This window comes from Dermacentor variabilis, chromosome 6 (genome assembly GCF_050947875.1).
Source record: "Dermacentor variabilis isolate Ectoservices chromosome 6, ASM5094787v1, whole genome shotgun sequence".
NCBI lineage: Eukaryota > Metazoa > Arthropoda > Arachnida > Ixodida > Ixodidae > Dermacentor > Dermacentor variabilis.
In genome coordinates, this window is record NC_134573.1 from 164,917,017 (window position 1) to 165,046,687 (window position 129,671).

The 129,671-nt window shown below is 47.2% G+C and overlaps 5 protein-coding genes across 5 annotated transcripts; 4 read left to right on the forward strand and 1 right to left on the reverse strand.

The window, feature by feature from the left end:
- The first annotated feature begins 37,625 nt into the window (after positions 1-37,625).
- LOC142585663 (uncharacterized) lies at positions 37,626-45,215 on the forward strand. The gene is made up of 3 exons (XM_075696597.1): positions 37,626-37,762; positions 39,869-39,961; positions 40,857-45,215. Exons 1-3 carry the CDS (start codon positions 37,754-37,756, stop codon positions 41,298-41,300), a joined length of 546 nt encoding a protein of 181 aa, XP_075552712.1. The 5' UTR covers positions 37,626-37,753; the 3' UTR covers positions 41,301-45,215.
- Positions 45,216-47,650: 2,435 nt separating this feature from the next.
- On the forward strand, positions 47,651-52,286 carry LOC142586351 (uncharacterized). Its single transcript, XM_075697601.1, has 3 exons — positions 47,651-47,711; positions 48,639-48,856; positions 50,017-52,286. The coding sequence occupies exons 1-3, from the start codon at positions 47,651-47,653 to the stop codon at positions 50,380-50,382; spliced, it is 645 nt and encodes a 214-aa protein (XP_075553716.1). The 3' UTR covers positions 50,383-52,286.
- Positions 52,287-72,688: 20,402 nt separating this feature from the next.
- Positions 72,689-75,997, forward strand: LOC142585664 (cuticle protein 10.9-like). Its single transcript, XM_075696598.1, has 3 exons — positions 72,689-72,821; positions 73,557-73,634; positions 74,603-75,997. The coding sequence occupies exons 1-3, from the start codon at positions 72,813-72,815 to the stop codon at positions 74,975-74,977; spliced, it is 462 nt and encodes a 153-aa protein (XP_075552713.1). The 5' UTR covers positions 72,689-72,812; the 3' UTR covers positions 74,978-75,997.
- A 15,644-nt stretch (positions 75,998-91,641) lies between these two features.
- Positions 91,642-93,709, forward strand: LOC142585665 (cuticle protein 10.9-like). Its single transcript, XM_075696599.1, has 2 exons — positions 91,642-91,827; positions 92,602-93,709. The coding sequence occupies exons 1-2, from the start codon at positions 91,819-91,821 to the stop codon at positions 92,974-92,976; spliced, it is 384 nt and encodes a 127-aa protein (XP_075552714.1). The 5' UTR covers positions 91,642-91,818; the 3' UTR covers positions 92,977-93,709.
- A 19,069-nt stretch (positions 93,710-112,778) lies between these two features.
- On the reverse strand, positions 112,779-116,662 carry LOC142586352 (cuticle protein 10.9-like; the record flags this gene model as incomplete). The annotated part of the gene is made up of 2 exons (XM_075697602.1): positions 112,779-113,836; positions 116,624-116,662. Coding segments are annotated over 2 exons (369 nt in total), but the record flags the coding sequence as incomplete, so codon positions are not given.
- Between the last annotated feature and the right edge of the window lie 13,009 nt (positions 116,663-129,671).

The window sequence follows — 129,671 nt, forward strand, 5'->3', positions numbered from 1 at the left end:
TCCTGTTTGTCGAATTCTCAGCCCTGACAGTGTGCCGTGTCTTGTCATGCGTTTACGAGCAACTGTGTGTGACAGCAACCGACACAGGGTGGTGTACTGCCTGACAAAAATGTATTACTGTATTACACAGAATTTCTGCACTCGTCCAACGCACAGGTGGTACGGGCTGTGTACGGTTCGGCTCTCGCGGTTCAGCTATTTCGACACAAACTTTTAAGCGCATAACCAGATGAGGACGGAGTAAGAAGACAGTAGACACACGAGCGCTTACCAACACGCCCGAACAGCCACATTATACTGTGCACAGGCTGCGTGAAGTCTATACAGGCTGTTTATCGATGGTTTGTGGAGCCATTGCTTTCAGATTTCAATCAACTTTTGTCTACAACGCACCGATTGCTTGCTCTCATTGTCACTCACTAAAGAGAAAAGCAAAGCGGTCTGCAATATGTCTGTGGATATATAGCCAAGGTTTCGATAAAAGTGGTCTGGTCAGAGAACATAGCGAAGGGGAAGTTGCGGTCAGCAAACAAGTGAAAGACGTAGAACATTGGACATGTTTCCGAGACCGAGCAGGTTCCTTGGTCACACTGACCAACGAACCAAGGTAGACGAGGGACCAAGATCAAGAATTCCACAAATGAACCAGTATGTTCTCTCACACGTCCCCATACGAAAGAGTCAAATGGTCAATTGAGCGAAGAAGCCGGTGTCTGTATTCTGTAACAGTGAAACAGCTCCTAAATTCCCATTGGCTGCGATGCCACGTAACAAGTGCGCCTCGATGGAGCGGAGCGGCTGGAAGGGCACCTGTAGCGATAATGCGCCAGGTGTTGCGTGAGGGGAGACGGCGTCGCCGCGGCGCCACGTCTACTTTGCTCTCGTTCGCGGAAGCCGGCGCAGTCCGTATCTCTCTATGTCATTCCCGCTGGACTTAGCTGCTGCGCCCGCCTACCGGCCTTGGTGGCCGCTGCTGCTTCCTCGGTATCTCGTCGCGCAGGACGTCGGTAGCATGCGGCTTTCGTACGGCGGGATGCTGCTGCTTGCTGACTCGGGAAGCACGTACCGCTATGGTACATTACTCACAGCACAGAACTCGAAGGACCGCTCAGCTGTGTTCAATTGGACATTAATGCTTTTGCATTCACAACTCATAAGAAGTGCTGAGCTGTTCTCAGGTGCGGTTTTGGTCTTTGACTTGATCACTGACAGCAACATCATCTTAATTCACCTCTGTAGACACCCTTATAGCCTGCAGACTTTCTGATATTCATTTATGGACTCATATTGTATCTGCTATGCGCTCAAAAACTCTGAGGACAAATGAAAATTTTCTTTTCCGCCGACCATCAGCAGTGCCTCAAAAGCCGCATCACACTGCCGAGGAAGTTCTGAGCAAGGAAATTCTGAAAGTCAGTGGTGCGATCTCGGAATAATTTCGTTCAGGTACATGGTAGGCGCCCAGGTGACGACGCGCTATTGTGTGCTGCGCACTGTGCCACTGTCTCCTCCTTGAAGAGACTCCGAGAGCTTGCCTACCGAAGATATTCACTGAAACATGGCCATTTTGTCATGCTTTATTTGAAGTCGCCCCTCCCCCCCCCCCCCCCAAAAAAAAAGAAAGAACGTTATTGAAAGCAGGCAGCGACGCCTCTTCTTTGCAGTTCGTTAGGAGACGAGCTCAGTCACCGATATTACATATACTCTGAACTTTTATAGATGAAATCAGCTACAACAAAGCTGACCAATTTTTCTCTAAAGCTTTTAGTCACCCTAGGAACAAAGAACCTGTCGCACCGAACATTGCTGTTTGTACGAGTGCGCGCGCGCATCAGCGACAAACTCTGTGACCTTGAACGGCCTCGCGTTTGACCTTGGCGCCGACTAGGCAAAGAAATGCGTCGCATTTATTGACATTTTGGCAGTTTCTTCCCTAAGGCGAAGCACTGGAAGCGATAGCAAGATTTAGGGTTACGCTCGATCTCCTCACACCGTGTTTTAAAATATGCGGAGGCAGCGCGACGCGACGCAGCACGCGAGACAACCGCTGCTGCGCAGCAGGAAACGCGCCCTAGCAGATACCAGGCGTGTTACAACTCTGGTGCAATGAGAAACACCGGAAGCAGCGTTGTAGCAGTGGCAGGCGGATAATGCACGCGATGAGACGAATGAAAGAAATCTCGGCGTTTCTCAGTGCCCAACGAAATTTGAGATAACTTGATGATGATTTAACTCGATGTCTACTATTCTGTCTGTTGAGACCAGTGTATGCAAGGCTCCCTATCACTTCCTAAAAGAAAAAAAAGAATGCCAACTCAAAACAACGCAGAAAAAGAAAAAAAAAGCGCGAGGCGGGTTATTAAATGAAGCTCCAGGTTGCGCGCAAGGACCGTCCCTAAGCGCTTACCCTTTTTCCGATGCTCAAGCTTGGTGACTGCAAATTGGAAAGCGGCATTGGATATGTCAAAATCAGAGAATATTTCGCGCTGGGTCTGGCTCAACATTGCAAGCATTGTCTACTTACGAATGAGTGAAGCTGAAATGCAGGTGGGAAGCAGATTAAGGTGAGGCATATTAGAAAAAAGAAACAAGCGAAATTAGTCGTGTGGCCACCAAATAATTACTGATGAACGCTATTTTCGGCTCTATACTATTGGTCGCATGGTAAAGAATTGTCTAAATCACGAGGTACTTTAGGTACAGCTGTGAGGCACAACCTGGAGACCAATATCGTGAATTTCTCGTTTTCTTCGCAGCTTAGGTCTACATTACGAAACCAAGTGGTAAAGCCTTAATTTAGCCTTTCGATTAATGTAATGCATTGAGAAAATTTCACATTATACATTTGTGCTGGAAGGAATTTTATTTGCTGGTGCTGTGGTCACCACACAATTGCTCCCGACTCTACAAGGATTGTTGCAGCTAACGCAAGGACATATGGCGATTGCACCATTCAGGAACCATGGGTACACAAAACGGGGTGGGGAACCACCTTCCCCTCCCCATTTTGTGTACGCATGACTCCTGAATGGTGAAAAAGAAGACCATCCACCCCCCGTGGATGGTGTTCTTTTGTAGTGAAACATGTGGAGGTTCTGTAGGAAGGCTTGAATGTAATTTACGTAGAAGTCACATTACCAGGCTGTACAAGCGAGCATATAGCAAAATATATCTCAAACGTCCCGTCAACTCCAATCAAATCAAATCAAATTTATTTCACAGCTATACAGGATGTAGGTGGCACAGACAAAAAGCCAATTTGTGTCACCTCTCTTGATCAAAAAATTCTATACAACAGAAAATGCGCACTTCCTGAGGCCCTAGCAAACGGCAAACCGATGCTTATTGTCTGCTCGCCTAAACGTATGTGCTGTCAATAACGGTTTAACGGCAATGGGTCTCTGACCAAATACACGAAACGAAAGCGTGACTCGGGTAAGCTGGCTTGGAAAACCTTTAGAGAAGAGCGCAGCACGTACAGTGCATCCTTGCACTCACTTCGTCTTATTTCCTGCGGTACGTTGTGGTACATTGACCCGAGTGTCAACCATTCACCTGAGAGCCGTCCAGAACTCGTAAAGCAGTGACAATTGCTGTTGGGATAATATTCGAGAGCGCCAGGAATACTTACCATGACGAAATTGTGGACTGTCGCTTCGAACTTTCACTGAAGGAGCCGATTGCTCTTGCGTCGTAACGAGACGGGGAAGCCGGGCGCGTGGTATCTTCTTCTGCTTCTTCTTCTGATTTTGAAATTGTCACGCGGTTCTGGTAGCCGGGTAGATAAAACCTGCCAGTGACAGCTTACGTTAACTATATTCACAAAATTTTTTCTTGTTGCAAATTAATAAAGGCGACAGTGAATTAAGGTGTAACAGATACATAAGGAATATTATAGCAGTAAGATGAGATATCAAAGCCTCCTTTAAAATCATCGTACATTGTTTCTGCTCTTTCTTTTTTTCAGCGGACCGACTGCTTTGCATGACTCAGTGGCTGCAGCTGCTTTCTGCTGATAAGCAAGAAAGGTAGCAGCATTAAATTTTCATCTACGCAAGTCTGGTCTGGAGCCTTCTGTTCTGTGCTACATTTACGGAACCTGAAATCACTGGAGATTACTTCTTAATCTTCCGTCAATTTACAAACCATAGAAGGGTTGTTTCGAAATTTTATTCCGACAATTAGGCATTTCTGTAAGTTCTCAGAAGGTTATCTCCTTCGGGGCGTCTGCGTTGATCTTTAGCTGCAGCAACGTTTACATGGGCATTTGCGAATACTTTTGTACCACAAGGTGAATACCATTCTAGTTTCCTTAATCGTTAGTTGTATGCCTTACAGTAGCCAATGGTATTTGAAATAATTTTAATACCTTTAAATTCGTTGTCCGTTTGTGAATCATGCTTGCACAAAAAAAAAAAAATCTGTCACTTTTACATTCCAGTATCATCCGCCCACTTATGACGATCTCTTTTAAAGCGAAACTTCGACTGCTACGAACTGTTTCTGGACATCCTGAAGGTTTCGCAGGGAGTCTATTAGAGAGCCGTCAACTTATAAGGACCGGCTAGCCTGCTGTGTTCGGTCGCAACGAACGAAGTGATTCGTGGAGCGGCAGTGCCTCAACAAGCCGGAAAAAGGAAGAAGGCCACATGGTAAATCGTCTTCGTAAAGCGCGTCGTCATTTTTTAAAAATAATTTTATATCACACGCACTGTCGCTACTCCTGACGAGCGTAGAAGAATCGTTATTTATTTCTTGTTTTTATTTTATTTTTAAATCTTGAGAGGTTTCCAACCCATTTTTGGGCTGTGCTTACAGCGATCGATGCCGCATTTGACAGTGGCGTAGATGTATCGAACACCAATTCTGATGAATCGATCGCTGGGAAGGCGCGACAATTTCCTGAAAAGGAGGCCTCCAGTGGGGAGGGTACCGATTAAGCTAGCAAACCTACAACTGTGTTTCCAGTTGTCAGGGGCTTCGCCCACGTCTAGGTCAACGGCTTAGTGAACTTCGAAAGTTTGATCTCGTGGTGTATAAGAGGAGGCGTGTATTCTGTTAGTGCCTACCTAGGGACTGTTTCTGCCCATGTTGGCTGCTGCTGAAGTGCTGATTGACTGGGCTCGGGTACCAGCGAGAACGAGTAAGGCGCCCACAGCTAGTTTCTTTCTCGCTCGAACAGTAGCAGCCGATCAGTGGCAGCTGAAATGAACAATCCACTAGTATCGTGGACTGTGCTAATACAGGTATCGTCGTTATCATTTGCCGATTCACTTGCCTGCTTGGTGAGATGAAACCAACGTTGTCGGTGAGCGAGACAGGAAACCCTGCGCGCGCACTTCGCGACTTCCGCTTTCCTCCATTAAATGCATAATCAGTGCTCACTGAGGAGGTTATTGATGTACCGGCATACTGCAGGCAATTCTTAATCTATTCTGTCTCGAAAACTGCGCCATCAAAGTTACTCTTTCTGAGACATTTAGTTTTCTATGCGAAACCGATTACTCGAATGCAAGCACGCGCTCAAGACATAGCGTTCGTTGCGGGCGTTCGGCTTTGCTAGGCGAGCAGCCACTGCCGCAGCAAATGTGTACAGAATCGAAGGAGTCGTCCCTCAATTCTGCTGATGTGTTTCTTTGTTAAAAGTTAGCTACAAGTAAAAGTAATGTTACTTTTCTGTCAGCGCTTCTTGTGCAACTTTATTTCGTGCACATGACGCGCGCGTGTGTTGCATACGTGCAAGGCAGTGAATTGGAATGAGGCAGATACTCGCCGAATTGCAACAATGATTCAACACGCTGCTCTTTCCAAAAAGTTGTCTGGCCGTCAGTATCGCACATTCAGCCAAAGGCCACGCGGCGCACCATGCTACGTCGAAGACAAATAAAGCAAGATACTCACGACAACGATTGATTTCTGCTTCCTCGTGTATACAAAGCGTTGCCGAGGGCTCGGCGCGTCGAACGTATCAGAAACGCCTACGGACAGGCCATCATAGCTCATTGCTGGCTCCGATAATCATGTACACGAGCAGCGACCGTGACCTCTGTTGAGTCACACCGGCATGACGGCGCGAGGCAGCGCTTCTCCAGCCAGCGTGGTGTGGTATACCCGCATCTGAGCGCGCTTTGGAAGCGAAGGCCTCGGAAGCATCGTGGATTCCCCATCACACGTGGTCACTCGCGCTCGCCGTGGAATGTCTGCGTCGCGAACAAAGCTTTCTGCTAGCATCCGCCACCTGGCGAGGGAGGCCTTGGTGGGAGAACGAACGAAATGACTCGCCATTGCGGACGCTTTATCTTCGCGGCTTATTTCCGCAACCTCCGGTTATAACACCATGGTGGCGGTCGTAGTGCTGCTAATGTTGCTGGAGATGTTAGTTCTGTGAGCCTTGTAGTACCTGCTGGTATATGCTAACGAGAACCACATCGCTGCAAATAATAATAATAATAATAATAATAATAATAATAATAATAATAATAATAATAATAATAATAATAATAATAATAATAATAATAATAATGCATTGAAAACAAGAAGCCAGAAAGGGTCCACAATGTGCTGGAAATTCCAGCATATACACACACACGCACGCACGCACACACAACAAAAGGTTGAGAATCCATCTCGCGATGAGTGTCGACCTTATTGAGATTAGCACTGCAGCAGTCTAGCATCATGCCATACTGCTACCACGGAAACACGTCTTTTGTGATGCCTGTTTGGAGCCGCGTTCATCTTTCGCTCCTTCTCACTGAATAGGCTGCGCTTTCTAGCGTCGCCGCGGAAATTGCGCCTGGCGCCTGTGTGACTATATATGTTCAGGCAAGATTAATCTCAATAGATATGTGGCGAGTTCAATTCCGCAGACCACGGGAGAAATTTTAAAGGATTGCTTTGTCACTGGAGAGTGGCGCATAACCAAAGGCACAAGCTCGGCGACTCAAGTTGGCGTCAAAGAACTTCATTGAAGAGAATGAATGAATGAAACCACGTTTATTCCGCATTAGAATGCGCCGAGGGCGCTGCGGTGGAGAGGGTATTACTGCAAAAGGGGAAGGGTGAGGCTGCCTCCGTTTTATTAACGAACGTCATGGAGGCAGCTAAGTAGGGGCCGCATGACCCTTGCGGCTGTCGCGGAGCCGATCGCCGACCGGTGGTGCCGCCGAGTCCTGGAGGAACAGCAGCAGCATGGTCCAGAGGATGGTGCATGCGCAGTGGTACACAGGAAGATGAGACATGATGTAAGAAGAAGAGATAAGAAAGGAGAGATTACGCTTTTTGTCTGGCTGCTCGAGTTTCCTCTTCCCTCTTCCTTCAGCGTAGCAGCATCTCATGTTTTCTTTTTTTTCTTTTTTTTTAACGTTACAGTCCCGGAAAAAAACTGGGCATTATCTTTCAAGAGTATCTCAGGGAACGCGCTTCGCGGATCGACCTCTCCCAATTTTGTGGTCCAGGCAGTGGTATGTATTAGACGGCAGAGCGTAGGCGATGAAATGGGATTGCCTTTTATCTTGGCAGCTTCTCGGTGGTAGAGTGAACCAGCGAACGCAGATACGGACAAAGTGCCATAATAAGAAAGAGGAGAAAAAGGCATTGGTGCCCAAGGTACTGTCAAGCATACGCGCCATAGTGGGTCGCTTTACTTTAAAAGCACGGAAGCTTGGGCGAGTTGGTAAGGCATGATGAAATAACTGTACAACGACGAAGAACGAGGACAGAATAAAGTAACGGACAGGACGAGTGCTCACTTCAAGGTGAAATTTATTATGAAACAGTGAAAAAAGAAAGCGAAATCACCGTTAGTTTAACTCACATGTGCGCTCACTTGCGCAGACGCTTGAAATTCATCCGGTATGACATCAAATTTTTGGAGCAGGTTATATTCACTATCTAGCAGACCCAGCGACGGTTGGCTGACACACATGTCACATTTTTCATCTGTCCTCGTTCGTCGGAGCTGTACAGTTAGTTCATCGTAAGTTTACTGCTCCGTGCGTGCGTTTATTTAATAATCCTCGGTAATCCGGCTTTAATATTCAGGGAGTACACCACGCGTGGAAAAATGGTAACGCAAGAGGCCTATCACACCATGCAGTTGCTACGAAATAACGGTCACGAGCGAACTGAAGTCTCGTCCGCCGTTCACATACGTGCTGACACCTGCGTTAAGTTGACTCGTTAGTGAGACACTGCAGCTGTCTTCGCGATGACCGCGGTCAGCCTGTCGTCCGACGTTGGCTGATTGGTTCTGACATTCGACTACTGCCGTCGCCACAGAGCTTTTTCCCGCCGACCCGGACGACCTCGCGTCCGGTACTTGGCATGGCGCTACGTGCATGCAGTGCGCGCGGTGAATTACGAGTGCAGCCGTCTCACTCGCGAGCTTCGTGCGCGCCAACTTGGACTCGCTGGCAATCTCGTCTCGTCATCGTTCATGACCTAGATACGCGTTGACGCAACAGGCGTGTGACTTTACCGCGGACAACCTGTTCTTCACTTACTGTGCTTCACGCACTCGCTTCCTTTACACGCATTCAGCAATGCATGCACGACACGGAGCGGCCTCAAAGATTCGCGATATACTGATCTCGGAGTGCAAGCTGGGGTACCTAAGGTGTTTCTTTTCTTGTTGCGCCAATGCTAAGCTGCGGCGCTACAGTCGATTCGTTCTTTCGTGAAGCATGTTGGGAAGGAAACGCTTTCTCCGTGTTCCGTGGACCCCGGCGCAAATTGTGTTCGTTTTGTCAGTTACCACTATCGCCACCGCGTTGACGATTGGATTAACACGCCTAACCTGTATGTACGATTAACCCTATATCGTATGTGTATGTATGACAATTGCACCGAGTTAATGGGGTCAAATTTGCTTGTTAGTACCCGGCAGAAAATCGCTTTTTTCTTCCTGAAGTGACACTTGAAGATAATTGACACAAGCATCTCACTGCTTCCGCACAAGTTGACAATTGGAACAGAGCAGAATATGACATTTCTTGCCATTTCTTTACTGTTTGAGCCGTTTTCTGAGCATAGTCGGAGAAAGACGTTCCTCTCACTAGACCACCGCCAACTGCGAGCGCAATGAATGGTTATATGTCTTTTTGAACAGTGATGAATAAAAATGTGCCAGTCTTTAACTATGTGCAGAAGAACAGAAAAATATATCTCTGTACAGTCTGCTGGATGCCTTTTTGGAAATCAGCTCATTTGGAGTTCGGTGAGGTTTAGGCTTATGTTAGTTTAATAGGCCTAGTTGATTCAAACTGCATTGCCTAGTGCAAACAACTCGAGAAACAAGGACGAGAGAGCAGACAGCAAGAGCACTGTTATTATTTTCCCATCGAAAAATGAAGAAAAGCGCAAGAAACGAGCGCTTAACTTCCCCGGCTGAAAGTCTACGTCCGCATCTTTGTTCGTGCGTAGTAGCTTCTAAAGAGGACTGTGGCATATCATCTGCCAACAGTTTTCTTTTTCACACTGAAATTCGTAACTTGAAGCACAGTTCTACAACGGTGAGCTCGCGGATGTGGAGGAAAAAGTTATAGCTGTAATGCATGAAACCAGCCGCACAGGAGATGACATTGCCGACAACGCGGTCATAGCTTCGAGCGATATAGGCCCAACTCGGGACAACATATTGAAAATTCCAAGATACGGAAGATAATCTGGTGAGTGTGGCTATCTTTAGTAGACGTGTATGATCCTACGGAACCGAAAACCCGGACGCCCATTTAATAATAAGAACAACAAGAACACACAGGGAAGATCCTTATTTTAGGCAATGTATAGTGAAGTCCTCATGCACAGAAGCTGGAAGTGAAATTCAACGTTTTTTTTTTTTTTTTTTGCCTTTTCCAGAAGTGTGGGCGCCAATGATTGCATCAGCTATGCAAGAGCCACATGAAAACAGTATCCAGCTCGAACATATTGTAGCAGTCCTTCCACCACCAGCAAATAACCTTTTGAATAACAATGCCTACTAGCGGAAGGGCTCGTGGAATCGTGACCTACGGGGACAGCAAGTGCATAGAGGTTATCTTTGGACTTGTGACACATTCGGCGATAACCCTTTTTTTTTGTTTTGCTATATCGTCGTAGAACCTAGACGACAACAAGGAAGACTTCCGAGATGCGTGAAAAATAGTCGACACCGTCAAGTTACACTCGTGTGGGTCGTGCGGAGGCACGAAAACCGTCGGACATGTCACGTGCGCTACCGGCGAAAGCGGCGCGTTCAGCGAAATCGAACGAGTCGGTGGTCGTCTGCCTGCAAAACTTAGCGCTACATGTGTTTGCAGCTGTGCACTTAATGTTCAGGAGCCGAGAGAGAGAAAGAGAGATTGTGTGTATGTTTGGTTGCGCCTTCGCGTGCGCATTTAACAAACGTCTACGTTTGCCTGGCCACGTGCGTGGTTTGTTCCTCAACCGTCTGGAGCTCATCATAATAGCGTTCGTCGTTACCACCTTACCGGTCTCCACCGCGGCCCTGACTCTTTAAATGGTAAGCACTTATACAGGGTCAATTACGTCGTTACTCTTCCGCCATGCTCGCAATGGCGGAAGTCAAATATATTTAGCGAGAGTCTCGTTACCTACACTGTGGGATTTGTTGTATTAGCGGGTTAAAGGAAGTACACGCTCGAATATTTCATCACGATGATTGGTTCCTGTTGTAAAAACAGCAAAGCCAGGTAAATAGAAGTTTCTGTAGAGGATATTTATACGGTATATCAGTGAGCGAGCCGACTGAGCCAACTGGGGACGGCTGATCAACAATGTGCAGGCAAGGTTTTTTTTTTCCTCAGGAGCTCCAATCTTAGTACATGGGAACAATGCTTCTTTTCGCTCTCCACTACACATATATAATCGACGTTTCTTGCATTTAGAAGTGCAAGTTAAACTCTACTGTCTGTATGGAGTGGAATTCTTTTATACAATCAACGTACTCTTTCTCAAGATTGTTCAGAAGTGCGAAAATAAAGAAAAACTAAATAATCATGTTTAGAACTCTGTAACTCAGCAATTAAAAGTGTAAAGTGGACCTATTGAGACATCTAAATCGGGCATGCTTTTTGTATTTTACACTGCTCTGCATTACTGTGCGTCACCAATAATTTCTCAGCAAGTATTTTGCAACACCCTCGTTAAGCATTGCATCAATTTCACGAATGCTGTAACCTTGCACATCCCGTTTGACCGCGGTGTGGTCTAGTGTATTTGGCGTTGCGATGCTAAGTTCAAGGGCGTGGGATCAAATCCCGGCCACGGCAGCCCCATTCCGATGGGGAAGAGATAAAAAAAACGAAAAAAAAAACCGTCCGTGTACCATGCATTAGGTGCATATTAAAGAACCCCAGGTGGTAAAAATTACTCCGGAGCCCACCCAATACGGCGTGCCTCATAATATTATTGTGGTTCTGGCACACAAAACCCTGGAACGTTTTTCTTTACATGCTCCAGCGGATGCAGTTAGCAGAGTTATGGACTTGTAAATATTGTTATTCAATATTGGGCAATTAAAAAAGAAAGATGAAGCTTCAAGTCAATGTTCTGCTGGTTGCAGTCGGTAGAATTAAGCTTTGTTTATTAAGTTCATCAAATTTCATTCGAATCAGTCCAGCGATTCTCTAATGAGAATGATGTTGCCCCTTGCATGCATTTGAGTAGAATAAGTGGAGTTTGGTCCGAGTTAAGAGCTTCGTCTTGATGCTGTTTGGTCTCGTTCTTGCCAGTCAATCATTGGGTGCATAAAAAAAGATAAGAAAGAAATAAAGCAAGAAAAAAAAGGACGAATAAAAGAAAAGCGGATGGGTAGTGAGAATCCTGACCCCCCAAGTCATGTTTCTTTCGCGCGGGAAAGTGCACGGGTGAGTCGATCCCCCAGCAAAAGGGGGAATTCGTGTCGGCCTGGTTGCCTCGCCACTGCCTTTCGCAGGCAAAAATATTCATTTGTAGGCGCAGATTCGATTCCTGTAATAAATACGGGGAAAGCGCACGTCTTCTGATAGTGCGGGGTTGTGTCACCGCAGATTGTGTGGCGCAAACTATAGAACTACAGTGACAGCACTTCAGCGACCAATGACTACACTTTGCTGTAGCCATGCACTTCAGTTGTCCGAAAAAAAAAGAAAAATACTGGTGACTCAGGCTTAAAATATGGTTCATATGCCCCCCCCCCCCCCCCTTCTCTCTCCTTGACTTACATATTAAAATTTCTGCTGGGGTCTTTACGGAGCGACTTAGCAGTGATTCTTGAAGTAACGATCACGTGATATAGTTGAGTGCAAGCCGTTACGAGCATCGCCGAAGCGCGGGGGATGAAAGATTCATGAGATATCTAGCGTCTCTCGTCACGCACTACCGGATCCCATATTACAGACCCAAATATTTCAAGCACCGTTCTGCAAGCGTCCACGAAGGATTGCGCACGCGGCTTCTCCGCAGCACTGCTCGGAAGCGTTCGGCCTCCTCGAATTGTTTGAATGACTCATAACTCATGTCAAAACGGGGTTTCCTGTTCTGTAGTATAGGGCCCAGATGGGCGGCTGTCTATTCCTAAATATCGGAAGTAAACGTCGCTCCGTGGACCACCCGATGCCGGCGCAATTTGCGGCCCCATAGACGCGTGCGCCGAAAGTGTGGACGCTGCCACAGGAACGCGGGCTATGTCGAAGCGTGATTGGCTCACCTTGAAGAGCAGGCGCCAGCAATTTTAGGTTAACGTCTTCCGGGCTCCGAAGAACAGAGAACAAGGCAATTTGGTGGGCGTTCATGAGTAGACCAAGGCGAAGGGGCTAATATAGTGGAAAAGAAAAAAAAAAAACGCGCAGACACACAGAAATAATCATTACGTTCAAGCTTCCTGGTCATCTTTAAATGAGGTTTCGATAAACGTACCACCGCTGTGGTGCCGCTCACCTTGAGGCCTGCACTATGAAATAATTCACACCCTTAATCACAGGATGATAGAGGGAAGGGTGTAAATGGGTCATAACTCACACCCTTACACCCAAAAAAGTGTAAAGGTGTGATTTATAGATACATTTACATTCTTATTCACTGCTAAGAGTGTAAGTTATTCTGCAGTGCGTAGCGAATGAGCCTAAGCTGCAGGCCAGTTTAACTTTAGCATGCGCGGTAATCCTGTTCACCTCCTCGGTCGCTTCAAGAAACCCTCAACTCGTGCAACAATCTATGTACGAAGTGTGCGTTTTGGCTATGCGAGTCGAAAATCGCAAATGAAAGGCTTCTCGAGATTTGGTGTGTGTGACTCTTAGAAACACCGTTGTGAACCAGTTCATATTGATGCGTGTTTTCTCTGACCATTTTCAGATCTCTTTCCTGTCGCCACTGAAGTTTTTTGGCGTGGTCTGCTACGGACTTTCTGTCAAGACATCGACACCGGTGGTGTACACTTGTCGTGTTGCACAAGTCTTCCCGTGGTAATTAAGAAAATAAAATAGAAAGAAACAAATCTCTGAGTGCAGAAAGCACAAGACACCGCATGACGCTGTATTTGATTCTCAGAAAGCAAATTCGTTTAGTTTATATTCCATGACGTATAGTACCGTTCCTTCATTTGCAAGGTTCCTTCGTCTGCCTCCGCGGCTTTCATACACGCGTGTAGGACGTGTTCTATTCCTTTTAGACAAACCATTTCATTTCATATCTAGCCTCTGCGCCGCACAGTATCGTGTATAAGTCGCGTGGTAATGTTAGGTCGTGCTGGCGATAGGTCGTGTGATACTGAACATCGCCGCCTTCCTGAGAAAGAACCTTGACGGGGCCGCCTTTGCCCGTGAGAGAACTCGCCATCGACAGTATTGTGCGTGCTCCGCGCTGAGATATCGCCTCTGTGCGGTGAAATAAGCATCGCGGAAGGATACTTCACGAGAGTACAGCCGCTTAGCGCTTCTATCGACACAAGTTTGTTAATAGTGAATGGTAGATGTTCTTTACAGGGCGCACTTCTATGTGTCCCTGCTCGCCCCCGATTGACTATCTGTGAGTGTGTGAAAAACCAGCTTTAGCGGTGTTTCGTATATAGTGCGGTATGACACATTGCAATGGTTCTCGGACCTGCCGTGTGGGCTCGGTGGCCAGGACAGCCTGCTGCAGAACAAGAGTTCGCAACTTCGATTACTTGCCGAGGCGCCCTCCTTCCTACAGGGAGGAGTGCAAAACGCTAGTGTACTTTAATTTAGGCGTACGTTAAAGAATTCCAAAAATATCAACATTTATGCAGATCTCTGCTATGGCATCTCTCGCAGTCCCGGTGCTGCTTTAGTACGTTAAACGTCATGGATCAATCACGAATCAGCAATCGCAACAAGGCAAAGGGGACATAGGATGATAGAGGTGATATGATAAACAAGGGCATGCAGCCCTTGTTCGAGGAGAACTGAGTGTGGCACCAACTTCATCGTCATCATCAGCCTATTTGTATGTCCACTGTAGGCCTCTCCCAGTGATCTCAAATTACCCCTTTCTTGCGCTAGCTGATTCCAATTGTTCCGCCTACCAACTTCCTAATTTCATCACACCACCCAATTCTCTACCGTGCTCGACTGCTCCCATTCTGTTACGCTAATAGACCACCTGTTATCGATCCTCACATTATATGACCTGTCCAGCTCTATTTTTTTTTCTTAATGTCAACTATAGAATAGCGGTAACCCCCATTAGCTCTCTAATCCACGACACTGTCTTCCTGTCTCATTGTCCGTTGCATCGCTTGCTGCGGGGTTCCCAAGTTTTTATCATGCGTCTTTGTCGAACTCCGAGTTTATGCCCCATATGTTAGTACCGGTAGAATGCCGACTTCATATCTGGTGGAAATATGGGGAGCACGCTATGACTGATGTTCGTGTAAAGTTTAATTCCTACACGTGGTTCAATTATGACGTTACACAAGTGTTGCAGGCGTATTCCCGCTGGCGTCATAAGAGCCATCGTTTTGACAAGGGGACTTATCTTTGTCCGAGCCAAGACAAGTCTTCACGACGAAGACAAGCCGCCTTGTCGAAACACTGGCTCCGGCTTAGCTTGTTGTATCGCTGTTCATTAAAGAATGAGTAATTCATTTCATATACGAGTGCACGTACATAACAAAAAAGGGAAATAACAGGCTGCAACCCGCCACCATGGAGACGGGGCAGAACGCCTGCCTTCTTTTCCACAGAGGCGGGCAGAAAACGAAAGCTGGACGCAAGCATCACTCTGAGGTCATACAAAAGTTTATTATTGAACACTTTCGCTGATGCGTATTACGTGCCGAAAAGGGACGACTGATATTACGACAACATCGTGTCGTCTGCGAGAGCGCCCAGTTTCATCAACTTTTATGCGGCCGCTTCCTCGTCCATGATCCCACCCTCAATCTCCACCGGGCTCCCCTGTCGAAAATTCCTTGTCAAGAACGAGAATTGATCTCAACTGCGTCTCGGGACTTTAATCCATTTCCCACTCAGAACACGTAGCCAGTCACGTCGATTGAAGATTGAGATGAAAGAAAGCGAGAGAGAAAGGAGAAGCGCAATACGGCCGTCGTATGTGGCACAAATTTGAACCCGACTGCGGTAGAGCTTATCAGGCAAGTTATGATTTGAAGTCGCCATCTGCTTGCAACACGTAGCTACACCATAAAACATGGCTCAAGGTGATAGAAACCGTTGTGATTTATATTTTATTTGTAACATGGCCTTATAGGTCACGTTTGTTCAAATTAGTGCAATCAGACGTAATGGATGATAGCTGACCGGGTGATAAACCGCAACTTCGTGTGGTGACGTCACCCAGTCGGTAAGAAAATATGCTGCTCGCGCGATCTCAGATTTGCAGCTTGCCACGTGCGGATGGGCATCCAGTATCAAGCAGCCTCTTACCCTCCCTCCCTTCTTTCTCTCCCCGAGAGCTTCTTCATCTCTTCCTCTTCTCTCTACAAAATAATAAAAGAAAAAACATTGCAAAACTGCACCGCTTCGCCGATCTCGATGAGGAGGATCGTATGGTCACAGCTTGCAATATTTCATTCTGCGTTTTCTCCTGCACACATAGCACACTGCTCGTATTACCAGAAAAGAGAGCGGAGTCGCCGCCTGACGATCTCGGGTGGAACTATGTTAGTGCAGATTGCTGCTGGGGTCGTTCGCTGGCCAGTAGTGTGCCCATTTATGTGCACGGCGTGCGTATCTTGAAAAGTCTGTTTTCCGTTGTTGTAACGGACCAATGATAGCTTGTCTGCCCTTTTCGACAGAAGCATTGGGCCTCGTGCTATCGTTTCTGTACTGTGATGAGATTAGTGATTATCCTTGTCGAATGCTATCTGCATTATCATTACGCACTTCGTTTGCAACATACATTTCAATGTTATAGCACTCATCGGTTCAAGCGCATAACAGAAGGCGTTTGATGTCGTTGAAGTGTCGTTGAATGTAGTGCTCGCCACGTGAATGCTCAAGCCATTCCTATAGTCTCCATGAGTCCGAATTTGTGCAATATTAGAGTTAACAGATTATCGGAACCAGAAGGTGTGATTATAGAGCACTGCACGGGCCCGGCCGGGCCTGTTTTATGACAGCCGGGCCCGAGCTTACATGACCGAGCCCAGCCCGGACTTCGCGCGGGCCCGTGGTTTCACACCCGGGCCCGTCGCGGGTCCGGGCGTTCATTACTAAGCTTAGCCAGGGTCCGCGTGTGCATGACCTGGCCCGACCTGTAAGTAAAAATAGAAAAAAAAAACCTTACTGATTGCACCGTATGTGTCAGCCTAATCTTCTGCGGGTCTAATCAGCTGCAGTGTAGAAGCCAACGAAAGACCGAAATCGTTATTTCTCCTATGGGAACATCAGAGACGTGGCCCATTGCCTGTGCTGTTATTTTTCCGCTGGTTCGCATGCACTTACCTTGATTGTATGGTTTGGTCCTATGAGGTCATTTAACATGGGAATATATGTATAGAAACAAGCGAATTCACGAGCACAAAACATAATATAAACGCATGAGTAGATAGAGACACCCCTTGCGTTAGCGCTAAAGTAATATAATAATATCAAGATTTGTAATAGTGCATTCGCAAAAGCGGTAGCAAGGAAATGTTTGAAGAGGGGTTTTCTACGTAATTTATTTTTCCTAACGCGGAAACAATGTTCGAATGCTTCTTTCTTTTTATGCAACTTCGTCTGTGTCCCTATTCTCTTTGCTAGGTATACTAAGAGCCAGCTCTTTTGACGTATCACTTAAGCTTGGCACAGAATGACTTGGATCATGCAATACATAATGTTCGCGTGTGCACGAATGCACCACTTAGGCCCTTTAATGAGCGGGCCCGAGTCCCGCCCCAACCCGTGGCTTCAAGCCCGTGCCCGGCCCGGGCCAGCCGGAAAACGCTTTGGACGGCCCGGGCCCGTGCTTTGCCTCTACGCGTGAATATTGTTCCCTACACACACAAAAAAAGGACAGAATTCTCCACACGTAGCAAGTAATACACTTGATCTTAGCTATGTGCTTACATCCATAGTTTAGAGGTTACAATCATCTGACACATTTTTCCACTGAACATGAAGAATACGATTAAGATGCCTCGTTGGAGGAGGTATTTTGTCATGCAAAGGGAATTTTAAGTTATTAGGCAGTATATAAGTGGTACATACACAGAAATCACAATGAAAACCGTCAAAACATAAAAAAAAAATGTGTGGTTGGGTGCGAGGTCCTTGTTGGATGAGAGTTCGCGCTCCTTTCGCGTATAGAAAGGTTTTGCGCTTTTCGGCCAACACTCTGATGATGCAGGACAGTATGCTATCAATTCACCGCGGTCGGTGCGTTCTTCTGCCAGAAAACTGGCCCGAACAAAGAACAGCAGAGCTACACCATGTACATTGCTCTGCGCGCTCCTGGCCACCAAACTACAATAATACAGTGAGAGTAGTGCCACCTTTAGGTCGATTTCAATTATCTCCAGCAGCTACTTCGCGCGCGTGCCGTTTTCTCATGCGGAATTGTGCTCTCTCTTCCTCTATAGTTTATGCGCCTTTCTCCTCTTCCACTGGTTGCACTTATTACCTTTCTTTATATTTCTGTCTCCCATTACCCCATCCCCAGTGCAGGGTAGCAAACTGGATATCTATCTTCCGGTTAACCTACCTGCCTTTTGTATGTCATTGTATATACATATATATATATATAAACGAGAAGAAAGGGAGTTAACCGAGGGGCCCGATTTTTATTAGTCATATCATAAGAAGCCAACAACCACTGACACCAAAGACAATGTTCTACCAATTGAGCTAACCAGAGTTCTGCTACGGCACATAAATACTCAAGAAAGTGGATGGGAAAACAGCGCCGCGGTAGCTCAATTGTTAGAGCATCGCACGCGAAATGCGAAGGTTGTAGGTTTGGTTCCCACCTGCGGCAAGTTTTCTTCATCCACTTTAATTTCCATTAATTTATCATTTCGTTATTTCATTTATTAAGCACAAGTAATTTTTCCCCTATGTTGCCCTTGCTTTCAGTGGTTGTTGGCTTCTTATGATATATATATATATATATATATATATATATATATATATATATATATATATATATATATATATATATATATACGTGCAGTTCCCTGTGCTCCTCTTTCTGTATAACAGCGATCAGTTACACGATCGCGCTTATCTTTCTCGCAGAAAAAGGGAAACGAGCGCTCGCGCTGCTGTTGCTCGCCACTGCTCTACCATACAAGTGCAGCTGCAACTTGAGCCGTCGATCTAGCGTTAATTCGAGTGCTTGCCCTTCGGTCAGTCACCTGTCACACCGGCGTTCCCTACGGTATCGCCGGCGGCACTCTGTCGCACCCGAAGCAATCGTAGTTGTTGAGCACGTACCGACTCACTCCTCCCCCCCCCCCTCCCCGCTTCCCCCACATACGCGTGTCCCGCCGTCGACGACCTGCCTGCGCGGCCGTGCGCGCGCGACCGGAATTCCGGACGCGAGGCCCGCTCGCGCCTCGCGCAATGCGAGAGAGGCGCCCCTGCGAGAGCCATCCGCGCCGTTCCGCAGGTTGCGCGTCCTGGCCCACGGCGACGTCTCTCCCTGCGGCCGCCACGTGCTCCCCGTGTGCGCAACTGGCGCATCGATGACTTCGGCGCCGCCACGGGCGCCGTGCGCCTATCTATCTGGGTCGGACGACCTCCGACTCACGGACGACCGGGCGGGCTTCTTTTCTTCTTTTTTTCCCGCACGCCCTCGCCCTACCATCCCCTGTACCTCTCGCTTTGGGCGCCCCGACGAGCCGGTAGCTATTGATGCTTGCTTGCTTGCGTGCTGCTGCTGTGGTTGATGCCGCCGTTTGCTGCTGGCCCCGTGTTATAACGTGTATGGGGCGACGACTTCCCTCTGAGCAAGAATAGTCAGCTACTGCCGCCGGTAGCCGAAGCGCTGCCACGGTACATAACGCTGTCCGATGACGTCCGTGTATACCAAGCCATCCCGGACTGAGGTGGAAGCACGAACGGGTCGCCGTTGGCGCAACACAGTTGAAATTACTTGGCGCGTCGAAGAGCGTTTATTGACGTAACTGGATACTTTCAGGGCTGACCTGATGCAGGTAGTAATCTCTTCGCTGTAGGAAGAGAGAGGTCCTGAAAGGGTAAAAAAGGCATGTGGATCGGCACGTAGCGCGAAACAGTGGTACCGCAAGAATCGTTGCTGCTTTTAACAGCGGAGCTGTTTAAGCTTTAGCTCCGCCGTGGAGCGTTGCCAGAAACCTCAGCCCAGCTGTGCGCCACCTCGCGTTGCCTAGCAACCACCTGTGAGAGCACCGAGCCACGGAACTTTGTCGCACCCCACGCGCGTAAGCCGGAGTCGTGACGTGACATGAGAAGACCCGAAGAAAGTCCGGACGCCCGAAGAAGAAGCGGCTTGCCAGGAAGAGCGCCGTACTGTCAAGTGAGAAGCGGTGCGTCGCCGCCGAGCTGATCCGGAACACCGCGCCTAAACTGCGGCTGAGAAGAGGCGACGCCGAGTCGAGGATCCCGAGTTTCAGTCCAGGGAACGCGAGAATCGGCGCTCGCGATCCCGGCCTGCGACTGCGCGAAAAGTTATAGCGTCAAGCCCGCCGATACAAAACTTAGCAAAACCTGGTATAAGCTCGCAAAACCTAGAAACAACTTAGCCAAGCCTACGAACAACTTAGCAAAACCTAGCATAACATTGCAAAACCTACAAACAACTTAGGCAAGCCACGTAAAGGCTAGGTGATCACAAGCTCCGCTGTTGACTCCAGCCTTTCATCACTTGTGCAAGCTGCGCACGTTTTTTTAGCTTGGCCCTAAACTATAATTGGGACATGAGAGACCTGCTGTAACGGACTACGTAAAAAATTAAAACGAGATAAAATTTGACCGCCTGAGGTTGGTTAACGTGCACCGAAACCGCGATGAGCGAGCGCTCCTTTATAAGCCGCCTTCGGAACGCAACCGCAGTGGCCGAGGATCAAAGAACGTCGCGGGTGTGATTCTCTACCCTGGCGGTGACATTCTGATAGAGGTGGAATGCAAGAGCACCGATCCCACTGGATTTCGGTCGATGTTAAAAAAAAAAAGAACACTATGGGCCAGCATTGGTTTGGTACACATTTATATGGCGCTGCTTATATAGCTGCAGCGCAGCTTTGGATGGTGAAAATTTCACTATGACAAATATTTTACGCTACGGCGCACAGTTGAGGCCCATGTCTTGCAAGAGAGAGAGAGAGAGAGAGAGAGAGAGAGAAGTTTGAAAATGTTTATGCAGATTATTGCTCCTGTACATTTGTCATCCATTGAGAGTCGAAGAAATAAAGAAGGCGGTTACTGTCATTTTTTCGCGGTATTCCTTAATTATGGGGTTGCACAGTTTCATGAGTGTTATTCATAAGAAACTTGCAAGGCAAGTGTTCATTCCCTATTTTGAATGCGCCAACAGCTACTTCTCTACGAATTTTGATAGTGAGTTCGGGTATTAGCTGTATTAGGTTAGTATAGGGAAGCGCAAGATGCTTAATGGAGAAAGGTTGCCTGTCATTGCACCGACCGGCCATAGTTGGACTGAACGAATGACCTGACAGGTATCATGTTGCATCTGAGCACTTATGTTTAAAGGAATTTCTTGTATTCAGAGTTGAAGCACCTTATGTATGAGAGAGGGCGTTTCAGAGCGCTGCGGCCTAAGTCTCACTGCCTGGACTCTCGGTCAGAGTACAGTCGCCGCCTTCATGAAAGTAATCAGCTCAATCCTAAGCTGACTGGCATTGCGCGTTCCAAGGCTGCGTATTTTCGCGAGAAGGTGAAGGAAATTGACTGTTTTAGCTTGCACTTCGTTAGCCCATAGGGCACTGTCGCTTTCGTGGGAAAGCGAACTGGCTTCTTACCAGGAAATGTGTGTTATAGTACGAGAACCTTGCACACACATGGCCAGCTTCAAATCGTCGGTGACTGCATACAGGTGGAATAATTAAGTTCTCGTACATGTCGCCCGATATAGCGTCATGCGTGACGCTGCTGTAGCTGCCGACTGTAGCGGGTGTTACACCTATACTTTGCTTCATGAAAGGAGAAAGCCATACTGCGGGAAACGCTCGCTAAATTTACGTACTTGACTTTTGCCTCAGACTAGCCTTTGCAGTTTAAGCGTTTCTCAACTTGACTGCTTTAGGTACATACTCTGTTGACTGCGTTGTGCTTACAGGGCCAACTTACCAAAAAAAATAATGTTGTTTTATTACACTACACTATGACTGCGGATAAAGCAGCTGTGAGTTTTCATTCCACTGATTATTGATGTTCTAAGATAATGTGATTGATTCTTGTCGAGCCTGTTGAAACAGAAGGGGAAATAGAGAAAAACAAAGAGGGAAAGGCTGGGTTTTTAGTAATAGCTGTGCCTAATGAGTGACGATAAGTGAGGCTGCAGGCTACTCAGTTAGTCTGTCTGAGTGCTAAAAAACATAAATCTAACCTAACAAGTGCCCCTCTATGATACTGAAATTGTTAGGAGCTATGAGCGTGACGGTAAACTACCCTCGGGCGTTAGCCCCCCAGATTAATCCAACAACTTTCTCCTGGATAGCGTTTTTCGTTTACAAATAGCTTGATTACCGTGACTGAAATAATTGATTAGCGAACAGCTGACAATGAAAACCATTTTGCTCAGCCGGCCATCACCATGGTTCATTTGCTATCGACGACAAAGGAATAAGAGAGATGTGTGGCGGGATAGGAGCTTGTGAAGGACGGAAAGTTCCAGCCGCCATTGTGTCAGGATGCCGAAGTGAATAGCGCATCGACTACGAGCGCAAGCCGCACTCACCCTTCGCCACAGCCAAACCTGGCAGCGGCCAGTCATCCTATACCGCTGCCGCGGTGTATACACACAAACACGACTTGGCCCGCGCCCCACGCGACCCCTCTCTCCTCTACTCAATTTTTTTCTTCCGAATGAGTATCTCGCTCACCGGAGATATATGACACCGCTGTACTCCTAATTAATGATCAAGTGGCGCCGGCCGAAGAAGTTCGTCTCACGCGGAGGGCAACTTGGCGGCGAGTCGCCGAGTTTCCTCTGCCGCTGCTCGGATTTCTTCGCCCGAAAGCAGCCGGAGCGAAGCGCGTGGCTTCCTGCAGGGACGTCGCGACCTCGGGCATCGCTGATGAAGGGGCCACCCGGGCAGCGCGGACTGCCGCAAAGACGCGCCGTCGCCGCGTGCTGCCCTGCCGCCGCCGTTCGCTGCAGCGCGTTGGAAAAGGAGAGACGATGACTGCGCCAGCGCGCTTGCGAGAGAGCCGGGACGAGACCGGGCGCTGCTTCTGCTGGCTGGGAGAAGAGCAAAGAGAACGTTAGAGCGACGTCGCGAATGAACGCTCAAGCGCTGTATTTTTTTCCCCGCGCCTGATTTACATTACGCGTGCGGAGCGATAACTCAACTGAAGGAGCGGCGAGGTCACGAGCTACGGGCTCATCTTTATTTCTCTCTCTCCCCCTCTCTCTGCCTCGTTTTTAAATGCGAACCCATTACGATTATTACTACTACAGCTGCCTTCGCGCTGCTCGTGCGCAATGCTGCTCAGCGCCAAAAACGCGCGTCACCGTGACCCCATGCGATCGTGAGACGAATTCATCGCGATTCTTCACAATCAAAAATAAACGTCGTCGTCGTCTCCACGCCGTCTTCTCGCGGCGAGATGCGTGCGCGAGAAACTGCCTTCGCAAAACCAGCGCCGCGCGCTTTCGCGCGATATGTTTGTTTGTTCGTTGAATGAAAAGAGTGCAGCCGTATGCACCACGCGGTGTTAGTTCGGTTGGTTACATTAAGTCACGCTTCGCTTTAAGCGCATACGGGCTTCGTGGAACATGACTTGCTCTTTAATCTCATGCACGTTTTAGCGCGGAACGTTTGCACGCGGGTGCGTGCGCACGATCGGTATATACGCGCGCGGTGGCGTAAACATATACGCCTGACAGGCACGATTTACGCGGGGAGTAAGGTTAAGGGTTCCGCGCTTCCTTTTTCGTGCGAGACGCTTGCATTTCGCTTACACATGGGCCACAAGTACTTCCTCATAGCCACCGTTGCGCGAGGATTCGCTCTGTCGACCTTGTCAGCGCTGCCGCAAAATATTTTGCGGGAATTCTTGCGTGACTGCGTATTCCGGCAGTGTGCTAATGTTTGACGATGCATTTTACATTTTCTCGAATATACTTCGGGTTCGTACGCAGCTATGGCGATTTATAGGTTTGTCGAATCGACCCGGATAATACGAAGAGTCCTAATCGATGAAATGTGCCTCCACCGGTTATTTTCCAATGAATTAGCATTCCAAGAACTGGCCCCACTGAGTAAGCTCGTGTTCTCAAGATAGGGTGGGTGTTACAGAACCGTAGATGATGCAACTTTAATACCGAGCCGTTAACCATGCCGTCGCCCACAGTTAAACGCAGTTTCCGAGAGATAAATTACAAATATCTATAAGCCTACACAGGTGTAAAAGCATTACTCGAACGTTACTGATGTGCATCGCCACGTCAACTCGTTTATGGTAAAGTTGTTTGTCGCACTGTGCATAAGAGCGAAAGGCGCTGATAGTGCCGTGAGAACTAGGATGTGAGGGACGAGGTCGTTCTGAATCGATGGCCGGGTTCTGAAATGTTCTCTTGGATCCCGGGAAGGCAATCCATGCTTATCTTCGTAGTCCACTCAGTCATCCAAGGTGTAGTGGGATTATCGTGCACCGAAGTCACGACTAGAGACTGTGAACACGTTAGGCCATGTGCTTATAATGACCGCGTGTATACTGTACAATATACAACTGGGCGACCAACGAACTCACTTGAGACCTCAAATCCAAACACGTGCTCTTTACGAAACCACACTTCTAACTTCTTCCCTCGACATCATCTAGCTTCCAAATTTTGTTACAAACTGCCCTTCAGGCGCGCGATGTCCATTTCAAATTTCATATGTATAGCTCCAGTAGGTTTATTGATAAATTACTGAGCGAACGATTTCCAGCGCATCTACAGTCGCGACAAGAGCTACACTGTGAAAGTGGTATGGAATCAGATGAATCTCGATGCACATTACAATGACAACAGAACATCGAGCACAAGGGTGAGCTTTTGGTGTGTAATGAAATCCTGCGCAGTAATTGCGAGTAACCTTGTAAGTGCGCTAGTAACTCCGATTTTTCTTGGCCTTCCTTCCTGTCGGCTTACATTATATTGAAGCTCGCTTGGATTTCAGTAAATATATGGCGTGAGTCATTTGATGCTCAGAGTTGCTACCCGCGAGTTCTTGCCAATCTACTTCATAAAGGCGCTAAAGGTTGACGACAATCTTTCACCTTAATATCGCGACGTATGAGGCACGTTCCTTTAATGCATTAGAGTCATTTCATAACTATGCAAGGCCGCACGGCATCGCAGACTTGGCGAGATAAGTATAATTTATTCTCCCGTGCTGACAGGTGAATCGCTTCCGTGCCACAAATTTCGCTCATTCGATGTACTAGTGGGCTCCGCCGTAAAAGGCGGTGGTTATGCATGCAGCGCTGACACGCAAGAGCCTCGCAGAGTCTTCGTGCCCGCGAGGGCCTGTTTCTGTCCGCGTACCGGAACGAACCCAACATACTTTACGGCGTTTCCACGAAGCCGGAAACAGCCGCGGGTTTCCAGTTACCGCCGCCATGTACCATATTTTGCTCGGTATCTGGTTTGCACACGCCACGGGCGCGACTAGTCACGCGGGAGTCGGAATTGGATTGATGGCCGCAACGCGCTGCTCAGGCGGCAGCTTCGTGATATTCTCGAACCTGTAAGCGCTCGAAGCTCGTGCACGAGTTCTCCGTTGCATAGCGCGTCGCAGGGCAGGTGTGCGCACGCAGACGTTTGGCAGCCGCCGCCGGCGCCGTCGCTGCACGATAGAGCCGCTTCTGCGAAGAGGAAGTAACGCCCGCGCCCGGGATCCCCCGAACGCTACGAACGCCTTTGTTCCGGCGTGACCGGCGCTGTAATCGTGGCGAAACCGTTACCACGATGACCCCGCGCGATTGCATAACCAGCCTTCGTATGCGGTTGCGGAGGTCCGGCCTGGCACACGAGTGTTCGCTGCGGAGGCGCAAGCTCCGCAGGCCCGAGACGTGCAGTGCGGGCGCGGGCTTGGATCGAGCGAGTTCGTGCTTGCGTGCGTTCGAACGTGTTTGTGTGTGCGTGCGAGCGGCGAGCAGTCGCTGTTCGGACTGGCCCGACCTTTCGCGGGGCGCCTCCTTTAATGCGCCATTTGCGATTAGCATAAGCGCGTCCGGTGAAAACCCGGGCAGGAGCGAAAGGTTGCGCTTCGAAGAGGACCTGCGCATACCAGAGCGCTCTTTGTAAAGGCGCCGCGTAGCTCAAAGTGACCGAGCCTGTTATGTTGCCAGCGCCGGCTGTCTCATGCGCCCGCCTGTGAAGACTGTGTCAGCCCTTCTCCGCCTGCATAGACTATGAATTGTATCGAGACTATTTCTGCTTTCTTCGAGCGAGCGCTGGCACCGGTTGACTCGCGATGCTGCCACTGTTTCGCCATAGTAAAATCGGGAGGCGAGCGCAGTCTTTACAAACGGCGCGGAGCTGTTGAGGCTTACATGTGGGGATTTGCGCTCGCTTATGTTTCTTTGTAGGTTTGTACATAATGCGCTTAGAATGCGTAAAACGATAACAAAAGAAAAGAAGAACATAGCGCGACGAACTGAAAAGTGGACAATGCGCACAATTTCAGGTTTGGCGCTTATTCACATCGTTCCGTTTTTGGCGCCTGCTGTCATTCTGAACGCAAAATATCCTATACGTCGAGTGCCTGCGATTCGACGACAAACATTGCGCTGGCAACGCGGTCGGCGTACGTGATGATTTCTAGGACTGCTTATACATTCATATTGTTGTCGTTTGTGATGCCTTATTCTCGCTGAATCGCTGATTGCGCGTGCATTTGAAAGCTGGAATGGAAGCTCTGTCATGGCCTATTGTGTGTGTGTGTTTTTTTTTTCTTGTGGCAATTTTTCTGCGGTTTCTCGCCCGATCTACCGGGGCTCTTTTCTTATTGGACGCGGGAAGCATGCGCAAGGCTATCGCACAGCCGTTGTCCTTTCGTCCAGCATAACGCATAGGGCGAGAGCTGCGTTTCCGACGCGGAACTACTGCGGCAAAACAAAGGAGAACCTTGTGGCGTGCAGTAGTGACGCAGCTATTTCGCGCGTAAACGCCGCTTTCACTTCGCCACGCTACCTGCGTGCCTCGCGTCGTATAAAGCTTGCGTGGCCAATGCCACGCGAGAAGGTCTCTGGCCTTATAACCAGCGCACAAACGCATCGATTCTAGCGTTGTGTGCCCCCGCTTGCGAGGTTTCTATACAGGGCTGGTGAAAATCACGGGGTGCTTCCGAACGCTGTCTTTTGACGACGCGTATTGATGTGGCACTCGTGTTTTTGACGTTCTGTCCTCCGGTTCAAAGTCGCCGGGAGGGAGAGGGAGAGGGGGGGGGGGGGGCAGGCGTTCATAGGAATACTGCGGGGTGATGGGAGGAGGATTAAAGGTTGGTGCGCATATTACGACAGCAGGAAGCCATTTGCCGGCATGCCGTGTTCGTCCGTTTATGGCCCCCGACTTCGCCTAATCGTCTCTCGAAGTCGGAGGACGTTTCCTCCGATTGCAGCCCGTGCGAAGCGAGACCGACGACCTCGGCACTCCCTTCGGCGGTAGCGAGAAAACAAAAGAGCGGAGATTAGGATTCACGACGCGTCGAAGTCGGTGTGCCAAGCGATTGGGCGAGGCTGTTTCTCTCATTTCTTTGTTTCTTCATTCGTTTTACTCGGGGTCGAAACGACTCTCCGAGTCGTTATAAACCACCACTGGCTTGGAAGAAGAATACTGGAGTCGGAATGGTACGCGCCCCGTCGACGATCAGCACGGATTAACCCGGTGGCATAATGAACAAATATTAAACAAAACAGTCCGAGTGTAGCTAACAAAGCGGATGTTTCGAATGCGCCCTTATTAGAAAACGTGTTCACGTATTCTATGTTCTCAGAGCCGGGCTTTTGATTCGTTGTCTTCGTTTCTGCCGTGTCTTCGACGCCGCTTTGCAATGTTAATCGAAGCGCAGATGATTGTCTCTTATATATACAGGTGCTCGTAATTTTCATTTTATTTTTATTTTTCGGTTGCCTTGGGCGCTCCACTTTTATCTGTGGAAGCTTCGCTGCATTCTCTGCGAGCACTGTGCTATTTTTTTTCCCTTCTGCTCGTGAAGTTGAATACTTCGTGGCGGAGGAGTCGTTCACACGCTACGAGATTGTCGTCACAAGGGCGACCCGTTTCTTTCAGGTCTGCATCTTGCTGTTTCCACCCCCCCCCCCCCCCCCCCATCTTCATAACAGGATCTTAAGCGAGTCGCTTTCTATTCTTGCCTTCTTTCTTTTTTTCCTTCTGATATCGCTAGTCGCTAATACCTGGGCGTAACTGGGATTCCGGCCTCCCTTTTTTGATTATTTTTAAATTTCTGGCTATCTGTTGGAGCGTTCAGTTCGAGCGCCAAGAAGCGTGAGGAACATCAGGCGAACACAAGTGACATAAAATAATAATTAAAAACGTAACACACCATCAAGGCTGACGACCTAACTAAGCGATAAGGAGGCAATTGTTTAAAAATAAAAATCCGTAATTTGTGAGAAAATAAGCCTACTATATTTTCTGTCAATATAGGCTGGATTAAAATTAACAGCTAGCGCAGCTTTTCTTGCCCCTTTTTTCTTATTTATTTTCTTTAATTGGCAAGAACTTTCAAACACAAAACGCAGGTTTCGGTCTGTGAGGTTACCTACAAGCGGATTGGTTTCCTAAAGGAAGCGATAACCTTTTCTACTCTATGAAGTCTCCGTTCGTGAATAACGTCTTTCTGCAGCGACTTTGTTTTACAACGAAGCTATATATGGCTAAGTTTCCGTGCATGTTTGTTCTGCGTCAAGAAAAATTGTCGTCATCAATGGCTCATATCCCCGTGAGCACTCGTATCCCTGTAAGCAAAACAATGACTCATAGCCCCGTAAGGCAGAGGCTACAAGCACTCGACCAAGTGAAGCGAACAGCGCTTACATACTTTCTAATCACGCATACAACACACAGAACAGCATGTCGAAAACTGTCATCATCAATAGCTCACACCCCCGTAAGCAAGCAAAAGATGCAATGGCTCATAGCCCCGTAAGGTCCATAGCTACTCACTTTGCGTGTGTTAGTGCGATGACACTACCCCTGTGGTGATTGTCGGTGATTTCCATGTGGACGTGTCGGGACCGAAAAGGGAGTGGTTTAAGCGTTTCATGTTGCAGACAGATCGCTTGCCAAGCCACACCGATCCGGCTGAACCGACCACCCAGTGGCGTACGCGCATCAATTTGACGTTATCAAAGAATGTGTTTGCAGCTGAGAGTCAAATAAGGACCACCGATCGAGACAATAAATGTGTGTGCGTGCCTTTCGTCACGATGACCACTCATCAAGACCATAAATGAGTTCGTACCTTCGTTCAAAATTCTGTGTCACATCTGTGTCGAGTGCCAAACAGCTTCGCTGGTCATCAACCTTCACAAAGTGGAATGGTTCATAATTCTTTTACAGTGAAGCTGTTAAGGGCTAATTTCCCCACTATCGTGTCCGCGTGTAGAAAAAAAAAAAAACTGTCACCATCAGCAATGGCTCGAGCGTCGTCGTCTTCTTCCACAGCTGGCTCCGTTGCCGCTCGCCATTCCAGCGCAGAATTTCACTTATCTTCTGTTGTCGTAATAGGGATGCCGCTTTTACGGGGCCATGAGCCATTCATCGTCTAACGTGACGTACATATTTAATTTTGAAGCAATTCAATTTTGAGGAATCGCAAGCGGCAATGCCGGGCGGATGCTACTTACCACGTCACCGAGCAAACTCGAGACATCGAACACAAGCGACAGGGGCGGACTGCGAGCATACCGTCACTGACGTCGTTCTCCCCGTCGCAGTCGAACGTGTGTGTAACCTCATTAAGAAACACAAAGACGTAACCAATAATTGAGAAAGGCTTTAATGAACCGTCGGGATTTATCCAGTGACAAACACGGGGGCCATACGTTTCAGCTTCGCTGGTTAACCATCTGTACGGAGTGCTTGGGCTGATAGTTTTTATACGCGTGTGTGTAAAGACGCGTGTGTCTAAAAAAAAGAAGAGATATAATGTCATGTCAAGACATTACAGATGTAAAGCATGTCATGCAAAGCTATAAAGTAATATCATGTTCTCGAACATTGTGTGTAGTTCCCAGCTTGTAATGAGAGCATTAAGCCGTTGTCTGGACCGTGGCACCGTGTGAGTTCTCGAAACTTTTTTTCTTCACTTCATGGAAATGTAACAATGCGTACAGCTTGCGTCTAACTCACTGAAAACTTTCATAACAAGCTTACGCCTGAAACCGAAGTGTATTATGCGAGAACGCAGAGGTTATCACCCACAAACCGTACCGCTGCGACAACTCATAAATACGGGTGCCAGTGAATTGTGCTCTTGAACACGTTAGCAGTGAAGGCGATCGCCCAATTACGAAGAGGCATTGCGAATAAAAAATCTTTGCCTAGCCTAATTCGTATTAAAAAAAAAGCAGTTCGTGCGATAAATCATTTAATATGTGGCGTCCGAGAGTGACAGTGGTCGTAATGTATAGTGTGCAGCGGAAATAGGAAGGCCAGGTGTATACGATTGTTCCAGCTGAACCGCTGGCTGAGTACCGTTCGAATAGGTGAGATAAAACATGGTACCTATGAAGTGTCGCCGGCTCCGTAATCGCTTTCGGCGCATGCAGTTAGCAAAGGCACGGCCTTCACGATCACTTGCCCAGAAAGAGCCGCCGCTTGGGGGTGGATTTGAACACCATCTATTTAGCACAGAGGTATCTTTTTTTTCAGTGGGATCATTTTAAAAACCACGTCTGCGAGCGTTACCAAAGTGTGTAGTTCATAACACAGCCGCCTTGCGCGCACCTTATGGTTACGCCACTCAAAAGGGTCGATTTTGCTGCAGCAGAACGGCGGTGCCACCTCTCATCGCTACACGTTGAAGGACGCGATCCACCAATGCATTGACTCCACCATAGCGGTGACAGATGGCGCCACCGCTCCGTTGCAGCAAAATTGACATTTTAGTGGCGTCACCGCAGACTACGCGCACTTCGGCTTTATCGGGAACAAAAAATGCAAATAATGCTCACAAACGTGACATTAAACTGCACCTACTGTAAAATGCTATCACTGTGCGAAGTTTGAATAAAATCAAGCAGTGGTTTAGCCAGAAGAGTCGTATACACCTAGCGCTCCTAATATTGCGAATAGCAATTGTACGGGCGCTCGAGGTGCGTTTCCGCCGTCGGCGTTGGCGTGCTGTGACGGAATCGACGTGGACACGCGGCCTTTGCGTACTATTATTATTATTTGTTTTGAACACATATACACAGTTAACAGGAAAGGGAAAGCGAGGAGCAGGCTGGCAACTGCCACCGGAAGGGGCACAACGTCTGCCTGCTCTTCTGAAGGGAGGTGACAGCAACACATGAATAGAAGATATGAAGGAGGGGAGGAAAGAGGAAAGGAAGAGCAACAGGACAAATTTAAAGACTAAAGTAGAACACAGTACAGATCACACTCAGTAGGGCCGGTCACTGAAGCTCACGCTACTACAGAATGTTGAATGTTCACGCTACAGACGTGAACCTTAGTTAACACTAGAAAGGTAAGTAGGGCGCGATGGGCCTGATCACGTTTAGATGCACAACCACTGCGGTATAAACATTCCTCGAGTGTCACACACCGCAGGCCAAGGAGATGATAGTTTCTCACTAGCGACATGCGCTGCGCACTGAAAGCGGGACACTCAAATATAAGGTGCTGAAGTGTCTCGCAGCAGCCACAAGACGTACACAATGGACTTGCCACACGTCCTTGTCTATATAAACGTTCGTGCGCGTTCACGCAACCAACCCTCAGCCCTTTGCGTAGAACGGTAAGGGTCTACAGAGACGCGCCGTGCGTTTGACTTCGAAAGCGGTGAAGCCAAGCGAAGGCACCGTCACGCTGGGCTCAGTCGGCTCTGCCTGAGCCAGGGCAGCGTTCTGGCCTCCTCTGGTGGCAGGAGCGCTGTGTGCGCACACATTAGCATTCCTGTGGAGCAGCTGCGCGCAAATCACACCGCGGTGCAAACACTGGTCTCGGACAGTACACGCTGAGGTAAATCGATGTGATGCTTTCTTTGTGTGCCGGCGAACGCTGATGGTGTCACGTGGTTTTCATCTCGTTCACTATGAAGATGCGACACCTTCAACGCCGTTGGCGATGTTCCTCATCACACTAGCTTTTGGAGACGCTTTCAGTGCAACGCTAAACCTCGTTATCGCATTCAATGCTTCTCCTTCGAGCGAAGCTGCCAATTGTTTACGTGTTATTGCCAGTGTTAGCTCTCAAAAGATGAAGCGCCAAAAGTGGCAGCACACTAAGAAGGAACAAAGACAGGACAAGGCGCTTCCTGTCTTTCTTCCGTCTTAGTGTGCTGTCACTGTAGGCGCTTCATCTTTTGAAAGCTATGGACCAACTATCCCCCCACAACACGTTTTACTGCAAAACCCAGGATCAGCAAAAAGGAATAGGAAGCGAGAAAGATTTGTTTCGTGCGCACTAAAATTGAAGTTGAGTTTATTCTCATTGAAAAAAAGGAAGACAAAATTGGGGGCGAAGCGCAATCTGAAAACGAGAAGGTCAAACGAGAAGGATGGTGAAATCTGTAAAAAAAAAGAAGAAAAATGGAAGGAAAAATAAAAATAGAAGAAAGGAGTTCTTTTGAATGCACCCTTCACCGGAACGTTCGCTGTGAATGTATATTTCCGTTCAAGCATACACGATGTGTTCTGATGCAGGCATCGAACACACAGCCAGCGTTCGAGAAACCCTGTTGGCAGTGCTAACCACCAGCACGATCGTTATCCTAAAGGGGGATGGCCAGGCTTACGGGAAAGATAACGACAGCGAATAGATCCCAGGCAATCTTCGCATTTTATTTAGTAGATTCAAATCTGCCGTCTCCCATTACATTGCAATTTCACTTGTGGCTACTAGTCAAGGTTAAACGCACACAAATCAACAAAGACATCTGTGCCATTTCGTAAGGCACTGATGTTTGCCGTACTCAGTCTGTTGCTGATTTCTGCGCGGGCTATGCTTATTTAGTTTCGATGCAGGTGCGTGAGTCGGTGATAACGTAAGTTCACGTCACTCTACGCTGTCTTTCGACAGCCAGCATTTTGCATGACTTGAAGAAAGGAGCTCTGATGCAAATCTTCCCAGCCGACAAAACATTTGTTCCCTCCTTTTCTCTTTCTCTCTCCGTTCTACCGTTTCTCGTATTCAAGAATTCGCTGGAAAGCCACCTACCATCGGAAGCCTCCCGGAACAACGCGTCATCGCGTTGTTCGCCCAGACAAGACGTGGCTGCTAATGCAGATTTCTTCCGGTACGTTCGTCACGTGTCCTCAATGAAGAACTGTACATGGGGAGCGTTTCAACTTCTGGTGACGAAAGGCCGTGAATCATTGATGTGGCCGACCGCACAACAGGCCCGATTCCATTTCAGTGCATCCCGGAAGGCGAAAGACGGACCAACCGCCGTTCGTCGTTGATTTAGCGCTTCTTTCTTTTCTTTTATACTTTTTCAATCCCGACGCTCTCTGCCCCGCAGCTCCCTTTGGATCTACGGTCCTGCTCGTTTTAGGCGCTTACTCGGGTCATGATGGTGCGTACGAAACAGCGGAAGTGGTCGCTTTTACCCTCTGCCGAAAACGTGCCGCTCGTGCTCCGTTTGCAGGCAGTTTGTGGTGAGAGCAGAGGCCACCCCTCCTCGCGGGACTGGTTGGAGTGGCCGCGTACGTTGGCGTGCTTGTCCTGGTGTTTGCATCGCTGGCGCCCTTGCGGCCTCTTCTTTTTGTGATACCTCCCCGGTCTTGCAAGTAGTACTGCTAGTTGCTTACGGCTCGTGCCGAAGGCGCGTGCTATGAAAGAACGAGTGAGGTGAAAAGTCGGTGTTCCAACATTGCGGCAAGCTTGCACAGATCTCGTTGCACCTGCGTAGCGGAATGTATCTTCCTTCCTGGCTTCCGTTCAGGATTCAATATGCAGGCCATCTCGAATGCTGCGCGTGTTCAAATATATGATCGTGTCTGATGCGATTATGTATGCCTGCAGTTCCGGTGATTACGTCACGTGTGCGTTATGTGTGGGCAGCAGATTTTTAAACGTTTTTCTCTGTGAACGGTTTGACCTACTGACACTGACAGTTTAAAAACAATACAGTGAAGTTCTGAAAGCGATCAGATATGATTTTGTTGGTGCGACGAACGTGTTATAACGTCCTCGCGTATCGAGACGCTACATTTCTTACTTCTAATGCGGCTTAGGCTCCCGACGTCGTTGTCAGATGATGTCTGAAAGTATAGGGGAATTCTTGTCTTGTGCTCAAAACGAAAAAGAAAGGAAGACCGTCGTTTAAACATATACGCAGCGATGACTTCCTAGGAAACGCTTTACTTCGCATGTACTTGTAAAATGCTGCAATGACATTCGATGAACAAGAATTCGTAGGCTCAATAGAATCAGCTTTATCCTGGTAGCTGGTTTCTTAATGGTATTGTAGTCTTTCTTCGTGGAAGGGGCTGTATCATACATGCACTTAAATCTGTATCGTAGTGTTCGGCAGTAGAACCGCGGGTTCCTCTTTGACTGTGCATGCATTGTGCGCAACTAAAGCGCTTCTGACGTTGTTCAGAGCCGCATTACTTGATACGGTTTTGAGTGTGCGCACTGGTGTTTTGTTGGCGTAGGCTGAGATTAAAGCGTGCGAAAGGGCCCTTCGGACACGAACGTGCATATAGTCGACTTCCTGTTGTCTACCGTCAGCATCACTCCTGATACCCTTCCTTTCCTTCTCTTCTCCTTCCACCTGAGCATGGTAACAGGCTAGAGCCATATTACCTCAGACCGCTGTTTCTGCGTTTACTCTAATAAATCCTTCTCTCCCGGCGGTTTTCGATTTTTCATGACTTTGTTCCCATTCAGTGTGTACCACTTCGTATTTTATCTAAATTTAATCGGGAGTAGCACGGAGTAGCCAGACATACGTCTCGCGCCGTCCATTAAAGCTATTGCATCTGTCACTGATTCGCATGACGTTTTGCACTTTGTCAGTCGGGTTGTTCGCCTGTGTTATGGGTCAGCCATCGACCTCACGCCTTGCCGTTAATCAGAGGGCGCACATGCTAGATAAATCGACGGAATATGGTATGCCCCGTATATCAAGGTTATTCGCTGCTATGGTTTCGTCTTACCTACTTGCGGAGAGAGTGACGCAATCCGAGCACGGTTTTGCTTCGGGGCTTCATGAAACCAAAGCGCACTACCTCTGCGAGCTAACGGATCGTCGCCTCGTTCGTGTCGCCCGGACAACCGACGCTTCACAACGTCGAGCCGGGTGCGCAACCTTGAACGGAATTGCTCGCTCGACGCGAATCCTCGCATGGTCAGCTCTCTCGCTGCATACGTGCTGCCCATGGCGATTTCCCGCAGTGTCCGTTGCTTTTTTTTTTTTCCTGTGGGGGCAGACCTGCAGGCATGTTCGCGCCGCCGTTCAGGTCACCTGGAAGCATGCCACGTTCCTGAGCCCGTGGGCCGCTTTTAGACTGTTCGCAGTGGGGATCGGGCAAGCCGGATCGAATCTTGCCAGCCGGCCAGTGCGGAATGTCACCCTGCGGGAGATCGGCCCTCACTGCCGGCGATGCCATATACTGCTCTCGTCCTCCCTTCCTTTTTTTGTGCCTCAGTTCTTCACTCTTGCTTAGGGAACGATCGTTTCGCGGCCTTCTTTACCAGGTGTGAGAAAAGTACCCGTGCCGCGCGCTATTCTTGGTCGATCGCTACTAAACTTTGCTTTTTTTTTTCGTGACGGTGCCTGTTCACGGTTCTCGCAGTGAAGGTGTGAGCGGGGCCTGATTTTGATGAACACCTTTCAGGTCCGCGTCTACAGAGCACTTCCTGATGCATCGATGGACGCGTTGCTTTTTCAATTTTCTTCACGCGTTTACGTCCTCGAAGAAGCTTGTCTGCCAGTTTTTGAAGATAAAGGCATCATAAACTCTCTGATCAGTCAGTGCACTCCAAGCACTTCTGTTCCTCGGCCCGTTTCCTTAGGTCTTTCTGGTTTTATTTTTAGAGCTTTAGTTGCTGCTGTAAATCACAATTTCTTAATAGAGGTCAGCATATTATGGAACGCGTTTATGAGTGTGGCAGTATGTAATGCATATTTGTATCTTAGCATGTTTCGTGTGCATCCGTTATCGTTGTTTCAGGCAAGAAAAAATATTTAAAACCTGAGTTGCCGTTGTACAAGTTCTAATTAAAGCCATATGGAGGTTGAATGAATTGCACCGCACGCTTGTTTGTCGCATTAAGGTCAGTGTTAAAAACTTATTCGTAGTCAGTAGTCTAGAGACCTATTTGTAAGTGACGGCAGCCGTCACTGATTTCTGCTGTAGGGCTTCTGTACAGCATGCCTGGCTTTCTGAAGCTTAGCAGAGTGAGGAGCATTGGGGGAATAGAAGAAAGAGGACGAAAAGAGGGAAGGAAAGACAGGGAGGTAAACCAGACGCGCGTCCCGTTTGCTACCCTACGCAGGAGGAAGGGGTTAAGCAATGAAAAGAGAGAAAGGAGAGCGAAGGAGCAACGCATTGGTTCCGTGAATCTCTGGGGCTTTGAACCAATGAGATAAACACAGTGGCGCCACCATACGCAGAATGACGGCAAGCGCGATCACATACTCATTGACTTCGAAATTATTTCAATTGCACGTCGGCGCGTGAACTGTAATCACTTATTTTACAAGTGTGTGTCGTAGTCTTGGTGCTATTCATTCCTATTTCTTGCGGCGGCAAGAGACTTGGACTTGTTCGACCCTACTAACTTGGCCTTGCTGGTTTTTAATGTTGCGGTCTAACTTAGATTTTTGTTTTCGATTCTGTCTATCTTATACGCAATACAAAAGAGAAAGCGAAAGGAAAGAGAGAAGGTAAGGATGTTAACCAGGAAAGCGTTAGGTTGGCTCCTTTACGTTGGGGGTAGAGAACAGTTGAGTAGAAAGAAGAGATAGTGTGGAAGGTGGTGAATGTGTACACGTGCGTGGTCAGCGCCACTCAGTCAAAGGTGCTCGCACAGGCCAATCATCTAAAAACGCACATGGGCGCCTTTACTGCCTTCTAGGCCAGTAAATGGTGGGGACGGTGTTCCGGTATCACTAACTGGAATGGCTGAGGGTGCTGCAAATGATGTCTGCGACTGAGAGAAGAACACAGACTACCTAGTGTGCCACAGTTCTCACTTTAACATACAAAAACAATCAATGTCCAATACATCGCGGCCACTAGAATATCGTCCACTATCTGTAACAGAAAACGTAACAGAATGTTTCAAATCTCGCTCAGGCGATGCTGAATCAGCGTCGCCAACAAGCCTGTGGGCGACAAAATACAATTTTGAAACGCTGCGCCTTCCGACGAAAACTTTCTTCGTCGCCGCTCATCCGTCCAAGGCATGGTTACGCGCACAATTTATGCATCGCGGAAGCAGCGCTGAAAACCTTACGTCACCCTCCTCTGTTAGCGTTGCGTCACGCCTGGCTACCCGTGACAAAACTCCCCTTCTCCGAATGTCGAAGAAGGTCGCTGCGCCTGAGAGATCAAGTGTATTTGGCTCCGATTCTGGCGCTTTCGAAACGAGGGTCACAGCCAACACGAGCTCCGATGCCCAACGTTCACAGAGAGCTAGCGCACGACGCGAGTCGCGTGTTATTTTTTTGCAGATGTCCCGGAAGTCATGAGTCGCTGACGGAGCGTGAACACTAAAGCAGACAGGTTGCGCTCATCCCCCACTTCCACACGAGTGCCTGCCGTCATCCTTGCCTTCTCCTTCGCCTCCTACGATTCGGCTAAGCCCGTCCGTTGGAAGCATGCGCAATAGCTGTTTTGCAAACTCGTGCATTCTGCGCTGGAATGTGTATAAAACGTCGGGCGCCGGCGAGAGACGTCACCAGTTGCCGCGCTTGTCAGCAGTGTTTGTCCGAGTCGTCGTCGAAGCGCGCGCGATGTTCAAGGTAAGGGACGAAGTCGTGCCCCTCGCGGTCAGCTCTCGTGTCGCGGCAGTGCGCAGCGGTTGCCCGTGTTTTGTGCTTGCGTCGCTTGCACACCCGGGAGGGCGTTTTGCAACAGCCGTCGTCCCTCGGTCCAGGTCTGCATGGCTTAGCCACTGGACACGACTCTCGTCGTGTAAGCTCGACTACGTCCAGGTTGTCCTCGGTGTTGTGTGGACACCGAGCGTGCTCGCCAGGAGCGTTGCTGACGTTGCTTTTGCTTAAACGGATGCGCACACACTGTGACAGAAAAGCGAAGGTTTCTGATGGTCCGCGTGACCGCTCTTCTTCACTAGGCAGATCCAGAGTGGACAAATGCGCGTGCTGTTCGTGAGTGGTTGAGGGAGTGGCTTGCGCGGTTAGGTCGGAGAAACCACTACTTGTGCACGTCGAGGTATCCTAGAATTGGAAAGACCTCATTGTTCCTTTGGTTTGGTGTCCAAGCGTTTCAGACGAATATTCTTCCTTTTGTGGTTTCTTTTAGGCTTTATCCGTAGGTGCTACATCGGTTTGCTTGCGAAGATGCTGTTGGCATCCGTCACAGCGTACACTTAAGATAACTGCACTTAGATAACGTAAGATAACTTATCATACAGGAAGCATTTAAGGGGCTACTATCTCTAGGAAAGTGACTGCCACTTTTATCTGACTGCTCATTGGTATGCGTCGACGTAAAGTGCACATTCGAACGTTTAGTTGGCAACCCAAAACCAAAAAAAAACATGCCGTTGGAGGGCAAAGCATGACGTAGAAATCAAGAGAAAACAGTTAATTCACGTGCATGGCAGGCGACACCGCATGTGTACATGGAACGAAGCACTTCATTCCGCTTACCGCAAGGTTAGGAAAACTAACGCAGATTTTTACGTGGAAGAAGCCAGGTCACGCTCTCAGAATCTTAATTACTGAGAATGATCTGGCCTCCACCCGGCGTAACAATTAGACCGTTTCGGGGAGATTGAAAGTGCACACCGAAGCAGGCAAGTCTGAAGAGAAGCACATGGACAGACTTCTCACGTACAGTATGGATTGAACCATATGTGAGGTTGAGCCAGCATCTTCACTGACGAATGATAACGAATTTCGAAGCAACAACAGCAATTTAGAAGACAGCACAGAGCCATTGGCAAAACAACACTGTTGCATAGCTGCAACAAAAGCTGTAGGGGTGCGGAAAATGGGTGGGGGTAATTCAGACTATATTATGATGAATCAAGGCACTCTGAGCGATATTTTCTGTTCTCTGGACATTATGTTTTGTACAAATAGAGCAAGCTAGTTCGTAATGTCTGCTTCTCACAATCACGTCAGGATTCGCTGCGTGTAGTGATAGCTCGATAATGCACCGGGCAGCCATTGAACGATAGTATCATGTCTTAAATTGGCAGCGCGTTGGCAGATATATGTTATGAAAATCTTTTTGGACAATGCTGACTAAGTGCTTGCACGCAATTTGACACCATAGTGCGGAAGAAGTTACGTTTGAATGCTGTTCATCAATTTCTCTCGAGAAAACAGTGAATGATACACAGCTGGTAAAAATCTGCCTTAAGTGGACTTTTATGGCTACAGGTTTGTGGCTACACAGCGAGGTAATTTCTACTCCGAAGCGCTTCTCAAAGTATGGAACAGTAATCTCTGATTTGTTGTGGCAGGCACCACATCAAGAACAATTATAAGGCGAAAATTTTGCATGGCAGCAGGGAAGAAATATTTTGCAATTTTGTTGTGCAAGAGTTTTTAGCAAAATCAACATGTAAGGTATGATGTATGATCAACTTTCAGTGCTTGAAACTGTGCTGCAATTCGCTCAGAAGTCAGCGTCCGCGAACGACTCTAGGCGGATTTGCTTTCTCCGTATGGTTTTTAAGAGAACAAACAATGTATTGCGTTTGTCGTCTAGTCGACAGCTGGCAACTTTGCTTCCGTGAGGGCCAACTGACTTGTTACAATTATGTTGGCTTGTGATGTGAAATCCCGGCACCCTATCATGAGACAGAACCTTCTCTTCAAGGACACTTCCGACTTTCCGTTACTCTCACGCTGGTGCTGCGATATCTTCGTTTGCAGGCGTCTCTCTTCGTGCTCTGCGCTATCACCACACAGGCAAGCTGTACCGGAGACTTCGTGGATGAGACACGAGATAGGCCGTCTCGGGTCAGGGTGAGTGCGTGTTTTATTGTTCGTTCTGTGCGCTTGTAAGCGAACCGCTTTTGCCAGACGGCAAACATTCAAGGGACTATTATCTCTGGGAACGTGACTGCCAGTTTTATCTGACCGCTCATTGGTATGCGTTGACGCAAAGTGCACCAGAATTAAGCGCGAATGCCCCATGACGTTTTTCTCGGAAACTTGACGTTTGTTCAGCTGCAGCATTAAACACAATATTTGAAGTCGTACATAAGTGACTTAACAGCACGAAAATCATCCATTCATCAACAGCGCGAAAATGAACATGAACAGCAAGTCGCTTGTCCTGTCATGACCGAGGAGGGATTTAATGTGACCTTTCTACTCGCTGGACCACAGTGGGAATGATTTCAGAGGATTTACAGTTGCGTAACGTATGGAAATATTAACTTCATAGCTTAGCGGTTATCTACTTTTTTCGTACGCGGAAATAATACACTCGTGTTGTGCCTGAGCTGGCGCTTTACCATTGTAAGTTAGGTCAGTGCTTCCTTGCAGTTAGCTTCAATCTCACGATGTTCCTCGGCCTTGGAGTAACCATGTCAATTTCTCTTGAATGAGGTTTTGACGCCCTCTTTGTATGTGCTTTTAAAAATTGTTAATAATAATCTTTTTACATATATTCAAGCTTGCCTTAAGTGTAACGTCTTTTTTTGCGCATGCGTATATCTTTCTTTCTTTTCCTTGTGCGTATCCTGCTGTCTCTGCACGTCTCCTCTTCCTTTTTCATATCACTGCTGTCATAGTTAACTGTACGAGCAAGACCAGCTAATCGTAATGCTTTCATCGTTACTTTTTATCTTTCGCTGAAGTGTCGCAATGTCATCTTTCTTTCGCTCCCTTCTCCCTGACCCGTCGACGTACACAGGCCAACAACCTCGATCCCCCGGCTCCGTACAGCTTCGTGTACGGCAGCTCCGACAAAGGTGGCTCCCATGGCCGCGAGGAGACCCGGGACGAGCATGGCACCGTACGCGGCTCGTACCGCATCGCCCTCGCGGACGGCCGCATGCGCGTGGTGAAGTACGTGGCTGACAAAGACGGCTTTCGCGCGGGCATCGCAACCAACGAGCAGGGCACCGAGTCGGGCAGTTCGTCGGGCGTGGTCGTCAACTCGCAGGCCCTGTCCGGACCAGACGCAGCGAGGGCCGCGCACAGGTCCATGACTCGAGCTGGAGCTTCGAGGCACTCGGCCCCTAGGCGCGCGGCCGCCGCATCGTCGAACGTGGAGCGGTGGGCAGCGCCGTCGCAGCTGAGGGCGCCAGGCTACCTGCCCGCGCAGAGGGATGAGATCGTCTATTATGAGCCTTAGCCTGGCGTAGCCTGTAGTCGGGGCACGCATGGAAAAATATCATGTGCATTCGTAATGGAACCGATAGAGGTGCATACTTCCCTGATAAGCTCATTATAAGGAGGGGCAGGTGCAAATATTAGCGGCGTGGCACCGACATTGCGAGCGTCAAGTCCGAAGTCGTTTGTTTCCTCTTTGACTTCTGCAAGCCTGCTTTTCTTTCTAGTCCGTGCCATGGAATTTGTATAGCTCGCAAAAACGAAATGGGCCATTTGATAGAACGTTTTTCGTTCTCACTGAAGCTGTTCATGTCATTCTCTGTTTATGCAATTCGGGCTGCATACTGCACCCCTATCAAACCAGGCCAGATTAAGTGAAATTTGTAATTATGAGTCTAAGTGCCGCCTTAATTGGTGAGAACACCGATACCAGCACTGATATGATAACCGCAACATACGAGAGGTGAACTTTGACATTGGTTGTTGGATTATTGTTTTCCTCCTAATTGTATTGCAGTTAAAGCAAGTGTGGTAATGATCGCCGGGGTTCAGTGTATTTTCAGGGACTGTACTCTTGCTAACATGCCAAGATTTATTCGACCCAAATCACGCACATTTCGTATATTCTGGAGCCGCGTGCACCCCAGCATATTCATCGCGCCAGATTCTTAAATGAACCTGCAGAGCCATTCATGTTGCCACTCTCATCATTACATTTTAGCTATTCACCATAGTGGTCAGCACCAAATCGAACAAAGGTGTGGCGGCGTTGTTTTGGAAAGCCGCAGATAAATAACTGACAGGGCGGAAACTTTCTTGGCTTGCGATCCCTTTAATTGTTCTTAATTCGCCATACGTTGGGTTGCGTTGGTTGGGTTGCAAGTCAGTGAATTAGGCAGATATTGGGTTATTTCTTACATGAATAACCGAGTATGCCAAAATGCTTAGCATGGAAGACGCAAGGGCATTGCACGCGTAGTAATGAGCCATTTCAAAAAGTCAGAAGCTGAAATTGAGAGTAGCATCGGGCAAGCGTAGAACGCTGTGCATTTACCGCAGCTGTTATAACGAATCTTCGTAAAGTTCATTGCTGCAGGAGATTACCCCACCGTCGTATTTATTCCGAAAGTTCAGTTACAGTACCGTCATCGTTTTTTTGTGCAGGGGAGTGCTGGGAAACACAACATAAGAGCCAGAGTCTTCTCTCATCAAAAAGTATTGAAAGGCAGGAGATGAAGTTCGCTTTCCAGGCGCTTTTTTCCGCAGATCTTATTAAAAGCTGCGCCTAAGTTGAAGTAGTGGTGGCCCAGCAGTTGCTGCTGGAGAGCAGTTTAACCGTGACATTATATACCCATGTACTCTGAATGCGGGTAAATGCGGCGGCAAATCAGCATTGATAATAGAACCTTGTTGTGGCATGCTGATGTTCAGCAGAATCGACATAGCTTTTTTATTTGTGAAGGACTCGCGTAGTACATAGAAAATTGGACATTATCTTTTCAAAAATTGCGTTTACAAATTATGCAGGGGACTCTTCGTTACCTATACTTCTTATGGTGTCATTGCTTTATGTTCCGGAAAAGATTGTGCAGCACGCGAAGTGGGATTATAATTGTAAGGCTGCACGTTTTCGATCTTGCGACAAAAGTAATATCTGAATATGTTGCCTAGATTTAGCTGCAGCATCGTTCCAATACAAATGGGTAACAGGAACATGGAGTTTTGAACGTCGGGTGAACAAGGGAATTTGTTCGTTATTTACTTGTTGAACTCAAGTTCACACACGTGTAGTTATGCACCAAACAGGCCACGCGTGCTGTTGGGGCATACATTCATGTGGGTGAACTTGTGTTCAACAAGTAAATAATCAAGAAAGATAAATAACTACGTTCCACTCGTTCCGTGTCGATAGCAAGTAGCCATCAAAACATATCGCCTTGCCGAACGTCTCAGCCCGAAACCTAACGTTTCCACAAGGGTCATCCTCTGGACAAGTTTTCGACAAGTACACTATTGATCAGTGAATGAAAAGATAATACGTGAATGCTTATTTACCACACAAGTAAGCTGTCGTGTACTTATTCTAAAAAACGCTTTTGTCAAAGATAAGTAAGTGACCACGAAAACAAGTGCCATTGTCGAAATGTTGGCTTCAGCTGAGGCTTTCCTCATTCGCCCTGTAAAAGTGGTGTACCGGTATAACAGTATCTTGCAAGGCCTGAGCATGAAATCCTGTGATGACGTAGTGACGTATTAACCGTGTCGGCGTGCCGACGATGGTAGCGCGGGAGTGGCTTTGTACGTCGAAATATTTCTTATAGCTTTATAGGTGTTAGTAACAAACGGTACACAAAAGATCTTGGGATACGCGTGTGCCAAGATCTTGCGCACAGTGATATTTTTGTACGCACATGTTTGATGTTGCCAAAAAACCTGCCTGTTTGGCTTGAACAAAGTTTAGTGGAATTTAGTGGAACAATGGAATTTAGTGGCAAAAAGAACTCGTTAACAGAATTTCTTCAAAAGATGTGCTAAATCAGCCCACAACGACAAACACCGAAAGCAGTACGTGGAACTGATGAAAGATTTTAGCTTCGTTTACACGTTGAAGAAGTTGAAGAAGCGAGCACATAATTCGCAAGGAAAGGCGCGCCTCCATCGCTCCTTTCAATTCTTGACTGAATGCTTAGGCAGGAAAATAAATTCCGTTTCTAGAGTGTTTTCGCGCTGTGAAATTCTCGTGAAATTCTCGCACCTGAAGTTTATTGACTACTGAATCGTAACCGCAATGGGAGCAAGATTGCTCGGAGAGGCGGACATTACTTACACTCGAAATGAAAATAAATAATTGTACAATAAATATAGACTAATCAACTGTATAACTAATTACTTTGGCAGACATATTTCAGTTTCCGACTTTTATCAGTGGTTTCAAATGGCACATCCATCTTGGAATGAAATTTGAAACTAGCACCAGTTCTGAGATAAGCGCTACCAATCTTGCGGTAAAAGTGCACTGTTGTCCACTTAACGTTTTAAACGGAACGGCTTTTTGTTCACCGACGTTTGTAAATTACTGGAGCATCAATGCGTTTTCTAGCAAGGTTTTGGAACAATTATCTCGAAACGTGTCATACTTAGAATTAGTTCAAAGTAGATATAACTTTCACAGTCGATGTCTACAATTCGTAAATTGCAACATGTGCTGTAAAGTGGTTAGTTTTGGAGCTACTTAGCGAAATGTGGGTAATTAGTAGCATTCATTTTGATTCATCGTGTAAGTAATGTCCGCCCCTGAGATTAATCCATCTGGAGAAGTAGAATCGTGTTATGTTCTTAAAAGTGTATGTTAACGGTGAGAATAAACAGCCTCTATAAGGTCATATCATTTTATGAGATTATTGTATTGGGGATAGATATTTTTAAAGTATAGTTCGTGCCACTAACCGCTAATATCCTATGCGACGAGAGCGTGCTTATGTACAGAACGTGGTTATGTCATGACATTTTCTGCGGCATGAAAAGTAGCTTGTTTCCGCTTAGAAGCTTACTATAGCTTGGAGCCTTGATTGGGAACCCACAATACCAGTGCACCAGCAAGCTGTAAAAACGCTTTTCTATTCCTCTCGTAGAGGGTTATTGAACATTTTATTAAATATCCCCCAGTACCATTCACATTGTGGTGTTAATTAAACGGACAAGGCAAACGGTGCGTATGCTCATGCATAGTGCGAAATGCTGTAGTATGCTTGGAGGTTAAAAACAGGGTTGTTGTTGTTCTTGAAATATTGTGCTGCTAAATGTGCTTTTGTTCCCCTGGCACTTTCTCGAGAACTGAGCATGTCATTCTCTATCTCTGTAGGTCGAAAGTGCGATCTGATATTGACATTCATGGTCATATCACGTGTAAAAATAAACGAATGTTTTCAGTGCTTTCTTTGTCGGAGCTGTTTCCTTTACTTCGATCACACAAACACATGCCATGCGTCCTTGGAGTCTTTTTTGTTGAGAGGGTGATTGTGTCAACACTATGCAATAGCCTAATGTCGTGATTTCTCAAGGTGAATAATATTCATAAGACTCAGAATAATTTCTCCTGAATGGGTTTGTTGGTGCACGTTTATCAGATTGAATACTGGCGCAAGAGACACACAGAACAGCACGAAAAAAATCCAATAAACAGGAGGAGTTCCGTTTATTTCGTGTTTATTCTTGTGTAGAGCTCTTACGTCATCATTCGTTCAGAGAATATTCAAATAAATTGAACTGGATCTTTCGTGAGCAGTACGTAACGAAATTCCCGGAAAGAGTAAACGCTGCGGAGATCTAGCAGGTTCCTTGCATTACAGTGAAGTATGAACTGTAAGGTTCATAGTACACTATAATACAACGAACCTGTACTGTACAATGCCAAATATGTTGGGAAGCATTGCTTAAAAAACAAATAAAATATCTGAGAGAACTACTTCTGCAAACAAATAGGAAAGCTGGATTTCTACGCACTATCTAGTATGCGAAAATTTCCTGTATGTGATATCTAATATGCAACTACAAGTTTTACATGAGACGCTAGCGTGCGGCACTGAACACATGCACTGAATGAACACCATAGCTCTGGAACGTATTAAGGCATGGTATCAATAGCTACCACAATGTTGCTGAACTAGTCATGCACCAAACTGTGGACAGAGTGCTTCTTCAGTTGTCACAAGTTGGAAAGTCGCCACAATTGCAAACGGTGTTGCAGGGGTGTGAAGGTGCAAGCTCCGAAAGATATCAATACAACTGAGCGTATCATCTCCGACGATGATCATTTCAACTTGTCAACTGTTTATGGCCTTCACGTTCAGAGCCAATCGGAAGCTGCGGGAAGCTTGCCAGAAGTTTATATTGCCAATTCGGGAGTTGCACACCTCGTACAAGCTCGTAATACTTAGTCTCTTCGTGACGTATTCAAACAAAAGTAAGGGCTCAGCGGTTCACCAGTTTACACCTTCACCGGTTCAGACATTCTGCTGACAAATGTTCACTTGAAACAAGCGATGACGCAGTGCGCATAGACCTTGGGACTGTAATAATTGTAACAGGAACAGACACCAGTTTCGTATTCCTGGCGCTCAACGGTCACTTGGAATGCATAGCCAACTCACGCATGATGCGTTCATGACGGATGGACCCTCTCCAAAATAGAACATGTGCTCTGTCCTACTTCCTTTCCTTGTTTTTTAACGATAACTTTACTCTTTTAGCGACCGCCCTAACTCCCCCAACGCCAAGAAACGACTCGGTACACAGATTTTATTACGCCGCACCTTTGAGGGCCTCTCATGTTTCGCTTCTTATACTGGCTTCTGTGTTCACTAACTCAAAAGCGCTTTCCCTTGCTGAAATTTCAGCTTCACCGTGGCATAGCACCTCAGTCACTGCTCATTTCAACACTAAACCTGATACCTCTTTCTGAGGGGTTCGATATATTCTATGGCGATAGGCATGTAGATACAGGGACCGCCAAAGTACTCAAGATGACTACCAAAGCGCATACCCCACGAAAGTCGAGAAAGCGACGGAGAGGCATCAAGCGTGCCGAAAAGGTATCGCGATTTCGAGGGCGTCTTTTCTTTTACGCCCTTCTCAACAAGCGGAATGCTGCGCCCAAAAAAAAAATAAAATAAAGAGGAGATGCGAAACAAACCGGAAATCAGAGAAGAAGGAGGAAAGAGAACACACAAAGCGATGATTCGGAACTGCGAGGTTGCGTTTTTTCCATAGGGCTGCGATGATAATCGCTTATATAGACGGTGGGGGGTTTCATCGGCATCGGCGACGCGGTGGAAGGGGTCCCCGATACGTGGTCGACGCCGCTTCTTGAGGGTCACCCTGCGTTTGTCGGTTCGCCCGGAATCTTTGTTACCGCTGTGCTTTGCTCCGTGCTGGGCTGGTTGTCCTTTACTTTATCTCGAAAGAATAAAAGAGGCGCCCCCAGCGTACGCTCTCACCTCGAAAGGCGAAAGCCGAGCTCGCGCGCGTGTGTGTGTAGAGCGGGGGGAAACGCGATCACAAGGAGATGCGGCTGAGGTTGTTCTTCTTTCGCTCGCTCCCCGGGCTTGAGAAATTAACCGAATTCGACAAAGAGGGGGAGATTTATGCAAATATGAGAATCCGAAGACAATATCTTACTGGGTCGGGACGACTGCCATTGGAGCCCGAAGCCGAATAGTAGGAGGGGCCTTTCTGAGGAGGGGGATTGCCCTATATAAGCGAAACGCTGCTGCTCGAACAAGACCGTGCAGAGCTTCTTCTGTTCCTCTTAGCTTCTCTGTCTTGTGCGGGAGAATCGCCTTCTAAGGCGCCACGAAGGAAGGAAAAATAATCATGTACAAGGTGAGCGATTCGGCGGCGGGCAGCAAACAGGAGCCGCCCATCTATAGACGAGGCACGAACAGGCCTTGTTTTTTCTTGAAGGCAACAGTGTTATTCGGTACGCAAGCTAAGGTTAGCGTCATCTCACTGCATAATTCAAATGGTTATGCGCTGCTTGAGCGAGGGCGTGTTTGAGAAAGGTGTTTAACTGCAGTGTAGGTTAGCAAGTTAACTTTTCAGACAACTATCATTTTTTTAGTTCTTCGACTCTTTAACGTGGAGCTATGCAAGACGTAAAGGATAACACGCGAGCGTCTGCCAGCTTGGAAATGTTGTCTGCTTGAAAAGGCGCGTTTATGCTATGTTGGTATAGCGTGTGAAAATGTAATAACGACTTTGCATCTTACTGCAAGTTTTCTTTTCAACAGTCTCTGTAGCTTACGTAATGTGCGCGTGACACTGTGCAAAGCTTGACCGGGTGCATTGCAGCTGTGCATGCTTGGAAAGAACGTAAAGGGAAATACGGCTGGCGTCCCCGCATTAAAATTCACGCAGAAGTTACTCGTAACGCCATAAATTGTGACAGTTACTGTCCTAGTCTAGTACATTGTTTGTTGCATTCGCAAATATGAAGACGAGCTTAGCCTGTGCTGAAAACGTAATGCAAAATGATTGACGCTGTATAAGGACAGCTACTTTCGTCACTTTAGTTGCCAAATTAGCACCGCGAATACGCACTTCCTCCCGCAAAGTGAGGCCGTGCACAGCTTACTGCGCTCAAGTTTGAAAAAGAAGAAGAAGAAAAAAGAGCGAGTAAGAAAGATGGATGCATATCGATGACTCCTAAGGGTCGGAAAATATGTCAGACTGGCAAATTGTACTTTGTAAACGCCACTCGCGCCCACTCCATTTGTAAGCTCCGACCAGCAATACCGGAGTTGGAAAGTGGGAGAAACCGAGAGGAAACGAAAAGAAGTAGCTCAATTGCGAAAAACGGCAGCAAATCTCGCGAAATGGTCTCTTAACTGTACGCCCTCTCGTCCTCATTTTCTTGCACTTTTTTTTTTGCATCGCATTCCTTCCTGCCCTACGACTGGCCGTGGTCTGCTCATCGCCATTTCGGTCACATCATGGCCCGTGCCTCGAACCTGCGTCAACGTCCTTCAGCACGCAGTACTCGCCGTTCTCGCATGCAGCGCCTACCTGGTCCTTGAAACCGTAAGTAATTAAGATCAACCCCGAGACACTGAGGCTTCCTCACGTCGCGCGGCCGTTAGCGTTTTCTTGAAGCTGCCGTGCATGGCTAGCGAATTGCGGCTAACGGAAGCTCGCTTTATGCGAGCCGTCTTCTTTTTACGTTTTTCTGTTGTTTTTTAATTCATAGAATTACCGAAATCGGAGCCGTATTCTGATCCTGCTTTGGATATGTTGGCTGCGGGATGTCCGCTGACCTGCTCTCTCTTCGCGCTAAGCCCGATAAACTGTGCTCCGACGATGGGAAGATAGGCAGCGAGGTGTTTTACGGTCTATTACGCATTCGTCGTGTTCCTTTCATGAGGTTTAAATTTTACCTTAGGCTGGCGCAACTGGAATTCCAGCTATACAGATAGCTGTTAATGTTTCGACCTTTATTTTTTTGTATAAATTTGTTCGAGGCCACGAACTAAAAATACAGTAAGCCTCTGTTGAGGGGAAACGCATTTATGCTTCACTTATTTGAATTTATTCGTCCAAGAAAGCCAAACAACTAGCGGAGTATGTATTTCCCGAGCACAAAGTAAATTGCAGGGATGTAACATGATTTGAACTATGCGAAAAACATACCCATTAGTCATTTGCTTTGCTACCCGTTAGATCTATTTCTATGACTGATAGGCAGACAATGAGCTCCCCATCGACGCTTACAACCAATTGTTTCCATTTTTTAAGAATTGTGTACACAAGGAAAATCTGCCACTGCCACTTTCTGTAAACCAATGCCAAGCGTTAACTCACGCTGAAAATGAATTTTTCTCTAGGGTTGACAACCTACTTCTGTTTCTTTCTTACGCGCCAGTTTCATCGCTTATTAGCTGGTGACAACGTGTCATTTTTATTCACGAGAGCTACCACAATACCATAGCTACTAAAATCAATCACTGTGGTAGCTGTCATTTGAAACTCCAAACTCTTGGCTTTGATCCTTTGATAAATCCCGGACGTCACTACTGTTGCGCCAGGCTGATGAGTTTGCGTGTGTGTGTGGGGGGGGGGGGGGAGGGGGGGAGGTTAGTATCGAATGCATCACAAGGCCGGTTGCTACCGTCCATTTATAGTAAAGTTATGTTCTGTTGCGAGTACCGATCACGTCAACAAATGTTTGCAACTTACTTTTCCAGAGTGCCCAGACGTTTCTGGCTGCACCGCCGGCCGTCGTAGCCGCCCCCGTGGAGGTGCCCCAGCCGTACTCTTTCGGCTACGTCTCCAACGACATCGAGGGCAGCCACGGCCACGAGGAGACCGGTGACGGCAGCGGCCGCGTGTCCGGCCGTTACTCCCTGAGCCTCGGCGACGGGCGCACCCGTGTGGTCACCTACGTGGCCGACGAGTTCGGCTACAGGGCCGACGTGGTGACCAACGAGCCCGGCACCGAGTCCAGGCCGGCCGCTGACACCACCTTCACTTCCAGCGCACTTTCCGGACCAGACGCTGCCGCCGCCTACGAGTCCACCAGGCTCGGTGGTGTCGTTGTTGGTCGTGCCTAAATGATGACAGCAGAAGGAGACCCGCTCTAGAAGACAAAACACACAAACGTACACGACACCTTACACAAGAGACTGTGGTCATCTCCAGAGACGAGCAGCCAAGTTCGAGGCGAAGCGTGCAATTTAAGCCTTTCTGATTCTGACGAACGATGCTAGATCGCTCTATAGCAAATAGATGTGTGCAGTATGAGCTTGAAATCTCCCCGAACTTGGCTGCGCTACGCAGCTTCCATGCTTCTTGATACTTCGTACCGCGTTACTTCTCTGCACCCCGCTGCCCCTTCCCTCTACCGGTCGCAATGACTTCGATGCTTGGGAGGCCCTAACTGCGTTGAGAAGAAATGCAAACGTAAACACCGCCCTTGCCTCGCAGTTGTTGCGATGAAATGTGCCTACCACGCGTCCTTCTCGTCTACTTTCTCCCAACACTATTGCAGCTTCCTTACTTTGCCAAGCTCGTACTGTCTACGTCTCCCGTGTTCTCTTTTATCCGTTCGTCTTTGTTGAGCTCCTCAAACGCCAGCGTTGCAAGTACTTTCTGTTCTCGCAAAACAAAGCAGGTAGCAAAATACTCTCCTATGCTCTTTCACTTCATCTACCCTGCTGGCTTTTCTGGGCTCTGGGAAGAGCAAACCGTGCTGTAGTTCACGTCCGTATTTGTCGTCTCTGTCCAAGAATACTTGTTGCCTGTAGTTCCTTGTGCCATATTCCTTAAGGCTTTCTCCCGCACTCTGTCCCATTTTCCTCAAACTGTTCTCCCTCTCTCTTCACACCTACGTTGTTTTGTCCTTTGTTCTAAAGTGGAAGCGACGTGCCCCTCGTCTCAAATGGCTAGTGGTACATTAACGTCAGATAAACAAACGTTACATCTACACGAACAGTAGGTTCCCTTTGCGCCCAGATAGAAACACTTTCAGCATTGATACCAGGGTCCACAGAAAATGATTTCTTGACGACATTGCGGTGCGCATTGCTACATGCGGTGTGTCACTGCTCTAAATTTAACTTATTCTGCCCATTCGCACAAGGATACAAGCTGCTCAGGACAGAAATATTTTCTTGTTTAACGGCTAAACCTTACTCCAGACACACAACAGCAAGAAAACGACAGACACAGCAAGCATTTTTTATTTAACATAACAAGCCACATATTTTTGTAACACTCACCTTCAGACGAATATCGTGCACTTTCCACATCACTTAGCTCCCTTATTTGTGTCAGTGTGGACAGCTGATTATTTACTTGAAAAACCTGTTATAACTCGATTTTTATTCGTCACCAAGCGCTCATGTCAGCCGGGCATGTGCTGCAATATAGGTGAACGGGTTCTTCAGTTGTGGCCGTGCTTCGCATCTCAACAACTTTCACGGATACCTGGAGTATTTCGCTGACCTGAACGGATTCTCTCCAAGCGAATTTCCCGCGCTGCCTCGCTCATTTCAGCGTTTCAGTTGCAAAATCTTTCGTTTGGCCTTTTGGTTTGAAACACGTTCCATTGTTGTTGTTTTGGAACAATGTCATGTTCTACGGCTAGTCGAAACGAGTACGAGTCTTTGTCAAATAATTCTAGTGAAACGAAAGATCGACTACTTTATGCAATGGTGCCCTCGGAGCACATGTAGCGTGAGAGAGCCGGGTGGCAGTAACGGCAAGCTCTCAGAGCGTCGTTTGAATGTTGCTTGTCGACACTTTCATTTAAACGCCTTCAGCTAGTTTGTTCAACAGTGAACATTGCCTGCTGAGCGGTGTAGCTACCTGCAGGGACGGGGTTGGATCTCGAATATAGTGGTAGTAATATCGGCTCATGGCCGACAGTCTACTGACGTCGAAGTACGCGCGAAAAGCAACCATGATTAATTAGCGCATCTTAGTATTACTTATGTGACATATTTTTGCATGTAACAACTACAGAATTTGAAAGTCGGAAATAAACTACATTTCTCTCTCTTCCTTTGTCTCTCTATTAGAACGTGAAAAATGTCTGCTTGTTCGAGAGCCATAGAAATATCGGGAGATACCTGATCAGCATGTTCACCCAAGGTAGTTTGGGTATGGGCCACTCTTGTATACCGTGCCCTGGTGCTTGAAAGTGTTGAAACGGACAGCAGCCATTGAAAAAGCAGCCAGAGTAGCATCCAGTCAAACCACAACGGTAGCGCTACCGACTTACTTGATTGCTGGGGCTCTAGCAGCTAGCAGGCTATATAGTTTCGGAGCATGATGAAAGCTTCAGGCGATATCATTCACAAGCACGTTGCCGCTGGAAGTGCGCTGCTGTGGATCACGGATGAAAGTGGACTCGTCCGCATACGCCGACCCAACATACCACTGTTGTCAGCACGTACACCGCAGTCTTGTTATTATTTCAATGCGAAGCATTCTTTTCCGAGTCAACCAAGCTTTTGACGTGTATCTTGGTGTTTTCCTGGACCCCAATGCGGAGATAGTACAGCCTAAAAATGTGTGCCACTGGGTAGGTAAGTGGGACTAGGTATCTGCCACGGGGAGCTCTCCGCACGTACCACTAGGCATGTGCCCCTGAGGTATGTGCCAGTGGGCATGCGTCGCTCTTTAATGAACCTCTGTGACGCCAACCTTGGTTCAGGCGGTATCGCAACAACAGACAGCACTTGCGAAGTCACATCAACATAACGTTTTTTTCGATTATGTAGATGTCAACTGGAGTTGAATCTGCTCAGAGTTCTAAAATATTTTTTGAGTTCTTGCTATTTAAAAGAAAGGCCGTACCGACCCCGCTACACACACTTAACTGTCGTTCCATCAAGAGAAGGAGTCTCTGTGGTGCAACATTAGAATAAAGGACAAGGGAACTGCTCGGATAGCCTGCCAAAAATTTATTTCAGCAGAATGAAAATTGTGTTCGAATGCTGTCCGAGAAAATGAAAAACCTTCTAAAAAGTAGCTAAGAGTTAGGGCTGCAATATTCCTTTTTTTAAAAGCATCCTGTCTGAAAACATTCTGATGTGAATGCGGTTCAGGCGTCGTAAACAGAGAATCAGGCCGAGAGCTTCAGTAAATCTTTGATTTGAGCGAGTTGGTTCATAGCTCTTGAAAAGGCGCAGCGCGACTGGGAGAGAGATAAAGAAACACAAACCGCATCACAAGCGCTGACTAACAACTGGTTTTATTTGATCGCTTCAGAACTTTGTGAGATGGTTATGTGCCTGCTTTAAACGCTTTCGTGTGCCGACTTCGGTTGCGAGCTGATTCGTTACCCTACGGCCAGTTAGGTGCGGACGACCGCAGAAAGAGAAGTTGTAGGTGTAGGCGACCTGCTCTAAGGGTAGCATGACACTTCTGAAAGCTCGGCATGTCAAGATATGCTCAGAGAGCATTCCTGCGGAACGTATCTGTGAAGCTACACGCCTTACTTTCTCATTTCTTTTCTTGGGCGTGTTATGTCTAAATAGGGATGCGCAATTTCGAAAATGTTGGTTCGAACGTATTAGTTTGCTGCGTTGTGCATCTTCATTTTTGAAAAGCGTTCATCCGGTGCCGAAACATGAACTTTAATAGAGATCTTCGTTCACATTAACTAAACATGTCATTTTTCATTTTTCTATAATCATTGTCAATAACATTGCTAAGACTATGACCAATACACGGCCACCATACGATACGAAGACTATATCGAGACTCTCTGGCATTAAGGAGGCCCTTGTGTATGTACTTCGACAGCAGCCGCCAAGGACATGGGTGATTTTCACAGACTCAAAAGGAGCCCTACAAAGTATCTGGAACAGGCACAAGCGTTGCAATAATCAACCAGCAGCATTTGACATTGCTTATCTTCACCACAGGGCTAAGATTGCTGGGCATTGCATAAAGTTCCAGTGGATACCTGGCCATGCCGGCATTTCGGGAAATGAAAGAGCGGACGAAGCCGCCAGAAATGGACTCCATTACCGCAAGTTCAAAAGAACATATTTTACAAAAGCCGATGCTTCAAACATGGCAAAAAAATATGCCTATCAAGAAAAAGACCGCATCTTGAATCTGCCGCTTCACCAAGATAACTTCCTACGTTACATTGACCCAGAAATGAGACCGAAAATTCCACGACCACTTCCTCGACACTTAGAGACATTGTACCATCGTCTTCGACTGAATGTGGCATACACGAACAATTATCTGTACAGCATAGGACTTACCACTAACCCATACTGTGATAACTGTCGCAACTTAGAGACAATTGAGCACATATTACTAGAATGCCCCGCGTACCGCGACGAGAGACAATTTTTTGAGCACCAAATGGACATGATTTGCCACGAACCGTTAACGTTACCGAGCATCTTAGGTCCAATGCCCGGCCCTTCAAACCAGCGACGGGTTTTGGATTTATTGTTCAATTACCTGACAGAAATTGGTCAAATAGGAAAGCTTTAAAAATTGCATCCTTCCTATACAAAAGCTTAAGTTTACCCGCCATGTCACCTGTAAATATTAGTATCAGGTCCACTCAGACATTTCATATTTACTTTTATCCTTTTTTTCTCGAACTCTTTTCTGGAATCTTTTAATCCCATTCCCCATCCCTATACAGAGTAGCATGCCAGCAGTTATATACGCGCCGGCAAAATTCTCTGTTTTTCCAATAAAGAGCCCTCTCTCTCTCTCTCTCGAGACTCTCTAAGCACATTTTCGGTAATGCCTCTATGAGGCTCAATGAGGCAGAGGCATGGCGACAGTCGTTTTGATCCTGTTAGATTTGCTGTGAGTTCTACCGCGACGACAATTTTCTTGTGGGCGTTTTACGTACACACAGCATTCAACGTAGAAGTGAGGCGTTAAAGTATGGGAGAAAACTTACATAGTGCAGGCAAGGCCTATATGCCGGCTAACGTCTAAGCTTCGGTGTTACATTTATATTTTGCTTCTGAGTTTCTTGCGCAGAGAATGGACAACTGTGAAGCTTACAGAGGAAATATAGCGGCGCGGCGCTTTCATGTGCCCTGTTGACCTTGACCCGTGTCTCGCATGGAATCACAAATTGGTAAGTTTGAATACGCATGGCTCGTTCGATGTATCGTATTTCTCTCTTGGCGTGGTACATCCAGCTGAGGTATTAGGACGAAACATCTTAAGGATAACGGAAAGCTCGTGCTTCAGTTCCGCAATAGGTGTAAGACAAGTGGTTGCAAGGTTGCGTAATATGAATCGAGCAAGGCCTCCTTGCTGTTCTGAAGGCCGCCGCTGTAGAACTGGCAATGGTGAAGAAAGAAACCATATAAAGAGGATTTATTGCACGCTTTTAGCATTACTCTGATAATGCATTCGAAAGCTTGATACCGTGAATTTCAAACACCGGAGAACGCGCGTCTCACAGCTCTTTTACCCTCTGTTTCTTTTTTCTCCCTGAAGGACTTGAATGTGGTAGTGAAGACTTCAGTAGAGTGCTTCATAGTTTTTAATGAACATGAAGGTTTGGCAGAAACGTGCTCGCGGGCAGAAACTACCGATGGATACTTCGCAGCTGAACGGAAGGGAATAGGATGCCGTTTGTTGAAGAAGTTCTTCGACACTATTAAAAAGATGTTCGACTGACTAATTATTTCATCTTCAGCCGTCTATGATGACTTCATTAAGCTTCCCTACATGTTGATCCGTGACTCCAATAGCACGTTCATGCAGCCCAAAAATGACCGCCCAGCGATATGCGCCACGCCGAAACAGTTTTCGGCATGACAATTACTTTCACTGAAGAAAAGATATGCAGATCCCACGTACTTTGCAAGTATTCGGCTACGCGGATCGGTTCGAGATTTTACAAACCTTTAACAAAGGAAAAAACATATTTGTGTAAGACAAGCGATTGGGGGGTTGTGACGACAACGTATGTGATGCCAACAGCAAGGCGACTACGACGGTGACGATGATATATATACATAAATGTTACGGTGCTGCGTCGCAGAGGTCATAACATTTATCACATAAAATGATGACGTTTAAGCAATACATCGTTTACAAGCTATCCGAATATTCAAATACCAGATCGTGTGGAAGCGCTGTGTCAGACGCCGAGGGAGTGGTGTTACGAGGGATATCTGCAATGTTTGTCAAGCACGTCAGGAAGAAAGCTTACTATGTCGCCTGCGACTAGGCGTTTTCTTCTCGAACGCGTACTCATTCCTAATTCGAACGGTCTTCTGTGCCAATAGCAACACGTGCATGGGCAAGAAACCATAAAACACCTCCTGTGCGGCTGTCCAGCAAACCAAGTGCTGTTGAGGTGTCCTCCTGTGAGAGACAGTTACGGCGCTGCACTTATCTCTTCCGTTTCCTTTTCTAAAATCACTTCACACACACACACGACATGCTTGCCCTTCGGACAGCTTAAGGCCACTTAGATGAAATACCCTTTTACAGAAAAGAAGATCTTGGGACCATGGCCTCGTGTGTCTGCGATGTGCGCAGCCACAACTAAAAGCGATGTTCTTCAGTTGCACCGACTTGCATGAGCGCTTGTCATGAACTGTTGTTCATGAAAAATGTTTCGCTTACGGAATCATCATCATTTCATGCAGCACTGCTAACCTTTTTAGAGCGTATCAAGCTGTCCGAACCCACATTTGCTTGAACATTTACTTAAACCATGTTTTCATGTGCTTCGCATTGTATAAAATTCATTCCGTTTCATCTGATATGTATCTGTGTAGGCTCTTTACCTAAAGCATCATTCGATTGTATCCTTAAACTCGTGTTCTGATGGGTACTGATTGTTTGCATCGCATTTTAAGTTCCTCTGCGTGTTTCACGCTACTAAACGTTGTATAAACTCCCGTTTCCCTGTTCTTTCTTTCTTTCTTTTTTTGTTTTCTTCTGTTAGATGGTTAGCTCATTTTTTTATGGTTCCTAATGCCTTCATATATTTGCATTGTATACATTTCACTCATGTTTGAACTTTTTCGTCCCCCCCCCCCTATGTAATGCCCTAACGGGCCCTTAGGGCACTCAAATAAATAAATAAATAAATAAATAAATAAATAAATAAATAAATAAATAAATAAATAAATTGATAAAAAGACGAGCGCTTCATTGCGTGTGTGTGTCCGGGGAAAGTGTCAGTTTCTCTGCTCCTTTTCATCTTTCATTTCCCTTTCCCCATGGCAGGGTAGCCAACCGGGCGCAACGTGGTTAAGCTCCCTGCCTTTCCCTTGTGATCTCTCTCTCTCTCTCTCTCTTGTCGAGGCGAGAATGGTGATTAGAGGTTCATGGACAGAGAAGTACGACACGCGTCTAAATATATGTTAGCGTTCCATACCCCTTGTGTCATAGGGGTACATACCTATTCTGGAGGAATCGCCAATATGAGCACATACGCAGTGGCCAAGAAATGCGGTAGCCCACATATAATGAATTTGAGGAAATCAAATAAGCCGGAGAATTTCATCCGCTTTTTCAATGCGAGGTCTATGGGGCTAGCGATACTTAGAAACCGACAGTATAAGGGCAGGTTTTATGTCCTGATTTATTGTTTTATTACGCAGAACAGAGATGAATCCACTGGCGCTTCTTCGTCGATCAAAATTTCATGCTATATAAGCCGAAGTATCTAGTGGTACGTGCCCGATTTGTTTAGGACTGATGTAGCCCGAATATCAGAAATAAAAGAAGGGACTGAATAATAGGCGTTATTCTATCATGAGGTCTGTATGGCTTGGAGATGCCTATGAGCCGACGTTATATGCTCCAAGTTTATGTCACGATCTATTGTTTCACTACACAGAAAAACATTTGCGATTACTTGCGTTGTTTGGCCGGTCGGAATGAAAACATGCTACGCGGTCCGACGTACGAACAAACTGTGGGAAGCTGACAATAATATTTCGCGTTAATGTCGCTGCTCACGTGGCCACCTTGTGCGACCTTTAACTGCTGCGGGGGCCTTTTGTCCATGGCGTAACCGGTGCGAGGCAGTTGCCGCGGGGCATCGTCGCCGCGCTCTGTTTCCACTTCTTGGGAGGCTCTGCTTTGAGCTACTGTCGTCTCTGTCAGAGGAGTTATTCTTCCTTGTGGAAGAAGAATCCCTTCGACAGTGGTCACGCCGTTTTCTGTCGGTGGTTGATGGACGCGTATGGCTCAATTTTCGACCAGCTTGGTTCCTGTAGCCAGGCTATCAGAAGTATTCATTTACTGCACATAGAATGTAGGTGCCCGTGATTTCTGTGTGTGTACATGACATATACATGATCATTTCCGCATATACACATCTCATGCCCATCACTTCAAAATTGTGTAAAGTGTCTCTGTCACAATCATTGTAGATAACCGTTGTGTATACTCTATATATGGAACATCATTTTATACATGCGGCAATTAGTTTATGGGTAACTGTGCCTTTTCGTGGGTCTATGTGATTATATGTTAGTGAGTGAGGAGTCGGACACTACTTTGAGTACGCGCCGTGTATACAATGGTTCGTTTCTTGTATATGATATCGTCCTGGTGAAATTGTGCGTGATTGTGACTCAGTGTTCGTATCGTCTCTTCTTAAAATAAACTTTTTCTAAACACAGTCGAAAGGTGAAAAAATGCTCGCGAATGTCAGTAAATGGGCATGGTAAAAAAAAAAACAATTTCACCACACATTCGCAATGACACAAGCAGACTGGCTTGCTTGATGTATAAGTCACAAGTTTAATAATCTATCGCTTATACAGAGAACCATGTAAGCACTGGCAGAGAAGTGTTGCTTCCTGTCAGCGATAATTGCTAAGCTGGCGCGCCTCACAATGTGTCATCCTTAGCGCTGACATTTAGTCCTTCCAGAAGCTATAACATGCAGAATGCAGTCGCTGTTTTTACTAATTTTGTTCCAGCTAATTTCCAAAATTATAGCAAACAAAACGCTTTTCACCTTGGCAGCTGTACGAAATGTAAATGGACGGTGTTGGCCAAGCCAGAGCTCACCGCTTCGTGAGCCAAGAGTTAGCAGCTAAATCAAGTGTATAGCACGCAGCATTGCTACATTTTTGGCGCTTCGAAGCAATAAGAAAGCTATTACGGCACTTCGAGTATTGAATTAGTTTCTCTGGTTGCCTTATTAAAATGTTGTTGTGCCACCACCTGTTATGTTTAAGGCCAATTCGCCTTACTGCAGGCCGATGAGCTCGTTCAATTCCTTTTTTTTTCAAGATATTAATTCATTATTTGTTTTAATATGTGGTATCTGAGCACCCAAGTTAGGCTATTAGGCTATTATGCTTATGCTATTAGGCTATGAGTTGAAAGCGCTCAAAGTAGTTAGATCTGAGTTACCAAGCTTCATTTCCTTTTTATTGAAATGAAAATAAAAGAAAGAGACTTTCAAATTCAGTTTCGTGGTGTTGTAGTGACGAAACTGGAAAAAAAGAAACGGAAGGAATTCCGAGTTTTGTTTGTTGCCACGTGCCGTATCTTTTAAGACTTACTCGAAGACATTCTTTCACATACTACGCAGTACGTTTTACCTTCATAGGTTTCCTTTATTGTTGAAAATCCCAAAGGGGAAAGTTTGCTTTTCGCAGATGGTGCCAACTATGTGTAAAGCCTTTCACGTGTATACGGGCCGAGTGTAAATCGTTGTCGTTCTGTCTGGCTATTTCCTCTTGTTTTAAATGTTATTCACAGATTTTTAAGCACTGGCGTGTTATCGCGCCATCAAGCTCGTCATCACGATCATGCTCGATAAGCACTTCGAAATCGGATGCTTTGCTATGATAAATGTTGCAAGGTCTGCAACTGGCAGCTACAGAAAACCAGCTTTCGAAGAGTACACCACGACATTACGACCGGAAATATTTTTTAAAGATAGAGAAATGTCCACAAACCAATGACGATGATTGCATATGTAAGTGAACAAGACGAACGACTTCAAGGAACTATTCGCTTTATTATTGGAATGGCGTACTTGAAGTCCTATATTTCTTGCAGTGAGAATATTCAGGTAGCCTTTGTTGCTGCGTTGCGTCATTCCGAGGATAGCAGAGCCGTTGACCAGAACATCTGTAATGTTGAAAATCCAACCATGGAGAAATATGGTCCAACCACCGACGACGAAAGCAGGCGAAGGAGCCAACGAAAGCTATTCGCATAAAGAAATAATAATAATATTAAAAGATAAAGACGTCCCAGAGAGCATCCCTGCATAGACACGCGACATTAGCTCACTCATTAGGCCAACGGCTGCTCTGTAATCTCGTAACCCACGTGCCACTATGATCATCTGAAAAAGAAGAAGAAATTAAGATACCTTCGTGGCAATTGACGAGGTAGGCATTAGCCTCCTCGACACCGAGAAAAGCGAAGCACACCAGTCTCCGTCGCTTCAACCGCAATGTTTCTCCCGATTTTCTCTCACAGTCACCGGCAAAGCTTATCCAGCGGCGAAGTCTCATTTGAGGACAGCGTCGATACATGCGGGGTAACGCGCCTTTTCCTCCTTCTCTCGTCGAACGCAAGTATGGAGCGTCGCAAAGAGAGCGCGCGACGACTCTGCGGCTAACCTTGACAGCGCATTAGCGAGGACGCAGATTATACTGGCCTGGCTTTGCGACGGTCGCCTTGCCGCATGCGACTTATTTCATATTCGGAGGGCAGCTTTCTTTTCTTTAATTTCTCAGACCCTGTAGCGAAGCCAAGAAGCGCGTTTACCGTTTTATCGCCACGGGCCGCAGAGATCAACCTGTTCCTCCTCTCTCGCCTTTTCACCCCGTCCGTAAGTCGGCTTTAAAGCGAGGTTTGAGAATGAGAGAAAGAGTGAGAGAGAGAGAGAGTAGGAAAGCATAAAGTATTTGCAGACAAAAACTGAGCTTTGCACCCGCACCTTCTCTTCTACCGGCGTTCCGGAGTCGTTCAGTGGCGCTGGCGCTGTAATGAGGAGTCTTGGAGACAACGGCGTCGTGAAATTACCTTCCACAGCACTCGGTTATCTCCACCTTTTCACCTGCCCCCGACTCCTCTGTACTACTCTCAATGCTGCCGTTCCTGTGGTACTCTTAGCGGAGCAGCGCATTACAGCTTAGTTATCTTGAGGATGGGCAAAAGAAATCTCGTTCCTACTTTTACAGCACTTCTTTCTTTCTTTCTTTCTTTCTTTCATCCGTTCGTTCGTTTGTGCGCTCCTGCGGCTTTATGTCGTTGAAAGAAGAAAAATGAAAAATATAGAGAGGTGGCCGTGGTACAGAAACCTATACGACGTGTCCGCTGCCACAGTAAAGCTCTGTGCATCAGGAATCTGCCTGACTTTCCCCGCTCGGACAGCATTCCGTCGCTTGTCCGGTATGCACGCACATCCGAGAGAGACTGGTTTTCCTTCTCCAATGAGACAGGGAAGACTCGTCGGATCCGCCGTTGAGAGGACGTGCCGCTGGTCCTGACAAGGCCTGCTCTTGCATCACAATGGCCGGACAGGATGCTTGTTGCCTGCGATTCTGCCCGCCTGGCTACGGCATCCGGGAAGAAATTAGCACCTGCCTTGACTCTTGCTTGAAGCGTAGCGTATCGTGCATTGCGCCGAGTTTTCGTTCAAGGAGACGAGAAAAATGTCCCCTTGTGCGTGTAGGCAGGCGACAAGCGTTGATGCCAGAAATGGGGAGGTTCTTTTTTTTTTTTTTTTTTTGCACGGACCTTCTCCCTCTCGTGAATGGCAAGAACAGGGATGTCTGTACGCGCTGCACGTTGAACGTTGTAGTCGGTACCTCGCGTCAACTGTATGCCAACCGACGGGCAAAAATGAGTGGCGGATTGTCGCAGAAGTAGCTACCGTGATACGCCTCGCATTATTTTTTCTTTCTTTTCCTTCAGCACGTTCTCGTTTGTGATCGCGTTCCTAATCCACGTACATGCATGTTCGCACCTCTTTTAGGAGTTAAAGAAGTCGCAGTTCTGCCCAAAAGGCGAAGCATCGATTGCGAAAGCAAATTAATAGACAGTCATACTAAGTAAGGATAGTAGTTTAGCGTTTGTATAAACTTGGAAACATTTGCTTACCTAATTATTACCAAAGGAACGGCAGCATTGAGAGTAGGTTAGAGGAGTCGGGGGCAGGGGAAAAAGGGGAGATAACCAAGTGCTGTGGAAGTCATTTCACAACGCCCTTGTCTTAAATAACAAGCACGGTGCCAGCGCACAACGGCAAATGTGAACACATCGCACTCTATGACCGCAGGCACTGGCTGTCAAAACGCCGGCGTGAGCAAGTGCGGCAGGGAGCCAAGTGACCTTCGTGCTGTCTATCACTTCAACGCAAAAAGCGGCTAGAAATCAACAAGCGCTACGGTATGAGCCGTCTGCAGATCGCTTTCAAGGTACGGCGCGTGTGAAAGGCCGCCACCGCGAAAAGTGCGCAGTTGCTGGCGGACCCCTCCCGCGTTCCTGCCACGCTGCCTCCCCACTTTCTTGCCTTTCGCGCGCGAGATTGAGCCGCTATTGTCAGTTCCCCTTGCGCCCGGTCGCGAAATACCCAGTTGCTGCCGGAGCCCAACGACCCCTGCCCTCCCTCCCTCCCTCCCTCCCACCTCTTAACGGCCTTTCACGCGACGGAAGACGGGGCGTTTGCTCTCCACCATCTTCCTTAGCGCGCGCTATATTGAGCCGCGATCGTCGGCTCCCAACGCGTGCTTTCACTCGCACATACAGCCTGCGGCGCGCGGCCACGGTGTTATCGTCCTTGGGCGGAACTTTATATACGGAACGTCATAGCGATGCCAACGGCGACGGCAAAAATGCGCCTGCAGTGTCCATATAATTGCTATTGCAATAAAAAAAAAAACTTTTTGAAGAAGACGTTTACCAAAGTGCTTTCATTATAAAGTGATAGGGGTAGCACATTTGATGTTATTTCTGCCGTGGTCGTTCTGAACATACAGGTCACCATGATGCCCAATGTCGTTTACGTGAGCAAGAACAGAAGTATACAAGAAAACAAAGAAGAAAGAAGCATATTTGACCGACGATCACGATACTCCCTAATGCGAATTCGAGCGCAGCTGTTTAGGTGTTTTGAATTCGCGACACGGCGTAGCAAATAATTTCATTCTGCTTTTTGTTATAGCAGAACCTCGCATAAGAACGTCACGTTACGCAACGAATGCGTGCTTGTCGAGCTGTCCTTCTTTTTTCTTGGAAAGCCTTTTTTTATTGAAATTAATTAGAAAGAGAAGGCCTTCTGACTTCGTCTAGGTTGCATAGCAGCAGTGGGCGACCCTCAGACACTTTGCGGCTGGTCGCCATTGCAATGGGAAAATACGTCAAGTGGTACTTTATGCTTTGAGCAGTAAAGTCTTCAGTAGTACGTGTTGTTGGGCTAGTTGGTTCATGCCGAAGAATCTCAGACCGACGAACAGTCGAAAGAATTAGCGAACACCTTGTCACTTGCTTTCCTTATTTCCATTTCGTTCTAAGTGCCCATAGGTCTTATGGTCTGTAATTGTTCAGTGTTCTTTTCTGTTGCCTGTGCTAGCACAAGGTCCAGCTAATTATGTGCCAGTTCACTTCGTGGCACGACGGTTAAAAACCCTTCTCGACTCGTGATGCAACTCAAGTGCATCACGAGTGTGGCGCTGTTCCCAATAGCTGAGAGATCCGCAGTGGTTCCCATTCTGTTCTTGGCACTTAGGTTCATGTTACAGTGTATCACCGGTTTGCTCGTTTCAGCGGCTTTTGCGAACATCTCATTTTGCCCCTTTCTGTAATCTGCCTCTCATACTTTTCTAATTATAACTATTTTCATGCAAACATACTTCCTTCTTTTATCTCGTACGTCTGATAACGATGTCTGCGAAAAAACTAATTCACCTTCTATTTCCACATGTACGATAAGCGCCGACTTCGAACAATCGAGGTCAGTTTATCAAATATATATACTTCTGATTATGAAGCCGTACAAAAAGAAAGTTAATTCCTGATCAAATTTGTACCAAATCAGCTATACTGTGAACACATGACTTTTATCTTTATTTGAGTCAGCTCACTTGACGTTGACTTTCTTTTAAAACCATTGCATTCTGCCATTCAGTTACTGTACATTGTTAAGAACGGCCCAGCTGAGGTGCAAGTTTTGCCAGCCGGTTGCGACAGCGGCGTCAACTTTCTAGGGAACGCCATTTTTACGCTCTAGTCTCGCCGCCGTTGTGACTGAATGCGTTCGGCGGGCCAACTATTGTTACCGAACCCGCCAACGCCGATCTGTTCTGCTATGAGCGGGGGATTTGCCGCGGGAACGTGTGCGAAGGCCCCTTCCCACGCGCCGTCCAAGACGCAAGACAATGGGCACCTGGCGGGGCGCTGCGGGGGTCTGCTCGGGGAATAAAAGGCGCCTTTCCTGACGCAAGCCCCGAGTTCTACGAAGTCCGTCTGACGTCGGCTCCGGACCGTGAACCCGTGCGGAAGTGTGTGTGTGCGTGTGTGTGTGCGTGTGTGTGTGCGTGTGTGTGTGTGTGCGTGTGTGCGTGTGTGTGTGCGTGTGTGTGTGTGTGTGTGTGTGTGTGTGTGTGTGTGTGTGCGTGCGTGCGTGCGTGCGTGTGTGTGTGTGTGTGTGTGTGTGTGTGTGTGTGTGTGTGTGTGTGTGTGTGTGTGTGTGTGTGTGTGTGTGTGTGTGTGTAAACCGTCCCGCAGAGAGGCGGCTTGTTTACGATGACTGGACGAACGTTTCCGTCATCTTGGGATCGAGGGGGGGACCGAGTGTTTACAAACCGCTGCTGTGCGGCTGCTCAGCGCTTTTTCTCAAGCAGTCATGTCAGACTGATGTACTTTTCTCTCGCAGCCATGCTACACTGATGAACTGCATGTAGATACTGTAAATAAACCCATATTCCTCGTTCTCGATGAGACGCAGTCTTTCCCTTCATCAGCGTCCTCAGCGTGGATAAATTGGACTACGGCGTGGGCCAGCTACCTTCTAATTCATGTCCGACTCCAATCTTGACAACTGATTACGAGCGATGGGATTGAGCCCCCAATCCTAACAACATGTCTTTGTTAATTGCATAGGTGTTTTGTGTGGTTTATGGTGAACACATGCCTTTTTTTTTTTGCTATACACAGTACGTCTGCCCAATTTATCCACTTAATAACTATACCAACTGCACCCGCTACTAACTTTACCCTCCTTTCACAAGTGTACCCGCTAATACCTTCTTGCTTGCTATTCCATAATTTGTTTTGTAATTCCTTGTATTCTTCCATGGAGAACAAATGCAGTTTAATTATTTGAAGTTTTCTTTCCGAGAAAACCGTAAAAGCTCCCTTTCAAATTTGGTACATGACATGTGGTATGGTAACTTTCTTTTTCCCGAGTCCAGCTTGCGTGTTTGCGCTGTACTCAGGTAGTCATAATGTATGCTAATGAAATAAAATGAAACCTTATATATGCGCAAGGCGAAGCAGACACGGCTAACACCTCCAATGTATCTACATATAATTTAGCTACTTTTTTACACTCCGAACCTGTTCTAGCAAGCTTGGAGCGTAAAAGTGGGCAAGCTTGAGTTACGCACTTGAGTATTTAAATTCCCAGGGAGAGCTTCTGAATTAACGCCGACGTAGGCTCCATCTTTATGCATGGAACGCTGAACGACTCTCGTTGATTGCGCGGAAAAAGCGCACGACAATGAATTTTGAAAGCCTGCATATATCGTTGTCTACAGTTTTTAAGCACACTACTTCGCAGTTTTGGAAGTCTGCATACTATCTATACACAACATCCTTTACGGAACTCTGCTTCCTTTGGTCTGAATTTGGTTTAAGGGCCATCGATACGCATTGCTTTCTTAGTTCCTTACGTCAAGCTCGCGTTCCCTCAAATGAGAGGACGAAGAACCCATGGTGACGATCCTTGAAGCGTCCCTCAACACCAGACGGTTTTTTACAGTGCACACGTCGGACTACGTGCAACATGATATACATTATCTATCTGCCATTTATTCATAATGTCTTGAATTGCAAATTACGGCGACGTGTTTGGCTGCTCGTCAGCTCAAATGTTTCACTTCGCGAACACTTCCAGCCGTTGCCCGTGCCACTGTCGAGAACTGAGGCAGCGCTGAAGCTTCGGCCACGTGCTCGTCGGTCGCGGTATTCTGGGACATTGGTTGCGACATGTCGCCTCGAGACTGCACAGCTCTGACACTATAATGCACCCTCATTGCACCTTCGACTATCGCTTGGTCTCAGTGCACGGAGCACCCTTTGCTAATTCGTTCAACTCCCATTTGAGGGCAGGAGAAGCGCGGCGCGTTAGCCGGCAGTCACGGGGTAATTTTTTTAAAATTTCGTACACTGTAAAGAAAGGCTGAAAAAAAAATGAAACAGGGTGATTATCTGAGCATAGATGAAATAGTCCGATGTTTAAGAACAAGCGCTACAACTTTTGTATTGAAGATCTTTCGCTAGAGGTAATTTTTAAAAAGTAAGTTAAGCAATCTTTGTTAATCACCCAGCTTGGCGGACTGCAAATGGGATATCACGACGTGCTCCATATGGCCCAGAAAAATACTGCGACATACTTGGCCCAGGTTAAATGAACCCAACTGTGTATATATATATATATATATATATACCACAGCGGCCGCATTTCGATGGGGGCGAAATGCGAAAACACCCGTGTGCTTAGTTTTAGGTGCACGTTAAAGAACCCCAGGTGGTCAAAATTTCCGGAGTCCTCCACTACGGCGTGCCTCATAATCAGAAAGTGGTTTTGGCACGTAAAACCCCAAATATTATATATATATATATATATATATATATCATAAGAAGCCAACAAACACTGAAATCAAGGACAACACAGGGGAAATTACTTGATTACTTGTGCTTAATAAATGAAAAAAATAAAGAAACGATAAATTAATGGAAATTAAAGTGGATGAAAAAACAACTCCGTTGTGGGTTCGGTTCCCACCTGCCGCTAGTTGTTTTTTTCATCCACTTTAATTTCCAATAATTTATCGTTTCTTTATTGCAGTTATTAAGCACAAGTAATTTCCCCTATGTTGTCCTTGGTGTTAGTGTTGGTTGGCTTCGTATGATATGACTAATAAAAATCGGGCCCCTCGCTTAACCCTCTTTCTTCTCGTTTATATATATATATATATATATATATATATATATATATATATATGCAACTGCTGCGCATGTTATTTTTTGACAATTCCATGCAGACGTAGTCGAGAACGTCGATAATACGAGATGTCTTCCTTCTCACTCTATCAGGCGTGAACAATGAAAATGAATAAGCTTGGCGGTGTTGACCGGAGGCGCAGCAGTATCCTTCGATCTCAACTCTCGCAAAATTCCAATACGAATGCTCAGGTAGATGAGGCGGAGATGGCGATAGACTTTCACACCTGTCCGGGAAGGCGCCGGACACGGAAAAGTCATTTGCTCAGTGACGTACCCGCAGCCTTTTCCATATGAATGGAACCGTATTAATGGACCGACATCGCGCCTCTCGGGCAAGAAGTGAGTGGACTTTGTTTACCATCGCCGGGTGACTGATGGGCCGAGAACCTGCGCTCATATTTCTCGACCCGGCGCGAACTCGTCGAGACGTATTCTTGGCTGCTCGCTATTCTTGGCTTGCTTCACGCAATCTGCTGGCTTCCGCTGTCCATACCGATTCCGCCGCAAGGGTCAAAGGACACCGAGATTGTTCAACGCTCCGCTTCGAGTTGCTAATTTTTCTTTTTTTACTTCGCGCATTTGTCGTCGCTTTTGTTATGAAATGGTTTCATCGTAGAGTACGGTATACCTCGGGGCAATATATACTTATTAGTATTCTGTACCTGGTGTCTGTTAGTCTTTCTTTCTTTAAGTGAAAACGTGTTCTTCATCGAATGTTACCCTTTCCAGCTGGCAGTACTAACCAGAAAAACTGCGTCGTGACGGAAGACTTGATACTTCTATTTCGTATTTCTATGTTACGCACTCTTTCACGAACCAGCGCGAATTCGTCTGCAAGCGTAACGGCCACGCACTCTGCGAAGCAATCTAGACCACCCCTGGTGTAAGGTGTACACATACTTTGTAAATTGATTTTTTTTCTTGCAACTTTTCAATATGAATGTTCAGATGACTGATCAAATTAGGAGCATTGTGGAGGCGTGTCCACGACTCATATTCACGGCAGGGGTATCTGTTCATGATCTCTTTGTCGTCCATCTGCACACCTGCCTTCCTCTCAGCACATCTCCCAGCACATCTGCCTGATGTTAGCTGAGAGTTTAGCGCTTTGCCACATCTCCTTCATTTCGCTTACTTTTTCTCCACCTACTAGATTTTACCATATCCTTACAGAAAACAACCTAACAAAGCATTTAAGAGCAGACAGCATTTGCATTAGTCCATTAAATAGTGCCGTTGGCAGGAAGCTTGGTCTATGGCATGGTCTGTGACGTGGTCTATGAAATTGTAGTTGCATAAGCGCTGTTGAATTATTGACTTGATAGCACAGCTCCTTTCATTGACTTTAATATTTTAGTTCATTTAATGAACTACTCAAGGGACTAACACATAGAGTATAATGTAAACAAGAGTAAACTATCTGGTTAGAGTATGATTCCTCTGTGAAGCATGACTTTAGAGGCTGTGGGATATGAAGTCGTGACGCGTGACATCGCGGCTAGTACTGGAAGAGAATGAGGAACGCGCGACTCATGGCTGGATGACAATGTCCGTGACTTGAGCCCATAGGTCAGCCGACTCACTCACGAGTACAGTGACTCATACTTTGCTCCAGGCTCGTTTCACCAGCGTGAGGTAGAGCGTTGGTGAGTGACAAAGGGTGCGTGTGAGTAGAGGGGAGCAGGCACGGCAATTAGTGTCTGTGAATTTGATGGACAAGCGTGTAAACAGGAGTTAGTGTCGGTTAACGTGAGCACCAACGAGTGTCGGTGACGGTGATGTTGAGTGGACGTGCATATTAACGGAGGGTAAGTGGGTAAGTGTGAGTGGGCTTGAGTGCGTGTGTTAGTGATTGTCGGCGAGCGGGATATACACTCACTCACATTCACTGACGTGCGTGACTGAGTACATATCCTGCAAACATATTCGTTTGTGAGTATATGAGTGAGCATCGGCTTATTCTGCCGACCTATGCTTGGTCTTGCTGGCTAGCACTTCTGGACCACGACTTCCCCGCGACGTATATAAATGCCTTTTCTTTTTGTATTTTTTTTCACACAGGTGAAGAAAGAATAAACTGGAAAAGTTGGCACCCCTTGAAGACACCGGCTACTTCATCCACAATTCCTAGATAGCCTTCACACGACAATTTTAGACACGAGTTGGTGGGGATGTAGCAGGAATGATAATTCCAGTCTTTGGGTGCTCTGAAAAAAATAAAAATAAAATAAAAATAAAATAAAACAAGCAAACAAAAAGAAAAGTAGACATGGTCGATTTTAGGATCACTACGTTAGCGAGAAACAGGCAAAATTCTATTTCACAGTACATGTAATCAGTACATGAAACTAGCTATGGTACTGACGATAGTATTGACATTACACGGAACTGGTCATTATTCCGGCCGAGCCAATGAAAGGGGGGGGGGGGGGGGCAGAATACTTCGCGAGGAAAAGGAATAGTTGACATGCGGAAACAAAATGATACCGGCGATAAATTAGACCTTGCTTCAAAGTATCAGACGCTGATGCTATGTGAACTAGGCAATAAACAAATCTGGTGACTCGGGTTTAAGCGGAATCCATCACGTCAGTCACGCTTCGATTTTTTACGTCCGGTGCGTTTAGATGCGGGATGAGTAATCTTGGTCGGATAAGATATATCTAGTGTAGTCGGTTAACGCGATGTGAGTTGGGCTGCTGAGCACGAGATCACGGGATCGAATCCGGGCCACGGTGGCCGCATTTCGATAGGGGCGAAATGCCAGAACCCCCGTGTACTTAGATTTAGGTGCACGTTAAAGAACCCCAGGTGGTCGAAATTTCTGGAGCCCGCGACTACGGCGTGCCTCATAATCAGAAAGCGGTTTTGCCACGTAAAGCCCCATAATTTAATTTTTTAACGCGATATGAGCATTGTCAAAAACTGACGTTTTGGGATTTATTAAGTTTTTATTAGAGGCCCTGTTGCTAAGAGGCATGTGGACGTTCCAGGAGGAATCTTTAGATATGAAGACCATAGATTACAGAAAACAGCTTTTAGGCTGTACGTAAGCGCTGGTGAATTTTCGCATAGATATCTTACGTAGAATAGAAGTTGGCGTTACTATTCAGACGGGTGCCCTCCAAATTAAATGACAGACTTCATGTGGATGGAACTAAGACAATGATAAAGGATGAATTAGGGGTGATGAAATGCTCAGTTCAGGATACAGCAGAATATTAAACCTCAGGAGAGGCTGCCCGAATATGCCAGCAACAATTTGTGGTGAAATATGTCCCCACGGACCCTAATCGTAATTGAACTTCGGTTTCGAATGCGCGAACGAACACCCAATTGCCATTGCAAAATTTAATGCCACTTTTTCACTTTTGCAAAGGCACGCGCCCAGAATTGCCGTCCTTTCTTGACATCTCAGGATCACGATAACCCCATGGATAATTTTTCACGTCATCTCTCGCGCAGTACGATCGCGATTGCTGATAAACAAAAGTCGAACGCGACGCTGTCGCTCCGGCATTGAGCAACTGTTGCAGTTTAATCTACTACTGCCTTTACCCATTCAGCGCACTGTTCCTCTCGAAGACTCAATTACACTGCGCGGGCACTTCCAAAGCTACGGTAAAACATTCCCCGCGAGTGGAACAGGCAGCGGGACCGCTGCTGGGACTCCTTGCAATCGAAACGACGGACCTTGGCTGGCAAACGTCTCCCTTCCCGTTACGCAACAACATATTCAAGTGTGGCGCCCCCGCGGGAGCTCTTTCCCGCTCTCAACGTTGGCGCAATTCAATGCATTTCAATGCAACCTAAGAACAAAAAGACTCGCACGTGCGTTGGCACAGAACAAGATAGGAATGACAAATGGCCTGCTCACGCAAGACGGCGTCTTTTGCAGGTATTCACGAGCGAGTGAGACGACAAGCTGCCAGCGGACTCTACAGTTGGTTAAAGCCTGTGAAGTGTAACCGCGCCTTGGCAAGACATGATCCCAACTCTTGCTCTTGTGGTTGACGAGTACGGCTAAACGTAGGCGTGTACTCGGGGCGCGGAAAGAAGAGGCAAATCTCCAGGGCTACTCACCTCCACGAATCTCCGCTAACGTTAAAAAAGAAAGCGAACCACTAAGTCTCGCGTATTCTCCGTAAATGCGTGGTGACGCATGACTACACCACGCGAAAGAATATACCTCGTCGAAGAAGAGCGACCGAGCGATCATAACCGGCGCTCCGGAAAGTACGAGATGCTCTTTTTGCTCCTGTGGTATCTTTCACCGTCAGGAGAAGGGCGAGAAGGTAAACAGAGAGAGAAAAAAAATAACAGATCAAAGAAAGATGTAACTGGACTCGGAAGATCCGTCGTCGTTTTCAGGGTCCGTCTTCGCTCAGGCATTCGACGTGCTGCTGCTCGCTCCCTTTCACTTACCCCCAGCGTCGCCTCCCCCTCCACTTCCAGCATGTCGCTTCACTCTCGCGTTTCTCAGTCCTCGGCGTCCACGCGCAGAAATTCGACTTTCTGCACCCCCTACGTGTGTCTCTGTGTGTGCATTTGTGGTCGCCGCGGTCGGTCAATTCGAGGCCAACCAGAATCATCCGTCGGCCGCGCGGACGGCTAGATTAAACCGCCCGATAAAGGCCATCCAAGACCTTTTGCAGATGCGCGCCAACGGAATACGATTTGAGCTAGTAGCCGCATGTCGCCGAGACGCATTGGCAAAGAAGGAAGAGGGCAGTAGTGGGGGCAAGGGGGGAGGGGGGGGGTTATTGCGTGCGGGGAAGATGGCACCAGTGCGCGCGCGCGTGTGTGAGCGTGTGTGCGATGCGCCTGTCCAAGAGGCCACCCTGCAAAACTGAAAAATAAAGCAAAAAAACCTTGAATGAAATGAACTGGTTGTCCTGCTCTCTGTGAAGACGATGGGCACCTCTTCCGAGGGCAAGGGGGCCAAACTGTACAGATAAAAAAAAGAACTATAAACTGAGGGCTTTCTCTTTACTTCCCTTTAGAAATTAAGATACTTGAGGAGGAAAGAAGCTGAAAACCGTCTGAAAGCAAAAAAAAAAGAAGAATAATAATTGCAAAACCCGGTGAGAAGAAGGCAAGAAGAAAACTGGTAAGGCGCTGCATCACGAATGGGTGTCCGCGTCTCTGCGTCACGTGACCGTCCAGGATTGGACCGCGTGCTGGACGACGAGGGGATCCTTCGAGCGACGGGTATAAAAGCGACAGTCCGCTACTCGGAGATCATCACCACTTCACTTTGCTCTCTTCGGCTTGTGCTTGGGAACAGCTGCTCCTCTCCTCCGCCAAGATGATCAAGGTAAGGAGACGACGCGAACGACTTCTTGTGACGCCACCTTCCGGGCCAAAACGAAAAGAAGGCGAAGAAGAGAAGAAAACGATAGCGCCGCCTTGAGGACTTTGCGCCCAGCATCTATTCTTTTCGTTCCGCCAAATCACGTGCTCCGAGTGTACGACGGACTCCGTGGAACGCTTTAATGATACCGGTGGACAAAGAGGGGGACTCGCACAACGTCTACTTGCCTTACGCTTTACGAATGCGCTGCTTCAGCCGGAAACGAGGAAACAAGGGGATCGTTACTCGGTGGAGGATCCTCGACGGCCGTTGTATAATGTGGGACTTGTACTATTAAGTGTCTAAATATGGTTGGCTACGGAAAAGCTGACAATTTCATTGTGAGCAACATTAATTGTTATTCTTGACCGCGCCTGCCGTGAATTTGTTGTTGCGAAGTTGTTTACTTAGGTTCAAGTAAGCGGGTGATTTCCGAGAGAATTCGATCGTGCAAAATGAGTGTGACGAGGGTAATGGTTGCTGATACACAGTAATGAAATGAAAGGCAAATTTAGACGCTAGGGTTGGAGAAGGCGGCGCTCCTCGACCAACTTTACTCCGTCGGAAGGATATTGCGGACTACGTTGATTTGTTGACATAGCCAAGATTTGATAAACAACGTTAGACACAACAGTTGCAACTTTCTGCGTTTATAGAGTTTGACATCCCCGTTCTAAAGAAAATACTACTTTGCTGCAGATCGCCGCCATCCTTGCTCTGGCTGTTGCCGTCCAGGCTGTCCCAGTGAGGTTCAACGCCGAAGGCGACCTCGACACCGTAAGTACCGCTTCTGCTCACGCAGCATCTGTCTTATCACAATTGGACCGTTGTTCCTGATTGTACTTATGTTACGGCTGAAAAGAGAGATTTCCAAAGAAACATTCCGGGAAATTTCGAGGAAGAATTACTCTAAGGCATCGGAGGAATTATTCTTGAGCTCAGAAGGGCCATATTTTCGCAGCATCCATTGAATCCGATCGATAAAATTTTCAAGTGACTATCACTTGCCTTACGTCGTGATGATATGGCAGTGACATTTAGGATAGCTATATTATTCTGGGATAGAAGTTGAATATAAGGTGTTTTGTGAAACCGGTGTTGAGAGATTTGAACAAATGTAGCCTTGCTACGCGATACAATCTTGATTAGAGCTTTACAGCTGCCCCCACTAGCTTGACACTTTGCAGTTACTGCGAAAGTCAGCTAACTGAAACTAAGACAGGAACAAACGGCGCATCGCACCGACCCAGGCTGCATAGAGTACGGAAAAGGTTACTGGAGAGGGAAAGAGAAGAAGTTATTGAGGAAACTCATAGAGGGTGGCCTGAGGTAATATTCTGTAGCCTGCAATTCTGCTCAGAGGGGTGTGAGGAGTGATGATGAGAATAAGCAAGCTGGAAATATACCTCGAGGCTTAAAATCGAGTAAATTAAGTTAAATTATGGGGTTTTACGTGCCAAGACCACTTTCTGATTATGAGGCACGCCGTAGTGGAGAAATTTCGACCACCTGGGGTTCTTTAACGTGCACCTAAATCTAAGTACACGAGTGTTTCCGCATTTCGCCCCCATCGAAATGCAGCCGTCGTGGCCGGGATTCGATCCCGCGACCTCGTGCTCAGCAGCCCAACACCATAGCCACTGAGCAACCACGGCGGGTAAAATCGAGTAATACCATATAGTAAAACTGCTTAGTGACCGTTGCTTATTTGTTCCTTTTTCTTCATCTGCCCTTCCACGTGACAGGCCGCCCAGACCTTCGCCCGCGCCGTCCTCTCCTCTGACGACTCCCTGAGCCAGCCAATCCCATACTCCTTCAAGCACGAGTCTTCCACCGAGGAGGGCACCCACACCCACGAGGAGTCTGGTGACGGCAACGGCCGCGTTACCGGCAGCTACACCCTGACCCTCGCCGACGGCCGCCAGAGGACTGTCCGTTACACCGCTGACGAGACCGGCTTCCACCCCGAGATCGTCACCAACGAGCAGGGCACCGAGTCCAACAACCCAGCCGACGCCAGCATCACCTCCAGCGCCCTGTCCGGCCCAGACGCTGCCCACGCCGCCGAGCCCGAGCGTCTCCGTCTCCTCGCCTCCGGAGGATTCAAGTCCAAGGCCTAAGCTGGAACCACTAGAACGCCCTTCTACGGACAACGACGATGACCACGAAGCGAAGAATCAAACGAAAAGGCTCTCTCCCCCCTATTTATGTTTCCCCCTTCGGCGGCAGAACCTGCGCCACTGTTCTTCAGTGCCTCGTGCATCTGTGAAGAGCTCATCCATTCCTATTCGAACCAGGCGTCGCGCAAGATGCACCGCGACCTTCTAGGCTTTTGAAGAAGAAATGTACGTACGTCCCCGTCGTTCCCTGTAGTGGGATGGCGCTGCCCTGGCTATTTCTCCAGCGCTGGCAAGTGGTCGCGTGTTAAGGAGAAATGGAAAAGGTCCCCGGTTACTCCCTTTCCGAGAAAGACAAGAAACTGCCATCTCTGTTTGTAAATGTGCTGAAGCCAGAACATGGAATCTTGATTGTCGTTTGTACGTTCTGTGTTCTTGTCTTTGTCCCGTGGCCTCGTGCAATCTTATTTTGTTCAGACCACTGCGTTCGCCACTTTCTTCTTCTTTCTTCACTTCCCTCCTCGCTCTGGGGACGGTTAGCGCGCGTTCCCCCAGACACCTCCGCATGCATATGTTGCCCGATGGCTTCCTCGCTGTGATAGGAGCGGCTCCCTAACATCCTCGCAGAGCCCCTTCTGACGTATCGCTAACTAGCAAGCTAGCTTTAAGTAACAATTGCGGGTCACATATATATACGTATAGTGTACAAATACTTATTCCTTATTTTTGCTTATTTCTACTTTTCTTTTTCTTTTCCTAACACTTTTTTTCACAATACAGAAGCACTCCACTACTTGACGGTTGTGATAAGCTTGTCGATGTGTGCAATGCTTCGACGGGGGTAGTCGGCACTAGACATTGCAGCACCTAACTAGTACGCACGCCATGCCTTGCTTGTTTCGCGTGTTTGTCTACGTCACTGTCCAATGTTCCTCTCACTAGTTTGTGTGTCCTCGTCAGTTCTGTGTACTGGTTTCATGAACTACAAAATAAAACGCAAAGCAAGCCCTGTATGAAGCAGCATGCACTGAGACATTCCACTTCTTTCTGATGTTACCTGATATACGATGCACTGCGGCCCAAGGCTACGCGACTTCCTTTTTCAGTCCTCTCTCTTGCGCAAGCCCTTTAGTTCCCTTGGGCGTTTAGGTTTCCGGTTCATACGATGGGAAAGCGAGCTTCAATACATGTTACATTCGCTAAACAAACTGTTCTCCACTATGCACTGCCAGAGTCCAATATAGTTTGCAGGGCTCAAGCATTGGCAGGTAGATGACGTTGCATACAATGATCGCCAATACTGTAACTAAGCTTTTCTGTATAGAGTTTGGTTTTGATAGCAAGCTTGCCAGCACCAAGTGAGGCGGCTATGTGAACCTTAACGCCTGATAGCAAAGATTGCCTCACTGTACTATGTTGGCTTTCATATAAGCCTTCTCCTTACTTATTTCTGCCCGTAAGCTTTTGCTTCCAATAGCTCCGGCGCCATCTTATTCGTCGTTTTTTGTTATATTTCTCTGTTGCTCTCCAAGTTTCTTGCAAAACGACTAATGACATGACATTATTGAAGTCGGTCGCCATCGACACCACTCCGTGAGATCGCTTCTCTATCTTCGCTTGCGTGCAAAAAACTCCTGCTGTCCTTTCAGCCCCTCATCAATGCAAGTCCCATCGCATATCATTGCTACCACCCACAAGTTAGTTGTAATATATTTAGCACAGCTAGACCAATAAGTTCCTCGAAAAGTTCATGCATTATCCCCGTATTACGACTATTGCCAGGAAGCTCTCCCTCAACTTCACCGAATGGCGCACAGCGGCACCCTTCGACTTAAGCAGGCACTGCCCTTCAGTAAATATCTTCGGTGATTATCTACGACGAGGATTTGTTTGGGAAACGTGCTTTCAGCCCAACGCCTTCTGGCATACACCGAGAGCACCTGGTTCAGAGTTAACGCTGTGCTTGGCGATGGAGCGCTATTGAAGCGCAATGACCACTTCGCTATGGAGGAAGGAAAAAGGCTGGGAGGGAGCATGACGTGACGATATTATGGGAGGGAGCATGACGACTCATAGGAAATGGGAAATTGGCACTTGTCGCGCGATAATCAAGTGGTAATTTCTAGCCGCTGAGGGCTTGGATAGTGGGAAGATCTATAGTGGAGAGAGCGGGTGGCGAGGGGCTATCGCGACGCAGGCGTCCATGAGCCACCATGAGCCAAATAATGCCTTGAAAGGAGCGGAAACCATATAAGACCTATTTTCATTGAATCAATACGCAGATGGGCACGAAGGAAAGGGAGGGGCACCGCCAAATGGGGTTGCTTTGCCGAGGCTAGCTGCCTGACGTTATGTTCCCTCCTATAGTCTTTTACTGCGAGAGCAACTATAGAGACACTTCAGGCGAAATTTCGCTTTCGCACGTCGCCGTCGCCGTGATGTTCCGTATGCATTCCAAATGCGATAAGATCCCATCATGACTAACTAATTAAGAGTAATTATCTAATTAGGTGCTGTGAAAAGAAATAATCTGAGCATCTCCAAGCGGCGGCAAACATCATTACCTTGGTTCTATTCAGCTACGTGGCATTTGCATATTTTTAATGTTTGGCTCAAGTTACGTGGGACACTTTATATACCACCCCAGGTTCATTCAGTATATCGCATACGGTTTGCTTTATGCTTATGATGAACGCAAGGAACGCTATCAATTAACTGCTTGACCTGCAACGGTCTGAGGCGTTGTATCCTTGGCCTGAGCCCGTATTTTATTTCGACCGTCGCGTTTCGTTTTTCCATTCTTCGAGACAGTGCCACGCGCTTCTTGTTTACCTTGGTGCATTCGTCCTCCCGCCTCAATAAGTGCCAAAGTGCTTCGCTTTATGTGGGCTCGCAAAGCGTCGATTCCCGCCCCTCAAGCATCTCACTTGAATTCGCGAGCGAAATCTGACGATGCCCGCGCGCTCTATCCCTGCCAGTGCAATTATTCAAATCGCGCCCATTGGCCTATCTTCCACGGGATGAAATGCGACACCCGAGATTCGAGAGCGGTCGATAAGCAGGGAGACTAATCCCCCATACGTCAAAATGAGCCTGTGCTCTCACGGCACGCAACAAAACCGTAAAGCACGTGGATTCTAGCTGCGCAGTGATCTAGGGCGCGTACTGGTATGCGCTGCGATTCCCGAGCGGTTTCGCAGTATTTGAACGGGTTAGCGAGAAGGAAGTGCCAAGCGGGGCGCCATCCATGCAAAGAAGGTACACGAGTGCGCATACGCTGTGCACGTGAATGCCGACTCTTTCGAAAGCATTGGGAAGAGTAATGGCGCGCTTTCAATTTGCGCCTTTCTTTATTTTATTTGATCTGCCTCACTTTCTTCTCGTTTTCATTTTTTGTTTGGAACTATCGAGTGAAGACAGCCCTGAGTCAGAAGCTATCATTCACAGGTGCGAGGACTTGCCTAAAGAAGTACACCGCGAAAAACGTTTACTTATTTGGTATACGGAGCAGGAGCGGACCTCCCTCTCACTTTTTTATTTCATTCATTAATTCACTCACTCACTCACTCACTCACTCACTCACTCACTCACTCACTCACTCACTCACTCACTCACTCACTCACTCACTCACTCACTCACTCACTCACTCACTCACTCACTCACTCACTCACTCACTCACTCACTCACTCACTCACTCACTCATTCATTCATTCATTCATTCATTAAATTATTGCGATCCCGCATTATGTACCATGGTGTGCCTCCGGGACAATTGCGACACTGACGAAAGGCCTCACATCTATGATTAACATTTGCTGCAAGCGGGGTTAATATGAATTCGCTACATTTCGCGTTTCCATAAGCGCGTCCTCGAGAGTTCGTCGGCTGCCAGCAAAACTAGCCGAGATAACTAGGACAGCGGAATTGAACTATGATCGCGTATACGCTTCTGTTTGCGGAGAGCTATACCGCGCCGTTTCTTTAACGTCACTTCTTTTCTTTGTATGCGTTACCGCAAGCTTATCGAATCGGACTAATTTATTATTTATTATTCGTGCTATAATTTATCGAATCGGGCTATAAAACCCGTTATACTTGTTTCTTCTTGTCTTAGTTAGTGATATTATTTTACGCAGGTAGTTACCGGCGTGAATTGTCAAAGTATAAGCTTTACCTCAGAGGCGCGCAAGTTCCTTCTCGCCTACTTCAATAAAAACTTTTTCATTACCCTTGCCGGCATTTCAAGTTCAGTTAACTGCGACGTGTGTAATGCAGTACGCATGGCATATAGCCGGATGTTCCAGCGAACACCTTTGGGTGGTAATGAAGAGAGGGAAGCTGCAATTAAGAGACGATGTTTTTATCAACCAGGCAGTCATTTGTGGCGGTGCGCTTGAGGATCAGTTTTACAGCGACATACGAATGTAAATAATTCACTGAAAGATCACGAAAACTTCCGGAGACACGTATGTAAAACCAAATCGTTACGCAAGGCGCACACATTTGCGATAAACTGTAGGCCTAGCACAAATTTTGGGATATTCGTACACATGAAACGAGCGGTGAAATATATCAGTGTCCCAGATAACATATTGTCGCTCTGCGACGTTTTTATACCGAGAAGCTGTACAAAGAATGGGAGGATGACAGCGCCAGCTGACAGAAGCTCGCTGAACAGCGACACTGTATTATCCCTTTCCACGACGATCCCGTGGCCGCTGCCGTGTTTCATCACGTGATGACGCGTCCATTGCTATACCTCAGCTGCCTCCGTTGCCTCTGCGTTTACAATAGATGTACTACATGACGCTGGTGCTGCTCGGAAAACCTCTTTTTCGGCGCTTATCGTAGACGGTGACTGAGTGGACGGCACGCGAAGCTTCGGCTGCAGCTTCAAAGAACAGGTAAGCGCTTTCGCAGCTCATTACTCTTTTCACACTCGGCGCGACCAACGTGTACGGGGCTTGTAGTAAAAGCGGGGCTAAAGATGTATTCCAAGCTATCCTATCTTTCTGCTTATGAATTGAATCAGTATCAGTGTGTTTAGCTCTTCGTTCTTTATTCAGCAAACATTTTTAACCAGCTACTTGTCACGTTTCTAACTCAGTAAAGTTCCCCGGGCGGTCACCATCCGATTGTTAAATTTCTGCCTGATTGCTTGCGGCTGTGCTTATTTGAGATACATTTGTTCTTGCTGGACACAAGGCTTGTAACGTAGATGCTCTGCACGTTGTAATAGCTTGTAGCAAATATGTATCATCGATAGTCGCTCGCTTACTGTGGGGACCGTTACGAAACGTTCATCTTCGAACATTAGTGCGCTGTCGGTGTAGTCGTCGTCACCCATGCTTCGGCGTATTGATTCAAGGGCGCAACCATTCACGTGATACGTTGGCGATAGAGCGGGTGTATGTTTGCGTGCGAATTGGGGTGTATGTGTGTAGATAACGTGCGAGAAACGTACTACAGAGTACTAGATGCCAAAAAGCGACGCTACTCCCTTTATCATGGTATGAGGAGTGGTACTCACTCGTGCAGCCGTTCTGGAAAGAAGTCCTTTCCTTGGAGATAAACGCTTCAACGCTACCGGATGAGTGAATTTTTTTTTATTTCATTCTCGAGGGAAGCCATGCATCGAGAAGAGCCCGCAACACAGGCAGTCCTTATATGTAGCAGTGGTCCGGTGACCTTGGACACACAGATTCGTTCTATTCCTTAATATACCAGTCACAGTATTAGCCAACTGCTGCACATGTCTTCACTCCTCCACTCCAAATCTTCCAGCTTGAACCAAGCAGAGTGCGTTAGCGAAAACCCAGTTTTATTTCCGGGAGCTGTCCGCACAGAAGCAGGGCAGAAGGGGTGACGGTTTCGTATACGTTCGGTATTCCTGCGCTTTCCCTGAGGCAACGTGCGGAGCACCGCCGCACGTGCCATCTCGTTTCTCTAGCGCAAACTGCTTCGCGAAAAGGGTCAATCGACCATTTGTATCTGTGCGTGTGCGTGCGCGCGCGTGCGTGTGCGCGTGCGCGCGTGCGTGTGTGTGCGTTCAACATTTTGAAGTTATTTTCACCAGTTACTACTGCTTTCTTTGACTGACGAATGCGTGCGTTTACGATAACGTACACGCCGGTAACAACTGTTGATCTTGTTATATTGGTCAAACAATGCAAATATGGTGGCAAAATACTTCCGTGCTCGCTGTTGCTCATTGCGTGCTTTAGCGAGACAAACGGCATCGTTGGAGCGGAGCATTGCGTCCGTTGGACCATTGCCACCGTTTTTATCGCCACAGGAGATCCAGACGCTGGTCGACGAGCGGCCCGGTGGCCAAGTGCTCGTTTCACAAGACCTTTCGCTTGTGCCGGGAAAACGGATGGGCCCGAATGTAAACAGCGAGGACGCGCGGCGAATCGTAACTGCTCGCCAGAGTGATCGTTGTTACATAAAAAAAAAGAAAACCGGGTATAGCTTAAAGCACGATGCAAACAAACACGCGATTTGCATGCGCCACCAGCAGCCGCAAGTGCGCAGTCGTCGTTCGCGCAATACCTCTGCCGCTCGCTTTAAATAAAGAAGCGTACAAATGGGAAATGCAGGCGTCACATGATAACTGCGTCACCTTAGCAGGTTTATCGTGTTTTTTCTGAGGAATGATGCCGTTCCTGCCCAAAGCAATTAATCCGGGGTCTCACGTGGCGAAACCACAATTTGGTTTTGAGGCACGTGATTGTAAGGGGGGGGGGGGGTTCTAGAATAATTCTGGCCACCTGGGAGTCTTTTAGCCTACGCCTCATGCACGGTACTCGAGAGCTTTGGCATTTCGCTCCCATCGGAATGTGGCCGCCACGGCCGGGATCGAATAACGTGAATACGGCAATATCCCATGCACACTCAAAAGCCTGAATATGGAAACATCAGTATACTGCAGCATACATCATAAGCAAGCTATGTAACAGAAAATGAAATAATACTTTTTAAAAGTACGCAACGATGGAGACAATTCAATATCTAACGGCAAGTTATTCCAAAATGATAATGCTGAAAAGTGCGCAGTGTGATTTCTGTAATTAGTTCATGTCATCGGTACAAGAAAGTTGCCATGCTCAGAGAATCTAGCATTATCTGTGTTAACGAGACATGACTTGCAGAAAATATTTACACGAAGAAGATCGTTAAGTTCCCAGAACAAGGCGACCGAAAATTTACATTTAACGAGGTTGATGATTGGTAGTGGTCTGCGCTTTGCGAAGGCGCACAGAAGGAATTAGCTTAAGGTTAAGATTCTGATACTTTGCTTCTGTAAATGGTTGAGCGGAGCTAGATGGAACAGCTAATTATTACCCCATGCTGTTATACGGTAATTAACGCGGTTTTCAATGAATGGCGTAGTAAAGCGTAAGCAATGTTGAAGTATTGAAATAGGATCGGGCCGTGACTGATATTCTTATGTATAACTTAAGTTTCAAAATAGCAATGGGTATTGCGTGGTTGAAACGAATTGATGGTTTGCAAGGTGGAGACTTTTGACTGGAACAGAGCAGCACGAATGACGTTTTAGAAGGGTTAGTATGGAGAGAGTGACGTCGGCACCCGCTTAATTTATTCTTTAGACCTGTGTTTAATTTAGTGGTCAAAGAATCGAAATACCCTTCGATAGCAAGGATTGCGGTGTCATCTGCGTATTAGAAAGCTTCAGTTTGAGTAAGGCAGTTAGAGAGGTAAATTATATAAAGTAAGAATAATGCAGGTCCAACTATTGAGCCTCGAGGCGCTCCTTTGTTAGTTGTAATGAATTCAGAAAGCGGAGCATTAAAACAGAAAACTCGTTACCTGTAAGATCAATAGCTTTCAATGAGTGATAAGGCAGGGCCAACAACACCGGTTGCAGACAATTTGGCTAACAAGGTAATGTGTCTGATCGAGTCGAATGCTTTAGTAGAGTCGATGAAAACGGGCACTGCAGTCAAATAGTCTGTAGCCCTCATACATGTTAAGGTGTCGCCGGGCGATCGGACCTGAACCCATCGGAGACAAATTGCCCTCCAGCGAACGAAGTGCTGCTCCGTGATCTGGTGAATGCTTCATTCTGGTGAGAACACAAAGAAAAACAAAGCGTAGCACACTCAGCGCACGGGCCAAATGCCAGAAATCGCGCGGAGGCGCGAAACCACCACGCCATCAATTGTCCCGATCACCGTCGTGGTTGTGTAGGATAGGGCGGAGCTGCATCCGCACCGATCGAATCGTTGAGATGCATGCAAATCGAGTTCAGGGCGTGCTCAGTCCTCGTTGGAGCCACCCTTGGAGACCCAGAACCTATTCTTTTGACTCGCCGTGCAGTATGCCAGCAGTCACAGTGCCGCCGCTGCCGATGGGTGATAAGCGGCACTGCGTCTCTTCTGGGTGGTGTATAATGGGAAGCAACCCTGACACAAAACGCTTCGAGTCGTGATGTGCTCTCAATCGCCCGCTCGCTCACCGTTATTACGTTCTCAGCCGTATGTCAGAATACAGGCTATTTATGGGGATTGCGGTTCAAATTCTGTTTTATCGGGTACACAGCCAAATTTCACGAGAGAATACAGTCTAGCTCTACCACGCGTTCTTCAAAACTGACAAACACCGTAAGCAACCTACCACTTAAAAAAAAAAAGAAAACAGCGATTCTTTTGACTCCCCTCAGCACAGGAACACATCATTTATTTGTACGCATGCCAGAGGTAGATGCGCCATTGTGTATGTATAAGATTTGTATACTTTACAAGTTACACGTTAGTACATGTTACAGAAAAAAAGGCAACTGTTATATCCTCACTTTCAGTTTCGTGGTGCTATGATCACCAGCGCCACGCCGCGCCCAACGTCGTAAGCCTTCCCCGCCGCGTTCTCCTTCCCCTGTTGAAATAAACGCAGTCTTTGTTTGGTCCTCGTTAACGTAAGACTCCTCGTTCCCTCTCGTTCTCCTCGTTCGCGCTTGCCGTTATGCCCGCTCCGTAAGCCTGCCCCTCGGCCGGCCGTCGTCCGACGCCACTCTACAGCAACCACTACAGTGACCGATTACAATAGCAATTACTTCATTGAAATATCTAATTGATTACATTTTACGAATTGCTGCTCCGCCAATGTAACTGAGGAATTAATGAAAATTAATCGATTGTTCTTATGTTACTTTTCTGCGAACATTTATTAGCATTGCATAGATACCGTAAACAGAACCGGCTGGCCTGGCACTTTCGGCGCCTCCTCTGCAGCTATTCACACGTTACTTATCTTCACTAACAATTCCTTTTCAAGATTTATATGTTTAACTTCCCTCGTTTCTGTTAAGACATGATATGCATGAAGGGGGGGGAGGGGGATAGGGTAGTGTTGTAATGTATAAGGCTCTACCGCTTACCACGACGTGAAGAGACCATGATGTACCATCTGTGGATAGGCGTTGCATTTAGGAACTCATACCTTTCTTATTGGAATGGCCGACAGCCCCGCGTGCGACACATGCAGCAGCGAGGCGCTCGCACATATTATCTCTGTCAGCCCGCTATATAGTGCCAAGAGACAAGTGATGTGCAAAGTGCTGGACCAGTTGGACAATCGTCCGCTATCAGAAATAAAAGCTTTAGGTCAGTGCTCCCGAATAACATCCGCGCTCGCGTTACTAAGATTCCTGTGGTTTACGGGCCTTCACGATAGACTTTAAGAACGCTGCCCCCTACCGCTCCATAGTGTACGCGGTTTCTTTGTGCTCGTCTCTCTTTCTCTCTATATCTCCCTTCCACTTTGTTTCTTTTTCTATCCCTCCTCCACTCCTTCCCTCCTTCAGGGTAGGCAACCGGAACTACCTCTGGTTAACCTCCCTACGGTTCTATGCATCCTCTCTCTCTCTCTCTCTCTCACTCTCTCTCTCTCTCTCTCTCTCTCTCTCTCTCTCTCTCTCTCTAAGGCTCCTGCTAAGGTACACAGTTATTCAACATCTGGGACCTCTAGGATGCACACCACTTCATTGTTGCTGATACCTGGAGAAGGTTCTGGTTGGACGAATGAAAAGTTTAAAAAGATCGTCCGTATTGGATTTCTTGAATAACGTCATAAGTGGCCGTCGATAATCGATACATACCAGTACCCTCTCAATTCGTCGGCCTACATCTGGTGGAGCGTTGGGATGAGGAAATGAATACTGAGCTCCTGGTTCTGCCTGTCTGAAAATCCGCGAGGCTGCTGCATGGCACGACTTGGGGTGTTTCACTGCAGTTCCCGCCGAATACAGATTCTCGAAGCTGTATCGTCTGCTACAGCTTGTTTCGTCAATAAAGTAACTGGTTACATGTAAATGGTAACTGAAAAAGTAATTGAATTACAGTGATCGTTACCAATTATACGAAGCAATGAATAAATTTCAATATCAAGCTTTTTAAACATGGATCTTGGAGAAGTTTTGTTCAAAGGATATTGATAAGCATCTATGTTATCATCCCTGCTCATGTATTAAACTCGCACCACAGGTTTTCCAGTTATCGCTATAGAGACCGGAAACAGTGAAGCAGTGCAAATGAACTTGCACGGAGCGTCAACTCACTTTACACAAGTCGCCTGGAGGGGGGTGCTGAGCTTGTGGCAACGCTGAAACATTGATTTCATATTGTAGTCCAGTGCGTTAACATTACGTTGCACTTCTTTGAGGTCTTGGATAAGTGATTTAAACCGCGTTCAACACATTACAGAGTGTTAGGATGTCACTCGACACATGTCCTGCCTCTTCAAGGAGTGAACTTCAACTGACAGTGGCCTACAGCAGACCACCGTCAGTAATGAACATATTCGCATCCATGCACTTTTTTCCACTTTCACACACCCCTGATGCTAACACATTCAGAAATTACACTCCGATGACGCTGTCGTCTTCTATTTTGATAAAGAATGAAAGAAAATATGATCTCTGAGATTAATTTGGATAGTGTCAAGTCTCCAGCGATAAGATCAACTGGCGAACCGGACGTACCAGATTGAGAACGGTTTGCCTCTGACTGCTCTCATCTACCTTGAGCAAATCGCATCTTTTTCAATAAGTTACGATTATACTAATATTTAGTCAGAAACTATACTATTTGTTATCAAAAAATATATATTTTTGACATAGTTCGGAAGAACGAAAAAGAAACCTCCCAGCACGTCCAACCTCCCAGCGAGAGAAAGAACAAGAGAAAAAATTAGCACGAAGGGCATTCCGATTAGAGGCGCTCACACAGGCCGGTCGATCTCGTGAAGCGCAGTTGCGCTTGCACGGCCTTCTGAGGCAATGTTGAGTCCCGTCGATGTTGCAAAATTCTTTCTTCCGACAGAAGCCAGTCGTCCAACTGTTTGAGCACGACGGAAAGCAATTGTCTCGGCAGACTCTACTGCATGCACTGGCACGAAATATGACGGATTGTTTTCTCTTGGCTGCAATTGCCACAGGTGGCGGCGCCGAAAAAAAAGAAAGAAAGTTGAATGTACCTGTATACGAAGGACAATCAAAACGCTTAACAGTAATCAGTATTCTACTATACTGGTTTCACTTTTGTTCTGTACGTGGTCGTAATCTCCACCGACAGACTTTGAGTAAATCTTCAAATGAGCAGGAAGCTAATTTTTTCACTGCCATTTCCAAAGCACTTCGCTGGTCGTCTCTGAACTCAAGAAGTTCGTTTTTCTTTCTGAAGTTGCTGCCGCGTACGCACAGCTTCCGTAATAAACATATAGGTAGTACGTTGGATGAGAGACTTGAGTTTTGCAGACATGAGTAATGGTAGTTACCAGTTGACCCATTTATCTTGCTCCACTAGCCGAGCACGATCAATTTCCTCCTCCTCTCAACTGCAGCCTTCATCCCTAGCACAGCTTTGTGGTCTTGTTGGTTGAGCAGTCTTTCCGCTGCACAGCGTGAAAGAGAACGTAAATCCATCGGTGGGCCGCGTTTTGCGTTCTTGTTTCCGTGTATCTCCTGTGCTATAACACAAATAGAGAGATAGCTAGGGGATAGAGAAAGATAAGGACAAATGAAGGCCACGAACGCTAACCAGGCCTGAGCCCGGTAGGCTACCTTGCACGGGGGGCAGGGGAGTGAATGATTACGATAAGGAGAGCAAGTCCAGTGTTTATGTTGCCAGCGTAGTGATAGTTATCTGCTCTGTATCACAGATGATCACTCAGTCCGGCAGTCTTCAGAAATCGCAGCAGCGATTTTGTGGCCTTCTGCAGCTTTCACATGTGAGGCCGTGATACAAATATTTTGTCCATGCGAGAAAGGTCTTCCGTCTAGCTGGTTTGGAGCTGTGCGGAGTTGTAGCCTTTCACTTTCAATGGACGGGCAGTAGCACTATAGGGACAAAAGAAAGAAAGGCAGAGAGGTCAGTGGGAACATAAAACCTGATTTCATGCCCTGCATTGGTGGAGGAATGAGATTAGAAGGATAAGAAAAGAAAAGGGAGATAGAGACGTATCACAGGCACATTGTCACAGCAGGTCGCGAACACCGCAGACGATCACAGCATAGTATATCTCAGTTAACACCAATTAGGGCTAAATCCCTCTGGGTTGGTTCCTTGCCCCAAGACAATTCATCGCTAAGCTACTTGTCATAACTTTGGCTATGGCTAAAATATACTTGCAAACAACCTCTCAAAATGTATGTCAGTGCATATACTTCTTTCTTGAAAGGCTGCTCGTAGTAAACTTTCCCACGAGATCAAACTCTCAGGTAACGCGCGTTCCAAGCCTTGCGCAACTCCAACAGCATTCGTGACTAGCCTAGAAGGTAACCAAAAGGAGGTGAAGATGCACGTATTAGCAGGCAGAGAGATAGGTCAGCTCGAGGTAGCGCACTCTGACCTATCTTCGAAGAATTAAATTTTGTGGTTTTTTTGTGCCACATCCACGATCTGTTTGTGAGGCACGCCGTTAGTGGGGCATCCCGGATTAGTTTTTACCATCTCGCTTCTTCAGCGTTCATGATTTTTCTTGGCATTTGGCTCTCATCGAAATGCGACCGTCGCTGCTCGGATCGAACCCGCGGCCTAGCGTTCAGCATGGCAACGCCGTAGGCACTCAGCTATCGCGGCTGATACCGGCTACCCTGTGCAGGGCAAAGAGAAGAGGAGCTGAACTCAGTGGCAAAGAGTGTTGGTGATAATTATTATGAAGATGATGGCAGGGATGAAAAATACGGATATGCAGGCACAGAACCGCTATTCAGTGCTGAAGGCTCGGCGCTAGTAATGTCTCACATGAAAAGCTTCGAGGTGGTTTTGCGAGGCACGTTTTGTGCGGTGCAATGCATCCAGGGAGACGCCCTTCAGAAGAAAAAAAAAACGGTTGATACTGCATACCAGAGAAAAGGCCAGTGTTACTCGCTCTCATGAAAGCACGCAAGAAAAATAATTTTTTTCTAAGGTCCTGTTCTGCACATCTATTTTGTTGTTCCAGTGAAGCGTCTCAATGAATACATGTTTAATATTTTGTTATATTCAACAGGATGCGAGTTCATCGAGTTCCTCTATTCCGTACTTACAGAAATACGTGCGTTAACCGCAACCAATTGCGCACATCGAAGTAAGCCGTTGTTTCAGCTGACCCGCGCCGGTGTGTCGTTGTCAGTTTTTCTCGCCAGGCTCTTTCAATGCACGCGGTGCCCCTTTTTCTTTTTTTTTTTCACTTTGAATGCATAATAAACGAGCGATATAATTTGGAAGTCAATAGGCGGTTGATCGCGTGTCCATGGGTAGCCTTTTTTTTTTCTTTCTTTCCCGGCTTCACTGCTTTCCCTCTCATTCCTCCGGTATTTCCCCTTCCCTCAGTACTTCTCTCCCTGTCTCTCTTCCCTCAGCACAGAGCAGCCAAACGATTCTTATTAACTTCCCTTTAGTTTCTCTCCTCTGGTCCGTCTACTATTTATCTCCCTTCACTGTATGCGTCAGTGCAGGTTAGCCGAGCAGATTAAGATCCCTGGTTAACTTCTTCGCCTTCCATTGTTAAATTTTCTAGGTATCTCAATTACAAAAGCTTAACAATGCACGAATATCTGCTCTTGGACATGCGTAACCTTGGTGGCACACCTCCTGCACGAGGTATACATTAGCGTGAGCAGGCGCTAGCAAACAGAAAATGACGCTTAGCCTCCGATTTGATCTAAGATAGTGGTGTATAGTTTTGCTTTTTAAATCAATAAGCGACAAATTACAGCAACAAAAAGAGGCGCTGGAAGGTCACTACCCAGTACTTCGATGCAGCGACTTTGTATCGCCCCAAAGGAAAGAAAGCAAAACTAAAACACAAGAAAAAAAAAGATGAAAAGGAAAACACGTTTCGCTCAAAAGACACCGAGAGACCGAAGGAAGGGGGACGGCAGAGAGTTTAACCGGAACGGAAAAATCCGGTTCGCTACCCTGCACTGTGGACGGAGGAAAGGGAGGTAGAGAGGGGAGAAGAAAGGCGCGTCACTCTCAAATAGTGGAAACCGACTCTCGGCGGGATGAAATTCAGAAGATATTAAACCAAAGGGAGCAATGACGCAAATGATCAAAACAATTTGTGAAAATCTCTTTTAAACTCTTTCTTTTTTCTTTCTTTTTTTTGTCCCGCGCATGTGCTTAATCAACCTTTTGCGCTACAGAGAATAAGGGGATGCGAGAGGCTGAATTTTTCGCTAGTTACAATCGTACGAGGTGACGGGCGATAAGACCAGAGAAATCATAAGGGAAGTTAAGTATGCGCTATGGGCGCGACATCCTCAAGGCATTTGGTGAAGTTACAGAACTTCGCTACGATCTGTATCCGAGCAAGTTGGTAGGGTGACATGTTAAGGCAGGTAAACGGCAAATAAAAACACGGGCAGTTGAAAGAATCAGGGCATATATAAGCGCTTTGAATGTCCTCATTGTTTCCGCTGTCCGTGTTTTCATTGTGTTTTACCTGGGTTATACAACATGATATAACACTTACGATAAATATTCGCGCATCCTTTATAGCAGGCTCAACTCGTACGTCGCTACTCCAGTGATGCCACCTTGTCAATCGCCGAATAGCTATATACCGCTGTCTGTAATGCCGGTCGACATCTTAAAATGATTAACGATGAAAATTATGGCCTCTTCTCGCTCCCATTCCGAGGCTCACTAAAATAGCAGCGTTGTCTGCAGAATCTATCGAACGTTCTCTATGTCTTGTACTTAGAGGCACTAATTCGTTTTTTATTTCTTTTCTACTCCTTTCTCCTTGCCTGATACCCGCGTTTAAGCCAAAGCAAATACACGCGGTATCTGAGCATTTGGTTGCGACTTGGTGTGAGCCACATGGAAGGCCATCGGCGCTACGTTTGTAACGGTCCCGGTATATCGCCCCTCCCTACACACTCCCTATTCTCCTATGTTGTCATTTGGCAGCGATCAAACAATCTCCAGCTTCCGTATCCCGTATCGCCGAGCGACGTCCGTCGACGCTAATCGCGCCGATGTGGCGACGGAGCTAAACCTCCGCGCGTGCTGAAGCCACAGCGCCACGCGTTCTTTTGTTGGGCGAGCCTTCGCGGCGTCGCTGATGCCGCAGCTCCATATCTTGATGCGCGCAAGCTCCCAATGCCGGCCTTCCTCCTATAGTAACCTGCTCAGCAACGACGTCTAGGCTGAAGCCCTCCAACAACATGCATCGGCCGCAGCAGCAGCAGCAGCAACAGCAACATTAGCAGCAGCCCGAAATACAACAGCGTTCGAACCCGCCTCCGGGTGTCTCGTGCATAGCCGCGGCCTCGAACTCTTTTCGTGCCCCGCATCCCCGATGACACCGTCGAAGGGAGTCAAACACAGGCACCGACAAGGCGCATCTGCAACTCATAAACAGCGGAAGGCGCAGCGCATACCGTGTTGCGCAATTCGCCGGAGGCGAAGGGAGAAGCGCTTCGTATATGCTTCGCTCCGTATATCTGCTAGCCATCTCCTCCTGCGCACAAAGCGGGACGTTATCCTGTCGGGGTTCCGTTGTCGGGACGGTGGCGAAGAGGGGGGGGGGGGCGGAGCAGGCTGCCGCACGGCTTCTTGAGACCCCCCTCCCCCGAGGAGGGGTGGGGGGTGCCGATGCGTCTCCGCGGCGAAGCACAGCCGCCACCACTTCTCTCCGGAGCACGCCCTCGGCCGTATACGAGACTGTACCGTTGTATACGTGGCGGCGGTGGCATAGCACGCCACAGACATCCTTGAAAAACAACTGATTCCGCCCCTGCTTCGCATCACACCCCCCTTTCTGTTTTGGAGAAAGCGGGCCGCTGCGCATCTTATGCCTCCCGACGAGGAGGTTGGCGAGGAGGAAGGAGAGACGCCATCGCGCGCCTTGCGCGCCGCAGCGCCGTTCTTTCGGATTCTGTCGATGGGACGCGATATACTTTGGCCCTCCCGGAGCGGATAGCGCTCAGTTGCCTGCGCACCTTGCAGAGAAGTGATTCCACGCGCCCGCTAAGCGCCTTCTACCCTCCCTCGCTGCCGCTGCATTTGTTGGTCGATGCGAACGAAAAAGAAATCTGATCTCGTTTTCTCTCTCTTTCTTTTTTAGTTTCTTTTCTGCCGAGCGCTCCACTGCGACGACTCCGCATACGCGCGACAAGGGGAGGCGAGAGGCTTTGTGAAAATAAAGGACGCGGATAATGCCGAAAAGACCAAAGGACGATTACTACAAGGAGAGGGAGCACTTTATGGCCTTTGTCATTGATAAGCGTGCCGAACTGGTGCCCCGCTGACAGAATATAAAAGCCTGGTTGGCTGAGTGAGGGTCCCACTCTCGGTCTTCTACCATCCACCACAGCGGCAACAGCAGCAGCCATGAACACGGTAAGCGCGCTCGCCTCCACGAGTGGGCAGAGACGGAAGCGACGATTGCGGCGTCCTGCAGTGGAAAATTACACAGCTACGCTCCATCACGCAGCCAAGAACCATTCACCGCACAAACGGATATACCTTCACGCCGGAAAACTCATTTACGCCTGTTGACAGTTCCTGCGACGGGATTATACCAACAGCTATCTGCCCGGCCACAGGCTCGGAGGGGGGCGCCCGGAGGGGGGCGCAACATATATAAGTTGAGAAATGGGCTCATGCGGTCGGTGCACGCCGATTCTTGCAGAGTGTCAGCGGTATGACCACCGCAATCAGACGCAAACAATATTTTGAAGCATTCAGACCTACCTCGAGAGTGCCTCAGAGCGAAGGCTTTTGTTCCACATGTTTGCAGCACTTAAGACAATGCGCAGGATGACGTGGACAGGACGAACTCTCGTCCTCTTTATTAAATGTTACGTGCCTGTCCTTGGCGCTGCAAATGTGCGGTGCAAGTTTTGCAACCGACATGCCCGGCTTGTAGGTTCGACGTTTCACCCATAAACTATTGGCATGGGCAGGCTCCGATACCATAGGTCAGTTACGATATACTCCACACGGAAGAATAGGCGTGAAGTGCTAATATCGGGATTCGAAATTAGGCGTATCACACATAACGTGATGCCACCGCGTATGAGTACAGACATTAGAGCCACGTTCAATGACTCTTCGGCATGCCTCAAAAGCATTCACAATACTCGCTTTGCCTGCTCTTCACCCTTTACCCAGCTTACCATCGCCGTGCTGGCCGCCTGTGCCCTGAGCGTCAGCTGCCAGCTGATCGCCGCCCCCGTGGAGGTGCCCCAGCCGTACTCCTTCGGCTACGTCTCCAACGACATCGAGGGTAGCCACGGTCATGAGGAGACCGGTGACGGCAGCGGCCGCGTGTCCGGCCGTTACTCCCTGAGTCTCGGTGACGGGCGCACCCGTGTGGTCACCTACGTGGCCGACGAGTTCGGCTACAGGGCCGACGTGGTCACCAACGAGCCCGGCACCGAGTCCAGGCCGGCCGCCGACACCACCTTCACGTCGAGCGCCCTGTCCGGTCCCGATGCCGCCCACGCCGCAGAGGGCGCGCTCCTCGGCGCTCCCTTCAGGGCCTAAAAAGGAAAGCGGGAAATCTTCTTGAAGCCACACTGTTCCTTAGACTCTCACGACTTCCTTATCTTCTGTCGACCACCACTGTACGCCTTCACTGCTGGGCATGAAATTCCTTAACCGGACGGCGCCGCTGCCTTAGTTCGCGCCCTCAGACTATACACTAAGTCCTGCGTTACTTCTTTTCTAACCATGAGGGTATTGTGCTGCCCATTACTTTCTTTTTTTCTTTTTGTGTCTCCAGTTTTTCGTGTTCCTGTTCTACTTTCGTCGCTATACTTTGTAGGCCCCTGCTGTATTACACTGTATGGTGATCACGCACCGCTGCTGGTGCGCATCTTATCCAATTATCGTTCCTCGCTGTATGTTTCCTCTTAGATTACGCTTCTTATTCACTCCGTCCACTTTTCACTAGATATCGTTTCAGTCTTTGCAGCCGTGTATTTATGTGCCGAACTTCCGTGTCGCTATTACTCCCGCACTCTTTCTTTATTTGTTTTTTGGTTTGTTTCGTTTAAGTGCCTGCTTTTGTGTGTGTCTGGTTTGTCGTATATGTGATGATACTATTTATTTGCTCCATATTCCCATATATAGTGATTTGCTTGTCGATGTCATGTGCCTGCAGGGTTTGTTTTCAATTTATTTATTGTTTTCTGTTAAAAAAAAAACGTGTTCGTTTATTACTTTGCGTTTTTTACCCACCTCTCTTCGTGCAATAAAGTGTGGCCTAGAAGAGTAATCACTGGATCGCTCCCGTTACATATCGACTTGACGTCGAGAAAACGACACTTGTGTTGGAAAAGCCAACTCTATTCTTAGATACTGATGACCATATTCTGCACTGGCCGAAGAAGGTGTGTTCTTAGTCTTTCTTAAGTGTCTCAGAAACACATGAACTGGCATTCTCCAAGGCCAAAATTGAGAATCGCAGGGCTTATTTTTGATCACGGAGGACCACCGTACGTGTAAATTTAGGCTGATCGTACATCGAAGCCAGTCACCTGTATTTTTCAACATCAGGCATAAATGACAATGATTTCGAAGTGCACAGGCAAGAGAGATAGAGAGAGATAAAAGAAAGGCAGGGATCTTAACCAGTCAAGCGTCTTGTTGGCTACACTGCGCTGGGGGAAGGGAGTAGGGAAATAGAAAGAAGGGAGAGAAAGAGAGAGAGGAGGGTAGAGTGACGTTCACGAATAGCACTACAGAGTCAAAAAAAGCTCGCACAAGCCCTCGTTTAGCGATTATCGAGCTTTAATGTTTAAATCAGCTTCGTTTTATTCATCTACAGAACCGTTAACGCTCAAGGATTTCCTCAGCGGTTGATAAGGCACCGGTTCATTGTCCTTAGATAGCGCTCAAGGTAAGATGCGGCGACTCAATTTTTTAAACTGGACAGATCGCATCGGAAGACTATCTGATCATGCAAGTATAGGTAAACGGTTGTTAGAAATATAGGAAAACGAAGCAAGAGTATTGCGGCCTGCACATTTCTTCTACGTTTACGAGCAAAAATAATTCGTGTTGCATACAGCGCCTGAATACACTTGCAGAGAGTGTCACTGTCATTCCGGCTTGTGAGAAGAAAATAATTCAAACTTTATATTGAAGCAGTGTGCAGGTGTCAGGCATTTTTAACAAATTTATTGCATTTGTTTAACGAGAAATTAGTGCCTAGTAGGAAATACCAGCTGCCACTCTCTCTCTCTTTCTCTCTCTCTACATTTTGAAAGAAAGCACATGTTATTTCTTGCAAAATTCGGACTCAAGAAAGACTAAAAACAGTTTAGGGAGATCACACTCCAAGTCCACAAATGCTCCCTGACTAGGACAGTTTTCCTGAAGTCATATTGAATCTATTGCTCAGACGTGAATCCCAACACTACGCGCATTAGGAAGCGAGTCAAGCGCATCAACAGTAACTATGGTCTCGCTAAAATTAGAACGTACCGTCCTTGAAAGCTGAGAAGCGTAGTAGCCTTCTCGATTAAAAGACTCAATGTCGCTTTGGTATTTCTGTGTCCTTGAATTCGAAGGTGCGCCTAACTTCGGAATCACTCTGCGCGCTGCCTGCAATCTATAACGCATCGTTTCACGTACGCCACCACATCGACACTCCATCGACCACATATGGAGCTATATAGCTCACAGCCATAGATGAAGGGAAAAGATGGGAGAGAGCTTACCGCAACGCGATTGAAGCCAAACCTGTCGGCCCAACACGTGATTGCACGTCAAAGTGCGCAGTTGGTTTTAGTGTTCTCGCTCTGCAGGCAGAGTCACGGCAAGGCAGCTGCACAAGCGCGCACCGAAGAAAAACTACTGACATAGCTACTGGGAATCTAACGTCTCCGCAAATCTCGAGTTTTGCTCCGTGATCTCGACGCAGGAGGTCACGTGTTGGGCCACCACTGTGGCTTCACAGAGCATTCGATTGCCAGGGCTGGCTGCGTGACGTAATGCTCCCTCTCATATTTTTCCTTCATCCGTGCTCACATCGTCTACTCTGGACTAGTGGTGGAGCCTGTAGTCCGGGTTGCCTCCCATGTATTAGAGGGTCAAACGCGATTTGCATATATAGGTCGCCGGTACTGCTCCACTCAGGGGGTGTGTTTACTTTTGTTCTGCCTTATTTACGGGTAAACAACGTAAACAAAAGCAAACCAGCATTCGAAAGCATTTTAAGATACTGCACTTTGATCTGCTTTCCTTCGCTTCCTACGATTCTTCAGAAGGCCTGTTTGAAAGCTCCAAGAGTGACGGCGTTTTCAGAACGGGCGGCTAAAGTGGGCTAAAGATTCGTCTGTTAGTGTATAATAGGCGAATGTACCACGCCAGGAAATGTTACGTTCGTTAGCTCAGGCATGCAGAGCGTCTATCGCAAATGCGCTCGTTGGCGCTTTATGAATGTGTGCGGAAAGACAAAAGTGAGTTATACTTGCGGTTTTTAGTTTGGAAAGCATTGCTGTCTGTAAAAGCTGCCTTTCAGATAAAATTACACGAACTGTACGTGCACGTTGCCACGAAAACATGTAATTTTTTGCGTGGAGCTCTTGAATCGTTCATATCTGGCGTACGCTAAAACAGTGGACACAAGAAGCTGCGCTGAAGGACTTGCACCATCGTTGCTGCGACACTGGTTAGCTTGTCTCTTTCACGCAGGCAGACGTGCTTCCTTTATAAACGCCTAAATGTAATTCTAAATTACGTGCATTGAACAACGGACGAATGCAGCGCGGAGTTCTAAAGCATTCATTCGAACGACAGTATATATGGTACTTAAATGTAAGAATGAGTACGTAAATACGAATGCATATCGGAACGAACATATTGCGTATAGCTACGTGGTTCGCTTCCGAACTGCCGCTGCCGCTTTATTTACTAAACAAGAAAAAAGCGCACCACGGCGTGTTTGTGAAAGTCGTCGTTGCAGCGGGGCGGTATACATGCTAAGCGATCGAACATGCAGGGCGCCGCATACACCAGGGGTAACCAAGAGGCCGGGCGGTCGTCGTTCGGTCCGTCTCTTGCGGGCCGAAAGCCGAACCGGCCATCCGGTCGCCCTTGCGAGGAGATTACGGTCTCGCATCCGTGTATGTCGGTCGGAGTGCGCATCGCAAGCGTGGGTCGGAGGTCAGTGGATGAGCGCGCGCCCGGAGGTTACCCAGGTAGGAGAGGAAGAGAGATGGTAGGGGGGGTTGGGGGTTGGCAGGATGGCGGGAAGGCGTCTGCGGGCAGTCGAGCCGGCGCTGCCGCACGCGGCGTGTTCACGATTTCCGAGACCGGGTCAGGGTGAAAGTGGCCGCCCGCTGCCGCGGTCCCGCCGCCCAGCGGCCGCTCGCCGTTTCCCTAACTGCTGTCCAGCACGTGAGCGAAATAGCGGGCGCGTGCCGCCCGAATTCCGAGACGCCGTGCGTGGTCCGCGCGACGCCTGGGCGTTGCGTACGTTATATACCCCCCTCCCCTCCTCACTCTTCCTCGCCCCCTTCTTTTAAACAACCCTTTCTATACCCTCTCGAATGTACGGCGCTTCCGTGAACGATGCAGTGACGAGCCTGTCCGAACGGCTGGGGCATACACCTCACTCGCTCGTCGAAAGATTCTGAGCGCGATATTTTTACCGCGCTCTATTTTGACGTCGAGATCGGCGCGTTCTTGTCAGGTAATACTATCGTCGCCGTGGCTTAGCGTATTGGTTTCTTTGTGGTGGTGTATCTTTTATGGTTGTCGGGGTGGCTACGAGAACGAGCGCACAGGGGAGCGGAAGTCAGCTGCCTAGGCAGGCCAAATGTCGCTCTCATATGGAGTTAAAAATAGCATTAACATAACTACAGTTATCAATACTACTCAAGAGAGGAAAGCAAAACATAACACTCTACGCTGACTACCTCTAATTCGGTGTTTTCCTGATATTTTTGGCAAGGAAGCAGGTGCTTTAGAGGGTGAATGAGTGCGTTATATGTTGCGAAGACATTGGAAATGTTGTCAACTGTTGTGTCAGCGGCTTTTCCGCAAACATTAGATTGTCTAATCACCAAAGGATGATCCCGTGAGGTTATATGAAAAACGGTCCGGCACTAAAGCACATTTCGCAAACATACTCAGACAGCAACAGTCAATATAGTAAACATCAGGCAAATCAATTTATAACTCACACAGAATGCTGCAACATTACAATAGCTCACAAGGACATGCAAAGTGACCCGCCATGGCTGCTTAGTGGCTTTGGCGCTACACTGCGAAGCCCGAAGCGCGGGATCAAATCCCGACAGCATTACGATGTGGTCGAAATGCGAAAATGCTCGTGTATGTGCATCGAGTGCATGTCAAAGAACCCCAGGCGGTAAAAATATATCCCCACTACGACGTGCCTCACGATCATAGTGGGGTTTTGGCACGTAAAATTCCAAATTATCTTTTTTTTTTAATTTACAAATAAGAAGTGTTAACACATAGATACAATGTCTTTTTCAGTAAAGAAAGTCATTAAAGCTTTATTATTGCTGAATTGATGCGTTATTCCATTGCCCAAGCTATTTTTCTGCACTCAAAGGGCGGTTATCAAGGTTCATCAATGTTATTTTCAAAGCACACCTTTGCTCTTCAAACTTAGCACAGCTTATTAGAACATGTTATACGTTCTCTCATGAATGACCGCTCCTGCAACGAGGCATATCTGAACGACGTATACCATACAAAGCGCTACCTGTATACGCCACATCTGACCTGATATGATATGACATGACACGCTATGATACGATAGATAGATAGATAGATAGATAGATAGATAGATAGATAGATAGATAGATAGATAGATAGATAGATAGATAGATAGATAGATAGATAGATAGATAGATAGATAGATAGATAGATAGATAGATAGATAGATAGATAGATAGATAGATAGATAGATAGATAGATAGATAGATAGATAGATAGATAGATAGATAGATAGATAGATAGATTATTTAGGGACGTTATTAATGGGAGGAACAAAGTGAAGGTCATGTGAACGCGCAGTTTACATGGTCTCCATAACGATTAAATTATTCTTTACAGAAAACAATTAATACTCATTCTCTGCTGATAAAAAAATAATTCATTCAGATAGATCGCCTATATTACATAGGCTATTACGCATTGCAACCATTTACTCAACCACTGCTTACTGCTCAAAACAGAAGTGCTTTTGCCTGCGTTGGGTAGAAATCAGTTGTGCACTAGCGCCCGTGAGCATACCGTACAGGAAACAAAATGCGCATATATAATAATATATTCGTGCGCGGATAATATTATTTTCGTCGTTGCCTCTAGTTTGATAAACGCTTTGGAACTCTAAGTGAGTTTAAAAGAATAAACTTTTTTTATAGAGTCACTATGTGACGTAATAGTTCTGTGGAAACCCGCAAGGTTTCGAGGAACACGTGGGTTTCCTTTGTATCAATTGCCACGATTGGGTGGATGTCTCATTTTCCCTTTATTGAGAGTCACTATTTACATCTCTTCGGCAAAAAAACAAAACAAGAATGGTTGATTATTAGTGAAAAATCAGTGAGAAATGACAGCTCTCAATTTCGCGTCCTAACAGCATCGTGAATGACGTCAGTGAGAAGTCACGTATTTCCTTTCAAATTTGTATGTTTGTGAAATCACAAAGTCGCGAAGGTTGCACGGTTGATTGCATACTTACGAACAGTTACAGAAACACATTACAGAAGCGAAATGCCTGATTACAACTAGAAATACCATTTAAAGATGTAATTGAGAAAATGGACCACTTACTGCGCAACGAAATTAATTGGCCAGTTACTAAAATTAGTTATTTGACCAGCTACTTCCATCTCAAGTTTTACTAAAATTGCACAAATACAGCAAAAGAACTTACTGGCCTCGCTCAATCAGGGCATACTCTGCAGCCCTTCACATGTACTTTATATTGATAAAATTTTACGCGTAAACGTACATGGCCCGTCAGTGAAATCGACGAGATTTGAAGAAGCGAGTGCAGCAAGAGGAAGGCACCGGGAGGTGAAGAGAATCGCCGCTTCCGCGCCCTTTCCATTTGTGCTTCGACACTGCGAAGCTAACTGTGCATGTTCGAGGCTTCCATACGCTTGCCCGTAACCCGCTTTCGTGGAGTGAAACGGCACTGTAACTTTTTATTGCAATAGCAATTACATGGACACTCCAGGCGCATTTCTGCCGTCGCCGTGAGGTTCCGTATGAGTGAACGCGTGTGAGCCGGCGAACGCGCTTCAATCTCGCGTGGGCGAGCGAGGAAGGCGGCCCGGACGGATGCGTGCCGTCTCCTGTGGCCCGAGAGGCGGGTTACGGTGAGGCGAGGGAGGAGGGGCGTTATTCCCCGACTGCTGCTACGGTGCCTCCACGTCCTTCTCGCCAGCCGCGCCGTGCAGAGCGGAGACAATCGCGGCGTCTTCTACGGCGTTGGCCACGCGAACCGCGGATGCCGTAGCGGACGCTTTGGCGAACGCCGTAGGGGACGCGTTGCCGGCACTTGTGTGTCTTGAAAGCGATCTCCGACGTGGCTAAAGTGCGCGCCCGCGCGGGCCTCATCTTCAAAGCGATCTGCGATGTTGGCAAAGTGCGCGCAGTGCCGGTAGCTTCGTATGCGCTGTGCTTTCGAAGTTTCGTTCGCGCTGAAGCGAGACATGCATGAAGGTCAATTCGCTTGTTGCTGCCGCGATTCCTCACTCCAGAAATTTCACAGCGAGTGTCCGCGCTCTTCGAGCGAGATGTGTTCGTGTTTACCTGTGCGCGCATGACACCGTGCTGGTTAATTTAGTTAAAGCACGTTGACGGGCTTGTTGGTTTGAATCCATAATAGAATGTGTAAGCGCCACTGAGCCCCGACGTAGAAAGAAGCAGACACGCAAAGACAGCGCTGTCTCTGTGTGTCTGTTTCTTTCTACGTCATTGCTGAGTCACGCTTACACATTCTATCATAGTTAATTTAATTAGTAAGCAAACGTTTACAATATTATACGGCCGATAAAACCACTATCCTTACTTCGTACAGCTATCTACTAATTTGCTATCGCAATCGGTGCTTCGCCTTTCGGGCGCTACTGCGACTTCCTTTTTTTAAATTTTTGTCTAATATATGCTTCTTTTCTAATATTCTTTTCAACATCTTCGTTCGTTATCTCTTCGTCCTTTTATTGTTAGGCAGTCACATTAGGCAGTCACGCTGAAAGCTCTATAGGTGAGACCGTTGGAGAGAAAGGCGGCGTATAGACGGTGGTGTGTTGTAGCTGTAGGCGGGTTCAGCCAGCACCTGTCTATAGGAGGTGTTGGTTTAGCCTGGTGAGAGAGGCCGGCAGGAGGCTCCGCCTGAGCGTCTTTTGCCGTTTCACTATGGCATTCAACACGTGTCGAACAATTTGGTGTCTCTTAGAAATGTAAAGTGAAGGCGTGAGGCTTCCTTGCTGGCCTTTCAACGTACGAACATTTTGCGAACATTGTGGTTACTGAAGGCCGCGATGCTCGCCTTTGGGTGTTATATGAAGCACAGGGTTTTATTTTCGCTGGTACTTGGAGAAGGGGCTCCCGGTAGGGCCAGTGCAACGGTGAAAAGTCATCCATAGGCGATTTCCGGGCATCAACGTCCAAAGTGGCCATCGGCATCCATCCATAGAAGCGCCGCTTCAATTTGTTGGCCAATATACCCGCTGGAGCTTCTGCTTGCAAGCTTCACTCATTAGCCGTGCATTAGCTCTTTAGACTTAAACAAGGACTCGTAGCTCCCGGGAAAGGTGGCCAAATCTGTAATTTAATTAAAAATATAACCACATAATCTTCAGCCATAAAAATACTCTTCGCGTGCTGCAATCTTACAATTAGGTTTATATGACACATCATAAGAAGCCAAGAAGCACTGACACCAAGGACAACATAGTGGAAACTACTTGTGCTTAATAAATGAACTAAAGAAACGCTGAATTAATGGAAATGAAAGTGGATGAAAAAACAACTTGCCGCACGTGGGAAACGATCCCACAACCTTCGCATCGCAACGGCGCCGCTGTAGCTCAATTGGTAGAGCATCGCACGCGTAAAAACTTGCCGCAGGTGGGAAACGATTCCACAACCTTTGAAAAAACTTGTCGCAGATGGGAAACGATCCCACAACATTCGCATGCGAAGGTTGTGGGATCGTTCCCCACCTGCGGCAAGTTGTTTTTTCATCCACTTTCATTTCCATTAATTTATTGTTTCCTTACTTCATTTATTCAGCACAAATAATTTCCCCTATGATGTCCTTAGTATTAGTGTTTGTTGACTTCTCACAGGGCTACATAGGTAATTAGTTACTAAAGAAACGAATTAATTGGCAGTCAGCGTTGTTGAGTAAACAAGATGCTAGTTAAATCACAAAATTACCAAAATGTGATTGATTACAAGTAAATAATGACATGTGATTCGTTTTGTACAAGTCTGCTTATGAACGCAACGCATCCGGCTTTTTTTTTTTTTTCACTACATAAGGTTATCTTACTGCCAAATCAGTGGCGTCATGTGTGGAGCTGAGCCTGAAATTTCAACATGGCGACGTCAACCGTCCTTTGTGCTTGCGCCAATTCTGCCTTTACAAATCTTCATTTACAGCAATACCGGCTTACTTGCAGTTTCAAAGCAGCATCTGCCACCGAACGCTAAGTGTTTTTTTAATGGTATATATTGTCTCTTTAACCCCATTACCAAATTTCTTGTGTAAAATTTGTGGCTTAAATTTTTGAGTGGCAGCTGTATCCATATGGTATAGCACTTCAGAATTCAACTTTGTGTAAGACGGGGTACGTCCACTCCTGCGCACGAAATCTCCCTTGGCAAAGTCACGTACGAGGAGCGCGGCTTGAGTGTTACCAGCAGGTACGTGGCTCCCTCTATTGACGCCGTCGGCAGGGAGACGTCAGCCTCTCTGCTGACGGCGCTGCCTTCTTCCGGGGTTGGAGGGCAACGCTTGTGAAAAACAGCGTCTAACCACAACGGACATCCAGCAAGCGAGACCCATATCCTTACCAAAAAAGAAAGCTGAGCTTGCCTAGCCTGCCAGTTTCATTACTCCTCAACATTTCTTTTTTTCAAGCATGGTGTGGAGCACAAAGCAGCGTCACGCACAACACAGAACTATGCCCCGGAAGAAGGCGTCCTGCGGTCTCTCGAGAATCGTACTTGTGTACGTTTTGGGGTGTGCTTACGCGTTTGATAAAGGACGAAACAGGAAGTATTACGAGGAAAACTTTTTCCTTTCCCTTTTCTTTCTTTTTCTTTTTTTTTATCGAAATCGGAAAGAAATCGGAAATGCTCAGTGGGATCACCACCACATGGTGTCAGGCGCTATAGAGAACACGGCATAAAAAAATGCGTATCAGAGATCTCATAGAGATCATTGATTGCATTGAAAGTGAGAATTTACACGCTGAAGGGACGCTCGCTGCTATTGCTCGGCGCCCGTTTAGCTTCCTGCTGGGACGGTACAGTGCAAGTATTCCTTCCGCTCGATCTCATGACATTCTTACTCTACAGAAAGTTTGCTCTATTTGGCGCTTGTCGCACTGGATAGCTCCAGTTTCAGTTTCAGTTCGGTTTCACTTTCAGTTTATTATTCTTTCAAGATACATAGTTGGTTGTTGATAGTATGCAGGCGAGGGTTCCAAATTCAACGACTGCAGCGGGACCCTCGAGTGACTTTGGCCGCCAGGGCGAAAAACCTGCTCCGAAATTTAAGTACACGACCATCGGAATGGTCATCTGGAGATTAATAAATTGTTCATCTGAACATCAATATTGGTAATCCAGGAAACAAAGAGCGTACAAAATCGTACAAAATCGTTCGTACAAAATGATCGTACAAAATGATGCGTACAAAACCGATCGAGGGGAGCTTCGCCTGTAGTCTGCGTGAGTATCGCCAGAGCAAGTCTGGCCCATTCCTCTCTCCAAGCGGCAGTTCTTCGCGCGGTTGTTTAGCGTGGTGAGCGATTCCGTTGGTCTGCAATTACAGATAAATGTGACTAGCAAGTGCCGGGGAAACTGCAGAAGTCTTGTGCAAAGCGTGCCGGTTGTTGAGCACCATGCACTTTGTTCAGCATCCTCGAGGCAGCCAAGGGGATTCGGCACGCGTCATGTCCAAGAGGAAAGAGAGAAGAGGATTTCCGTAACAACGCAGCAGACACGCAGACACCACGCGTCTCACCTCCCAAAAACCCGGATCACATAGTTTGCACAGATGAGCGCGCACGGCACGTATTTTTTCTTTCCGGCAGCGTATGGGAAAAAGCTTTCTTTTGAAAAGGAAACGAGAGGGCGAGAGAAAATAAAGAAAGAAAGAAGGTAGCGGCCGCGTGCTGACTGCAGGCGCACGCCTACTGGCGCCAGCTTCCGTCCAGCGCGGGAGTCTTGCGGCGAGAGCGACCTCAATACGACAAGCGGCGCTCGCGTGGCGGCGGAAGGAACGTCGGTGGCGGCGTGCCTCCTACGGCTCTGGAGGAACTAGAAGTGTGGCCGAATGTTGAGAAGAAAGGTGCGGAGTAAAATAAGATAGAAAAAATAAATAAAAGGAAGCTGCGGTGTCAAAGGGCACGGAGAAGGAGACGAGATCGCACGCACACGCGTTCCACGTCCTTGCAAGGAAGGGAGGCGGCGGAGCGGGAAGAAGGCACACTGGCGGAGAAGAAACCGAGACCGCCGCTGCGCGTGTCTCTTCTGTGGTCGTGTATAACGAGGGGTCGGAAGAGGGCACAATTTCTGCCACGTAACACCCCTCCATCTGTTGCAACCTGCCTCCTCCTCGCCTCCTCCCCCCCTTTGCATTTCCTCTAGTTTCTCTTTCCCTTTAGGAGTACTGTGCGCGTATCCGCTCCCGCGGTGCTGTTTGTGAATTTGCCCACCTTTCTGTTTTCTTAAGATGAGTGGACCGTGCCTGTACGTTTGGGATACCCGTATGGCGAGAGTGGGCTATGACTTGGTGTCATATCGTGTCGCAAGTGAGATAAGGGATCTCGCCTATCTTCCCACCAGTGCAAGGAGCCTATGCTGTTTCCCGTCAGGCGCGTGCATACGCATGCGTTCAACTCTCACTCTCATATTTCGTATTCCTCTTTTCATTTTACATGCCATTACCTTCGTGGTGTTGAGGGGACCAAGGTGTGCGAGTCACGTGACGCATCTTTCCTTTGCGGACAGACTCCAACACATACACTTGTATCTGCTTGTTCGGATGTGTTGTTCTGCACCGAGTTTCTGTCGTTACACCATTTTGTCTTGAAGCTGGTTATCCCAAAGATTCATATTTAACAAGCAAGACTACCGGTAAATGAAACGTATGAATAGTATTTTTATGCTTGTTAGTCTTGATATTTTACTTCACTTTCCACGCTAAACGCGCAAAACCGGAACGAGAGTCTACTTTTGTGCAGCACTTGGTAACTTTTCAGGCTGAATGACGGCCGTTCCAACGCTGGCACCCTCGACAGAGACATCCAGAAACAACGAACGACGATGTTTGTAGAATGTTCAGTGTCGCGCGGCAGCAACATTCCAGCACGGTGACAGGCACGCTATCGGAACGATGCCAACAGTGAGCATTGCCGGCGTCGCTCGTCCCACGTACCTTGACTCACATCCAAGACATCTCTTGGAGGCCAAACGCGTGCGTCCAACGACGCGGCCATACCGTGGGCAGGCGTTGCTAGTACTTCCCGGCTAGCCCACAGAAGCGAAACGTTAGAATTAGTCCACTGCAGTAGGAAAACGTGATGACGTCACGTTGCAGGGACGATTAAGAATCGAGCACTGCCAAAACTGTGATTAAAGTCGCTGTCTTTTTGTTGGGCAAACTTTTGTTCAGAAAAACAAGCAGATATCAAATCACAACGACAGCCGTTAAAACAGTAGCCGGTCGTCGAATCTATCGAACCGAGTACGTCCGCTATGTACGCATGCTTCGCTGTACATTCCAGAGTTATCGCTGGTATTCGCGTACGCTCGAGAGCGGGCAATACTGTATTCGCGTCGTGCGTGCAGTTCAATAAGACAATAGTCTTTCACTGTAGAATCGGTGACAAGAATCGGGAAACTTCAGATAGAGCAGGCGCGTCTTGCGCCTAGCGATAACAGTGATAATCCGGTGAAGAATAGTTCCCCGCTAGAAAGGAGAGCAATGTACTCGTGACAATATAGACGTACCTGCGCTCATCTTGAATGGTAACACTTTTGATAAACGGTGACCGAGGCTGCGTGGGCATGTAGACGCACATGGCAGTGCCCGTATTGGCGGGGTACATTTTTGTAGAAGCCCCGGTGCCACCGATATCACAGAAGTCAGCAACAAACACGCGCGCACACACAGTGCAAGACACGCATAATACAAATCATTTATGGAATGATTCTTCTGCATGGACAGTGACCTTACGCCACATTATTTGCATATGTCAACGCCCGGTTCCTTATCTGCGTCACTAGTATAATGCAGAAACAGCGCTACTGGATGTATACAGTGCGCAAAAGCAACGCAGCATCTCGAATAGATCGGCATTAACTGTATTAGATTGATCGTTCAAACCATACAATATTCCTATTTTATAAACCACTCTGCACCAAACCACTAATGACAGGGCGTTTGCAGAACTTATTTAATCAATGGGATACTTTCACGTAAGTCATGTACTGATGTATCACATTAGCATGATTTTATCGCTCTTAGAGAAACATTTCACGGGAATGGAGAAATCTTTTGGCGTAGGGTTAAGGAGTCGCTAACTTGACGCTTGACTTCTTTGAAGTTAGCAATTTCCGACAACCTTTACCAAAAAAAGAAAAAAAAATTGAAGTGCTAAATAAAAATTACTCTTCCAACAGTCCGTCCACGATTTAACATCCTCTCTCTTAAATGCTGGCCTCCGTGATTATTTGTACCCGAGCGTATTGAACCTGCATGGGATGTGATTTCCATAGGGTGAACTACGCAACCTGCATTACAAAGACCGACGTAGATTGCCTCATTCATCATGTTACACAGCTTTCTAACTGGCGTAGTTCGTTGGCATAGTTTGACCAACGTGCATATATTAAGGATGGTAGCGAATTCATCACGTGGCATGCACCAAATAAGGCGAAGCTTTATGGTTGTAGGCGGCAGTAGAGGCGAAGACGATGCAAAGGAAGAATGACAGACACGGCGCTGAATCTAAATCAACGACTAATCAATGACTCAATGAACCCAATGAACTATGCCAAAGAATTTAATGAACTATGCAAGCCAATCGAATCGAGAAATTCAAACCAACTTGCACGTTTTTCTTTTTCTGCTCTTCCAACGGGAAGCTTCGTGCTCCTCCGCCCTGCTGTTCGACTTTCTCTAAAACGAGGAGAGCGGCGAATGGTACACGCGCTCGCCTTTGTTCGCGCTGCACGGAACAGATGCGGTGCTGTGTTCGTTCACAGCGCTCCCCGCCTCAAGCAAGATGACGTTCTTGGCGTGCTCCTCAGAGGCAGGCACGGCGTCTCCTCCCGGCATCAACGAGTTCGCCCTTGAGTTTTCGGCGTGCACGAACTACCGCGCGCTTGAGAAACGGCCGGCCTCCAGGGAGGTCCTCCCTCTCGTTGTGTCCGTCCTCGTGCACGCGAACAATGCCGCGTTCCTGACCTGACGTGCGCGATGCGTACGCGTTAATAACGTGAGAACGACCCGCGTTACGTCGAGGAATGCGAGTCGCCGTTGGCAGGCGTTGAGTCGGAAGTGCGCGACGTCGAGGGTAAGTCCCAGTCGCGGACGTAATTATTTTAAGGAATGACGCGTCTTTTAAACAGAGAAAGAGGGCGAAGTATGATATTACTATAAAGGGCGCGTTTTCTGATTTGCTAGTACCTTTGCCGTGCCTCAGTTTTATTCGATGACGGAGGCGGCGGAGTTGCCGATCGACGACTTCCGTTCATATTTTCAGCGTGGACCCATTAACTAACAACTGGAGGCGGATGTGGCGAACAATTAAAGGAAAACAACTTACAAGCATTACTTTCCCGTTAAGGGATAGTTCCGATAAGTCGATAAGGTTTCTCAGAATACTAGATCGCGAGAAGATCTGGTAGCAGTAAGTTTCTCAAAGAATGCGGTGACACTGCGGTAACGCGGAGATACGCAATATTAGTTCTTTTTTCTCGGACGTCGCTTGTCTAAAATATGATTATCTACACACAAATACCACTTTCTTGGAATCCAGCCTTAACGGCAAGTGTTAGGTCTTTCATATTAAACGCTGCATTTCATTTATGTTTGTTCACGCAAGACGTTACAAGTGAATTAAGAAAACAGAACGGCGCGATCGAAACTGGCTAAGAAGGAACGCGAACATTCATGTCTTTCATACACATGCAGTTAGCGGAAAGTATCAACTCTGACATTCGATATAACTGTATCACCGCGAAGGAAAATGCTTAAGTATAGTGATTGTTCTTGTAACTATACTAATACCGGCACCTCACATGCAGTTTTGGTAAATACTTAGGCTCTGGGAGAAGCGAAACATCGTTAACCGTACGCGACTTCAAGATGCCAGGCTCTCCTGAAAACAAGCCAGTCAGAAGTCCCTACTCTTTGGTGTTTCTGTGCATGCAACACCTAGCACTGCAGTACCCAAAGGGAGTAAGCAATCGTAAGGAACTTACTGGCCGAGTCCAGTCATTGTTAGTTAGTGATCCTTGTAAAGCTTCCGACGAAGAAGACGGTCAGGAAAAAGAGAACAGTGACCACTTCTCGGTAGTAAGCAGTTTAACATTAGAACCTTGTATTTGAAATTTCTGTCCGTGACAAGAATAAACGTGGCAAAACTACATTAAGGGAAGTTCTACATCATAGAAGCTCAGGAAGATATGGGTGACAGATAAGGGAAGCAACGGCGACCCGGCAAGGAAATGGGACGTATAACTAGCAGGAGCGGAGCTGTCAAAACGATGAAGTCGGCAGACAATCGTCATGGTCTTCCCGCGATTGTAACAATCATCTCGTCACTTCGCCTCGAGCGTTGCGTCAGGTGTGCGCATCACGCACTTGCAACGTCTCATAATATCTCACGAGTCGCCACGCGGTCGCGCGCAAGAACTGACCAGCGCAACACGGAGTTGCGCCGGAGGCCTTTACCTAGCAATTTTCGTCTCTGGCACGCTCCCGGAGATTCTGTGGCGGCGCCACGGTACCTCAACAACAGATCCTATCTCGAGCGCGTCTCTGCCCCTCCATTGACCCTATGGAACTTACCTACGCGTCGTAACATGCACTCATTGTCGGCGCTGCATATCCAAGGTCGACCTCCTTGTACGTATGCACCTGTTGTTGGTAGCCAAAAACACTCCACACATACGTCCGCGCGTCATGAGCCGTTCCGCTGTGGTGCCGTGTTAAGTGCTTGTACAATATGAAGTTGTTCTAGGACTTCGCATTGGTAATATTCATTCCTTTTCACGTTCCTCTCGCCGCGTCACAGTCGGGCCCATAGTGTTCCGGTTTGCCGTGCTTTCTTTGTAGTTCTTTCGAAGTTTGTACACAATGTAGGGATTGTATTTGTAACTCATCGGGGTGCAGAAAATGTAAGCAGAAAAAAAAAATAGATGTATAGGACATTCATGCAGTTCGTGTTTCGTCATTCTTCCAGGGACAGAAATCACAAAACTTTTCTTTCATAAGTGTTCCTTGCCATTGGACGGCCGTCTTCCCTAGTAATATGTTAACCATCAGAAATGGCTGGTATTTACTATTGCGAACAAGTGTGTGTGTGTGTGTGTGTGTGTGTGTGTGTGTGTGTGTGTGTGTGTGTGTGTGTGTGTGTGTGTGTGTGTGTGTGTGTGTGTGTGTGTGTGTGTGTGTGTGTGTGTGTGTGTGTGTGTGTGTGTGTGTGTGTGTGTGTGTGTGTGTGTGTGTGTGTGTGTGTGTGTGTGTGTGCACGCGTGTGTGTGTGCGTGCGTGCGTGCGTGCGTGCCTGCCTGCCTGCCTGCCTGCCCTGGTTCTTTTTGAGAGTTATATGACTGTATGACATGAATGTCGAATGAGCCAATTTGGGTGTTTAAATTGTGCCAGCTAAACATTCGCACTCATCTCTGCCGCTTGTAGAAACTTCACAGAGAATTGTCGGTACCGTCGATACAGCTTTTGGATAAAAAAGAAACGAAGAGAAAAAAAGACAAATTTGGCGTTATTTTGCACTTCGCGTATGGGAAATATGGTCTCTTCGTTGAACAGTGTTCTTATATGCGATACACAGGCCACATTATCCGTTTAATTTTTGTGGTCGAGCATATTTACGTTAGGCCACTTTTAGCGGCCACTGTAAAACAAGGAAGATGTGGAGGTCGGAACGTATGGTAAGAATTGCTACTCGTCAGCTTTCTTTTTGGGTATCAGTTAGCATGTACTAGCATTCTTTTGGCGAACATTTTGTGACTGTTGCGTTGTTGCTCATGACTGAGAACTGTAGCTACACCTTCCGCGCACATGGAAGTTTCTCTGCTCTGTATGTACACTTTCGCTTGGCTTGTTTTAGCAGACGGTGAATTATGTCGTACTTGCGTGTTTTTAATGCTGCGAGAATACGTGTACTAAGTACTCACAAAGAAAGGGACAGTTTACGTCAGTCACCACCCACAAGATCAACAGGATCTTCATTTCCCTCCCTCTTTCTTGTCTCCTAAACATTACTATAAACTCCATGTTATTGTCTGTTACAATTTCATTAGCGCCCTTCGTGCTAAAATGTCCCCAATTAGTCTGCATCGACTAAGGATGCCCGTATCTCATCCCATGACATTTTCCTAAAGAGAATAACTAAATTCAGGGGTTTTACGTGCCAAAACCATGATCTCATTTTAAGGCACATAGTAGTAGGGGCTCCGGAATAATTTCTTGCTGCCTGGAGTTACTTAACGTACACCCTACGCCCGGTACACGAGCGTTCTTGCATTTCGCCCGTACTAAAATTCGCCAGCAGCAGCCGAACCCACGACCTCGAGCTCTGCAGCGCAATGCCATGGCCGCTTGACTACCTGAGCGGGTGTCAGTTGAAATAAACCAAGTGAATTCGAGAACAGACTGCACACGCTTGCCGTGGTGAAACCAGCTGGATTCGCTTTCGGCCACCTGCCTACCACCGTCGTGTGTGTGCGTGTGCGTGTGCGTGTGCGTGCAGCTTCCCTTGTTTCTTTAACAATTGCGCTCAGAAAAATACAATGCGTTATCCCCACGCGAGAGACCGGTAGAGGTGGGCGTCGATCCCACCGTCGTCCTTGCTTGGCATCTTGTGACCTGTGGGGGTGCGGGCGTTCGTCTCTCGTCGTGTGCGCAGTCATGCAAATCGTCGCTAAGGCGTGAGCGTCGGAAAGAATGCAGTGGTTGAGTCAGGTCTGGCGTAGGGGTGGGGACCCCAACGCCGCAACTTTATTTCTCGGGCGCCTGTGCTATAGAGCTGCTCCACTATGGCATGCGCAGTGTGTGGGAAAAGATTATACTCACAATTAACCAGCTCTAAGGAGCGGCTGATTGAACTATAACCATAAACTACAACTCCGCCAAAGCCTGAATACCGAGAGCTTCTGGCTTTCAACTGATTATGAAGTGGTTTATGAAGCTGCCGCGTTTCAGTGAGCTATCTCGTGATGTGTGGGGTATAAAGCCATATAGATGAAAAAGCAAGACGTTCTTTCCTGAAGTCGGCAAAGCATACAGCGGCAGCGCTGTGGAACGCATTGGGATGTACTTTCTGAAGGGTTCCATGCATCGATATTCCACCCCGTGGTGACCGCGTGTGACAACGATTAAAATGTGCTATCCGTGCAGTTGTCACATTAAGTTATACAAGTGCGTGGAACGCCAAGCAGCTATAACGTGTGCACAGCCCACCTGAAGGTAAGAATGGTGATAAACCACGGAAAATGGGTATTGGAAATACTTTCGCTATGGTTGATGCTCAAGAAGCGTCAGTAGTTTGTTGAAATCGAAACGACCAAATATTATCGGTCATCATGTTGAGTGGATGTTTTGGATGTCGGTACTAAGAGTGTATAGGAGTGATGCTGAGGGCGGGCACCCGGGCCGTATTCCCGATAAGCTTTTGTGATAAAATTATTCGCAAGAGAAAACTCCAGGCTATCCTTGTATTGGACATATTATTGACGAAGGCGGCCGGCCAATGGCAAAGAACAGTTACGAGCGAAAACTTTGTGAATTAACTTCATTGATTAGACCTCTGAACTATTCTTTGGTAGAGAGACAGCTATCAGCATTTGGCGTCTCTAGGTGACCTCACTCTAAAATGCTAAGCCCATTGCGCTGACCTGACAACAAGCGGCGCATTCAGCTTGACATGGCTGACGGTCGTGCATCAGTGAACTTTTGGAATTGTTCACGAGGACAACGTATGATGGTCACCGATAAAGTTTTAGTGTTTACCATAATGTTTCTTTGCAGGAAACAAGCTCAATTTCGTGCCGAAGTGACCAAAACATATCGGGAAGGTTTTATTTTCATTTTTTTATCACAAACGTTAAACTGCTACACACATTTTGGGTCAAGAACACACGAGGTAAGTATAGCAACGCTGAAGATTGCTCAAGACAGCACACAAGTAATACTGCTGGCGAGTGTTTGTTTATTAGTATTGTAATTGCAGTGAAACTATTTAGCACTGAGTGAGAGTGCGGATGGACAGAACAATTGCGGTGTTACATAAGTATTAGTAATGCACAGTTTTACAAGCTAACTCTCACCTGTGCTGTTGTTACTAGTAGTACTCAAGCGCTTATACTAGATTCGAAGAAAAAATTGCGTTATCCACGTCAGTGACTTATGTTTAGGCATCATCAGACTCGACGCGCCATTCTTTTCAGCGCTACGTTGTAGATGTAGTTGGGTGGCTGCTTCTTCAACACTTTACATAGCATCGAATCGTTTACAAATCGAATCGAAGAGAGCGACAGACTTGTCATAGAAATTTGACTTGCTTGCCTTGCAACGTCGCTATCACGCGACTCCAGATGTGAGGTAAAATTACCCGTTCAGTGCATGTAGACATATGTATATTTCGCAATATTAACAAGCAAAACAATGCTTGTGAAAACTACCGAAAGAGCCATGCCTAAATACTAGGAGTTTGCTTTTTCAGAGAGCGTTTCTAATGTCGCCAATTAGCAGCCCCGCTACCATGTCATCCTCCCGAACTTTTTTTCTTCTTCCAGATGATCTGTAGCCATTCAACGCTCAATGATGCGCTGCAAAGTCACGGACAACTCAAACGATGCCAAGCTACGAGTATCACTCTTTATTATGCACATGTCTGCACCAAAGTCACAACACCGGACAAACATTTTCCCACGGTAGTGAAGAGGCAGGTGCAGAGCGCGGAGGTAGCGACAACGACGACGAGACGTCAGGACACACACACACAAACAGGACATTCACTTGAGGCAGCAGCACATGGAGAGCGTCGCCCTACTTGGTACGGGTAAACGAGGGCAGAACTACAACCGGAACGACGAGTGACGAATGGGAAGATCCCGCTTCAGAGAGTAAATACGTGTACCTCATGCAAAGCCGATCACCAGCGGCTGCCACGACCCGCTTTTAATGCGAAGCCCCAACGATGTACCCACACCGAAGAGAACCCACCCCGAGCTTCACGCAGGACCGTCTGCGCAAAATGCAAGCCACGAGGTCCCTAGTCAGGAAAGGAGTTTCTACAACTATGAGCAGGGGAAAAGAGGGATTGAGAGTCACACATGAGTGTAGATAACTGTATAACAGGACAACGTTTCACACAAGGACCGTAGAGGAATGCGTTGAATCGTACGAATACGATAAGTACGATAAGAAAGAATCCGAGGCAGAAAGAGGAAGAAGAAAAATTTACAACGCCTTGTGACGCACTGGAACTTCAGCCGTTAACGGCTTGGAGACATTCGTAGAAGGAACATGGCGTCACGCACAAACGGCAAGCGGACGCAATCGGCAAGGAATCTTTCTCAAAGTAGCTGTCTAGCCCCTGAGTCGGTTGGGCTCGTTGGCGATGGCAGCCTCAGGTCCGGTCGGGGCGCTCGACTGGAAGACAACGTCGGCGGGGTTCTTGGACTCGGTGCCCAGCTCGTTGGTGACGACCTCGGCACGGTATCCGTTCTCGTCGGCCGTGTACGTGACGGTGCGTGTGCGGCCGTCGGCCAGCTGGATGGTGTAGCGTCCCGTGACGCGGCCTGCGCCGTCGCCGCTCTGCTCGTGGGTGTGCGAGCCCTCGGCGTCCTGGCTCGCGTAGTTGAAGGAGTACGGGATCGGCGGGTAGTTCTCCACCGGCGCGAAGCCCCGCTGTGCGGCCTGCATATGAGAAGGTCCGTTGTGAGCAAGCTGGCGCCACATTCGCAAAGCTTTTCGTTTTCTCTTGCGGCCAGCCGCCTAATTTAGCGGAAGATTTTGTCAGAAATGATCAGTGACGTTCTTTGAGGAGCGCTCTAGCTTACAAATCACTTTGTAGATACAGGCAAAGACGTGGCGCCGAATTCCCAATGACTTTTGTTCCCTAGAACTACGAGAAGAGAGGGAGGAATGGAAAGGAGGTTAAGAAGCTTTGGAGTTTATTATTTGCTACCCTGCGCGAAGATGGGGAGAATTGGCGCAGCAAGACGGGATTTAGAGAGGGAAAATATTACACTTTCGCCAAGAACACGAAGCAGCGAAGCAACAGCAGATACACTATTATGCACAGTAAGTATTTTGCTGCTTTGTCGGACTTGTTGTCGAGTCGCGTGATTTGGGCAAACGTTCAAAGATGTGCTCGAGAAATCTGTTTTAGATACGAAGAAAGCTTTCTTCAATGTCGGCTCTAGTCCAAGTCGTTTTTTATTGTGGAAGGTGCCGGTCATCTGCGGTAAACAAGTGGGGAGACACGGCTTCTTTCTTCTCCGTTCTATCCCGCCTTTCACATTTTACCACTGGATAAATTTAGGCAGTTTCACCTCTTGTTGGTTCAGAGGTACGCTGCAGGGCATGGTGTCCGTCGTCATAGCAACAGGGAAGTGAGGGCGCTCTACAGGCACCGTATTGTTCTTGTCTGTAGCATTGGCGCAATGATGGAAAGGTGAAACTTCCGACTGCTACTGTGTATAACTGGGGTTCGAACCCACTAAGGTAACTTAGCATTTCTTTTGTTGATTTCTTTGTAAACTTGCAAAGCAATCTACGATTTTGGCGATGGACAAGGAATGACAGACAGCAAAACAACTAGGGGAGTGAGCCGATAACGGTTATCGCTGTAAAATACAGCCAGTGTCAAAGGCGCTCACACTGGCAGGTAGAGCCATGCATTCTGCGATCGAAGGAACTGCCTGTCATTGAAAGGACGCTTCCTTTAATACATTTTCTGTCACTCGGAGGTTGAAGGTGGCAGCATGTTGGGTGCCTGTTCTGAAGAACCACTTCAGTGCACTAAACGTCTTTGTTTGAGGGTTCAGGACTTGAAAGCCGGTTACCCAAATGCTTTGGACTTGCAAGCCGAGGATCCCGTTTTTAGAGTATACATGTAAAGACAAGACTATCAGCGAGGTCCCTACCATGACCCATATTCATGAACTCACTCGTATGTAACGCTGCGGGCTCATCACAATATAACGGAGGCTTGCGTAGTTACGCTCTTCCAATGTAAAAGCTTTCGGGAAACACAAAGAAGGATGAACCGAAGCATGCTGGGTATTGCGTTTTATTGACTGGAAGGGAGACTCACGCGCTGTCGCCACACTGGAGGACATGGAATCCAGCGCAATGTGAGTTTCTTTAAATGTTTACTTTGGCTACTGCCGCGAAATCTCTTGTTTAAATGTTTCCACTTTTTTGCGTGTGGCCAACATCATTTGCTTTCACGTAAACTAAACAATCGCTGGCTTTTTTTGACTTTCAGTTTATGCGGGGTGTCCAAACCAATACCGAAGACGTTTTAAATGGAAGCGTAACTTTATTGGCAGCTGAACCCCCGCCACTATATTGTTAGCGATCTCCTAAAGAAGCCGCCAGTAATTTTTGGTTCCGAATTATTTAACAATTGGTAATTATTTAGTTCACGTTTTCATTAGTAACTTTGTGGTACAATGTTTCTAGAGCACATTTAAATAAAACACATTCGGTTGCTTACAGCGAGCTAACTTTGGCGTAGCTCTTTTCTCTGCGCTTCAAAGAAAGCCCCCAAAATATTTAAAAAGTCGCCGAGGTCCGCCGTTCGCACCACAGCGACTTTAATTTAAGTACAGAATAGGAGCTGCGCAAAGTATTTCTTGTACGGCTAATTGGCGAAACATAGCTATGAGAAGAGGGGCACAAATCGACAAACACATGCAGAATGGCTCTCGTCATGCCTGTCCTTTTCTGCATGCGTGTCAATTTGTGCCCCTCTTCTAATAGTTGCGTAAAATGCAGCACATTGCGGATAATCGGAGGTGATGTTTTCATATTATTCTACAATACTTGTATCAAAATTGTGACCGGAAAGTTAATAATTAAAGATATATTTAAGTAATTGCTATATTTCCCCTCAGGAGACGTCCTTTCTTTTTTTTTTACTTGCTCCGTGTTAGCTTAGACACACTGTCTTCGCTCTCTTCTTCGAGATGCAAGAGTGGCTGCTTCTGATTAAACAGCAAATATTTGTTGCTCCATAACCAACGTTTAGTGCTTTACGTTCCATTGTTATTCTTCTTTTCTTCTTATTTAGGGAAAGCTTTTTGATGTAGTTAGCTTTTTCTGCAGTGTCAATCATTATATAGGCGTCAACATTGTCCAATAGCAGTAAACGCATTATCTTCACTATTGCATGAAACAGATGCTTTCCACAGCCTCGTACCTCTGTCATCAGTTTTCTCTTTCTAACAGCAAAGCCATGTTGGTTACTAAAAAGATGTCTAGGTTTAGTAGAAGGGCCCTTGCACACCCCCTTTTTTTCCCGTAACAACAACTGCTATCCTCATTTTTCTCACATTAACGTTTTTGTGACAGCACGACGTGCTATTTATAAAATGACCTCAAGGGAATTGTGTTCGGCGGCAAGCGGTTTAAAGCTCACCCGATTCACAATAAACAGACACTATTGACTAGATAAATTGCAGAAAGGCAACTTACGACAACGCAGATGCAGGCGAAGAGGATGACGAGCTGGAAAAGAAAAGACAATATTTTATACAGGGAATATCAGGCGCTCTGCTCGAACAAGTGAGACGTAATTGCGCAACGTGCAAGAACTGCCCTGCTTTCATTCCGAGTGGACGGCATTGATAAAAACAGAAAGGTAACGTAGTAGGATGCCTAATCTTTATCTCTTCTACACATCACAAGTCAGAAACAACTACTGCAAGCTCGTGAGCATAAATTTCACGCTCTTAAAGAGGACACCATTCGGTTAACTGTTAGTGAACATAGCACTTACGCGGAAATTGCTGATCTCGCAAGAAAGGCGGCAAATGGGGCTCGGAGTGTTTTTTTTTTTTTTGCGTTCTAAGTGCGCAAGCACGTTTATTCCTCATTGTACCTAGGCAAAAATGCCGGTCGGCTACAGGGGGATTCGCTTTGCCGTCGCACTGTTTGCGGCCACTGGCACTGCAACAGTGCCACTGGGTTCCCCAACAAGCCCTTGGGTTCAGCGAGAGCAGTGAAAAAGTAGACATGTCCGCAATAAGGATTAGTAAGAGGGGATTGGAGGATTGGTGGAAGAAAATTAGGGAAAAAAAACGGAGACCTACAAAAGCAAAGTTCGCAATAGGGGATCAGAAAATTTGGTTGTGGGAGTTCATAGTGTTCTTTTTTTCTTTTTTTTTCTTGTTTGACCTAGGTAGGACATTAGGCAGTATAATAGCAAAAGCTTGGTGGCGCAACTCACCGCCCCTTTCCGAAGGGGACGCTCATAACATCCATCCATCCATCCATGGCCCTCAAACAGCTGCAAGCTTTAAAAAGCGTCACTGATCTGTGCATAGATCCCGGTCTGCGCTGATCACACTTGACGTGCCTTACGCATATGTGAGGAATGGTGAAATTTGCTATGCTTTGTTCTTAAATGCCGTAATGCACGCTGTCTCCAGTTTCTGACGAGCGCGACAGCAGTTTCAGCTTCCAAACATCGCACCTTTTCTGGCCATTGGTCATCTCGTTTCTGCGATAAGGTTTCATTCACGAACAACAAACGTTACAGGAGCTTCAGTGACACAAGGAGAAGAGAAGGAGGGGAAGTAGCATGGTGCCAGCTGCAAGCTCGTCTGGCCTTGCAGAGCCACGCGAGCAACTGTTACGCCCAAACCTTTTTTTAAAATCTTGGCTGTGAAGCGACCTTCCTCTTGAGAATGCAATATTGAGGTACTCATTACCATGAGCCGTCAGAAATGTATATGCCTAATACTTAATCTAAAAAGAAAAACAGTATGTTTAGCAAGTCACGACTGTCGAATGGAAGCATTATGCGACGTGTTGTGGACTTTTCACGTCTATCATTGATAACTTACAGAACTGCCATTGCACAAACAGGGTATCTTGTTGCTGGGACAAATGCATAACCGTCATACGCCGTACCTTAGCTATGTGCTGCTCAAGCAATCATGCAGATGCCTTGGGCACGTATTAGCGCATATATGTGATGCGAAAACTATGCAAGACTATGCAACTATGTCTATAACGAACGGCAACATGACGGCAGACGTTTCTAGGATAGCTTTCTCGCACGTTCTTTCGCACCAGATATTTTACATCATCTATTGATAGAAAAACTACCCCAAATACCGCACGCCATAAACTGAAAACAATTTTCAAATGGCAATTTGATCGTAAAGAAGCTGATGCCATAGGTGAATCCGCAACTTTACCAGAAAGATCTCAAAAGACTTAGAGAGGACAGTGCTTTAGGAGTCCGAAACCTTAACAGGCACGCCACACGACATACTGCATCCATGACGTAGCTGATCAATGCGCTTGTCAGACGTGTACGTGGGAAGCATTGAAAGCCGACGGATGAAAGGAACAAATGTGAAATTAATTCAACACCATCGAAGGAACGAACGGGCTAAATCAACAGAGCTAGCACGCTTCGACGCATTCGCAGAACGCCCGACAGGGGGTGCGCTGCCGTAATCCCTTATCCGCGGACTGAGAAGCGGGCCCGAACCACGGAGTCCGAAGACGGGGCACAAATCCAGGGAGCGTGCCACCGCCTCCGCCTCCACCACGGCCGTCCCTTTGGGCCCATCGCGAACTCACCTTGTGCATGGTGTTATGGGCCAGGCGTCGGTCGGGGCTTGCACTCGGTGATGACCGGTTGGGCACTTCGGGCAAGTGTCGGAGGATGAGTTCCGTCCGCGACTCATCTCCGTTTTTATAGAGCTACGCCCGGGCATCGGCGCGCTTTTCCGCCGCCAATCAGGTGCAGCCGACCTACATTGCGCAACGCCTCGGCGTCGCCAGCGTTAGACCGCGCACACGAGCGCAGGCGCGCTTGCGGACAATCGTGTGTGGAGGGCCTCTAACCCTGGCCGCCCTTCCTCCTCTCGGCCGAGCGGTGATTTCGCTTCACCTTTCACCGCTCGAGTGCCCTTTCTCCATTTCACTCTCGTTTTTCTCCACGGGGCGAAAACAACGAGGTCCGGCCACCACCACGCGAGAGAGAAAGTGGCTGTGCGGACCAGTGGCGAGGATACTACGGGAACGGCATGCGGCATGCGCGCACGCACGCACGCCGCGGCTTTAGCCGAGGAATGCTCCAGATTCAAACGACGGCGAGCCCTCCCCCTCTTCCCTTCGGTGTACTCGTGTTTCGAGTGATCACGGCACACGCTCCGTTCCGGTGCAGCTGGCCACGGCCGCCGCTGGTCGCGCGGGAGGGAGCGGGCGAAATCGGCGGGGGCGAGGGTCATCGCTGGAGGCGTTGACGAACGTGAGTCCCACCGGTATACACGCAGCCCGTTGGAGCGGAGAGTGATCACGCATGGGAGACCGCGGGGATGCACGGCCGTGATTTTCACATTATCCGCCGGCTATCCGCCGGCGTTGACGGGAATCTCCGGCCTCGGGCACATTTATGCCTGTCCTTGTCCACGGCCGAGAAGTTCTGGGTGAAACACAATGGGACATAGATTGTACTTGAGCGGGATGCTGAATCAATCATCTACTCAAGTGCTTGTCGCTTTCCGGCTTCGCAAGTCTGCGATCTCTCGTGTACTTGGAAACGTTGTGAAGCCTCTCGTGCTTCCTAGAAAGATGTGATGAATTATCCTGATTAAGATCGCGCGCATCTGCGAGTAGCTGCTCTTTTCGAGCGACGAAGAAGAAAAAAGTCTGCCGGCTCTAATGAAGGCATGTCTGTAAGGTATGACGAAAGCAAGACACAAGGATTACATATACGTGTGATGTGCCCACTCATTAGCGGCGCCTGTCTTCAGATGAGAAGACTATGTGCTTACGCAACATGGAAGCGAAAAAACATTGCTTAAAGCAGATAATTACAGACAGTCAGAGTTTCCTCCCTGTCGCTTTACGAGTTGTGTTCATTTGTTGTCACGTGTTTCATCCGTACGCCTATGCTAATTTCTTGGTTACGCTCCCGTAATTACCTGGTGTTGGAAGGACTGCAGAGAGCCAAGAAAAGAGTGCCTGCAGCAGCATGGTATCACGTTAAGGATTCTAAATAAGCGGACGGTGCCGTATAAAAATCATACAGCTGGCTTGAATTTCTTCATATCATCCTGGAACTATTCCTTTGTTCAAGTTCTTCGTAACATTGATAAATGGGGACGTTTCCGGTTGTCCCAGTCAGGTGTGCTATGTAGATGTCTGACCATTTGTTAGCAAGACGCTTTTCTGGTCACGATCCCTGCTTTCTCTTAATTGCACTTTTTCACTCTGCGTGTTACAGGATCTCACGTTATAAGATGTTACAAGATGTGGAAGTAATAATGGTAATATAATGCACTATATATTCTTTTGTGACACGTAGCGCCCTACCATTGGCGCTTACAGAAGGCGCTGACACATTAGCGATTCACATTCAGCGGACAGAGGCGAAAACCAATATTCAGTAGCTTCGATGATTCAATACGTAAGCCTACCAACAAGTTGCAAAGTCTTTCATATGAAATGCACCACCTATAGAGACACTTTCGAGCAACATTAAGAACGGCTATGTAGCCGGTCTTTCTCTGGACATTGTGTTAAGGCGCTCACGTTCTGCGTGACATTCTTCGAAACATAGTTATCCAGGAATGGCCCGGTCAACTTGATACATTTACAGTTCACACAGTGGACCTTCGCGAAGAAGCTCAATAGAATGCCCCCATTCCCTGTCACGGTCTTCCATTTCCTGTGGCGTCACCGCTGACAAGCCTACGTTTGCAAAAGACGAGGCGCGAACGCGAACAATGGCGTTCACGATTGGCGGCAGGGGAACAGGCAGCTTGTCCGACTGCCCGTCGGACACTTGGGATGGTTCAGTCTCCGAGTCCGTTTCGAAGCCAGTCATTGTCCTTAGCCACCCGAGAATTTTCATGCTTATCTTTTTTTTCTCACATGACTGTTGCGCTGACTTTGAACCACGGTTTCGCTCGCTTACGGCTTATTTCATTACCGCAAGAATTATTTTATGACAGCCGATCGGAGAGGCCTGACGACGCTATGATCCACGCTGACAGGGCTAACAACAAGCCTTATATTCTGGTGTTGTAACGGCCCTAAACAACGATTTGATTATGAGGCATGCCTTAGTGGGGGACTCCGAACCATCTAATGGTACACGAGCGTTTTTGGCATTACGGTCCCGTAATAATGACTGTTGAGAATTGCTAGCGACCGTCGCACGTTTCTTGCAACCGTGGTTGGGGGCCCGGCGACGCACCAAGAGGGAGCCGGCGAACGGACGAGGGGCGCCCCGCTGGGCTGGCGTCCCGACCAGCGCCTCGACCCGCAAACTGATACGTGCCCCGTGTTTTCGGCGGACCGCCTGCTGGGTGCGAATGGCCGGCGCCTCCGAGAAGGATGAAGGCGTCGGTGTGGCCAATGGACAACTTGGATTTTGTATTTTTCTTTTGTCTTCCCTTTCTCGTCACTGCGATGTCTCTTGTAAAATAAACGTTCAGTCTTGAAGCGAACCCCGACGAGTGAGAATCGTTCCTTCGAGGCTCCTGCGTGCGCGGCCGCTATATGCCGCCCGAAAAACTCTCACGCAGTTTTGCTGTCGCATGCGCGAAGTGACCTCCACAGTGTTGGTCGTAGCCTTAATTATTCTACAATGAAGGCGTCGGGCGCATCACCTAGTGCTCAGTGGCGCAAGTCCATAGTCACTGAGCTAAGACTCTTAACCCTTCCCCCTGCGCAGGGTAGCCAACCGGAACTACCTCTGGTTAACCTCCCTGCCTTTCTCTGCATTATTTTCTCTCTCTCTCTCACTGAGCTAAAGTAGCTCGTTAGTAACAAGTTCCTCTTTTATTTAAACTGTAGGGTGCTGAAATACGCTCTTAAACAAATGTACACCCTTTGGGTCGTATCTTGCCACACAGCGATAACCATCATCTGTCTTACTTGCGTTTCCTTTCTTGAAAAACGCTGCGCTCGCTCTTTTGCTGTCGACTATGCGCAGTCATCCTGATAACGCGCATGACGTTCGTGACTTGGAAGTACCAGGCTCGCAGCATCAAAGAAAAAAAATACAGACAAGACAGATACGATTATTGTTGTGGGGCAAGATACAACCCAGAGGGTGTAATTTTGTTTAAGAGTGTACATCAAGCCCCTTAGTCTCTTCATTCATAAGGTTCATATATACCTTGGTGAGTTCACGATGAAATGACTAAATGCACATATTAGAGGGATAATGAAAGGAAAGCCGTTCGGAGGACTGACTATGGCTTTTTGCTACGAGAATGACCACGGCGAGAGCAAGGAGAGGAAAGGCAGAGATGTTAACCAGACGCTTGTCCCGTTTGCTACCCTGCGCTGGGCGGAAGAGGATGTAGGAACGAATAGAGAGACACGGGAGGAAAGATAGCACCATACGAAGATGATGCCGAGGACAACGTCAACTGGATGACTGCGACAATGTCAGTATCATGATGATGGCCGACGATGAAGGTGGGACTGTACGACGGCTCACGCATGTAAATTACTTTTAAAAAAATATGAAATATTTAGTAGATGTTGGCGCCTTTAGATGCCGCGTACTGCTCATTTTCACATAGAACAAGTATACATTAAATATGAAATAACAAGCCGTCACTGAACAAAAGAAAGGTAACAAGAACAAAGAGAGAGAGAGAGAGAGAGATGCAAATGAGAGAAAGGCAGGGAGGTTAACCAGGCTTAAAAACAAAAAAAAAATGTCTGACAGTCCAGCGACATAAAGGCACCAAACTGGTTCACAACAGAAATCATATAAAATACGTACATAAGTTCATCTCACGTAAATGTTGAAAATAAATTTGATAAAACAGGTCACACACAGTTCATCAGAACGCAGAATCATCTCAAACAAGTACAACAAATATAAATCTATACAACATCTCACTGAAGACACACTACAACATGCAGTCAGCTCTCATAGATGCTCTAAATGCAGAAAGCACGAGGTCAGGCCACAGAAATTCAAATAGATTTGGGCACAGAAAGGAGTACAAGCTGTAATCAATAATTTACGACAGTATTACTTCATTAGAGAAATTTCAGGCCCACTAGCCCTCGCCTTTGTAATATATCTGCTGGACGTGAGCCTGGGATCCTTTTGAGGCTTAAAGGCCTTCGGTCTATTGTTATTAGAATGCATATCAAATGGTGTCTTTCCGTATCATGTCGTGGTCATTGTAGCAATATATGACATGTGTCTTCATCCGCGTGGCCACAAATACATTCCAGACTATCAGCGGACAAAGTTTACGCGAGAACTGTTTTCTAAGCACGGTACCAAGCCTTAAGTGGTAAACTAGTGTTTCAAGAGATCTGGTATTTAATGTGCGTGGAATATGAAATTCAAGGCAAGGGCCGATGGTAAATAATAGTGATGATTTTGAATTTTGACCGAACCATGTTTCTCTGCAACCACGGTCTGAAGTCTGTCCTAAATTATGGCGCAACTCGTCTTGTGGTCGAGGAAGTCCTGATGTTACAACGTCCTTATGCGCTTGTCGTATTGCATCATCAGCTGCAACATTCCTTGGGTCGTTCTAGTGGCCATGTATCCACTGGAACATTATTAAGGGAAGTTTTTTAACTGCTTCTGTAGGCCCTTTTAGAGTTTCGGTAACTAGCCCCGAGTTCTGCGAGCTGATATTGACATTATCCAGAGATAATAAGGTGTTGGTCTAGATCACCTGACGGCTTCAAAATTCTGCGTTATGAGACGCGCTATCTTGAAGGAAGTGTAAAAACACGGGCCGACCGATATAGATACCAGTGCATATACTTCCTCGCAAGGTCTTTAATTGAGTTCGTAGCATGGTCCGATACTGGAGTAGAATAGTGAACGGCATAGTGGATCGATTCTGACACCTGCATATAACATGTGTCCTGAAAAATGTTTTTGTGCGATAACATTACACAGGTTGAAACTGCCTTTGGCAATATACGGACGTATGTCTTCGACGCAGCCAATGACGTAACGTAGTGAGACCAGCGAAGCGGCGAAGAAGGAGCAGGCGGCGGGGAGACTTCACATACAAAGACACGTGACAGGATGAGCGCATGATGGAGCGCAGGCGCGTGGCGGGCCAACAGCTCCTATAGCACAAGGCCGGTGCACTTCGATCCATGACGTCATGCTATCATACCCGACTGCCATAGAACCAAATGGTCACGCGTAAAGCGCGGTGATTTTGACGTCACCCCTTTCGTCATGCCGGGCTCGGCAATGGAAATGTCCAAGTAGCATGACGACATAAAGCAGAGTGCAGAGGCCTGCTATCTAGCACAGGTGTTGAGAGGGCGTACCACACGATGAGTCGCTATCTGCAACATGCACTGATGAGTGTGGTAGAATTTCTGATCAAGCGAAGTCGGTGGATATTTATCGAACGATATGACCCCGCAACGCTTCAGTCAATTTTGGGGACACGGAGTGGCGCGCGATGGAGAAATCACAGATAGGACGAGAAATTTCATGCGTGAGTTCACCCCACAAACATGAACACTCAGAACTACTTATCAATCGAGGATTTGCAGTCTATTGAATGATAAGAAAGCACCAATGGTAACGCATCACAGTTGCTCAAGAGTAGCATGTGGACTTGCAAGCTTAGTTCTCCGTGCCTTCGAAAATTGCCGAGAGTCAATTGGTTTCGAGAGGCTGATGAAACAGGTGTGCAAATATGCAAAAAAAAAGAAGAAAACAGATATCGCAATTTATTAATTAGAATGCCTATAATGTGCAGAATTTGTGTATTATACGGTATTCTTGAGCATGCCGATTATTTCTGAATGTTGCTATCGCAAACCTTACGCAAATATGAAGCGTTCGCGTATATATAAATCGATGAGTTATGTTTGGTTGCTTTGTAATGTCTAATTTGTCGAAATAGAAGCTCGACGCTTGCCGCATTGGGATATCTGTTTTTATGACAAAGTTACGGAGATGTCAAATTATTGCGCCTGTTTTCTAATGTTTAAATTTATGGTAGTTCTTAAAGTTCAGTACTTAAAGAAAAAACCTTCTCCCAGCAGTGAGTAGAATTTAAGATTTTAATTTCAATGCAGCTCACTTTAGCCACATCGGTGAATGGTGGCGCAATGAGAAGGATTTTTGCATTTAGCGTGTATTTTAATATGAACCGAATCTCTTTCCTGGCCTTTGGATCAGCCTAAACAAAGAAGGTTGAACTAACAAAGCAACTTCGTTGCGCGTGATCGTTGCCTAGATGGTGAAATAAAAATTGTGCTGGGCATTATAAATAAAATACTATAATTAAACAATAAACTACGCCTTGCCTGCTGCAATAGATGGTGGACAATGAATTGATCTTGAGTTAATCGCGCGGGCACCGAATCGATGAGAAAACTGGCCTCCACACCCCAGAAGATTCCGCTAACTACCACCATCCAGAAGGAGCCAAAAAATTGACATCTATTCTACACTGTGAAGATGGAATAGCAGCGAAAGCTCACAGTGAAAGCTCAAACAAAAATCAGTGTTTCACATCCGCTGCGGTTCGGCCTGAACATAGTGCCAGATCGGGCCGACCCGTGGCAAAGGTGAAGCAGGCGTAAGTACTCCCTGCACGTGGGCTACCGGGCCGACCTACAGCGGAGGTGAAGCAGGCATTAAGAACTCCCCATACGTAGGCCGACTACAAAGATATTGCAATACCGGGCCCACCCGCGGCGGAGGTGAAGCAGGCGTTAAGCGCTCCCCATACGTGGGCCCATCCCGAAGATTCCGAAGGGCGCGTTACAGGTTCCTGAGTCCACAGGGGTATGTGCCATTGATCTTAGACCCTTTTTGCACTATCACCAGGATCGGCCCACATAAGGATTTTTTTCTGTTAACGGACGCCGAAAAAAAAAAGAAAACTACGAAAGTTAGTTATGCACTGCTTTCGCTGTAAAAGGCAGCAAAATGTTGACCACCGAGTAGATTGATTTGTCGGCGCTATAGGAATGTGTGTGGAGAGTGGTGGCGTGGGCGGATAGGGGGCGGGGCGGGGGGGTTATGCCGCTTAATTTCGGGGGGGGGGCGCCCCCCCCTGGCTACGTGCCTGTATAGTACTTACAACGTGCCTGTTGATTTGTACCCGTGTACGTACGCGGGTATGTGCGTGCTTCGCTCGCTAAAAAGTGTCCATCAAAACTGGCTTGTCCACATTAGTTTGCCTTCTGGGGAGAAGCCATATTGTCGCGTTCCCTTCGCTTCAGACAAAAAAGGGGGGGTTCGTCAAAGTTTGCTTTTCCACACTAAGGATCTCATGGGGAGAAGCCCAACTGCCGTGTTTATTTCGCTTCATACAAAAGAAAGGGTTCGTCGAAGTTGGCTTCTCCACATTATTGAGAGTTAGGTGGAGAAGCTTCATTGCCGCGTTCCCGCCGATACAGAGACAAAAAATAAGTGTTCGTCGAAGTTGACTTCTGGAGATGTAGAAACGATGAGGGGAAAAGCTCGACCCGCTCGTTTCCTTCGCTTGAAAGGCGAAGACTAACAAAATGTTAACGTGTGAAAAACAGCATTACTATGGAAAGAAAAGATAATATTTATTTTTTAATGGTCGATGAACAAAGGCTTACCAGCTGGCATTGATCCTGATCCGGAGAAAGCGAGCTCAACCGCAGCACGCAACGGGCAGCTTGATGAGTCTTCTTGTCAAGCTATAATTGGTTCATTGAGCTCGAGGGAGGATGTAGCGCAACGTAGACAACGGCGTACCAAGTGACAGACACAGACAAGCGCAAGGTGGGGAGCGTCGTAGGGGCCGTTCAAAATCAGCCGAATAGAGTGTTTCTGTTGGGGCGCTCCGAGTTTCTCGCAATACTGTACTGCCTTCGTCGCTTAATTCCCTTCTGGGGCCTTTAGGCTCCGGAGAAACTAGGAGGGGGTGTCACGGGTTAAATTGCTGCGAAAGAAAATATTACTGTAGTGCAATACTATAGAATTAAGCATTGCTATAGCATTACATCACTATAATCTCTCCCACCGTCGAGCTCTGCACCCGCTCTTGCGAAAAGACAACGGGTGTCGGCGACGGCACTGCGTGACTGCTGCACTCATGCGTTCCAACAAAGAATATAGCTGTTCAACGTTACAAGAAACGACTCAAGTTACGGAAGCCTATGGGGCGCAAATCTGCAGAGAGCGATTGGCAAAACACCCGAACAAGTACGCGTCGACTGAAACACTCCGGCCATCGAATGTACTCGGCCGAGCGCAGCCGAGAATCAGAGGTCACGTCTTGTGCAGGCGCGGGAGACAACAAGAAAAGCGGAGGCTTCACGGTGCAATGGTTTGCGAAGGTTATCTCCGTGACGTCAGGCGCTCTCCTATATATATATATATATATATATATATATATATATATATATATATATATATATATATATATATATATATATATTGTTTTGGATCCCACCGATGGCATCGGTTGTTGGGAACTCGGCGCTGACGCCCGTGGTTGTACCTGGGTCGCAAGCCCCAAGGGTAGCGTTGGCCTGGCGGCCTGGGGTACAACTGGAAGCATCCGAAGGTCCCGGCAAAGCATGAGTCGACTGGTAACAACAAAACAACTTGTTTATTTTAACATCGCAAAGAGTTGGCGGTCAGGTTGACCGAAGTAGAGAGACGGGAGAGCACTTTACTCAACAGAAGAAATCGGAGCCCTCCTTTTGGCGTCCGGGGGCAGCTGTTTTTATACTCTCGCAGTTGAGGGCAAGAAGGAACCCCTCAATAGACGAGCACGTGATTGTACAATGGGCTAAGGTGACGCACACTGCCGCCGGTCGGGCACAAAGACTGGAAGGAGAGGGTGACCCCTGCTGTCGCATCGCCTGGTTCGGGCACAATGGCACATACACTCACACACGCACATGAAGACACGTGGCATCGGAACATGCCTGGAAACGCCTGGAAACGCCTGGCGGGGAGCGTTGCGGCGACGCCGAACGGGCCAAAAATGTCTGCCGCCCCGCCGCAGTCGCGCCGGCAAAACCGCGTGTCGCAGGCGAAACGCAACAATATATATATATATATTCATGATTAGGACGTTCTCTGGCTCTTGGTAAACTATATGGCGGCATTTGTGTCCGCTTCACCTCATTATTCACCTCAAATCACGTTATAACGTAGAAGGTCAGGAAAAGGAGATCCTCTGTTTGCTTTCTATTAAAGTGATTTCCCATTGCAACATATCCTAGCGTTCTTGAAACTGTGCGCTACATCCCGGAATGAGGAGCGAAACATTGCTTGTGAAATATATAAATACGATCGGATGGCCGCCGTTGGCCGCCATAGCAGTACTATGCGGAGTTAGGGGTACCGAAAAGCGGTTTAATATTACAACAAATCCACGAAATTCATTTGTCTTTCTATTACATTCTTTCCCATGACATGCGCTACATTATTTGTGGTAGGTACTAAGACATTGATGGACGTTTCACAGCTATAATGAGTATAGACTAAAAATGCATGATGCATTAATATGGATAGCGGAGCCGGCATTGGCGATAACGCACCACTTTCATGTCTGTCGTCTGCACAGGTTGATAAACTGAGCATCCACATTGCTTAAAAGTAAGGAGGGTGAAAACCACCTCCATTATCGCTGCATGCTATCAGTCATAAATGCTTGTTGCTGAATGACTTAGCGTAGAGTGACATATTTATTTAAATAAGTATAACAGGCACATCGGAAGCATGCGCGTTGCGACAATTTGTATATCATAGTTGTCATATTCACTACTGAGCCTAAGGTTTACTTATAAAGAATAATTTATTTGCTTATAGTTAACACCTAACGAACAATATTACCTAGTCGAGTGTTCGAGACTTAGCTAATTTTTGCAGCCTGTTTTTCTTTGTGTTCTGTCACAATTGGTTTACTACGAAGAGATTGGAGTAAAAAACATCAGCTGCTGCATTTGTTTTTTGTAATACAGCAAAAAACCTTTGAAAAATGATAATGACATTTTTGTTGCATGGCGTGCAGGGTAACTCGATCACTCGAGTTACCCTGCACATCGTAACATCGTAAGGTAAAGTTTTCTTTTTCGCTTCCGGGTCTAAGGAGAGAATTGACCTAAGGAGAGAATAGCACTAACGTTAGCTTATCGGAGATCTTCTTTATCACTGCTTGTTTGCGGGTACAACAACTTAAGTGACATTTATATTTTCAGCTATCATTTGGAAAACGATTGCTTTGCTCTTAATCAATCTGACAATTTTAAATAATCAGACAAGAAATCATCAAGTGCAAATGCCTTGAACTTGATTCCATTGACGTAGGGAACTCTGTCGTTTGAATTGTGAGACAATTGTTTGATAGCCTCTCCCAACCCGCACAATCACGATGACATATGTGTATGCACACTGTCAGTGTAAACCAGTTACCTCGCTGTGCACAGCCATTCACTACTGCAGCTGGCAAACAAATGCGTAAGACGCCGATTCCTCGCAGCGCACATTTATTACCTTCTAGAGGAAAGCAATACCCTGAAAATTCCTTATTGGCCCCCC

Bases quoted from the DNA above. Each gene is read 5' to 3' on its own strand.
- LOC142585664 (XM_075696598.1), top strand. The intron at 73,635-74,602 runs GTAAGTACCGCT...TCCACGTGACAG, and splicing joins CCGAAGGCGACCTCGACACC to GCCGCCCAGACCTTCGCCCG.
- LOC142586351 (XM_075697601.1), top strand. From the start codon at position 47,651: ATGTACAAGGTGAGCGATTCGGCGGCGGGCAGCAAACAGGAGCCGCCC. The intron at 47,712-48,638 runs GCACGAACAGGC...GAAAAACGGCAG, and splicing joins GCCGCCCATCTATAGACGAG to CAAATCTCGCGAAATGGTCT. The intron at 48,857-50,016 runs GTAAGTAATTAA...TTACTTTTCCAG, and splicing joins CCTACCTGGTCCTTGAAACC to AGTGCCCAGACGTTTCTGGC.
- LOC142585663 (XM_075696597.1), top strand. The intron at 39,962-40,856 runs GTGAGTGCGTGT...CGACGTACACAG, and splicing joins ATAGGCCGTCTCGGGTCAGG to GCCAACAACCTCGATCCCCC.